General features: G+C 42.0%; 1 protein-coding gene across 3 annotated transcripts; it reads right to left on the bottom strand.

Annotated features, from left to right (window-relative positions):
- Positions 1-33,726: 33,726 nt before the first annotated feature.
- Positions 33,727-134,013, bottom strand: RNF144A (ring finger protein 144A). 3 transcript variants are annotated; one of them, XM_070732950.1, is made up of 8 exons: positions 133,534-134,013; positions 54,533-54,678; positions 44,890-44,994; positions 44,683-44,743; positions 42,970-43,177; positions 41,531-41,678; positions 40,485-40,574; positions 33,727-34,316 (listed from the first exon to the last, which is right to left on the bottom strand). In XM_070732950.1, exons 1-8 carry the CDS (start codon positions 133,721-133,723, stop codon positions 34,185-34,187), a joined length of 1,080 nt encoding a protein of 359 aa, XP_070589051.1. In that variant the 5' UTR covers positions 133,724-134,013; the 3' UTR covers positions 33,727-34,184. The 3 variants fall into 3 exon arrangements, with proteins under 3 accessions (XP_070589051.1, XP_070589053.1, XP_070589052.1); XM_070732952.1 differs by lacking the exon at positions 133,534-134,013 and adding an exon at positions 116,144-116,291; XM_070732951.1 differs by lacking the exon at positions 133,534-134,013 and adding an exon at positions 71,824-71,913.
- Positions 134,014-144,179: the final 10,166 nt, after the last annotated feature.

Raw genomic sequence — 144,179 nt, 5'->3', positions numbered from 1 at the left:
CAACATGGCACATCATGCAGATCCACCAAGGCTGCCAGACATCTGAGGCCAGAAGAACATTCATAGCAGAAGAGAAGTGAGCACTCCGCAAAGCCAGAGCCGCAAATGCTGTGACAATGGTGCCCACACATTTCTCCCCAATGTGTGGCAGAATATTTCATGCCCGTATAGGCCTTACCAGCCACCTGCGGACACATTGTGTACAGCCCACAACCCATTAGACCTCAAGGTCTTCTTCGAACACAATGGACGAACATCATTATTAAGGTAAATTGAGATTTGCCTCAATGCACTGTTCCTAATCATTTGTCCAGAGCAGGACCAAAGGTCAGGCTAACTGTCCTATTCATGTCAACATAAACAAAAATGGGCTTTTATGCATGGATAAGAAAGATTATCTCTGCCCATGGCTTCCAAATCAGGAGATGCTAACTGTACATATTGCAACCATGTGTGAAGCTTTGGTATTTCAAAGATCTAAGGGTATTTTTTTTTCTTTTTTTTTAAACTTGCCTATTACATGGCTGACAACCCCTCCCCATTTCTTTGAGGAGAAGGCAATATATTGTAAGTATGCCTATAGCTATATAAAAAGAGCAGAAATGAAATGAATTACACACACATAAGAGAGGGTTTTTTTAATGTAAGTAACATACACTGAAAATCATCATAAATTCAGTTTACAGTCTCCATAGTCCACCTGAAAAATCTTCTTTTTCTCTTGCTCGTGTGCTCTGTGAGACAATGGCAGCTTAGCAATAGTTCAAATCCTGACAAACAAGCTGTCTTTGACCGATATTTGTTTCTCTCTCTTTAGGATACATCAGGCGGTGGTTTTTCCATGGCTTTATTTTGGTGAGAAAAGCCTTTGTATGCCTGCTATTCGAATACACAGGTGCTTGTAGTTTTTATGACTCTGGTGCAGGAGTTCACATAATTAAATGTAATCTTCTTCCTGTAGATAACTGGAGGAAAATACATTTCTAAAAACTTACAGCCACTCCAAAACAGCTCTGCATAAAAATAACCAGCAGATATTTGAGCAGCTATGCGCCAAGCCCATGGGAGGAATTCCATCATTCTGTTTGACCAGCACTAAGCGATAGATTTCCATGGAAAATCAACTGGTCAAGTTGAATGAAACAAAATTCCACCTATGTTCTAATCATTCCTATTTTCCTTTCCCAATACAACCCAGCCCCATATATTTTCACACAAGGACATATTTCTGGCAGATGAGTGGCCTGATGGATTTAATCATCTTCATTGGTGCCATGCAGAAAGATTATCCTAGTTTTTCTTTTCTACTGGATGATAAAAGATAATTGTTTTTCAGGGTTTTTCTTCCCCAAGAGAGGATTATGTTGGTGAAACCATCATGCCAAGTTCTTGCATATTTAGGGGTGAAATAACTAATGGGATTGTATGAATGCTCTGTCCCATATTTCCAGTAACCAGGGAGCTCTGGTGGTGCATTGGTTAGAATTCATTATTATAGATAAACTGCCCACAGGCTGGAATTCAATCCTGATCGGGCTCAAGGTTGACTCATCCTTCCATCCTTCCAAGGGCAGTAAAATGAGGACTCAGACTGTTGTGGGGAATAGCCTGACATTATAAACTGCTCAGAGAGGGCTGTGAAGCACAATGGAATGTTATATAAATCTATGTGCCATCTCTCCAAACGTTTGAGTTTTTCTGACTTCCTACAGTTCAATTAAATCCCAAGGAGAGACATAATGAGAATGTTCTATCCATGGGTTTCCTTAGAAGGCGAATTTTAAGTAGGCAGAAATGTCCAGAGTGATGGAAATACGTGTAGCAGAAAGCAGGAACACCAACCAGTAACATTTGCTCCTACCTCCTACATCAAAGTCAAAAATACCACCGGAAGAAATGTGAAAGGAATTATCTAGGCTACTTAGCTCAAGTAGCAGAAGATAGAAAAACAGAAGGCAAGAAAGTGTTTGAACAGTTGCGAGGCAAATACAATGCGGTTGATAGATTTTATTAACTTATGAATTTGATGTAGAATATTGAGCTTCAGTAGACTTGCACAATCAACCCTTATTGACATATTTTTGGCTTGAATGTTATTTAATTGTTCATAACTTAATGTGGAAGAAAAAGTGAAACTCTATCAAAGTATTATAGATTTAGAAGACTCTATCGTGCTTGTTAAAAGATGTATAATAAAAATGATAGCTACTGTATTTGTTCAGACATATTAGATATTAGCACGGCAAGCCAAATATCCATAGTTCTATTTAGAAATGCATTTCTCCTCATTATATATTTGATATAAACACTAGCACCATCTATGGCGCTAGTGTTTATATGACCAAAGTCATTTTTCTTTGGTCTTAATGGACTTATATTTGATCCTTCTAAATGCACTTCTAAAAGTCAACATGTATTATTTCAATTACTTGATTTATGTTCACTACAGTAAGAACTGCCTGTGCTGCCTTTGTCAATGAGGTCCTCATTTTGGGTTAGCTCACAGAATCCATTTTCTTGGTTACATTTTCTAGAAGACGGTCATAACTGACATCCAACCCATCAAGGCACCTGTTCATTCTGCAGAATGGGGCACTTTTCCTTGGTCCCAAAGTCTTGCAGTGACGGACCATTGATTTCCAGATTTTCCCTGGAGGTCTTCTAGAGCAGTGTTTCCCAACCTTGGCAACTTGAAGATATTTGGACTTCAACTCCCAGAGTTCCCCAGCCAGCGAATGCTGGCTGGGGAATTCTGGGACTTGAAGTCCAAATATCTTCAAGTTGCCAAGGTTGGGAAACACTGTTCTAGAGAAGCAATTTCAAGGGGATGATCAAGATCCATATTATGGATAAATGGGCTAAATTAAAAGATTAATCTTCTGCTCAATAAACCCTTCTCAACATTTCAAAACACCACTTGTTGGCAAGCATTCTTTGCGAATGGCAGGAGTAGATGGGAAACAAAGGTGGATTCCTGTTGTGACCCATTGGTGATGTCACAATGATGTCACGAACCCAGTTCGGTCGGTACCAGTCCATATTTCTTTTTTAAAAAATATGTATTTATTTATTTTAATCTGATTTTCTGAGCATGCACATAAGCCAATTTCCCATCACTGTCATGAGGTCGTCATCTTGTTTTGGGCTTTTAAAAAATTAATATTATTTTGGGTTTTGGTATGAGGCATGTCCACACGGCGTGGGAGGAAGTGAACCAGCAGTGAGGTAGGAACCCACCCCTGGTGGGAAATCCAATCTTTGTACAATATACTTAGTCAGGAGCCTTTGACATCTGACTGTATAGGTTCAAATTAGGTCACAGATGGATAGAATGAATATAAAGTATTCAGGGTCCCATTTCTATTCTTTACCTTCAGGATAACAACAGGGATTCAAAACAGCTTGTTCCTCTGCCATATTCTCCACTTTACAAGGGGTTAGAAAACACTTCTGTTGTTTCTGGAGATATCACCATCAAGGGCAAGCTAAAATAGCTTTCTGCCACCTCCCTAATTTCAGATTTGCCATCATGAGCTGAGCTTTAATTTGCATTTTAATTCCAACATTCAAACTCAACTTCCGATGTAACAACTTTTACATTTATTTTTATTATTGCTACACAGGAATGTGAAACTAACACAGGAGAGAGACAAAACAACAGTTGCAAATTCAGCACAACGAAGAAAATCCAATTATCATGTCTAAATTTGTTCAAGCTATTCAGAAACCTCACATTTTTTAAAAAAGGTACAAATTGTCACGATCAAACCAATCTCTCTCTCAGTTACAAATTCTTGCCAGGCAAAATAATTTTTAAAATATACAAGTCTAGATTTTATCAATGTATATCAACATGTACAAATCCACTATTACAATTTTACTGAACTGTGATCTTCAATCTGGTAGTACTGGTACAACTAAGAATAAGTCTTTGGTCCAAAAGTTATATAGCAGCTGTTCTGCCTTTCCCTTCCAAGTAGATTTTTTTCCCCCACAAAGAAAATAGTAAGAAACTCTTGAGTGTAAAATCTATCTCCCCAGAAGCCTTTGTGAATAAGAATGATGTATGATAAAAAGCCTCATCGGGACCAGTCCAACTTTCCTGGTATTCTGATATGGGAGGTTTAAGAGAATGGAAATGAGAATAGAAAGGTCTTCACTAGTGTTGGGTGAACCAAACCCGCACAATTCGGGTCCATAACGAATTTTGTGGTGTTCGGCATGCCGGACCCGAACCTGAATTTTTAAAAAATTTCAAGGGGAACACCGCAAAAGCCACCACCTGGCTGTCATCTGCTGAGAAGAGGAGGAGGAGCCGGGCGCCAGTGGCGGCGGAGGAAGGCGAACACCGGGGAGCTGTTGGCTGGTCGGGAGGCTGGTCGGGAGGCACAAAAGGAGCTGGAGAATCCCATGAAGAGATTCCGGGGTTGGAGCTTTGATGTCACGTATACCGGCAGGTTGCTAAGGACGCCAAAGTGATCACTTCCTGGATTCCAACCTGCCGGTATACGTGACATCAAAGCTCCGCCCCTGGAATCTCTTCGTGGGAGGGATTCCCCAGCTCCTTCAAAGGGAGGTCTCTTCATGTAAAAAAAAAAAATTTTTTTTACAAAAAAGAACACCGCAGCGGTGCTGCAAGCAAAGGGACGTCTTTTCATGTAAAAATAAAAGTTTTTATTTTCATGTGAAAGGACATCCCTTTGCTTCCAGCGCCACTGTGGTGTCCTTTTTCATAAAAATAAAAATAAATAAAAATAAAAAATCCATAAAAATAAAAAACAATGGGATTCTGGGGGCGGAGCTTTGGCGCCACCAACCATTTGGGTTCGGGTTCGGCTGAATTTTGCACGAAGTTCGTCCGAGCTTGCCGAACCCGAACACCGTTGGGTTCGCCCATCACTAGTCTTCATCCCTCTTCAACTCCTCCATGGCAAACAAATGGAGCAAAATTGTTCAGGGCAGCCAAATGGCTGTCTTAATGTTTGCCTTTGATTTGGCTTTTTTGAGGTCAAGATTTCCAACATCCTGTCTGCCTGTCTGTTTCTCTGTCTGCCTCAGAGATCAGAGTCCTTTTCCAACTTTCATAAGCATGAGGTCCCTCTTATAATCATTAGTACCTCACATATAAAAGAGCATATGGCAAACGATAAGAACAAAGCATCTAGAATACTGTCTTACATCAAAACAGATTATTAGAACTTCTAGAAAGTCTCAAATCAAACTAGACTTTATGAGCTGCAATTGAAGCCATACCTGTGCCTCAAAGAAGATGTCACTGCCATTTGCCTGCATTTCTATATTGTCTATATTGTCAAATAGCCACATTTTTTGCCATTTTCACATACTAGAGATAAGTTGAGACCATTAACTCCCAGAATTCCAAAAGCCAAACTGAATGGGAATTTAAAAAGGTATTCTTAAAACAAAATTCACTTCTAAGACATCAAATAAAAATGATCATTAAACAGCATGGAAGGGGGGGGGAAATCATGGATGAGTGACCCAAGAACAAAAAGTAAATATATAAATGCTTCTAATTGAATGGGGGGGGGGAGTTTCCATCATCATCATCATCATCATCATCCTCATCATCATCACAACAACAATAATAACAATAACAGTATTAACGACAACAATAACAACAATAACAACAATAACAACAATAACAACAATAACAACAATAACAACAATAACAACAATAACAACAATAACAACAATAACAGCAATAACAGCAATAACAGCAATAACAGCAATAACAACAATAACAACAATAACAGCAATAACAACAATAACAACAATTGGTCCATTCGTCATTGGGTAAAAAAATATGACATACCTGTATCATAAAAGTCATGGGAGCACAAAGTGGAAAAAGTTACCGAAAATGAGACAGTGAAGATCATGTGGGAATTTTGAGTACAGACACATTTGGAACACAGCACGCCAGATATCTATTTTATTTTATTTTTTATTTATTCATTTGTCCAATATACAATACATATGGAAGAGAATAGACATGAAGTAATATATATATAAAGATAATATGTAAAAATAGAGGAGAAGATATATGAAAGGAAGACAATATATATGATATATGAGATAAAGGAAAGACAATTGGACAGGGGACGAAAGGCACACTGGTGCACTTATGTACGCCCCTTACTGACCTCTTAGGAACCTGGAGAGGTCAATCGTGGATAGTCTAAGGGAGAAATGTTGGGGGTTAGGGGTTGACACTATTGAGTCTGGTAATGAGTTCCACGCTTCGACAACTCGATTGTTAAAGTCATATTTTTTACAGTCAAGTTTGGAGCGGTTAATATTAAGTTTGAATCTGTTGCATGCTCTTGTGTTGTTGCAGTTGAAGCTGAAGTAGTCATTGACCAGTAGGACGTTGCAGCATATGATCTTGTGGGCAATACTTAAATCGTGTTTTAGGCGCCGTAGTTCTAAGCTTTCTAGACCCAGGATTGTAAGTCTACTTTCGTAGGGTATTCTGTTTCGAGTGGAGGAGTGAAGGGCTCTTCTGCTAAATATCTTTGGATGTTTTCAAGGGTGTTGATGTCCGAGATGTGGTATGAGTTCCAGACAGATGAGCTGTATTCAAGGATGGGTCTGGCAAAAGTTTTGTAGGCTCTTGTGAGTAGTGTGAGATTGCCGGAACAGAAGCTGTGTAGGATCAGGTTAACAACTCTAGAAGCCTTTTGGGCGATATTGTTGCAGTGGGCTTTAGCCCTTAGGTCATTTGATATTAGTATTCCAAGGTCTTTTACTGAGTGTGGGTTGGCTGTGAGAATTTGTTTATTCAGTTTATATATATGAGGTTTGGATTCCTTTTGCCGATGTGGTTATATATCATAGTTGTCGAGGGCCAAAGAGTACAGTTTATTCATACCACTGTACCAGTAGATGCCAGATTCAAAGGAAAAGACCTGGGGGGGAAATTACAAAATATTGTGACTGGGCCATTGAAACTATGTGGCTATGGATGAAACAGTGATACCCATTGTCATCGGGGCAGTTGGTACCATCTCCAAGAATTTCAAAAAACCCATCCAGAAATTGCAGCTTCCTGCAATAACATCAGCAGAACTGCGAAAAACTGTGCGACTCGGAACATCATATATTTTAAGACGATGATTGATACCTAGGATGCTGGCAGCAACCCGTATCAACCATTAGTTCCAGTCAGTGGTATTTGTGACACTGTTTTAAATGGTCAGTTGACTGAATTTCATGTTTAATGAATAAAAGAGATAACAATAATAACAATAACAGTACTAACAACAATAACAATAATAATAACAATAATGATGATGGGGGATGATTGGTCCAGGCGGAGGAAGGCTGAAAAGTAGTGACCAGAGGGGTTGAGGGAGAGAAGAGAGAAAATGTTCTCATGAGCGACACTTTCCATGTTTGTTTTGCAGCTGGGTAGCACCTGCCTAACATTTATACCGGATAGCTTTTATTCATTTCATGGGATAGTCATCAAAAACATAGTTGAGAGATGGAGAAAATTCCAAGTATGTGTCATCACTTTCCTGGCTGGTGCAGCTGTTTCCTTAGGCACACAATGATGTTGTGTCATGAAGGAAACACACTGTCACTGCGGCGGACGGATAACACATTTGGTTTTATTGAGCCACTCTACAATAATGAAGGGAAATAATAGGCCCCAATATACTGTTCATTCAGTGGCAATGAGCTCTCACTTCAGCCTCTCAAAAACTGAGCAAGGAAGCAAACAACCACACACCAACACACACACACACACACCACACATATACAGTGTAGAAGTCATTCCAAATCACTTTCCTTCTGGACAACTTGCCCACTGAAATCTCTTTCCCCAGAATATGCTGATGCAGCAGGCACTTTGCAGCTAACATCCCCCATAGTTCCCTCTAAGCTGAGCAGTGAGCAATCGCTCACTTAAAAATCATCATCAACTCAGAGTTTTCCAAACCTTCCAGAAGCCGAGAGGGAAAGAGTGAGAGGGAAGGAGAGAGAGAGGAAGAGAGGAAGAGAGAGAAACAGAGAGAAAAAAGAGAGGAAGGAAAAGAGAAAGAAAAAGAATGGAAGTAAGGAAGAGAGAAAGAAAATCAAAATCTAGTTTGAAACTAGCTCAACTATTTAAGTGGCATTTTGATATTGATAGAGTTGCCCTATTATGAGCTCACTGTTATAGACACACAGTACAGTATTTTATTTTGAAATTCTCTGAGGCAAAACAGGGTGGGTTTTTTATTTGTTTGTTTGTTTGTTTGTTTGTTTGTTTATGTGTTTATGTATTTATGTATTTATTTATTTATTATTTCTGTGCTGCCCAGTCCCGAAGGGACTGCCGCTCAGACACTATACTTTTCCGCCCACTCCCCCCAAAAATTAGAGGGAACACTGACCTCCGCCAGTGTCAGTATAAGTGTCAGTCTTCACAGATCTTGCAAATGAATGCTAACATCTTTAATACATTTAGACTCTGATCCTGGGGATCCTGCATGAGAACATGGGCAAAATTATCTGCAAATAAACATAAAGAACAGGTCTTTCATAATCTCACCCATCTGTGAGAGCTGAGAAGAGTGAATATATGAATACACGGATATTTTTGGTGTCATTGGAAATAGGCTCAGGGTTTTTTTTTTATGCTGTTCTACTTTTCAGCAGAATGGAGCAGATGTTTGGGTGGAGTTTAAATAGTTGGGAGGTAGATGACAATGAGACAAGTTGAGATTCAGTGAACCTCTGGTCTTCTTGAGATATTCGATCCAGGCTGTCAGCTTTGCCATCACAGAAGCGAGTTTGAAGGTGAAGCTGGGAATCTAAGGACCCGCTGAAAATGCTGATGACCGGGCACCTCCTTCTCCATGCAAAAATACCCCAAAAGACCCCTAAATGTAGACTTATTATTTCCCCTTTTTGTATCTCCCTTACAGCCCATCTCAGATTAGTCTTATAGCAAATAATAGCACCAAACTAAGAGAAGCATGAAAATTTCATTCACTTCTTTTTGGTAAGAACTATCCAACATACACATTTTTTTAAAAAAATGTGATGTTAGAAGTTTGATCGTTTTTATTTTGTTTTCTTTATGTGTGTGTGAGAGAGCTAAGCAAAAGGCAATAATGAGAGACTTCTTTATTCAGGGAAAATGCACATGTCTATTGTATTACAGATGAATATATCTTCTTCATGTTTATAATATTTGGACCTGAGGGCAAAGGTTTGTTTTCCAAGCTTGTGGGTTGGTTTCTGAACATTTTACCAGGCAAGGTAACATCTTTAGAAGATTTTAGGGGATCTCAGTGTCAGTATTCTGTTTATAAGGGCTTCAGGTATGGGCCTGTCAAGTGAGGGTCTTGTGACAGGTTTTGTGATGGGTCAGCTGTGAGTCATGAATGAGTCTTGTGATAGATCTTGTGATAAGGAGATTACTTCAGGTCAGGGTCCTTGGGAGGTGAATTGCTGGAGGGGGAGAATTGCATGGGTTGGTTGAGGATTGATGCTATCTCTGGTTGGTTGTGTTGTTGATTTGGATTCTGAGGGGTTCGTAGGTTGATTAAGGGAATTGCTTGTGGGGTGCTAGGCTTTGATGAACTCAGAAGCATGGCTGATGATTAGTGATGGGCGAACCCAACGGTGTTCGGGTTCGGCAAGTTCGGACGAACTTCACACAAAGTTCAGCCAACCTGAACCCGAACTTGAACTTCGAACGCTCCGTGGCATCAAAGCTCCGCCCCTGGAACACCATTGTTTTTTATTTTTACCGATTTTTAATTTTTCTTTATTCTTATTTTTACGAAAAAGGACACAGCAGCAGCACCGCAAGCAAAAGGAAGTCCTTTCATGTAAAAATTTTTTAAAAAATTATGTGAAAGGACCTCCCTTTGCTTGCGGTGCCACTGCGGCATCCTTTTTCATAAAAATAAAAATAAATAAAAATAAAAAATCCATAAAAATAAAAAACAATGGGATTCCAGGGGCGGAGCTTTGACATCACGTATACTGGCAGGTTGCTAAGCACACCAAGGTGATCACTTCCTGGATTCCATCCTCCCTCCATTATTCTAGTGCTGCCCCCGGAATCCAGGAAGTGATCACCTTGGCATGCTTAGCAACCTGCCGGTATACGTGATGTCAAAGCTCCGCCCCCGGACTCCCTTCGTGGGATTCCCAAGCTCCTTTTGTGCCTCCTTCCCAGCCTCCCGACTGGCCGACATCTCCCTGGTGTTCGCCTTCCTCCACCGCCACCAGCGCACTGCTCCTCCTCTTCTTCTCAGCAGATGACAGCCAAGCGGTGGCGCTTCACGGTGCTCGGCACAAACACCGATTTTTTAAAAAAAAATTTAAACAATTTTTTAAAAAAATTCAGGTTTGGGTTCAGCATGCCGAACACTGCAAAATTCAGTACGGACCAAAATTGTGCGAGTTCGGTTCGCCCAACACTACTGATGACTTTTGCATTGCTCCAATCAAACTGATGCTGTTTGGTCACAGTGTGGGTAGAGATTAACGATTTTGGATAGTGGCATTGACTGCCAGCCAGTGTTCGTGGATCCTGGTTTTTAATTGTCGTGATGTTTTCCCCACATAGAACCGGTTGCACTGGTTGCAGTTGATGTTATAGATTACATTGTTTCTTTCATCCATCTGTACTTTATCTTTGGATAATCCCTGGTGGAGTGTGGCTGTTGGTTTTTGGGCTATTGTTATTCCTATGGGTTAGAGGATTCTGGCTGTCATTTCCGACACCCGTTTTTTTGTAGGGTAGGTTTAGTTTTGGACCTATTGAATTTAATTGGCACAGACAGGATTCTTTTCATTTTTATTGCTCTGCCTGTTTCTCATTCTCTCTTCCCCCTCCCCTTCTTTTTTCAGAGTTAATAAAATTAGCACATTTATTTTCTTTTTTTAAAGAAACAAAATGGAATTGAGTGTGGAAGAAAGTAAATTGAAGAGATTTGTCCACTGCTATGATGTTATGGGATTTGGAGGGGATGTATAAATAGACACAACAAGTGATTCCAGGCCAAAGTGGGAAAGTTACCTTTGAAATCAAGTTTTCAAGAATGGAAATCTCTCCTGCTGTGACTGTCCCCTTTCAAATTCTCTCATTGGGATCCCTTTGAGAACAGATGCTTTTAAATAGTGAGTTTGGGGTCTTTTTCTATCATCATATTATAAGAGAGGCAGAGAGGGAGGGAGGGAGAGGGAGAGGGAGGGAGAGAGAATGATTTGCAATCATCTGCTCTAAAACAAATCCCTGTTAAAAGGGCACCACAACTTCTGGGGGAAATGAAACATATAAAGGATAGAGTGTGCTTGTCAAAGATCATAATGGACCTTTGTAGCAGAGCTGGGAAGCAAAGCCAGATGTCCATAGTCTTGGATTTCCTGTACATCAATGAACACATTGAGGTTTAAAAATAAGGCAATGAAGAAGGGAAAACTGCCATCTCTAGATCCTTAGGGGGACAGTTGTAGGTTTTAATGTGCCGCATGATGTTTATGAGGGAAAAAAACCTATCCCTGTTGTAAATCTGCCTGTCATACCCCTTATGCATGAATGAGTTCAAAAGAAAGAGGTGGGCTGACAACAGCAATAAATATAATGTCGTTTTAATTCAGTTTGCAGGGGAAAACCTATACACTCAATCATAAGTGTGCTATCATTCCTTAGTTCTATGTGTGAGAGAGAAAGAGAAAAAGGGAAAGAAATGAGGGTGTGGGGGATTGCCCTTGTGTGCTGTATCAGCATTCCACTTTCAAGACTACAATACAGAGCTATTGTGTGAGTCTATACTGCATTGTTAGATAAAGTAGCACAAAATTTATTTGCTGCCCTACAATTAAAAAAATGCTTCATTCAATTTTGGTAGGGGGGGGGGAAATCTTTCAAGTTCTCATGGTTCTGTTCTGTCTGGGTCACTCCGGAAGCTATGACCAACCCCAAAAGATAAGCCAGACACACCGGTTGAATCCAAACACAGTTTTATAATGGTAAAGAGAAAAGAAGTCCTTACACTGGAAGCACTGGAACTCCAAATAGATACACAAAGGCAATTGTTCATAAAGAAACACAAGATCCTTGATGACAAACGAGGCTGTTGCTAACATACACCAACCCCCCATGGGTCTTCAAGACTGCTGGGCCATGAGCCAGGAACAAAAACGCTGAGAGAAAAGGCAGAAAACAGCAACTCCGCTTTGATAACACTCCACGCTGCCGCAAGAGTTTGCCTGCCTTATAAACCCTTCCCTGCTAATGAGGACCACACCCAACCCCCGGGTGTTCCTCATTCAACGCTGATAATATTTCTTCAATTGATTCCTCCTTTGATCTATGCGTCTCTGTCGCATACTAATTATAGCTTGTGCTTCGTCATCCAATAACTCCAGACACTCCAGAGAATCCAAGCTACTTGCTTGAGAGAGCCCCTCCCCAGGGCTCCCAGGCCTTTCTTCCTCGTCACTTTCCTGACTGTAATCTCCCTTGTTTGACTGCCAAGAACTCTCCTCTCCGCTCTCAGCCTCCCCCGGGGATGGAGCCAGCAGAGACGCAGCTGGTCTTTGATCTGACTCAGGCTGAACAATAACATGGTTCCTTCCCACTTCCCTTGAAAAAATTTGGAAATGTTTGGAGAGTTTTAGAGAAATTTACTTGAGTGGGATGGAAATGTTTCTCCAGTTATTAGGACTCAAGATGGTTCAGGTGTGCATCAGTAGGGGTTGCTACCGGAACGTTACAGGAGCTGCGCGTGCAGCTTTGGGCGCCCCGGTGTGTTTTTGTTTCTGTGCATGTGCAGAGAGCAAAATTTTGTGAGGCAACGCATGCGAGGGAGTGATTTTGGCAATTTTTTGCTTCTGCGCATGCACGCGCGTCCCCTGACAAGATTTTGCTTTCCATCCTATATCCCTCACACATGTGAGGAAGGCACATTAGAGCCGGTGTGGCACAGCAGGTAGAGTGCTGTACAGCAGGCCACTGAAGCTGACTGTAGATCTGCAGGTCAGCAGTTCAAATCTCATCACCGGCTCAAGGTTGACTCAGCCTCCCATCCTTCCGAGGTGGGTAAAATGAGGACCCGGATTGTGGGGTCAATAGGCTGGCTCTGTTAAAAAGTGCTATTGCTAACATGTTGTAAGCCGCCCTGAGTCTAAGGAGAAGGGCAGCATAAAAATCGAATAAAAAAACAATCAATCAATCAATCAAACAAATAAATTAATTTGAGCGAATTGCCAGATTTATTGACGCTACACGCATGTGTGGATGGCGGGCGTGAGTGAATTGGTGTGTTTTGTGATGCAAAAGCTCACATTTCCAGCGCTGAGTGAACCAGTTGTTACAAAATGTGATGCCCACCTCTGGCTATTGCTATTATTTGAATGTCACTTCCAAATAATGCAGTGACAGACAGATATCAAGTATGGAAACAGTTAGGGAATGCTGAATGAAGAAACAAAAAGGAATGGAGAGCCGACTACCCTATAGGAGCTTCTGAGAAACTCCATATTCCAAACTTTAGTGTAATTTTTCGATGTTGGTTGTGGTTTAGCTTAATCTCCTTGACTTAAACTCTGAAATTAAGAGAGACATGTGGTTATTTGAACAAGTTCTCTCTCTCTCTCTCTCTCTCTCTCTCTCTCCCTCCCTCCCCTCCCTCCCTCCCTCCCTCCCTCTATCTCTCTCTCTGGGTTTCCAAGCAAATTGGGTATGGCCTAGCAAGTTGAACAAACCCAGGTAATGGTGCTATATATAGAAACTCAGAATTTAGCAATTAGGTTTAACTTGTTCTTTAATGCAGTACATCCTTACTAGTTTTTACATACATTTGTGCATATGTGTATCCAATTTATGTAGAGGTATAACAAGCAGGAAGAGGGAGATTGTGATCCCCTTATATAGAGCGCTGGTGAGACCACATTTGGAGTACTGTGTTCAGTTCTGGAGACCTCACCTACAAAAAGATATTGACAAAATTGAATGGGTCCAAAGACGGGCTACAAGAATGGTGGAAGGTCTTAAGCATAAAATGTATCAGGAAAGACTTAATGAATTTAATCTGTATAGTCTGGAGGACAGAAGGAAAAGGGGGGGACATGGTCGAAACATTTAAATATGTTAAAGGGTTAAATAAGGTTCAGGAGGGAAGTGTTTTTAATAGGAAAGTGAACACAAGAACAAGGGGACACAATCTGAAGTTAGTTGGGGAAAAGATGATAAAATATTATTTTACTGAAAGAGTAGTAGATCCTTGGAACAAACTTCCAGCAGACGTGGTTGGTAAATCCACAGTAACTGAATTTAAACACGCCTGGGATAAACATATATCCATTGTAATATAAAATACAGGAAATAGTATAAGGGCAGACTAGATGGACCATGAGGTCTTTTTCTGCCGTCAGTCTTCTATGTTTCAACAAATGTTACTTTAAATTTTGCAATAACCTTATTTTAATATTCAAAGGGTGAAAATGCCACGGTCATATTCCAAATGTGGTTTTATATAGAAAGAAAAAAATCATCAAAATTGTCTTCCTGTTTTTATGTTTTTTCCCCCCAACCTAAATATAAAAAATAACACCGAAGTCATTTCATATGACTTCTTGCATCTTTAAAAAATAATCAGAAAGATTGTTCAGGGTTAAATATATTCCTGGTTATTTATATGTTATGACCCCGCCTTTAGCAGGAAATAAATGCGTTGTGTAAATTGCAGCTATGTTATGCCTGTGTTCTTTTCATGGTGCAATCCAGCTGGGATGAAGGTTTTATTTCAAAGGTAGGACTTATAAAAGAAAGCAGCTTAAATAATACATATAGGTACGATTTGGGTTTGTTCCTTTAACAGATATGTCAGATGTCTTTTGCTTTTCTCTCCGGCAATATGTTAATTTGGCTCCTGGATTGACAATTATAAAAGAAAGAAAGAATAAGAATAAGAAGAAATGAAAATGCAGCTGACACACTTTTCCTTTGAAACTTCCCACTTCAATGAGCAGGTCCTGCTCTGCTTCTTTTGTGAGGAAAACTGAAGGTCCAGCTGGTTCATAAAGGCAGTGGAGCAGGAAGCATTCTCAGAACGGATAAGATGTGCCTAGGCATGGTTGCCCCTGGCTACTGGCCCTCCAGAGTAGGCACTGTAAGGTTGGATAATTATCCCTCACTCGCCCAGAGCCCCTGAGAAGCAGAAGAGGAGCAAGAAAGCACACCTGGAAGAGAGGGTCTTGCCAATCAGACAACCAGACAGAGGCTATTTTGGCTTTGATCTCACCCAGCAGCCCTCAAGCAAGAAGCACTTTGCGTGCTCGGAGGAGATTGTCTCAAGCATCACAGCGTGGTGTGATTTTGAAAGACTCCCTCCCTCCCTCCACCCCTTCTTCTCTGAAAAGACAAGGAGGGGATGGGGGGAGAGATTTTCTCCTTCTACACAATGATCTGAAATAATTCTGCTTCCCCCTCCCAAAAAAAAGCCTTAAATCTGACAGTGCAGGTGAACAAGCGTTTTGTAAAGTATTCACAGGATGGATCTTAGAAAGGAACAAAGGGGACCATTTTTTTGGATCCCTAGTTTCATTCAAGAAAATCTCTCTCTCTCTCTCTCTCTCTCTCTCTCTCTCTCTCTCTCCCTCCCTCCCTCTCTCTCTCTTTCTCTCTCCCTCTCTGCCTGCCTCCCTCCCTCTCTCTTTCCAATCTATTCATCTATCTGTATCTTGGACAAGGTTGTTTTCTATCTGATGCATGCGATATCTCTTCCCATGGCTGGTCCATGATATAAAATTTACCTATATTAATATGCATGTCTGACAAACTCCAGCATTTTATACGGCTCAACAGTGCCCCCAAGAGCATTTATTATGTTGACCCCAGCTGGGAAATCTGAATAAATTAGAATTCATCTTTTCTTCCCCAATATTCCTCTCCAGCAATCATTTTTTATACAAATGACTTCGCTGGTTTCAAACAAAGACAAAAGCCAGCTAAAACAGTTGTCATTCAATGAAGAGCTTTAGGCAACTGGGTTCATCAATCTGATTTACTTCTTAGGTATCTTATTTGAGGAGGGGAGAATAACTGTCCATCCTATAGAAATGTGGTGGTGTGGGGGGGGGGGAGACTGTGTGGATTTATTTTTATTTTTAATATTTTTAGAAAAACCAAGAAGAAAACCAATGGCATTCAAGCAGGAAGCTAAGGAGCTTTGTCTTAAGTAATGTACTTTATACAGGCCTTAAAATCCATGAATGATCCTATTAAAACAAGTAATATGTAATTAGGTTAATTAGGTTTTTGCTTGGAACTCTATATGATTGTCTTTTTTTTTCTTTGTTTCTCTTTGTTTTAATATTTACATATTTGTCTATATGAATGGAGGGCTTCTCATCAAAACCTGCATTGTATGTAGCACTACCCAGTTCATCATCATCATCATCATCAACAACAACAACAACAACAGCAACAACAACAACAACACTGGCTGGCTGTTTTGACCAACAAAGAGCAACAAAGATGATTAGGTGCCTGAAGGCTAAAACATATGAAGAACGGTTGCAGGAACTGGATATGTCTAGTTTATGAAAAGAAGGACTGGGAAGACATGATATCAGTGTTCCAATATTTTAGGGGCTGCCCCAAAGAAGAGGGAGTCAAACTATTCTCCAAGTATAGTATATACTATATATATAGTATAAGGGCAGGCTAAATGGACCATGAGGTCTTTTTCTGTCTTCAATCTTCTATGTTTCTATGTTTCAAAACACCTGAGGGTAGAACAAGAAGCAATGCATGGAAACTAAACAAGGAGAGAAGTAATTTAGAACTAAGAAGAAATTTCCTGACAGTTAGAACAATTAATCAGTGGAACAGCTTGTCTCCAGGAATTGTGAATGCTCCAACACTAGAAGTTTTTAAGATGTTGGAGAACCATTATCTGAAGTAGTGTAGGGTCTCCTGCCTAAGCAGGGGGGTTGACTAGAAAACCTCCAAGGTGCCTTCCAACTCTGTTGTTGTTGTTGTTGTTGTTGTTCTTCTTCTTCTTCTTCTTCTTCTTCTTATTATTATTATTATTATTATTATTATTATTATTATTATGTCAGTACAACACAGCAAACGAGATAACTATGCTGGATTTCGTATTTCATTCACCAGTCGGGCGCTTCCCAAGCACCTAGGACTGTGTGATGTAGCAGCGAATTATGTTTGCCGATCCCAGTAAAGCGGCCTTTTGCAATTGGCAGATGGAGATTTTGTCAATTCCGATGGTTTTTAAATGTCCGCAGAGATCCTTTGGCACTGCGCCCAGCGTGCCAAGTATCACTGGGACCACTCGTTGCAGCTAGATTTTTAGATCTTCGTATTTCACTAATTTCTCTAGCTGCTTCTCCTCAATTCTGCTGTCTCCTGGGTTTGCGATGTCGATGATCCATGCTTTCTTTTGCTCCATGATCACAATGTCTGGTGTGTTATGCTTCAGAATTCGGTCAGTCTGAAGTCGGAAGTCCCGCAGTAGTTTTGCTTGCTCATTTTGACCACTTTTTCGGGCTTATGATCCACCAGTTCTTTGCCACTGGTAAATGGTAGTGCCAGCACAAGTTCCAGTTATTACTATTATTACTATTATTATTATTATTATTATTATTATTATTATTATTATTATTATTATTATTATTATAACAACAAATACATTTCAAGATCTGCCCAAGGTTGCTAAGTCCCATATTCAGTAGAACTTCCTGCTGGGAAGACAAGAACAGGAAAAAATGTTTTACCTCTGAACGATTGAAAGAAGAGCTCCACTAGTAAGAAAATGTTCTAATCCACAATAGCATGAAGACAATCTCCCCAATTTCAGCAAGAATGTGGTCTTGCAACGTTTCTCTTCTGCATCTTTATGATGTCACCTTTGTCTCATCATTTCTAACTTAAATTATCTTAAAGTATCTGCATTACTCTTAATCTTCCCATTACTCATAATAATAATAACAACAGAGTTGGAAGGAACCTTGGAGATCTTCTAGTTCAACCCCCTGCTTAGGCAGGAAGCCCTACACTACTTCAGACAGATGGTTATCCAACATCTGCTTAAAAACTTCTAGTGTTGGAGCATTCACAACTTCTGGAGGCAAGCTGTTCCACTGATCAATTGTTCTGACTGTCAGGAAATTTCTCCTTAGTTCTAGGTTATTTCTCTCCTTGTTTAGTTTCCCCCCTTTCTTCTTGCTCTAACCTCAGGTGCTTTGGATAATAGGTTGATTCCTTCTTCTTTGTGGCAGCCCCTGAGATATTGGAACACTTCTATTATGTCTCCCCTGGTCCTACTTTCATTAAACTACCCATGCCTGGTTCCTGCGACCGTTCTTCATATGTCTTAGCCACCAGTCCCCTAATCATCTTTGTCGCTCTTCTCTGCACTTTTTCTAGAGTCTCAACATCCTTTTTGCATCATGGCAACCAAAACTGAATGCAGCATTCCAAGTGTGGCCTTATAAAGTGGTATTAACACTTCACATGATCTTGATTCTATCCCTCTGTTAATGCAGCCTAGAACTGTGTTAGCTTTTAGGGCAACTGCTGCACGCTCCTCCCACTAATGACTATATCACTGTAAATTTGTTGCTTGTATCCTTCTAGTTTATATTGACTGCTTCCTAATATGATTGCTTATTTGAACCCAGACTATCATTAAGTGATGTACCTTATGGTTTTTGATGAATGTATCTTTTATTTTTATGTATACTGAGAGCACATGCACCAAGACAAATTCTTTGTGGGTCCAATCACACTTGGCCAATAAAATTCTATTCTATTCTAAAGTGTCTTTAGTTGTCCTAAGTATCCTTCGTGTCATTAGTTTAAAGTAGTGTTTTCCCAATTTTTATGCAATTTTGGAGAAGGATACAATTTACTATGCCTCACAGACAAGAGTCTTTGCCAAGCTCCAATTAGCTCCTTTGGATGAATGCAAGCATGCCCCCTCACCTTTTGATCCCTATGGATCGCTCTTTGTGGATCTTTTAGCTAGAGCTACAGGAGAGGACCAGGCTAGAAACTGGGAGACTATGAGTTCTAATCCTATCTTAGCCAAGAAAGCCAGCTGGGCGAACTTGAGCCAGTCACTCTCTCAGCCCAATCCATCTTAGAAGGTCACTGCCGTGGAGAAAATAGAAGGAGGACTGTTTGTAACAAACAAACATCTAACTTCTACCCAGACATCTGACTGGTGTTTTCCAAAGCAATTATCAGATTGTGCAGAGGATCTTCACTGCTTGTGTGAAAAATGCTAGACTTATCTTTTTTTAAAATAAAAACCTGTGTTTAAAAACATATAGTTTTTGAAAGAGACCACTAACAGGGTCAGTTTAAACCTGGAAAGAGTTGAATTCTGTCAGCTAAGCATTGCCAGTCCTGTCATCATAGAGGAAAAGTTTTCCACTGCTTCTGCCAACAAAGGATTTCATGTGGCTGTTTCCTTATTCTTGTTCCAGCTCTGGTGGCACTAAATGCCCTGGTGATGACAGCTGTCTGTTGACTGTCTACTTCCAGGTGCTGCTGACTACAAGGCCAGAACTAGTGAAGGACAAAGTATACTCATTATCAATATATCTGCTTTACCTTCAACCCTCCTCTGTCCTTGTTACTTGTCTCTGGGCTATGTTTTAAACATGGGTTTAAATTCTCTCAGAAGGCTAGAAATTCTCTTCATCCCCTTCTCAAAAATAGCCTGAGAAGCAGACAAGTTGTTGGATTGAATAGCAGCATCCCCTTCCTACCTCATCCAGCACCCTATTCTGCACCTGAAACCAGTTGAGTGACTTAAACTGCTATTCTAGGAAGCTGACACCCCAGGTAAATGGCCATTCCTTGTGGGACACGTACTTGTGGGGCACGTACTTGTCCACCTGTCTGGGGAGAGTTTGATCTGGTGACACCTGATGAAGTGGACAAGGCCATTGGAGCTGTGAGTTCCGCCACCTGTTTACTGGATCTGTGTCCCTCCTGGCTGGTTTCGGCCAGCAGGGAGGTGACACGGAGCTGGGTCCAGGAGATTGTCAACGCTTCTTTGGGGAGGGGGTCCTTCCCGGATCCCTACAAGGAGGCACTTGTGCACCCCCTCCTCAAGAAGCCTTCCCTGGACCCAGCCATTCTCAACAACTATCGACCAGTCTCCAACCTTCCCTTTATGGGGAAGGTTGTTGAGAAGGTGGTGGCGCTCCATCTCCAGCGGTCCTTGGAAGAAGCCGATTATCTAGGTCCTCAGCAGTCAGGATTCAGGCCCGGCTACAGCACGGAAACTGCTTTGGTCACGCTGATGGATGATCTCTGGCGGGCCCGGGGTTTATCCTCTGTCCTGGTGCTTCTTGACCTCTCAGCGGCTTTTGATACCATCGACCATGGTATCCTTCTGCGCCGGCTGGAGGGGTTGGGAGTGGGAGGCACTGTCCTTCAGTGGTTGTCTTCCTACCTCTCTGGTCGGTCGCAGTCGGTGTTAGTGGGGGGTCAGAGGTCGACCTCTAGGTTACTCCCTTGCGGGGTGCCTCAGGGGTCGGTCCTCTCCCCCCTACTGTTTAATATCTACATGAAACCGCTGGGTGAGATCATCCAAGGGCATGGGGTGAGGTATCATCAGTATGCAGATGATACCCAGCTTTACATCTCCACCCCTTGTCCAGTCGGCGAAGCAGTGGAAGTGATGTGCCGGTGCCTGGAGGCTGTTGGGGTCTGGATGGGTGTCAACAGACTCAAGCTCAACCCGGATAAGACGGAGTGGCTGTGGGTTTTGCCTCCCAAGGACAATTCCATCTGTCCGTCCATCACCCTGGGGGGGGGAGTCACTAACCCCCTCAGAGAGGGTTCGCAACTTGGGCGTCCTCCTCGATCCACAGCTCACATTAGAGAAACATCTTTCAGCTGTGGCGAGGGGGGCGTTTGCCCAGGTTCGCCTGGTGCACCAGTTGCGGCCCTATTTGGACCGGGAGTCACTGCTCAGTCACTCATGCCCTCATCACCTCGAGGCTCGACTACTGTAATGCTCTCTACATGGGGCTACCTTTGAAAAGTGTTCGGAAACTTCAGATCGTGCAGAATGCAGCTGCGAGAGCTATCATGGGCTTTCCTAAATTTGCCCATGTCACACCAACACTCCGCAGTCTGCATTGGTTGCCGATCAGTTTCCGGTCACAATTCAAAGTGTTGGTTATGACCTATAAAGCCCTTCATGGCACTGGACCAGAATATCTCCGGGACCGCCTTCTGCCGCACGAATCCCAGCGACCAGTTAGGTCCCACAGAGTTGGCCTTCTCCGGGTCCCGTCAACTAAACAATGTCGTTTGGCGGGACCCAGGGGAAGAGCCTTCTCTGTGGCGGCCCCGACCCTTTGGAACCAACTCCCCCCAGATATCAGAGTTGCCCCCACCCTCCTAGCCTTTCGTAAGCTCCTTAAAACCCACCTCTGTCGTCAGGCATGGGGGGAATTGACATGTTTCTTCCCCCTAGGCTTATAAAATTTATGCATGGTACGCTAGTGTGTATGATTGGTTTTAATTTGTGGTGTTTTTTAAAGTAATTTAAATATTGGATTTGTCTTACATTGTATTGCTATTTCTGTGAGCCGCCCCGAGTCTGCGGAGAGGGGCGGCATACAAATCTGATTAAACTTGAAACTTGAATTATCAATTATTGTTTGCCTGACAGTAGGTGAGAGGAGAAAGGAAGCCGGGAGACATCTTCTCTTTGACATGTCCATTATGGCTGTGTAAAGATAACATCCTTCATCAGCCTAGTTGAATGTTTCCCAATCTTGGCCACATGTGTAGACTTCAATTCCCAGAGTTTCCTAGCCAGCCATGCTGGGGAATTCTGGGAGTCGACGTCCACATATCTTCAAGAGATCAAAGCTGTGAAACACCGACCTAGTTTCTGTTGCAAGAATGGGCAATGGGGGTTGGGGGTCGGCACGATTTAAGCTGGAATACTTGTTAAGATATTCATGAACTGGGAGAACCCATGATAATAAGGTCAGCCAATGAATAGGCATAGCAACTAAGTCAGTCAATGGGAGCTAAACACATCTGAGTCTGTGCAGAGAATTGAAACTGGAAACTTAAGCTTAAGGCTGAGCGTAACTCAGTCCACTCTGCCCTCTCTGTGCTTGCCTGCTCTGCTGAAATGAAACGAACTCTCCTGCCTGAGTTTACTTGTCACTACATTGAAGAAGAACTCAGCAAATGGTATTGTAAATTCATCTGTTACTATGTTTATAAAGAAGTTAATGTATCCAGCTGAATCAGTTATCTGTGTGTGCTTCTGATTTTGATTTTTACAACAAACTTTAATAATATTTTTCTGTTAGCTCAAGAAGTGGTGAATAGCTCTTGAACACAGCCATGGGAAAGAGCCCCCAGAGTGTAGAATCCGTCCATGGTATGACATGAAATAAGTGTGACATGTCACCATCCTGACTTAACAATGGGGGGCTGCATTCACTTGACTACAGTGAGAAATTCCTGCTTTGCCTCCAACCCTTGCGTTCAACGTTCATTTAATATATATATATATATATTGATATTCTTTTCCCTCAGGTTTTTCCCTAGCTCTCCTAACTTTGAAAGAACTTGTCTGAGATATGCTTTGCATTGCAGACAAGACACAGAAAGCGAAATACGAGAATAAACAGGGGATGCAGCCAGAAAGACCTTGGAGAGGGAGTGCTTGCCAAAAACATGTTAATGCTGACAGCGTGATCATCCACTCCCCGTATGCTAATAAAATGCCAGCTCAGCCTGTGGAAATGTTCAGGAAGAGATAAGCACTGGTGATAAATTCTTAGAGAGGCACCCGACAGAAAGAATTATTATCAGCACAACCTGAAGCACAAGGCTATCATCAAAGCCCTCATCTTGGTGCTCAGACCGAATCTAGGATTTTAACATTGAACTTGATGAATTGTTCTGAAACTATTCAAGAGTAGCCAGAACTCAGAGAACAAAGGGCTGAAAGCACTCTTCTTCCATGTACGAGATTATAGCCATATGGCTTTCTTTTATATCACCAGGTTGAGATATTGGCACAGGTCCACAAATAGGATTAGGCAGGAGATAGAGGTATATTATCAACTACCATCAATATAAGCTTCAGAAATCCCCCCCGCCCCCCAAAAAAATGTATGTTGCATGTTTTGCACATTTGGATTTTATCCTGAATTGGGTGGGGCAGAGAGAAAGAACTTCATGGGTTTTGCTATGGAAGATTAATATAGCCATCCCTCTGGGAAAATGTTAAAGGGAGAGAAGTAGAGGAAATGGAAACTGATACAGATGAACAGGCCTTGAAAACACTTTATCTTGGTTTAACATGGACAGATTGGTTTTTATTCATCAATGCACAAGACAGATCCTAGGTCTACAAGGTTCAGGGGTAGGAATGGTTCCACTTTCTATCTCTTTCCCTTCTCCTTCCTCATACTATGTCCTAGATGCTCTCCCCAAAGAGCAAATGGAGGAACTTTGATTCAGAGAGTCCTGCACAGTATCGTGTACCTAACAGTACAGATGAGAACACTGCACCGGTAGTAAAACTGGAGCTGTTTGCGCAGCTTTGGGTCTCTGATGTGCGTGCCCACCCCAGTGAAATTTTGCTTCTGCACATGCACAGGATGCAAACTCTCGCGAGAGGACGCACATGCAAGATTTCGGCAATTTTTTCCTTCTGAGACTTCACTGGGTATGGCATAGCATAAAGTAACCAGATTTTTAAATTGCTGAAGCAGGACACCATTGACGGGTGGGGTGGAGTGATTTCTCTTTATTTTTCTCTCTCTCTCATCCTCCCTCCCTTTCTCTCCAGGGGACATCCTCACCTCTCCGCGATGTACAGGCAGCCAGTGCCCAGGCCGTGTCCTGCGAGCATGGCCTCAGCACGGGGCCTACCCTGAGAGAGACACAGGAAGTACTGGGTGACACAGGAAGTACAACCTGGGAGACACAGGAAGTACAACTTGTCACCATGGAGGAGAGAGAGAGAGAGGGAGGGAGGAAGGAAATTGGGACATTTCTGAAAAGGTGCGCAACGTGGGACAGATAATGGAAAAGCATGACTGTCCCACGGAAAGCGGGACATCTGGTCACCTTAGCATAGCATGGTGTTGAATTGAGATTGATATTACCATATTTTTCAGAGTATAAGATGCACCATTCTCCCCCACCAGTGGGTGGAAATGTCGGTGCATCTTATACACCGAATACAGACATTTTTGCCCTCCCAAAACCCCACTCCCACATACAATCTTTGTGAAAATGGGGGCCATTTTTCACAAAAATTGGGTACGCAGAGAGTTTAGGAGGCCTGCACAGTGCTCCTGGGGGTTGGAAAAAAGAAAAAAAACACCCCAATTTTCCCCCAAAACCAGACAAAAAGTAGGGTATTTTTTGCAAAAACAGGGGTGTTTTTTCCTTTCCCCAGCCTCCAGGAGCACTCTACAGACTTCCCAAATCTTCTGTGTGCCCAGTTTTTTGCAAAAATGGGTGAAAAACAGGTCTGGGGTCTGGGGAGGATAAAACTTTTCCCCCCTTACTTACTGTTTGAATCGTGGTGTGTCTTATACACTGATCTGTCTTATAGTCCAAAAAAATACAGTAATTTTCTTTTTTTAAATTATTTTATTATGCACTACTGAGAATCTGGTAACTCTGTTGGGGTGTGCATATGTGGGTTTTTCTTTTAATTTTGATTTGCAAAGGCAGTAATGAAAATATTAATCCATTCAAATTTATTTTATATGTAGCTTTTTAATTAGTTTTTATATTACATTTTAATTTATGACTGGCTTTGTTTTTTTTTAAAAAAAACTATTAATTCTGACTACTTGAAAAACTATGAAAGGGAGCAGAAGAGATCATGGTCTGGTATTTCCCCCCAAAATATTTGATTTCAATATATATATTTTTTAAATCTTATGTTTATGTTTTGTTTTCTTAAGCTAGAATAACAATAGAAAACATTTTGCTGTTTTCTGTTTTGTTGCTTTCTATGAAAGATTTGCAGATACTCTTGGCCTTGGGAGAAAAGTTTTAAATTACCATTATTTAGCATATAAAACACTATCATGTAGTAAATAAAATATATATCAATAATGCACCCAATCACCATCAATGGTCATTCTTACATTTAAATGCATTGTTTTATGTAATAGTACTATGCATATATTTGTCTGTTCTCTGTTAAATATTTGAGTAGGAAAGCTATTTAATATTCTTTTATATTGTGTGCAAAGGCTGCACCCTGCTGGTTTTTAATAAAATAAAGTGAGGGATGCTTTGTTTTTTAAGTTGCTTGTAAAAGAAATAGGATATATAGCATAATTAAAGAAAAATTCAGTTGGCAACCTAGCCATTCAGATTACAAAATAAATTATAAATAACTGAAATGTATTGAAGAATTAGATACATAAAGGCCTCTATCCAGGAGTTTGATATTTTTGCTCTTTGTAACATTTCATTATATATCTTGAACATAATTTATTCTAGTGGCTCTTGTAGTATTTTATATAATTCCATGGGAATCCTGTCTGGTTCTGGTGTTTTTTAATTGCTCCTTTCATTTATAATAGTGTTATCTTCTCATTTAGCATTTAACTATCTTCTTCTCTTGTATTAGGTAGATTTCTCTTTTGTAAATAATTCACGATGTCCCCTTCTTTAATGTATTCTTGGCTATACAGTGTTTGAAAAAGATTTTGAGCAATCCTTCTTATTCTCTTATAACCCATATTCCCCCGTTCGTCCTTTAATTGTTGTATCAGTCTTTTTGTTTTTTCTTTCCTTAATTTATGGATCAACTCTATTCCACATTTGTTTGCCATTTCAAAATAGTTTTGCTTTGTTGTTATGTTCCTTGCCATTTCATTTTGTTGGATTAAATTGTTTTTAATATTTCATTAGATCCCATTCTTTTATAATTGTATTATTCTGGGGTTCTTTTTTTAATGCCTTTTCTATTTCTTAAAGTTTATCTTACGATTGTTGGTTTTTTTCTCATTTCTCCTGAACACAGCACCTGAACACACTTGTAAATGGATCACAAGCTTCCTAACAGAGAGGAAGCTGCAAGTGAAGCTAGGCAAAATCACATCAGATACCTGTACAATTAGCACAGGGAGCCCTCAAGGCTCTGTACTCTCACCACTTCTCTTCTCTCTATAGACCAATGACTAATCTCAAACAATCCATCCGTTAAATTATTGAAGTTTGCAGATGATACAACTGAGATTGGTCTCATTCAAGACAACGATGAAATTGCATACAGATGAGAGGTGGAACAACTAGCCTTGTGGTGCGACTGGAACAATCTGGAACTGAACACACTCAAAGCCATAGAAATGGTGATAGACTTTAGGAGAAACCCTTCCATTCTACCACCTCTTGCAATACTACACAAGACAGCATCAACAGTAGAGACCTTCACATTTCTAGATTCTAGCATATCTCAAGACCTAAAATGGTCACCTAGTATCAAAAAAGTCATCAAAAAAGTACAATAAAGATTCTTTCTGCACCAACTCAGGAAGCTCAAACTGCCCAAGGAGCTGCCGATAGTTCTACAGAGGAATTACTGTATTTTTGGAATACAAGACCCCACCTTTTTCTTCTCTAAAAGAGGCTGAAAATTTGGGTGCATCTTAAACTCCAAATGTAGCTTTTTCAAAGCTTTTTTTCCAGCCCTAACTAGGTGCTAATGATCTCCCTGGCTTCCTACTCCCTCTGAAGGTTTTTCTTGCCCTAAGTCTTTGCAAGCTTGTTTTCATTCCTACTCCCTCTGAAAAAGACTTTTTCAGTCCTAACCAGGGGATAAAATAATGTGCTGAACTTAAACAGACTAAGAATGTTAGCCAGATGAATACCTGGTAGGTAGATTTTTTCATCCTATTTTCATCCCCCAAAACTAAAGTGCATCTTACACTCCAAAAAATGCAGTATTGAGTCTGTCATCTGCACATTTATAACTGTCTGGTTCAGTTCTGCAACCCAACAAGATAGAGACAGACTTCAGAAGATAATCAGAACTGCAGAAAAAACAATTGCAATCAACCTGCCTTCCATTGAGGACCTGTATACCGCACGAGTCAACCAGAGGGCCGTGAAAATATTTACTGATCCCTCGCGTCCTGGACATAAATTATTTCAACTCCTACCCTCAAAATGACGCTATAGAGCTATAACAACATCTTATAGCAATCTATTTATCTTATTCTTCTATTAATATATTGTTAATAATAATAAATATATATGGTGTATAAATAGCATATAAAGTAATTATAATAATCCCATAATAGTTAATATGTGTAATATATATAATTTGTTTTAAATAATGTAAATTGAACCACTATAAATTTATCTAGTTATTTATTGGACTTATAATGTTCGTTTAGGTTAAGATATAAATATTACAACTATATAAATATCGGTATATTTGCCACAACTTCTGTCGGTACCATCCAATCTTCTCTTTATGTAAAGTTTTTCCTTCTTTTTTTTCTTTTCAAATCAGTCCCTTTTACCAGACTGCAGAGGTTTTGGTCAGAGTTCTATTATCTATCCACTATCACAGAGTTCTTCCCTAGCTTCATTCTCTTTCTTCTCGGGTGTTGTGATTCAGTCTGAGGCTCCTCAGGGAACGGCTGGAACTCTGCCGGCTCCATGCTCAGAGGGGGAGGACGAGGAACAGGAGGAGGAGGAGGACCAGGCAGACGGGGAAGAGGAATGTCAGGACGAAGAGGAGGGAGAACAGCCTGAGACCCCCGGGGGGGAGCTCTCCCCAGCGAGTAGCCTGGAGTCATTAGATGAGAACGCACAAGCCATCATAGATATGCGGCAGAGAAGGGCAGCACAAAGAAGGGGACAATTAGCCAGGTATTTCCATCCCTAATAGGCAACAGCTGGGTTTGGGTGTGGTTCTCCTCAGAAAGGTTGAAAAGGCAGGCCCGCCCTTCCTGTATTGTGGAGAGTTATCTTTTGGGAGTCCTGTGACCTTGCTTCGATCCTTGGCGTCTCTGATTCTGGCTTGTGGCCTCGAAGGCTGAAAACTTGGGGGAGGCGTGGGTTTTGTTATCTACAGTGGTGTGTGTGCCAGCAAGAAGCCTGTTGTATTGTCTGGCCGTCATGACTCTTCTGTGAAGCTTCATAGCATTCCAGTTTGTAAGAACAGTTTTTGTTATTTGTGTTTGTTTTCAAAGATATAAAATGACTTTGCTTTTTACCAGCGTGTCTGGCTACTCTTTTTAGTTGGTGTTGACGTCTGGGGGAACCCAGACAGAACATCGGGTATACAGGTTTTTCCCCCCTCTCCTCTAAGAAGTCACCATCCTTCAGAATCGTCCTGTCACCATAGATCCTCTTCACAAAGTTCCTCCTACCAGACACCAAGTCTCTTTCTCTTTATTCCCATACGGCAAGCAATCTCTTTTATGATCCGCTATTGCCAAATTCTTCTTCACTTCATTTCCCCTCATCATGGGTGTGCCATTTCCCCCTCTTCTTCTCCAAGTTTGTCGCCACTTTTCAGAGTCACCCATCATTGCAGATCCTCTTCACAAAATTCCTTCTCTTCGACACCAGCAGTTTTCCTCTCTTTATCTCAACTCGGAAAACAATCTTTGCTATCAATCCACTATCACCAAATTCTTCTTAGTCTTGTATGTCTCTGTCTTTAAAAAATGCTCCATCACCATATATCATCTCCACAGAGCTTCTCCTCCCAAACACCCGAATTCCATCTTCTTGTCTCCACCTGGAAAAACCACCTTTCTCTTCTGAGCTGAAAGTTTGGGACTTCACGCCACCAGAACGGCCATAAAGGGCGAGTTTCTTCATGCTGTTTATGAGAGTTCCTTTGGTCCCACCGGAGCTGCACTTCTCCTCACAAAACCACTGAGTGAACCCCAATTTGCCTCTAGGGGCTTCCAAAATGTGAAGAAATTGGCTGAAACAAGCGGAATCCCACTCGTTCCAGCCACTATAGCATGACATTAACACTGGAAGTCTATTTCTGCCTTAATTTTAATTCCGTTTTTATGCCTAACACTTTTAAATTTGATGATGTTAATGATTGTAAACTCTCCTTATATAAATGATACCGTAACACAAGTTATGAATTTCATAAAGAAAGTGCAAAATAAATAAATAAATCTACACTGACATTGCAAGGAAGATACAGAGTGTAGTAATCCTACTTAAAAAAAGGAGAGAGCTGACTGAAAACTGACAAATGTTTGAGTCAGAAGTAAATGCAAAACAGGCCACGTTGGCTACGTCAACAGATATGTGATTTCTCTTCCTGCTTTGGTGAGATCTTGTTTTGAGTTCTCCGTCTGTTTCTAGCTTTACACTGTAAAAATAATTGAAAACATGTTCTGCAACTGGAGATGATCAGGGGACTCGGACTCAAAGAAGGTTGAAGGGGTCTTAAGGGGAAAAACTGAAGTGGAAAGGAATACGATTCCCACACTCAAATGTGAAAATGTACGAGATCAATATCTCCTCTTTCTCAAAACTTGGAATGAAGGGTTTAAGTTACATGAAGAGAGATCCCAATGGAATCCAAGCAAAATTTGAGAACAATTCAACAATGGAACCAGCAACCCACAAGACAATGGACTTCTCTTGCTTGGATGCATAAGTAGTCCTCAAGATACGACATATGTACCTATTTGGCTGCCAAGATCTTCAGGACAGGTCCGTGAATATCATCCCTGACAATATCTCAATTAAAAAAGATACTCCTCCTGATTGTAATTGGGACTGGCAACCTGGCTGTTCAAAGAATTGAGCTGTTTTGGTTTGGTTTTAATGATAAACCTTTACTAAGTTAATCATTCAAAACTGAAACATGCCACAGAAACACTGCAGATCATACTGGCCAACATTCCTTCCTCTTATTAGAAAGCAGTGCTGGCAAAGAAGTTAATTATCCTCTTTAACTCCTTTTAATAATTGTCATTTTACAACTGATAGCAGAAATATGGTGGCTGTTGAGCACCAAATATGCTCAGTGCTTATGAAGCAGTTCTTCTGCCCTCCGTTAAAAGTTATTGCCCTGAATTGTGAGAGGAAATGATACGGAAATGTGCATATTAATTAAGATTAGGGAGAGGGCTACTGCTTACTTCATCTCCATTATGAACGTCTGCCCTGCATATCCAAACAAACACATACATGAAATTCCATGCATCCAAGTTGATGCCGCATTGTTCATTTCCTTAGAAAAACTACTGGAAGCATGAGGACAATGCAGGGAGAGTTCACTTCAATTGAAGAGAAGCAATATGCTAGGCTGGCTGGGGAAATCTGGTTGGGTAGATTAGAAGCAACAGTAAGGACCCAACCCTTTATTTCTAAACCATTCATGATTTATTTTGCCTGGAAGAAAGCAAACAAAGTGCAGTTTGTGATAGAAGGCCAACCTACAATGGAATAAATTGATAGTTTTCTGGTTTATGAGCTTTCTTTGGCAACAGAATGGGAGAGGGGAAATGTCACTGAATGATTATTTCTCCCCATCAGATGGCCTTATGCCAGCATCCTTAAGATTTTTATTAATATTGATTGTTTTCTCATTGCTTATCTGTACCCTATGACAATGATTAAGTGTTGTACCTCATGATTCTTGACAAATGTGTATTTTCTTTTTTGTACACTGAGAGCATATGCACCAATGACAAATTCCTTGTGTGTCCAATCACACTTGGCCAATAAAGAATTCTATTGAATCATATCCTTTTGGGCAAGACAAGGTTCTGAGAAGCTAGAGAAGGTAGCAGAAAGTGAGAGCAGAATTACTAAAGCTTTGGGGCTTCCGTAAACAGAGAACACTGTCCATTACCAAAGACATCACTATCCTGTAAGAATATAAAGTGACATCACTGGTCATCACCACTTGACCAGGGAAAGTAGTGGTAACTCTGGTTGCATGTAGTAACGGTTCCAGAGTAGACTAAGACAAGGGCAGAGGGAAAAACCCAAACAGACAGAAGATTCATTTAAAATATCTATTGAAATTACAAATAAAAGTCTTTGATATGATTCCAAAGTACAAAACAACATCCAAAGGCATTCAACAGCTCTTTTATACATCACAGTGTTAGTGGCACAAAATGTAGTTACATTTCAAATACAGGAACAAAATGTATTTCTTTTACTGTAAGTCAACATCATTTATCGATATGCAGGACTCTTCCATGCTTCTCTATACAAGGGTTGTTGTTTTTTAAAAAAAATCATGGTTCAATGAGCAGGGACGATTCAACTGTATGGCACATACCTGTACCTAAATACTTTTGGACTCCAATAAGACAGGATGACATGTCTAATAAAGCAGGAACCAGCAGGGGCCTTTAGACACAAAAGACCAGTTTTGTCAATTGCAGAAGTGCATTAGCAAGCATGATGGCTAAAAATCCCTTAATGCCACTATTGCCATTTCCTAGGACAAAACCCTTTGTAAAACTACTTTGCGGGGGTATTTCGCATATGCACAAATTTACAATGGCAATTTGCTCCTGCTTCACCTTTGAAGGGCCCCTGGCATGCCTGCAAAATGATTCAAACAGGAGCTACCGTGAATGCTTTTGACACATGCGTCAGGCAGAGCTGGGACAAGGGCTGAAAAGTTAGTTGCAATTGCCTTTATGAGCTCATGCAATGATATTCTGACACACATTTTATCATTTGGCCTCACTGGATGCCTACCACTCCTTGGTTGCCTAAAATATTTTTTTTTTAATTTATGTCAAGAACATGGATGAGGTGCAAAGATTCCAGTTAGGATCACAAAGAGAATATTCCATCTCTCCAATTCCCACTACTAGTTTGAAAGGATTGCTGTATCTTGGATGCCAATTATGACTAGGTTTTTTCCACTGGTGCCAGAGGCAAATGTCGCTCCTTACATCAACTAATCATTTGAAAATTGATAAATGGGAAAACTAGGAGAAGTGATTTCATTTTTGTTACTAGCAAAAAAGAGTGAGAGAGGGAGGGGGAGAGAGGGAGAGATTAAAGTAATGCAATCAATGGATTAATTTTCTGTTACAGAAGAACAGCAGCGGTCAGATTTGCATTAGATAACAAGTACAAACCCTCAGCCCAATGGTTATGTCCTTATTATGCTACAAAATATTTTCTCTTTCAATTGGTTCACATATGCATGAAATATGTTTTTCATTTCCGGGTTTCATTTGCTTATAGAACATTCTGAGCTAATACTTTCTCCTAATTTAATATCTAATATCTTTATAGTTTTCACTCAAAACAAATTAACTACTGGTTGAGTTATCAACTGTAGCCAGATGTCCATTTTATGGTCCTTTGGAATATAAAGAAAATATAAGTCAAAATATAAGGGAAGGGGGATATTTTAAAACAATGCCTTTTGTCACAATACTATATGTCACAAAGATAGTAGTAGTTTAAAAGAAGTATTTTAAAGTTTTTAAAGTATGTATTAAAGTTTTTAAAGTATGTATTATCACTGCAGGCTTTTTAAACAATTGAAGCAAAACGGAAGGGAGAAAACAGAACCTTTTTGAATTTAGTTGGGACTATAACATCTATATATTATCTTTCTCCATCCAGACACAGCTTAATGAATTGTGCTCAAAGCACATAATATGTGCCTCACTCTGGCTGATTATCATTACCTGTCGGACATTAGAAAAAATGTTGTGTCTATGTGTGTGTGTGTGTGAGAGAGAGAGAGACGACATCTACACTTTCCATATACTCCTCAAACTCATGCCTTGAACCTTCAGGCTTTAAGGAAGATGAACCTCAGGGTGAACAAAAGAAACAGGTAAATATACAAGTGATGTTTCCTGTCATGGAATGGCATAATTCCTTAAAGGAAAACTGGTTCTGTTTTTTTCATGGTTGGCAAAGCAGAGTCCAAGTGGGAAATGACGGTGAATGTTATGTCTTCAGGTTAACATCTATTGCCAAAAGAGAAATCATAAGCCTCAGAACTTCCCAAAATTTAGAACATGCTTGGCTTCTACAAAATATTTTTTTCCCTAGATATGTAAAAGGATACCGGATTAGAGCAGCTGTATTTACATGTAGCAAATAGGTAGAAACAAATCTAGGTAGGAAACAAAAGGCACAGTTGGACGAGGCTGGCAATCTGGGCATGATGCATAACCCAACCTTCCTCAGCTTGGCATCTCCCAAAGTGGCATCTCCTACTGGCCAGCCTGTCTCCAATCACCCCAGCCCCTTCCCTTTCTCCTCTCCCCTACTATTCCTCAATTGCCATGGCGCCAACTCTTCGGAGTCTTCGGAGAGGGGCGGCATGCAAATCTAAGTAATAAATAAATAAATAAACTCCCAACACGGCATATTCCTGTTCTAACAGAATTGGTCTGTTAAATCTGAAGTCCTCTAAATTGAGAACAGTTACATTAGGGATTTAATATCACCTTGATGTTTAAAAGAGTCTTGATTATGTAACAGTTCTGGGCCATATAATTCAATCATAAAATGTTGAAATCCTCCCCCTGACCCTCAAGTAAATTAAAAACGAAAACAAAATGCAGACATATCCACCTATTTAGCTTACATAGATTTTCAAACACTAGTAGGCCAGAAATGGCACTTTTTGAAATCCAAGGCCTATCTGGATGCCATTACTTTGTGTGAGGAAGATGGGCAGCGGAGATGAGACAAGAATGCTTAAGACGTTTTCCAATTGCAAATATTAAGAAATTGATTTTAATAAACAGATTATTGGAAGTCACATCTAAAATGAACACATTATAATTGGCAATGGGTTTGCAAAACCACCTTTGCCAAGGGTAAAGAACCTCTCAGTTTAATGTGAATAGATATATGAAGATTTTCATCTGGGTCGTGGGTCTCAGTCCCAGAGAATGTTGTCCCCCAGAGAAGAAGGAATGACTCCGATCATGGATGCACACAATTCCAATGTTCAGCTTGTTTTCTGCCAGTCCTTAAACTGTTACCCATAATCTGACTGGTGGATAAGGAACTCTGGTATCAGTAGTTCCTGGAATTCTGGTGCCTCACCTCTCACTCAAAAGTGGAATAAGGCAAGACACTAACAAGATTAAGTGCAAAAGGGGGGGTGGGGGTGTAGGAAACAGACAGCGATGATGAGTAGGTCCCTTCTTCATTTTCTCTAAGTAGGCAGAGGGTCATCGTCTCCTTTACTACACTTGCATTTGCAGCAGAGGACAAACGGAGTAGCGAGGAGAAGAAAGGGTGATGCCACCAGTAACAGCAGGCCAAATCCTGCAAAGATCCCCACGACCTGCATTAAGAAAAGAAAAGAAAAAGGTAACACGCATGGAAAAAACGTTCTTCTGGTTCTGCTTTTCTTTTTTTAATTTTAAAATATTTTATTGCTTTTCTCAGACAAACATAACAAACACAACATATAACATTTAGTGGAGCTACAGTCGCTCCGCTCAAAATAGAAGTCTTCATGATATAAAAAGAAGAAAGATCTTATTATTGTTTAACACCGTCTACAAAATATATTATCTACATAAAAACACATCTAAAAGTTTATAAGGATATATATAGAAATTCTTAATTTCTAGATTAAATCAAACTAAAATAAAGAAGATAAGAGAAAGAGAAATTAAATTTATATTATCGATAATCACAATCTGATACGCTTTTACTATTAAATTCAAATTTTCAAAGTAATATAACAACAAGCTTATCTCTTTTTCTTTTTATCCCACCAAGTATATACCTTCTGCCAAATATCATAAAATTCTGAATCTTCTTCATTATTTAACCGCCTCGTCATCATGTCGAGCTCGGCGCATTCTAAGATTTTCTTAAGTATTTCTGCTTCTTTTGGAATCTCTGTTTCTTTCCATTTTTGAGCAAAAACTATCCTAGCGGCTACTAATATATGAACTATTAACTAATATATGTCTTTTTTATATTTGTTATTTGATATACCTAATAAAAAGAATTCTGGTGTTTTCTTGATTTCTTGCTGTGTTATTTCTCTTAACCATTTTTCTATTAAGTTCCAGTATTCTTTTGCTTTTGAACATGTCCACCAAGTGTGATAATAAATACCTATTTCTATTTTGCACTTCCAACAGTTAGGTGACTTAGTTTGTAACATTTTTGAAATTCTATTTGGTGGCAAGTGCCATCTCTAAAACATCTTGATTTGGTTTTCTTTAAAGGAAGTTGACTTTGTTATTTTCCAGTTATATGTCCATACCCTTTCCCAAGTATTTAAATCTATCTCTTTGTTTAAGTTTCTGCACCAGCTAATCATATTGTCTTTTAGTATCCATTCTATAATTTTACAATTAATTAAGAATTTATATATTTTCCCAATCAATTTTCCTTGGTTTGTTGTTAATAGTTTACCTAAAATATTATTCTCTTTTCTAAGTATATATGTTGTTTTATCTTTGTGGAACCTGGACTTAATCTGTGCATATTGCCACCAATCTATAATGATACCTGCCTCCGACAGTTCCTGGTCTGTTTTTAAATTCCACTGATTATCTACTAGGTCCCTGTATCTCCACATTTTACCTTCTTGTATTAAGTTTGGGGAACTTAAAGCTTCAATCGGGGATATCCATTCTGGCAAAACTAAGAAATGATCTTTTTTTATATCATTCCAGACTTCTATAAGTGCCTTTCTGATTGTATGTCTCTTAAAGTAGGAATGTGTTTTATACTTTTCATACCATATAAAAGCATGCCACCTTAACATTAAGTCATGTCCTTCTAAATTTAGTAATCTTCTATTTTGTAAGGTAAGCCACTCTTTAATCCAAGTTAAAGTTACAGCTTGGTAATACAACTTCCAATTTGGGAGGGCAAGGCCTCCTCTTTCCTTTACATCTTCTAATGCGCACTGCTTTATTCTTGGTTTTTTATCTTGCCATATAAATTTTTTTGTTATCCTCGTTAGTTCTTTAAAGAAATCTTTTCCTGGGTTTATCGGGATTACTTGAAATAAAAACAAAACTTTGGGTAAAATATTCATCTTAATTGTAGAGACCCTACCTAGCTGCAGGTTATTCCAAATTGCTAAGTTGTTTTTAATTTGTTTTAAAGGTTTGGTATAATCATCTTCTTTTAATGGCATGGATTTTGGTGATATCCAAATACCTAAGTATTTTACTTTCTTAGTTATCTTCATGTTTGATTTTGTTTCTAATTACTTTATCTGAAGGTCTGTCATATTTTTAGTTAATATTTGTGTCTTATTTTTGTTAATTTTCAGACCAGCTACTCTCCCATATTCTTCTATTGAGACTATTAACTTTGAAATAGAAATTAATGGATCTTCTAATATAAAGACGTCATCTGCAAAGGCCTGTGGTTTATATGTTTCTTTTTAAATTTCTAAACCTTTAATGTTTTTATATTTTCTTACCTTTATCAATAAAGTTTCTAATGTTAAAATAAATAACAGTGGTGAAATGGGGCAACCTTGTCTAACTCCTCTTTGTATTTCAAACTTTTCTGTTTGGTCATTATTAAGAATGATTTTGGCTGTTTGGGTGGAATATATAGCATCAATTATATTGAAAATTTTAGTTCCAAAATTCATTTTATTAAGTTATAGTTTCATAAAGGACCAGTCAACATTATCAAATGCTCTTTTTGCATCTAAAAATATTAATGCCATTTGTTTTTCTGGATTTTGTTCATAATATTCTAATGTGTGGAGAAAGGCAGCATAGAAATCCAAATAATAAACAAACAAATGCTAAAATGCTATAAATGGAAAAGCTGGTTTCCAAATGGAGGCTGCTCTCATTTCTTCCTCTGCCACTGACGGTAGAGACCAAGGAAGATTAAGCACATCTAGGGAAGGAAGCTTTTGGGTGAGGAGAAGCAATTCTTTCTGAGATTCAGACACGCTGTCAGTAGATCAGTGATTTTCAACCTTTTTTGAGCCGCAGCACATTTTTTACATTTACAAAATCCTGGGGCACACCACCAACCAAAACCATTTTCTCATTTCTCTTTTTTTCTCCCCTTTTTGCTATCATTTCTCTCTCTCTCTCTTTCCCTTTCTCTCTCTCTCTCTCTCTCTTGCTTTCGTTCTTTCTCTCTCTCTTTCTTTCTTGATTTCTTTATCTCTCTATCTTGCTTTCTTTCTCTCACTCTCTTTCTCTGTCTCTTGCTTTCTTTCTCTCTCTCTCACTCTTTCTCTCTCCCTTGCTTTCTTTCTCTCTCTTTCTGTCTCTTGCTTTCTTTCTCCCTTTCTCTCTCTTTCTATCTTGCTTTCTCTCTCTCTTTCTTTGTCTCTTCCTTTCTCTCTCTCTCACTATCTTTTTTCTCTCTTTCTTTCTTTCTTTCTCCCTCTCTCTCTTTCTCTTGTACACCATGCCGGCAACAGCGGCATTGGGCAGTACCCGCGGGATGAGCGGCAGGGCGGTCGGCTGCGAGCGGGAGCTCCAGGGCGGAGACACGGACAACGGCGGCTGGACATGTTGCTGGATGTCTAACATGCTGGCATTGCATTGGGCATGGGTCTGGCACCTCCGTCCCAGTCAGCCAGTGGGCCAGTGCCAGCCCTGCACCAATGCCCAGCGCAGCACCAGCATGTAAGGCGTCCAGCAACACGTCCAGCCGCCACCGTCGGTGCCTCCACCCTGGAGCTCCCACTCACAGCTGCCGCCCCATGGCTACTGCCCGGTGCCCTTCGCCGGGCCCCAAATCTCACCTGCCACCGCTGCCAGGGAATCTCCAACCGGGTGGGGGCGCTGCAGCTGCTGGAAAAACTTGGAAGGCACAAAGAAGGAATCTCAGCTTCCAGTCTCACAACTTTTTGCTCTTTGCACCTTCAGCAAAAAGTTGTGAGACCAGAAGCTGAGCTTCCTTCTTCACGGCACACCTGACCATGTCTTGCGGCACACTAGTGTGCTGGGGCACACTGGTTGAAAAACACTGCAATAGATGACCAAGTGCAAGAGGGAAGACTGGCAAATGTTTTGAGATTCCTTTACACAAGAAAAATACTAAAGAATTTAACCTACTGATCTCTCCCCTTCCCTTTCATTAGTCCCTTTTCAAATGGAAATTGTTTCTACTAGCTATGCATATTTCCAGGGCTCCCCCAAATCCCTGGACTTCTTGTGGACAAGTGAAAAGACGTTTGTGAATCCACACTGATGAACCCAACTGGCCCTTTAGTCCTAAGAGCTTTGGAGAGTTCTGCTGTTACAGATCAGCCTCAATGGGCCACATGGCTTCTCCATCAATGCAAAAGGCAGAGGCTGCATCGAACAGCACTTACAATTCTGCAGCCAATAAATACTTTTTCTACTGAAGGAGAAGTATACAGTATAGTGATTCCAGAACTAAAACGGGTTGGATTCCCCAAGTCTCATCTCAGAAAAGAGACATGTTTGGGAAGTGGGGTCACCAACTGATCTAACAAGACACAAAGTTCAAGGATAAGGATAGGGACAAAAGCATTGCAGGGCAAATTTGCCATCAGGCAGAGTAAAGGAAGGAATAAAAAGGAATGGCAGGGATCTGTGTGAAGGTCATCCCTCATCTCTGGAGTATTTTATTTATTTATTTTGTCAAACATGTACATGATAGTAGTAGTAACATAAGCAAAAAAAAGTATGGATAAATGAGGACAATAGAACAGTAGAACAGGGATTGTAGGTACAGTGGTGCGCTTATGCACGTCCCCTAAAGACCTTTTAGAAATGGGGAGAGGTCGACTGTAGATAGTCTAAGGTTAAAGTTTTGTGGGTTTGGAGAAAAACCCACAGTCAGGTAGTGCATTCCAGGCATTGATCATCCTATTGCTGAAGTCGTATTTTCTGCAGTCAAGTTTGGAGCAGGTTACATTAAGTTTGAATCTATTACATGCTGATGCATTTAATTGCTTTTGAAGCTGAAGTAGTCATTGACAGGAAGGACATTTTGGTATATAATTTTAGGAACTACATTTAAATCAGGTCAGAGGTGACGTAATTGTAAATTGTCTAATCCTAATATTCCAAGTCTGGTGGAGTAAGGTATTCTATTGCGAGGAGAGGAGTGCTCTGATTATTCTTATTCTGATTCTGTGAGGTTGAACTAAAGCATCATAGGAGATTTTGAATTTGGCAAGATATTATTAGATATGAATCTCATACTTAATGCCGGACTCAAAACCACCTGCTAAGCTCACCAGAACTTCTTAAACAAAAGAATGGAAAGTAAAATTATCCTGATTTTACAAGGGGCAACCTAAAAGTTAGCACAACAGAGGTAGTGTTCAAACAGATTTCCACATAGCTGTCGAAACAATACAGTCGTATTTATTTTAAAGTCTATTTTAAGATTGTGTTTTTTTTCTTAAGAAAAAATTGAATCTATGTTTAAGTACTTAATATTTAGACTTTTATTATTTTTCATCAGGGAGTGAAAGTCTGTTTTTTGTCACCAGATGGCAGGGTTGAACAACATTCACTTCAGGAGATTTAAAGCGTTATGTAACTGCATACTTGGAAGTCCTATGTGGTTGCAAAAATCCACAATATTTTAATTTTTTAACCATCCATTTTGCAGAGGGGTGAATTTATGACTGTTTCACTTCATGAAAAATATTGTGGCTTCCTCCTTCACAGCTTGCTATGTTACATTATCCATAATAACTCTAGCAGCCCTCCCTCTCCCTTAGGTTACTGCAATACTTCCAGGAATTATTTTATTTCCTTTCCAAATGAAACCAGAGCACAATCCTAACCACTTTTCCTTCCTTCCTAACCATGAAGAAAGATGTTGAAATATTCCCTGCAAACTGCATTGGCAGAGGAGCAGGCAGGTGAAACAGATAGAAGTTCTCCTGTAGAAAGTCCTTATTATGAGAAAGGTTAAATATATTCCAGAGAAGAAGCCCAAGGAAAACCTTCCTCAACTCTTTCCATCCTAGTAATCTTAGCAAGTATAGTTGGGAGGAGATAGTCTCTTCCCATCCTCTCTGGTGTAAGTTAGGATTGCCCTTTGTGATTCTTTGGGCCTTGGAGTCAGTGTTATTTCCCACTGTAGTAACTGCCTGGATTAAACTCTGAAGTTTTCCTGCAAGGTTTTTTAGAAGTTGTCTGCCATTGCTCCCTTCCTAAGGCTGAGAGGGAGCGAGGTAACTTAAGGTTACCCAGGTCTGTGCCTAAGGCAGGACTGGAACTCACAGTCTCCCAGTTTCTAGCCTGGTGCCTTAACCACTCCACAAATGGCTCTTGTGATTCTTTGCACTTTGCAAAATTTATCAACAACAAAACTAACTGTAAAAAAGTACAGCGACTGTGCAAAAGTAGCTAGTTATCATCATTAAAAAAACCCCACTATTTCCTATTTTCTTGTACTCATTTGTTATCTGAGTAATTATTCCATAAAGATGGAATTAGTTCAGAATTTTTGAGCCGTATTTCTTTAAATTCACTTAAACTCTACATAGTAAAGATAGAGAAGCACCTACCTGTGTTCTGTGCCAAATAACCGATGCCCTAGAATGACCTAACTTGTTTCGGCAAGGTCCTTTGTCATAATGTATAAGGAGAAAGTCATCCTAGAAAAGAATAGGGGGGGGGGGGGGGGGAAACCTTTTTGGAGGCTTTTGGATGTTGGCAAATATTCATAATGCTTCTCCTAAGCAAGGCCAGCAATATCCACGCCTACTCTCATTGGCCACAAGCCCAAAATAAGCAAAGTCAAGTGAAAAAGTCATTCACTCCGGATGATGCAGATGCCCATGATAGCACAATTACCAGCAACATCATTGTTCTTATTATTCTATTCTATTCTATTCTATTCTATTCCATTCCAATGAATATGTATAGAACCAGCGGTGGGCTATGAGCCAGAACGCTAAATTGCGCTCACTGCCATGGCTTGTAAGTTCTTGTGGGACCAGCGCAATTTTGCTGCTGCACCTGTGGAGAAAGCAAAATTGCGCAAGGAACCGTAGGTGCGCCCGTGTTTCGGCGAGGGTTCTTTGCTTCCGTGCATGCTGAAACACAGGCGCACCTGCGACTCCATGCGTGATTTTGCTTCCTCCAAAGAATACAGCAGCAAAATTGCGCTGGTCCCGCAAGAACTTATGAGCCGCGGCGGTGAGAGCAATTTAGCGTTCCGGCTCATAGTCCACCGCTGTATACAACCAATTGTTACTTCTACAAATGTGACATAATAATAAATAATTTAATATTTAAATGGTTAACTTATCAATGTTGGTCTATTCATTTTTACAAATTTGGAATATCCTATAAAATGGCATTTTAAAAGTCTATTTTCTGGGGGCCCTGTTTGCAGCAGCTTTAAAGAACAATAATACAACCAATTCTTACTTCTACAAATGTGACATAATAATAAATAATTTAATATTTAAATGGTTAACTTATCAATGTTGGTCTATTCATTTTTACAAATTTGGAATATCCTATAAAATGGCATTTAAAAAGTCTATTTTCTGATTGCAGCAGCTTTAAGGAACAATAATATTCTCATCTTAAAATGAAAACTTACATCAAGTGATTCCAGACAATACCAGCAGAAGGCATGCTTACAATTTTTACACATCATTTGGGCACAGCCTTCATCCCTTTCAATATAAACTTTGCATTTGGGGCAGCGCTTGATTGGAGCATCATCTTCTTCTATTTTATAAACAGAACTGGAAGAAACAGATTGATTATATTAGTGAACAAATACTCCTTCAGGATTTGTCACTTTCTAATTGAAATTATTTCTGTGTGGCCCAATGGTGAAGACTCCCACCTCCCACTTGGAAGGTTGAGACCTCAATCTTAGTTATTGGCAGATGTTTCTCTCTCCTAGAGTGCAAAGAAAAATATTTGCGCTGAACCCTGTGTAGGCATCAAGAAGGGCATCCAGGCAGTAAATGCTCAACTCTATCTACTCTACCCTAAATAGGCTTCATAGTGTCATGCCCCTGTCTGAGTCTGGAATCTGAGATGGAAGATGAACAGCTGACAGAATGGGAGAGTGGCTCCATTGGCTGTGGAGGAAACTGGAGCACAAAGTCAGGCTGGGCAGAGCAGGGGAGGGGTAGAAAAAAGGGAGACGGGATTCAAATGAAGACTAAGACCCATCCCCTCATCCTAGGGCACTCAGGGAAGAATGCAGAAGAGAGCAATGTGGGTTGTGTGGCTTACAAGGAAGGAAAGGGCCCCAATTCCCTTCACAAGGCACACCTGGGGATGGAATTTAAAGGAGAGACAGTTGGGGGGGGGGGTTGTCAGGAACTAATGCTGAATTAATATGGTATGGCCTGCATTCCTTATGACTATTTGGATTATTGCAACACCACTGTATCCTTATCTCGTCTTGCAGGAATTATTTTTCCAGTCTGGAACTCATTATCTTGCCCTGCTGGAGTGATTGATTGCAGTCATTCTGTTTACAACATTTGGACTGGAATAACTGCAGGTTTGTGAGAAAGCTTTTCTCCAGGCTGGAGAGTAAAAGGGATGTTGGAGCAAAGTTATTGCCAATAAAGGGACTCATACCGGCTCTCTGGCTGTGTTGCCTTCGTGCCACGCCCCAGGTCATCACACACAGGGTCATAAAAAGGGAGATATGTGATGCAGCCACATTCAAAGAGAGATTCTAAGACCATCCTTAGAATGGTCTTAGATAATGCTAAAAAAGCAAAATCTACAATAACGAGGTGAAAGATTTTCATTTTGGATGAATGCCTATAGTGCTACATTCCCTATAAAGGGAGGGAGGGTTTGCACTGTGACATCATGAAGTTGCTTCTTACTTGCATCACTCAGAGCCCCGTGTCCTCTGCTGTGGCTTTTACTGTAACTAAGGTAAAAAAAAAAAATCCAGTCAACTAACAACATGCCACCTGAGACAACAGCAATGAAACCAGCCTTGTGAAAAAAGCTGCTAATAATATGTTAGGAATACAGGCACCTCGCTCAGTAGCTCTGTACCTTGTTTCCCCTGGAAGGAAGCTGACTGGCATATTCTCTTGGCAACCTTGTCCTGGGTGCCAGTTAGATTTGCATGCTGAGCAAAACTTGATGTCACAGACTTTGCACTGCACCAACTGGGGACTCTGGGGTCCTGATTCCTGAAGCTGGCAAACTGCTTGGCAGGTAGATGATGGGCACCAAGTCCGACAAGGATCCAAAAGAACTTCTGTTGAGGAAATAAGGCACAGTTGAGAAAAGCTGTAGTTTAACAGCAGAATTAATAAATTTAATCCCTGGGATAATAGATTAGGTATCCATAATCTGGTATAAGTGTTTCTGCCAAGTTGGCAGTCGAAGATTGGTTAACATGATGAACCTGGGATTGTGGGGACAAGGGCTTGAACTTTCAATTGGGTGAAGAAACCCTGGGACTTCGGATTTGGGTTTCTCTCAGATGTGCCAACATGCCTCTGTTAATAAATTTGAACTTTGAGGAATATTTTGCCTCGGACTCTGATTTGGTTTTGGATGCTATTTGAGACCCCGATAACTGCATTCTAAAGCTTTCAGTAAATATGCAGGGAACAATGCAAACACTTTATTTTCAAATACAATGGGAAAGCAAAGAAAACATGAGCTGTTCCCTCCCCACAGTGTTCTACAACACCCCATGCACAGTAGTTTCTTGGAAGAAGAATCCAAACTCAACAGAATTTGGTTTCCCATTAATAAAATAATGTTACATATAGTAAAAACCCTTCCCACGCTACCCTCATAAAGGAAAAACAAGCTGCTTAATCTCCTTATCCCCAGGAGTCCTTTGGGAGAAAAAGAATAATTGAAAAATTCTGTGAAACACCACCTCTCTCATCGTACCCAAGAAAACATTGATTGAACTTAGTCTATAATCTCTATTTTTATAATACAATACCAAAGATGGTTATAAGTCTTCTTTGCCATGCATATGGAGTAACCTTTTAAAACATTTTTATTTCCCCAAATTAGAGCTAACCAAATTGGTGAGTTTGTGTAGTGGTTAAGGCATAGGAATAAAACTCAGGACATGATGAGTTATAGCCTGCCTTAGCCATGAAATATGCCTGGGTCACTGTGGGCCAGTCATTCTCTCTCGGGTTGCTTGTTGTGGACAAAATAGGAGTCAGGAGTATTATGGATGCCTGCCTTGAGTTGGAAAAAAAACAAAGGCGGGATGTAAATCTAATGAAAAATGAAATGAAAACCACTTCAAAACACTCCCCAGATTTATATAACAATAAACAGAGATTGATTTATTCAGGGGGTGTCTCAGTCGCTAAGATGCGAAGATGCTAACCTTATCAAGTGAAAGGTCAGCAGTTCAGCGGTTTGAATCCTAACGCCATGTAACGGGGTGAGCTCCCGTTACTTATCCCAGCTTCTGCCAACCTAGTTTTCCGAAAGCACATTAAAAAAATGCAAGTAGAAAAATAGGGACCACCTTTGGTGGGAAGGAAACGCCATTCTGTGTGCCTTTGGCCACATGACGACCAAGATGTCTTCGGACAGTGGTGGCTCTTCAGGAATGAATAGCACATATGCGCGAACCTTTACCTTTACCTTAAACGGAGATATTCCAGAAAACACTGAACAAAGCAGAATAAAAGGAACTGATTTCTTTTTCAAATGGAACAAAGTTATTTCCCTAGTTTGGGGGCGAACCATGGATTTTAGGATTGTAGCCACATACAATACCTCTTTCAAATTGTAGTTTTCTGTATCTCTGCATGCTTTCTGATGCAACCATACACTCAATCTGTTGAGTAGAGAAGAAGAGAGAAATAGCATTTAATATAACTATATTGTTATCAGATAAAAAGGAACGTAATAAAAAGAATCATAATTTATAATTACGAAGTGTGAGTGACTATAATGTAAAATAAAGGCGTAGAGGGAACGTACTTCATTTTCTTGTAAATGCCCTCGTTTTGGGCAAGCAGCATCAGGACAGCTAATTGCTGTTTCAAGGCCTTCCTTGATCAAAAGCTCCACATACTGTTTCAGGCACTGTGAAAAGTCAGGGAAAAGAACTATAAATGCCACACAGAGACAGCAAGATATATATTTTTTCAGATAATTAAGTCAACATAAGCCTTAATTACATCTGAGCCCTTCTTGTGCCATTATCTGCAAAAAAAAAATATCCCAATAATTATTTGTTAAGAAAGGTACAAGTTTTGCTGAGTGAATGCTCCACTAAGCAGGTAAACCTAAGGAACTTGAATGGTTCCAAACTGGATATCAAGGCCAACCCATAATTTGAAGTTACAAATACCTGTATTCATTCTTTATTTATACATGAATTCCTTCTCGGTTTCTTGTTTTAGGTTAGTTTAGTTTTAGTGACTCTGATTTTCATGTTTGAATTCCAGCCCAGCTATGATACCCCAGTGTTTTGGTTTTGTGGTTGCACCAAGCTAACTTTGTTGAAGTCTGGCCTACTTTTCTTATCAAGCAGACCTTTTCCAAGGACTGACTGACTGACTTCCTTCCCTAATCTTCCCTTCCTCTCTTCCCTTTGTTCTCTTTCCTGCTCCCTTTCCAAACTACAATTGGAACAGTTTGCTTTGGTCCACATTGATGCAGCTTTCCTCTACTTGACTTTGCTTGAAGAAGAAGACTTACATGCAGATGAGATAATGACACCTACTAGCAGAACCTGTCCAACAGCAAAATTTGGTCTACTATGTTATAATTTAGTTATTAGCTGTTCAATTCTTCAAAGGAAACCATAAAGGTCATCAGAGACAGCATGGTCTTACATGGTCCTTAGTTCCTGCAGGCAGTATATCATCAAATATACTGTTCCTGCAGTTCATAAAATGTCACTTTTTTCTTTACATTCCCTCTGAATTAAAAAAAGATAGGCAAGAACTTGGAGAAAGAAGCAGTTGTTGTCCTCTGTATGCTAGAAAAGAGAGCATGGGTGCAGAATCACATATTGAGTGAGGACAAAAATGACTAATTTAAGGAGAACTATAGTGATATGGCATCTTATCTTAACAGCTGGAGTTGCTCCAGATGCATTTCACAAGCAAAACGTTGAACAAATTGCTTGCTACATTTATGAACTAAATCAAAACATGAAATATGTTTCCATTCTATGAAATATGTGCTTGAATGGATCATCTTTTTTTTAAGAGCTGCAGTTAGTAAATATTAGTTTGTAAACTAATACAATATTAGTTTGTAAACTAATACAATATTAGTTTGTAAACTAATACAATATTAGTTTGTAAACTTTCAATGAATTCCCATCTCCGCATTCATGTCAATGGAAGCCCCATATGCACACTGTACATTTGCTATTCTCCTAATAGAAAATGAACTTGTACATCTCTGGACTTCTGTAATGTTTTCTTCTGACTGGGAATGATTGTCTTGTGCACAGAATGCACAGTTCATTGCTTAGGAGTCAGATGGGAACTAACGATAATTATTTCCCAGAGTATGACACCTGGGTAATTATTATGCCCCTAGATGGTGAACATTTGCTGTTTATATTGTAACATCCTATGAGATATTCATTTATAAAACTTAAGAATGTTAAAATACTTCTGATTAAACAATGTATTGTCTGATGAGGATAATCCTTTGTGATTAAAAACTATAGTACCTGAGTCCTCATAACAAAAAATATTATTTGATCATTTAAGATCAGTAATAAAACTGTAATCTTAAAACATTATATACACACACATTCTCTCTCTCTCTCTCTCACACACACACACACACACACACACACACACAGTCTATTGTTATAGAAATTAAATCTCCATGATGCTTTTAATGATGCTGAAACTTTCTCTTCTCACAAGAGCTCTATTCTCAAACTGGATCAGTTGATCAGATTTATTGTCTGTCTAACTGAATATCATTTTTTTGGGGTGGAAATGCATTTGCTAAAAGTAAAAATATTTCACAGCTTCCAAGAAACAATAGGATGTAAATACAGAGATAAATGGCCGAGAAACTAAATGGGAATTATGGGCCAGTCTTTCAGGAAGTTACTGATAGTGTTGCTGAAGATATTTAGAAAATATGATGCTCAACTTTTAAGCTGCATTTGAAGAACTCATTGAATCTGATTTATCCTTATAATTTTAGGTAAGAGTAAAGGAGAAACTATCCGTGTTGGCTCCTTTCTTCCAGCATGGCCTTTTAGCTCTGTTCTTGTCAAGTGGCAGCTCTAATATAAAACAATGTGGCTTGCACAATAGGCACAGCAGCTCTAGAGAAAACGTGCACAATGTGTAATACTTATTTAGATCCCTAAACTTCTAAAAATATAACCACCAACTGGTAAGTTGCAGTTTAAGAGAAAGGAAAAATACAATGTATTTTATCAAATCACTGTTTTTCATTCATGTCAGTGAATTTAAACATTCAATTCAGTTTGGGATTCTTGCTGTTGTTTCAATACCACACATACATGCTGCCAATCCCTGCAAAGGCTCATGAATTTTAATCCCCAATCACAAAGTGATTCATGTCCTCTAAAGCAGGATCTGAATCTGGCAGTAAACATCAAAACTATATTGTTCCAGAGTAAACTTAACCACAATCTACTTCCTGCTTTAGCGGTCATTATTATTATACCTGTTATTTTAACACACAGTTTCTTATGGAGAGGGGGGGGGGGAGAAAGATTGGGATGTTTTAAGTCAGGGGTGTCAAACTTGCATCACACAGGTCAGATGTGTCATGCGCTGCAGGGGTGGGTTTCAACTTAGCTTCCTGGCGGTTTGCTTCCTCCCATGCTGTGCAAATGTGCAGTGCAAAAATTCCTTTTTTTTTAAAGCCAAAAACAAAATGGTGACACATGAACAGTGCTAGAAACTTACTTTCTGCACATGCGAAGAACAAAAAATAAATTTATTTTTTTTTTAAAAAAATTAAAATGGCAGCGCCCATGGACCAGCACTGACCGATTCAGTTCGATGACGTCATTGTGATGTCACCAGTGGGTTGCTACCAGTTTGGGCGAACTGGGAGGAACCCACCTCTGATCTGCTGGCCACGCCTATTGTGTGTACAGTGTTCCCTCAATTTTCGCGGGTTCGAACTTCGCGGAAAGTCTATACCACGGTTTTTCAAAAATATTAATTAAAAAATACTTTGTGGGTTTTTTCCCTATACCATGTTTTTTTCCCACCCGATGACGTCATATGTCATCGCCAAACTTTCGTCTGCCTTTAGTAAATATTTTTTTTAATAAAGTTTAATAAATAAACATGGTGAGTAATAATCTGAATTGTTGCTAAATGAATGGAAAATTGTAATTTAGGGGTTTAAAGTGTTAAGGGAAGGCTTGTGATACTGTTCATAGCCAAAAATAGTGTATTTACTTCCGCATCTCTACTTCGCGGAAATTTGACTTTCTCGGGCGGTCTCGGAACGCATCCCCCGCGAAAAGTGAGGGAACGCTGTACTCCCTTACAGCGTGAGGAGTTTTCAGATTCGGAGAGTGACTGGGATTTAGAGATCATAAATCTCCCTGCTCTACTGACAGTTAGCAATGTTAGTGTTGACCACGGAGCTAATGATCTCTAAATCCCAGGCATCTTCCAAATCTGAAAACTCTTCACGCTGCAAGGGAGTACACACAACAATGCCCATCTTCAGTTTATCAAAGGGGGGAAAGTTGTAATACGTCATGTGACATGATGCTGTGAGTTTGACATCCCTGCTCTAGGTGCAAATTGATACCACTTCCAGTCACTAAACTGTAAACCACCACGTACGGATTATTTTTCAGAGGCCAGGTTAGGTTGTAGTGTTTATTTCTGACTGGAATAATCCAAAAAGAGAATGTATTTACAATCTCCCCCCACCATCTTATGACCAGAAGTATACTTGGCACTAAATTAATGCAACGCAGCATTAAATAACTAATCAGCAATTTGGGCTGACAGCAGATGGTAGATCGAAAAAAAAGAAAAGAAAATAGAGGACAACAGTCTGTAATGGATTTTTTGTGTGATATGGAGACAAAAGCATTTAGCATGTCTGTCCACATATGGCCATTCCAGAGCAATTTTCTTATAGGACCACTTAAGTCACGTGGAACAATCAATGCAAATGAGATCCTATGCAATTTGTCAAACTTGGCGCACTGACGTTCCGCCTGTGCTTAAAATGCACTATACACATAAACAGATTGATTATCGTTGCAGTTGTCTGAAGCCAAAAGATTTACAGAAACAGGAAGAATCAGGAGGAAAATATGCCTAACACAGTTCTTATTTTCATAGCTGATATTTGGAAAATACTTCAAAATAATTGGGGAGATGGTGGAGGGAGACTGACGGAGTCAATGCAAATCCTGCATGGTTGCCTAGGCAACGTCGGAATGCTTTCTTGCCTTCTATTGCTGACTCTGCAGCAAAGAAAAGGTCATTTGACTATGCCAGGGGCAATGGCAGATATGAACCTAGTTAGGAGTTGCAAGGGGAATAGCATCTTGTAGCTATCCCTGAATATTCAGTTGCCAGAGATGGGGGGAGGGAGGGAGAAAGAGAGGGGGAGGGAGGGAGGGAGAAAGAGAGGGGGAGAGAGGGAAGGAAGGAGGGAGAAAGAGGGGGGCTGCCTGGCTATGCAATGTTTCTCAGCCTTGGCAGCTTTAAGAGACGTGAAGAATTCTGGGAGTTGAAGTCCATGGGTCTTAAAGCTGTCTAGATTGAGAAACAGTGGCCAAGTCCTAGTGTGTGGGCACAGGTGAGGGCAAAGACTCTGTGCTTGAAACCAATTAGTTACTTCCCTTATAAATAACCTTTTTTGTAAATTGGATGAATGCAGTTCAACACCCCCCCACCCCTCCGTCTTTACCTCCTGCATGCTTTCCCACTGCTGTTGCTCTCAACGCATTTATGTGTATAATCCAGATGGATTTTCTGTTCTCTGGCATGTCATTCTTTGAAACCCAGATGTCAGAGCTCCAGGCAGTTGTTTAACAGATTGTCTTTTGCTTCTCTGCCTAAAAAGATCGTGCAATTTGCTTTGTCTTCTTTTTTTTCTTTCACACGTGGGGGCTCGACTACTGTAACGTTCTCTACATGGGGCTACCTTTGAAAAATATTCGGAAACTTCAGATCGTGCAGAATGCAGCTGCGAGAGCAATCATGGGCTTCCCTAAGTATCTCCATGTTTCACCAACACTCCGCAGTCTGCAATGGTTGCCGATCAGTTTCCGGTCACAATTCAAAGTGTTGGTTATGACCTATAAAGCCCTTCATGGCATCGGACCAGAATATCTCTGAGACCGGCTTCTGCTGCACAAATCCCAGCGACCAGTTAGGTCCCACAGAGTTGGCCTTCTCCGGGTCCCGTCGACTAAACAATGTCGTCTGACGGGGCCCAGGAAAAGAGCCTTCTCTGTGGCGGCCCCGACCCTCTGGAACCAACTCCCCCTGGATATTAGGATTGCCCCCACCTGCCTTGCCTTTTGTAAACTTCTTAAGACCCACCTCTGCCATCAGGCATGGGGGAATTGAGACATCTTCCCCAGGCCTATATAATTTGTGCATGGTATGTTGTGTGTATGTTTTTTTAATTATGGGGTTTTTAGTTTTTAAATATTAGATTCGTATTTTACATTGTGTTCTACTATTGCTGTGAGCCGCCCCAAGTCTATGGAGAGGGGCGGCATACAAACTAATTAATTAATTAATTAAATATTTAACTAAGACAGGCATGCAGGTTAATTAATACCACCCCCAAATCAATGAATAAATAATATTTCAAAAAAACCCAACAACACCGAGACATTCAAATGCAGGCCTTAGACCAGTGATGGCGAACTTTTTTTTCCTCAGGTGCCGAAAGAATGTGGGTGCACGCTATCACACATGCACGAGTGCCCATATCCATAATTCAATGCCTGGGGAGGGTGGGCCCAGTAGGCTCCTGTTTTGCCCTCTCCCATCTCCCTGGAGGCTCTCTGGAAGCCAAAAATGCCCTCCCAGAGCCTCTGTCCCAGCCAAAAATTAGCTGGCCAGCACATACACGCACATTAGAGCTGAGCTAGGGCATTCCAGCAGATATGGCTCTGCATGTTACCTGTGGCACCCGTGCCATAGGTTTGCCATCACTGCCTTAGACTCAGGTTCATATAAAAATATGCCATCCCTGTCCTGTTCTGTTCCTATATATTTCATCATCTTTCTTGAAATACAGTATACTCAAGAAAGTAAATATGGGAATAGGATGTTGTACCTTCCCAACTTCCCTGTGAGATAATTGGCAGAGAATGGGCTTCAAACTTAGCAACTTTAAGACTTTTGAACTTCAGGATTCTGGAAGTTTGGAGTCCACAAATCTTAAAGTTGCCAAATTTGGGAACTCCTGCCTCACAGTATGGTTGAATAGGGAACTATTTTTTTTCCATTCAACATTGCTTTTCCATAACTTTAAATTTTTATACCACTCATCTTCTAAAGAACTGTGATGTTACTTTGCCTCCCCTGAGTAACTCTATAAAGTTCATTATGCTAAGAGGTCAAGGTTGGGTGACTCAAGTTCACTCAATAAATTTTTTCACTAATTCAGAGGAATTGATTCAAGTCTTTTTATGATTCCAAGCAGGTAGAGAAAAATTTTCTGTAGCTTTTTTTCCCTTGACATGGAGGAAAAAAATATTTTTCAGCTTCAAAAGTTAGCTAACTAAAAACTTGTACAACAAAATGGAGGACATTGACAGTGTAGCCATTTAAATCCTAGCCAGGTGTCAGACAAACACCTATAGCTTGCAAAGACCCAAAAGGTTTAGGGTTTTGTTTCCAGCTAATGAGAGATAGATTGAGGTATACAAGAAAGATAAGGGGATATGGGTAGGTGGCTGCCCACATTAGCAGTGAGGTTAATTTGTTCGCATAATCTGGGGCTATGTAACAAAGTAGGAAGTGAAGTGTGGTATTTAAGGTCAGATGATAGACAATGGTTTCAGGAAGGGTGAGATAGTGTGTAACGGGTATTTTTTAGGTTTAGTGTCTTTTGTACTCCGCCTCCTCTACAGGTTTCAGGGTCGGACCGGAAGACAAAGTAGTTTCTTGCTGTGCTGATGGAGTCAGGGAGGGATGCATTTAACCATGTTTTGCAGACAAAAATAGTGTTGAAGGTGTCAGTGGTTAGTAGTAGTGGTAGGAATTCAGGCATTTTGTTAACTATGCTTCTTGCGTTGATTAGTTTTTATTTGAGATTAATATTAGATTGGATTGAGGAAGTGAGTGGCGCGTTTAGCTAGTCTTGGTTGGTGGTGTGTGGGATGTTGTTTTGTGGTTGGGGGATGGTGGGTTGGGTGTTGTGGGATGGATTGTGGGTCTTGTTTTTTATGCAGTCAGCATGGTAATCTAAGTATAAGTTTGTTTCACCATGTCTAGTCATCTTTTGAGTTCTGCACAGAGTTCACAGGAGCAGATGCATTGTAATAGAGACAGGTCCGGTCTGGATCAAATTTGCTGTGATCTAGAATTCCACAAAAAAAACCCCACTTTTATCTCTCAAACAAAGGTTGAAAGGACTAAACTGTGAAAAAATCCATGTTACCTGGACAGAGGAACAATGGGACAATGTTACTTGGAGTGATGAGACCACAATCTCCCTGTACGGTAGTGGTGGCATAAAAATACACTTTTCCACAATTTTGGCCACTACTGTATGTTGCTCATGGTTGAATTGTGGAGTCCTCTATGCTCTTTGAGCTTGGTATGCAAACAAACAACCAAGCTCAGAGAGCACCAAAGGCTACACAACGATTAACAATATCTCACAGGAACATCTAACCTGGTGAACCGCCAGGTCTTAAGGGACTTTTGAAACATTCTCATGGATGAGGCCCATCTAACCTTGGGAGGGAATGATGTTCCAAAGGGCAGGTGCAGTGGAGGAAAAGGTTTAAGAAAGATATTTCTTGGCAAAGCACTGAAAACTATGTGATATTACAACTGGTATTTTTCCAGATTTAGGAAAGCCTAGGACTGAACATTGGTTATCTGATCCAAGAAGCCTTGAGTATTAGTATTAGCCTTAGGAGAATTATGTATTTCCTGTAGGAAGATAGTATCAATCTTTTCTTGTTTATAGTAAGTATTGACCTTTGATTATTTAACGGATTACCTAAACTTTAAAATAAATTGGTAGAAGTTCTCAAATTAACATAAGAAATGCATAGTTTAATGACATCTACCTTAATTGGTATTTTATTCTTCTTAGCCAATATACTTTCTAAAATTTACTCTTTCACAGATAATATTTCTAGCATAATATTTTTAAGAGAATGAAAAGAACAACATCTAGACAAAAATAAAATCCATTAAAAGACAAAACCCCTTCACTGAGAGGACCCTGTGGGATCATATTTTCCAGATTTCATCTCCTTAGGTTATCTAACTAAAGAAAAAAATGTGCTGGCTTTGGTAGGAAATGAAAGAAAATAAAGGAATTAAGCTTACAGTACGCTTAATGCAACTATAAATTTAAAATAAACCTGTCAAACAAGGCCCCAAAGGGGAAAATATGGCCCAATATTGCCTTCTACTCTTCTCTGACTTCTTGATTTTACAGCCTAACTTGCTTCGATCTTCAGGAACTTAAAAAATAAAGCAGCAATAACAATGAAATACTGTTATGTTCTCTTCCCACGCAGTAAAAATAGCCCTTCCTTGTTCTAACCACTACTAGGTTTTAAAAGCCAAAGAGTGAAATTGTACGAACTCTTAGATAACGCTACCAAAGAGTCTTCGGAGAGGGGCGGCATTCAAATCAAATCAAATCAAATCAAATCAAATCAATAAATAAGCTTGAAACATTTTCTAGGACAAATATTTTTATTTAAATCTTATCTTCCAAGTGTAGACTTAATAAATAAATCTGACCAATGAAAAAGCTTTGGGTCCTTCCTACATAGAATCCTCACTCTCTTTTCTAATTTATTTGTCTAGAGATGAAGAAAAGTATATACAGGAAATATACAGCCTATGTCCAGGACAATATAGCACTTCTTCTATTTGTCTAAAGATATATACCTTTGTGTGTGCTCATCATAAATGCTGCTCCTCCAACTACAGTACAGATGTTCTCGACTTAACAATAATTCTTTTAGTGACAATTTGAAGGCAGAAAAAAGTGACATGACCATTTTTCACTCTTACGACATGCAGCACCCCAATGGTCACCTGATCAAAATTCAGATGCTTGGCAACTGGTTCATATTTATGACAGCTGCAATGTCCTGGGGTCATGCTATCCCCTTTTGTGACTTCCTGACAAGCAAAGTCAATGGGGAAGCAAGATTCACATAACAACTGTGTTACTAATTTAACAATCGCAGTGATTCACTTAACAAATGTGGCAAGAAAACTCGTATAATAAGACAAAACTCACTTAACAAATTCCTCACTTAGTAACATGAATTGTGTGCTTAATTGTAATCATAAGTCGAGGACTATCTATATTACAATCTTGCCAATAGATATACAAACTTGACTCTTGATTGCTTTGATGGCAGTTTAGATGGGTGTGGGCACATAATTCTTTGACATTTACTAACCAGTGTACAGAAGATGCATTGGCATTGTGCTATTGTTGTCATCTGCTCCACAGGATACTCCCCAAGGCAGAGTTTACACAACACAAGAGGATCAAGCACCAAGTCCCAAGTAGGTCTGTATCTGGCTGTAGTCATTGCAGAATAATCTGAAAAGGGAAGGGAACAGTATATCATTTTTTAAAAATCTGTCACAATTTCACATTTATTCTGAATATAGTAAAATGTTGCCAAAACAATTTTTCAAGCTGACATGAGCAGCATGAACGTATAGATAGTCCTGTCAACTTCCTTTTATTTGTCACTCTGAGTTTCCCAAATATGTACTGCCAAAATAATAACTACCTTTAAAAGGCAAATTATATTTTAATAAATTTAACATACGTATTTTATTATTTCCCATCATTTCCAAAATGTAATTGTTGCTGTTGATGTGAATCTGTGGGCTTTGGCCTGGGCCTGGACCAGGGTGACTAGCTTTATTCAATACTGGAAAAGCTGGATCAAATAAATAAATTACTCTAAATATCTCCATTCACAAATCAATGCATGAAGTCAAAGAAAATAGGCGTTGATTGCTTACCTGAACGCCTCTTCTCGTATGGTGAGCGGGTACAGCAGTCACATGGGTTGCTCATGTCCAATCCGGTGGAACTGAGCCTAGTGTTAAAAAAGCTTGCTGGATCCGCCCCTTCCCCAGAATTCGCGAATCCGTAGACTAGGCTCAGATGTGAAGCTCTTTAGTGTTCAACTCTCATTGTTAGAGGAAGAAAGGTTAGAGAAAGGTATAGAAGACACATACAAGGGCGGGAAGTGACTGCTGTACCCGCTCACCGTACGAGAAGAGGCGTTCAGGTAAGCAATCAACGCCTATTCTCCGTACTGAAGGAGCGGGTCCAGCAGTCACATGGGACATACCCAATAGATGGTCCCTAGGGTGGGATTAGATTGCTATCGTGAGAGATAACGGATTGGAGTACCCTTCTGCCGAAGGCAGCGTCCGCTGAGGCGTAAGAGTCAATCTTGTAGTGCCTGATGAAGGAATTTGGCGAGGCCCAAGTGGCTGCTTTGCAGACCTCCTCCAACGGGGCTTGAGTCGCCCAAGCGGCCGAAGTGGCTGCGCTTCTGGTGGAATGCGCTGTGATGTTCCTTGGAACTGAGAGGGAGGCCGACTCGTAGGCCTTAGATATAGTCCCTCTGATCCAACGGCCTATCACTGTTGAAGACACTTTGGCACCCATGACTCTGGGGTGATAGGCTATAAAAAGTGCTTCCGACCTCCGAAAGGGTCCTGTGCGTTGGATATAGATCCTCAGCGCTCTAATGAGGTCCAGAGTGTGCCATCTAATTGCCAAGGGATGGTCCCGTTGGAGGCAGAAGGAAGGTAAGACAATATCCTGGGTTCTGTGGAACATGGAACTGACCTTGGGTAAGAAGGTGGGGTCCAGTCATAAGACTACCTTGTCCTGATGAAATTGGCAGAGGTCCTGCCTGATTGAAAGGGCAGCCAACTCCGAAATGCGACGGGCAGAGGTAATTGCCACCAGGAATGCTACTTTAAAGGATAGGTACCTGAGGGACGCAGATTTTAGGGGTTCGTAGGGTGCCTGCGTGAGGGAATGGAGAACCCGTGGCAAATCCCAGGATGGATACCTGTGGACCTTAGAAGGTCTGAGGTTGGCTATACCCTTGAGGAATTCCTGAACCTCTGGAAAGGAACGGAGAGGCTGTCTGCGGGGCCCTGCTAGGACAGATGAAATGGCCGCCAGATGACGACGGAGAGTACTGGTGGAAAGGCCTTGATGGAAACCTTGCATAAGGAAGGACATGATCCTGTGTATGGGAATGCACAGGGGAGAGAGACCCTCCTGTAGACACCACTGGTGAAACTTGGACCATGTATGGTCGTAGATTCGATCGGTCAAACCTCGTCTGGCCTTTAAGATGACCTCCACTGTGTCGGGGTCGTGGCCACGCAGTTCTAAGTCTCTCCTGATAACAGCCAGGCGGTGAGGTGGAACCACTCCGGGTCTGGATGGAATGAGGCCCCCTGCCGTAGCATATCCCCCGAAACGGGGAGTCGCCAGGGGTCCTGGACGGACAACTGTTGGAGATCCGCGAACCAGGGCCTGCGGGGCCAATGAGGGGCGATTAGGATTACTCGGGCCCTCTCGGTGAGGACCTTGTGAATCACGTCCGGGAGAATTGGAATTGGAGGGAATGCGTACAGTAGTCCTGGAGGCCAGGGGCTCCGGAGGGCATTGATTGCTTCTGCTCCCGGGAATGGAAATCTGGAAAAAAAGCGAGGGAGTTGGGCGTTCGCATTGGTCGCGAAGAGATCCAGGACTGGTAGGCCGAATCTGAGGCTAATTTGATGGAACAGGTCTTGATGGAGATTCCACTCTCCTGGGTCTATCGTTGCTCGAGAGAGCCAATCCGCCTGGACGTTGAGGCTCCCCGAGATGTGGTCGGCTAGGAGCGACCGAAGATGTTTTTCCGCCCAAAGGCCTAACTTGAGGGCCTCCCTCATGAGGGCCTTGGATCTCGTGCCCCCCTGTCTGCAGATGTGGCTTTTTGTGGCAATGTTGTCGGTGAGAATGAGAACGTGCCGGTTGGGGATACGAGGAGAGAATTGCTTCAGAGCCAGGGATACGGCTCTTAACTCTAGCCAATTGATTGGCTTGGAAGCCTCCTCCGGGGACCACGTGCCCTGGGCTATCATCCCCTGGGCGTGGGCGCCCCATCCCGATAGACTGGCGTCTGTGGTGATGACAAATTGATCCGGGCACCTGAAAGGGGATCCCTTGTCCATGGCCGGAGACTTCCACCACTTGAAGGATCTGCGAACAATCGGTGGGATGACAATGCGACGACTTGAGTTGCTGTGCCCCGATCTCTGAAAGGGTAATAGGAGCCACTGTAGTTCCCTAGCATGAAGGCGAGCCCAAGGAATGATGCCTATGCATGACACCATCTTCCCCAAAAGAGAAGACAGGGTTACTATGGAAACTGAAGGTTGAGATAAAATGCGTGAAATTAACTCCCCTATACTGATTTTTCTCTCAGGAGAGAGGAAGACCTGGGAGGATTCTGAATTAATAATGGATCCCAGGTGTAAAATGGATGTGGAAGGTTGGAGGTGACTTTTGTCAAAGTTGATGGAAAACCCATGGTCCTGTAGAACCGACATGGTGACAGAAAGGTCTCCTTTCACTTTCTCTAGGGAGTTCCCATGAACCAAAATATCATCAAGGTAACATAAAATGTGGATGGGTGACGCCCGGATATAGGCCGCCAGAGACCCCAAGAGCTTTGTAAAGACCCTAGGGGCCGAGGAAAGGCCAAATGGCATCGCCCTATACTGGAAATGCCTGCCCTGGAAGGAGAAACGTAAAAATTTTCTGTGGCATTTGGCTATAGGAATATGGAGGTAGGCCTCAGTGAGGTCTAATGAAACCATGAAATCCCCCGGGTGGATGGCGGCCAAAATGGATGATAAGGAGTGCATCTTAAACTTCCTATATTTGATGAATAGGTTCAACCTCTTTAAATCCAAAATAGCTCTCCAACCTCCGGAGGATTTTGGAACCATAAATAGGATGGAATAAAAACCTCGGCCCTTCTGACCGGGGGGAACCGGTTGAATGGCTCTGATGGACAATAAGTGGGAAATGGCCTCCTCCATACGGTTACAATCTGAGGAGGACCTGGGAGAAGGGCAGGAAATAAAACGTTTAGGGGGGGGGGAAGTAAATTCTAAAAGAAGACCTTTTTGAACAGTGTCAATGACCCAGGGGTCCTTGGAGGTGAGACGCCAACTAGAGGCGAAATAGGCTAGGCGACCACCTATGGGAATCGAGGAAGAACTACCATCTAGGTTTTTTTGAAGCCCTGTTAGAGGACGCTCCCCTTTGGAAGCGAAAACCTCTGCCCCTGGAGTTCCTACCTTGGGAACGAAAGCGGGGGGAATACTGACCTGGGGTTCTCTGATAGGTAGCCGCTTGATCTTGTTGACGCCCTGGGCGACGAAAGGACTGCGTTTTGGTGGCCTTTTTGGTGGTTGGACCCAATACTTTCTTCTTGTCCGTGGTTTCCGTGAGGAGTGGATCCAGAAGATCCCCGAAAAGAAGGTCGCGCTTCAATGGTCCCAGAGATAACTGCCACTTCTGGCGTACTCCTGCTTGCCATGGGCGAAGCCATAGGAGTCTTCTTGCCGTTGTAGAAGCTGCAATAGACTTGGCTGCAAATCTGGTAGACTGTAAAGTGGCATCAGCCACGTACTGAGCAGCTGCAAATACCTTGTTGAAGTCCTGTTGACCTCTCAAGTCATCGGGAGGAATATGCTGTTGAAGTTGGCGAAGCCACAGAAGCATGGCTCTGGAGAAAAAGGAAGCCGCTGCGGAACTTTTAATGGCCCAGGAATCTGCGGTGAATCCTCTTTTGAGCATCTGTTCAATCCGCTTGTCCTCTGGGCGGAGGACCTCCTCTGCTTCGCCTGGCACGGCAGCCGCCGAGTGAAGGATCTTGACAGGTTCATCCGGTTTGGGAAAAGATAGGAGATCCTCATAGGAAGAAGAGAGTTTGTACAACTTTTTGTCCTTGGTAGTGGGATTAAGTCCAGAGGCTGGGAAATCCCACTGCTTAAGTAAGGCATCTTTAAACAATTTAGGCATAGGAATTACCTCGTTATCCTCCTGTTCCTCTGTGAAGTAAGGTAAATTCTCCTCCGGGGGTTCAGTGGATGTGGAGGCCTGCTTCTCCTGGGCCGCCAATCCTGTAGAAATTCTAGCTTTGAGGAGGAGAGATTTGAACAATTGAGAGGGAAAAATAGTAATTGGAGAAGGAACCTTTATTTGGGATTCCTCATCGTCTGAGAGACCTTGAAAAGGATCCTCATCCTCTTCCATATCCTCATATTCATCCTGAGAGGACTCTGATTCATCCTGAATAGGAGCTCTAACCGTTGGGGAAGAACCCAAGGGGCGGGAGGGACGAGGAGGTGGATGAGGTAAGGAGGGCGCATTGATGGTAGAGAGTTTAGCATCAATGGCCTTGGATAACACAGAAAATATAGATTGGAATTCAGGAGGTAAACTAGAAATATCAGCAGGAATGGTAGAAGAATCCCTGAAAGCCTGAGAGGATCCTGGCTGGGGGGAATCTTCAATAATATCTGGTTCCTCTGGACCTAATCCCCATAGGTTAGGTTGGGGTCTGTCTAGGTTTGGCTCATCCAGAGATAACACAGTGACCCCAGAAGAAGGCAAATTAGGAGCCTCTGGGGGGTCATGACTACTGAGTACTTGGGCCTGTACTTTCAAACGCTTTGCTGATTTATCATGAATCTTTTGTAGGGCTTGGTCCCTTCTCTTCTCAGCCCTGGTGACTTTGGTCAAGGGGCGGGCCCCTGAAGAAGAGGAGGTCGAGGCCTGGGGGATACTGGTAATCTCATCGCCTGTAGGCCTGGCCTCTCTGGGACCTTGAGTGGTGCCTCTCTTGGGAAAAGTAGCCATAGTCTGACAATTAACAGAAGACAAGGCTGAGCCAAATAAACTGTATGATTAGGCCTCGGAGCTGCTGAGACTTGAGGGCAATCTGGGCAAACCCAGAGTTCGTGTCCCCAAATACAGCGTGGCCAGCCTCCCTAAACTTTAACTAAAGTAACCAAGGCACTCTGGTTGGAGGCTTAGCCGGTGGAGAATTAAGCCTGAGCGTCTCAAAGCCCACTCCGGGATCCGAGCGGTGGACTAAGGCCTACGCGGCTGGCAGAAGGCCAACACGAGAGGCCTAAGTTAAAAAAGGGCGCGAAGGCCTTCGCGCCGAAAAAAATCGCTCCGTAATAGAAATCTTAAAGGGGAAGCGATCGACTAAGTCCAGGAGACTAGAAACAAGCGTCTCGCACCGCAGGAGGTATTTCTCAAGCCCTTTAACAATAGTACTATAAATAAGTCAATGAATAAATACTTGCACAAGGACCTCCAGGCCAAAGGATTGAAAGAATCCACAAGCGGCAGCGGGGATCGTAAACGGCAAAAAAAGCCATGGGAAAACGAAACCGCAACTTCTCCCAAAGGAAAAAAGCCGAGCCGCAAACGGCTGGCGCTATTAAGGCAAGTAAACAAATAAGTATAATCAAATCTTACTAATTTTGAAGGAAAGATCGAAGGGAAGGTGTTAGAATGTTGAACGAGCTATCACAATACAACCGCAGGATGCGAGAACTGAGCGAATTCTGGAGAAGGGGCGGATCCAGCAAGCTTTTTTAACACTAGGCTCAGTTCCACCGGATTGGACATGAGCAACCCATGTGACTGCTGGACCCGCTCCTTCAGTACGGAGAAAGCTATTTATTTTTTATTCTAAATGCCAGTTTGGTACCCTGGTTGTGCATCTGAAATGTTTTAACCAATCAGCTTATTAATCATATCCATCACAACACCATGTAGCTCATCAATATTTCTGTTTTAAATAGCATTTTGGATGTAAGCATTCTAAGAAGCTGTAATGCCTTTTTTCGGATCTTCTGAAGGCAGAAGCCTTCAAGCATTATACAATCACTTTTGTGATTCCTCTACTTGCTAAGGAAACAAGAACTATTATTTAATTCTTCACCACCAAGAATTGGTTTGGGGCTTGGTTTTTTCATTGCCATTGGCAACAACTAGATAGAAAACAAGAAAGGAAAGTGGGGGTTGGGAGGAAGGTCAAGCAATTTTATTTTCTGGGGGTGTTGTGGCTCATTTCTTCTAGAATTTGGTTCCAAAGAAAAAGGGGAATAAAAAGTCATTGAACAGATACTAGCTTCAAATTGAATATCCACTGTGATTATGTGAAATTTTACAAAAGTGTGTTGTGTTTGTACAGGAAGGAAGAGAGGAGGGAAGAGAGAGAGAAAGTGGGAATAATTATATTAAATTAAGGCACAAGTTCCTAGTTTGCTTCTCCTCCTCCTCCATAGTTGTCGGGCTTAGGATAATCTGAATTTGAGTCAAGGAGACGCTGAAGTGACAGCAACAAACATAGCAAGGATAACCATGGTGGAACTAAAGCAAACTTGATGCTTTAAATGGGATATTGTGTACATCCATTTGTTTTATATTCATTCTTAACCTTAACCCTTTCTGTTTTACCACATTTCTTAAGTAATCCATTCCTACTGCACTTTAGTTTATTTACATTCGGTAGTCTTTTGCTTCTTTTTGAACTATCATTCGTTTAGACAATAGCCCAGGTTCCATCTACAACCTTTCTTTCAAAATCTGAAGGTCTTAAAATGTTCCTTATAGCGAGGTTATCTTTTCTAACAGGTTCTCATTTTTGCAACAGTATGAAACATGTAAACTACATTTCTGTATTACAAAATCATATTGGAAATTGCAAATATGAGAAAAGTCTCATCCATTTCTACTCAAATAAATACCCTACATCAGAAAATGAGTTACCATAATATTACCCAGTATGGTATGCTTATTAATACTGAACTAGATGTGACAAAACTCAAATTGATTTTCCATTGAGTCACTGAGATTAGTGGGTAACTATCCTCTTGAAAAATACTGAAATGAGGACTGATCACCAACTAACAACCTCAAATCATTCTAGATAACGGGGGTTTTTTTGGGTATAAAAGCCTCCCATGATGGAATACCCATGGCTTCAAGAGGCAGGTTGTTCCACTGCGTAATAGTTATCACAATCAGGAAATACTTATTTTGAGTTTGGATCTTTCAGCTAAGCTTCTATCCATTGGTTCATGTTCTACCCTTGAGCACTAGAGAATAAATTCACACCAATTTCCCTATGATAGAGATCCCCAACCCCCAGTTTGTGGACCGGCACTGGCCATGCATGGCATGCCAGCAACTGGACCGCATAAAGAAGTGAAGCCCCATCCGAAGGATGCCAGCAGCACACAAAACCATGCCCCTCCTGGTCCATGGAAAGGACCATTGAACTTACCTGAACGGTCTTCTCGATGCACTGCAAGGAGAGTCCAAGATGGGTAATTCTACAGTCTGATTGGTCGGGACTGAGTTTAATTTAAATATTAGGCAGGCACCGCCCCCTTAGCCCTCCAGTCTAAATGAAACGAAGGAGCAGTAAAGCTAACACAATTTATTGAACAATTCAAGGTAACTAGTAAAGATAATAAAAACACACACAACCTTCCAACAGTAGCCCCGGTCCCAAATTTGGGCGGGTTTGGACTCTCTTTGCAGTGCATCGAGAAGACCGTTCAGGTAAGTTCAACGGTCCTTCTCCAATGCACTTGCAAGGAGAGTCCAAGATGGGATATACCCAAGATATAATCAAAGGGAGGGAGAAGGCTGGACTGGGGGCTCCGAAAAGGAACACACCCGCTGCAATACCCTCCACCCAAAGGCTGCTTCCGTGGAAGCAAAGGAGTCAATCCGATAATGTCTGACAAATGTGGATGGAGCCGCCCAAGAGGCCGCCCTACAAATGTCCTCTAGCGAAGCCTGAGTCCTCCAGGCCGCTGTAGTGGCCGTACTGCGTGTAGAATGTCCAGTTATTCCGTGTGGTACAGGGGATCCTTTAGTCTTGTAAGCCTCAGCAATGCACTCCCGCAACCAGCGGCTGATGGTCTGAGAAGAGACTTTAGTGCCTAAGGATCTAGATGCAAAGGAAACAAACAAAGCCTCTGATGCCCTGAACTCCTAAGTCCTGCGGATATAAATTTTCAGGGCTCTTCTCACATCGAGCTTATGCCACCTCAGCTCTGAAGAATGAGTCCCATGGGCACAGAAGTCCGGTAGCACTATTTCCTGTGCCCTGTGAAAGGTAGAGTTGATTTTTGGAAGAAAGGCTGGATCAAGTCTTAAGACCACTCTATCAGGGTGAAACCTGCACAGGTCCTCCCTGGTGGAGAAAGCTGCAATCTCAGAGACCCTCCTGGCAGATGTGATCGCCACCAAGAAGGCAGTCTTGAGAGTCAACATTCTCAGCGGTACATGGCGAAACGGAGGACCAGTTAAAGCGTGTAACACCAAAGACAAATCCCAGGAAGGGAACCGATGTATCGTTGGTGGCCTGATGTTGGCGGCCCCTTTTAAGAAGTCCCTGATCCAAGGATGTCTGGTGAGGGGGCGGTAACTGTCTCCTCCTATTATTGTGGATAAGGCGGCCACATGCCGGCGTAACGTGTTTGGTGCTAGTCCTTTTTCTAGGCCTGCCTGCAGAAAGCTTAGAACCATGAGAGGGGAGGCCCTCTGAGGCTCCACCTCCCTTTCCTCACAGAACTTACAAAAGGAGGCCCAAGTCGCTTGATAAATCCTCCTTGTCGAAGGCCTGCGGGCAGCCTGAATCGTATCAATGACTCTGTCTGGCACACTCTGGCGTTTCAGATGTTCCCGCTCAATCGCCACACGGTCAGCTGCCACCACTGAGGCTCTGGATGTGATATTGAGCCCTGGGAAAGGGAAATCCGGTGGTCCAGGATTCTCCAGTGAGGCGACACTGACAGTTGCATCAGGTCCGCAAACCAAATGCGGCGAGGCCAGTATGGGGCCAGCAACAGCACCTCCGCTCTCTGCTCCAGAATCTTTCGCATTACCTTGGAAATGATGGAGATCGGTGGAAATGCATACAAAAGCCCCTGTGGCCACTGAAGTCGAAGAGCGTTCACCCCCTCCGCTCCTGGGGCCGGGAAGCGGGAGAAGAAGCGTGGGAGCTGAGAGTTGCTCTGAGTAGCAAACAGGTCTAGGACTGGTCCCCCAAACCTCTGAACAATGTCCAGAAAAACTTTGGGATCCAGCTGCCACTCCCCTGGGTCCAAGGTCTCCCGGCTGAGCCAGTCCGCGCACACATTCTCCACTCCCGAGATGTGCTCTGCCGACAGGGAAGCCAGATTGGCCTCCACCCACCTGAGCAGGGGCTCCGACTCCCTCATCAGTCTCCGAGACCGTGTCCCCCCCGTCTGTTGATGTGAGACCGGGTGGAGACATTGTCGGTCCGAACGAGGACATGATGACCCCTCTCCAAGTCTGCGAAGCTGAGGAGGCCAAGGAAACCGCCCTCAACTCCAGAAAATTGATGTTGACATCCCACAGGTCCGATGGTTCCCATAGGCCCTGGGCCAATTGTGAGGAAAGATGAGCTCCCCACCCAGTCAAGCTGGCGTCTGGCGTCACCGTAAGAAGGTATCGTTCCAGAAAAAGGGAACCCTTTGCCAGAGCTGGGGAAACCCACCACTGTAGGGATCTTTGGACCCTCGCGTCAAGATGCACCCGTTGGTGAGTGGCTGGACTTCTTCCTCTGGAATGGCAAGAGGAACCACTGGAGAGGCCGTAAGTGATACCTGGCCCATGGAGTGATATCGATACATGAAACCAGCCCATGGAGTGATATCGATACATGAAACCGAGCAGCTTGGATAGGAAGGAGAGTTTGGGGTATTGTTGAGATGCCAAGTCCCGAACGAGCCCCCTGATGGTGGACTGTCTCTCCTGGGACAGGAAAACAAGGCCCCTCCTGGAATCTATGATTGTTCCCAGGTGAGCAAGGCGTGTCGTGGGAGTTAAGTGGCTTTTGTCGAAATTGACCGAAAAGCCATGATCTTGGAGCGTCTGGATCGTTAGATGCAAGTCCTGATATGCAAGGTCTCTTGTCCTGGACAGAATCACGATGTCGTCCAGATAGGCCATCAGGCGCACCGATTGATGCCTGAGACTGGCCGTGAGGACATCCAGCAGTTTCGTGAAAGTTCTTGGGGCTGATGAAAGCCCGAATGGCATGGCCCTGTACTGGAAATGGGCCCCACCCAGACTGAACCGTAGAAATTGTCTGTGATGGGGAAAAATGGGGACATGGAGGTAGGCCTCCTTCAGGTCTATGGATGTCATATAGTCCCCCTGCCTGATAGCTGCCAGAATAGACTTGAGAGAATGCATTTTGAACCTTCTGTACTTGACATAAAGGTTCAATCTCCGAAGGTTCAGTATGAGACGGACCCCTCCTGATGACTTCGGGACCAGGAAGATTGCTGAGTAGAACCCCATACCCTGCTGGGGCAGAGGGACCTCCTCGATGGCCCCTATTTCCAATAGGTGAGACACCTCTCGGTATAGAAGCCTCTTCCTGTGAATGTCCAAGGGAGTGCGACAAGGAAGAAACCGGCAAGGTGGAGGGCGAATGAACTCGATCCTCAGTCCTTCCGATACCGTGGCAGCCGCCCAAATGTCCGAGGATGTGTTCTTCCAGATGTCTGAAAAATGTATCAGCTTGCCGCCCAAGAGGATATCCACTGGAAAGTCATTTGGTCTTTCGAAATCCCCTGTTGGAGCCTCTGAAGGGGCGGCGGCCTTGAAAGGACCTGTTGCGATCAGACTGCACTGTCCTGTCTGATCGAAAGGAACCCTGGCCAAAGGATCCTGGAAAGTAGGGCCTCAACCCTTGATTATTGGTCGAGGCGGAGTCAGTTCGAAAGGGCTGTCTCCATTGATAGGGATTAAAGTGCCTCCCCTGCTTCTTACTAGAGCTAGGCATTACTTTTTTCTTGTCCCTGTCCTCCACTAATACATCGTCTAAGACTTCCCCGAAAAGTTTCTTGCCCTTGAACAGTGAAGAGGCAAGGGCCCATTTGGATTTTACATCGACCTGCCAATTCCGTAACCAAATGAGCCTGCGGGAAGCGATTGACGACTCCATTGCCCTAGACGTGAACTTAGCCGCATTAACTGTGGCGTCTGCGGAAAATTCTGTGGCCGCCAACAACTTGTTCAGGTCCTGGCAAAGCCTTGCATCTTGTGGATCGACTCTGGATTGGATCTCTTGTATCCAGAGGATCGTAGCTCTATTAAAGAAAGAGGCCGCAGAAGCAGCCCTTACTGCCCAAGCCGCCATTTGATGAGCCCTACGAACGACATTGTCTGCCCTTTTGTCCTCAGCCCTTAATCCCTCCTGAGACTACGAAGGGACAAGGGCATTCGAGACCAAGCTGGTCACCGGCTTGTCCACCGTAGGTAGCTCCAGGAGATCCTCCATGGCCTGGTCAAAGGTGTAAAAGCGTTTGTCCAGGTTAGATGGGCCCTGGGCTGTCGCGGGGCTCTCCCATGGGCTGTCTCCAGAAACAAGTGGGAAGATGGCACATTAACAGTCTCCTGCTTTGGAAACACAAACAGGCCCCCTGTAGGCTGACCCAGCACCGAAGGAGCCCCTTGACCTCCCTCTCCAGCCTGGTCAATGGTTATTTTCGCCTTATTCAGCAAAACCCTGAAGAGGGAGGACTTGAACAGACCGGGCAACGTGGGTTGTTCTGGTGGCTGGTCATCACCGGACAACTTATCCTCAGCCTCACTAAATTCATCCCTGGAAAAGACATCTTCATCCCTGGACTCCAGCATGGATTGAGTGGCCGGAGCTATCCAGGGGTCTCTGAATCTCGGTGGAGCAGGACCTGCTGGTAACTGCTGCTGCTGAGCCGCACTAGCCTGCCCCTGAGTGTATGCGCTGACAATTAGGTCCTGCAGGGCCTGGGGCATACTCTGCCAGGCGTCCTGTGCAGTGCGCAAGCCAGCAGCCGTTGGGGTGAAGGTAGCTGCTTGTGTCTGTACACATTGTGGAATGATAGGCTGTGGAGCTGTGAAGGTGGTAGGCCACGCTGCTTGTCTTCCCAATGCAAAGGCCTCTGGCCTAGAAGAGGTGGAGGATTGGAAGGGCCTCTCCGGAGACCAATCCCTCTCTGAGGCCGAGCCTACAACCCCTGGTGTGAATATGGGGGAGACTGGCGAGGGGATGGCACCGAGAGGCTGAACAGCTGAGGCAGAAGATCTTTGAGAGGCCTCTAACTGTTTCTCAAGCGCTTTTATGCGCTTCTCAGCTTCTCTGAGAGAAGCTCCCTGGGAAGGCTTGGACTTGGGAGCCCTCTCCTTGGGAGTACTGGGCCTGTTGGCATTGGCCTCCTCCCTGGCCTGGATTGCTTGATCTGCCATGGCCCAAAAATAACTCACAATTATCAATATGCCGAAGGAAAAAAAGACGCCTCAGCTCGCAAACCACCGACAAGAGACACAATGACAGAGGCTGAATTGCGCCTGCGTGTCTCTAAGCAGTATTACTGCCTGCTCCAACCTGAGCCAATGAGGGAATCCCCCCTTCACAGCTCTGAGAGGCGGCAGCATGACGAAAATAATTCCGGCCTGCTGCTATGGCAACCTCTGATACATTTAGGCGCGAAGCAGCTCCCTCGGCCGGTCTCGGTTTAAAAATGGCCGCCGGGCCGTTGCCCCGGCAACCCTGGATACATTCGGGCGCGATATGAGCAGCCCGGTCTGTTTCAGCCTCCCAACATGGCCGCCGGGCCGTTGCTATGGGAACGGGCGGGAAGCCAAGCTCTCCCGCCCTCCGACTGTCTCTCGATCCCTGCGGCTCTCATCTGAGGCCTCGCCGACGCCGATCCTCTCGGAGGCTCTCAGCTGACAGTCGGGGGGGGGGCGTCCAGTGTAAAGCCCCTCACGAAGGCCCCTGTCCGAAGTGACAACCGGCCCTGTCACCTATTCTCCACGGGAGGGGCGGACCCCCCCGAGGCGTCAGTCACCCCCTCGGCTACCAGGCGCCACCACGGAGGCAGACAGCCCGGGAGCTCTCTCTGCCTCCCACAGGTACTTTCAGTAATGTGGGGAGAATCGCAGAGGAGCAGCAGCTGACAGGGCAAACCCTCTGGAGGTTTAAACCCCGGCTGCCCGAGGAAATCCTTTCCCCCTGCTGCACCTGAAAGACAAAAAGAAAGAGAGAGAAAAATATTAGTAGTAAATTTTATTAATAAACATCAATATTAACAAAAACATAAGAAGAGAGCAAACTCAAAGTCCCTTTACTGCGACTGAGTTTTTAGACTGGAGGGCTAAGGGGGCGGTGCCTGACTAATATTTAAATTAAACTCAGTCCCGACCAATCAGACTGTAGAATTACCTATCTTGGACTCTCCTTGCAAGTGCATTCGAGAAAATGCCTCCCCACGGAATCGATCCATGGTGCCCAAAAAGTTGGGGACCACTGCCCTATGACAATCCCCTGAAGCATCAGAAAATTGCTTATCATGTCTCCCCTTGGTCTTTTCTTCTCCAGGCTGAGTATGCTTGTATTTCTTCATAGGATTTAACCTCCAGGCTACTTGTAACTTAAAGGAGAAAGTAGCTATTTTATACCTATGTAAGTTTAAAACTTATGGGATGCCACTGTATTTTCTACTTCACCACTATTACAGCTAAGCATAAAATACACACAGATTGCTGCAGAAAGAAGACTTGTTATTTGTCGGTAAAATTGGTTCATATAATGCAATTAACAAAAAATCTGTATACTTGTCAATAGCCAAGAAGTAATGAAACACACAGTATTTTCAAATCTAGGGTTGTGTTATTTCCTATTGAAAGTACAGTGGTACCTCTACTTAAGAACTTAATTCGTTCTGTGACCAGGTTCTTAAGTAGAAACGTTTGTAAGTAGAAGCAATTTTTCCCACAGGGATCAATGTAAAAGCAAATAATGCGTGCAAGCCCATTAGGAAAGAAATAAAAGCTCGGAATTTGGGTGGGAGGAGAAGGAGGAAGAAGAGGAGGAGGAGAGTCGCTGCCAAAGGAAGAAGATGAGGTGAGGGGAATCAAAAAAATCCAAAACTTTAAGGCTTAAAAAAAAAGAGGGACTCTGAGGTGGCGAAGAGAAGCACATACACCCGGTGCGAGGCTACCTCCCATACACTGCACCAGAAAGAAAAACCCAGGCGAGTGAGAGGGGGGACCTCCCACTCCTTTGACCAAAAGACAGGGGCTGCTGCTGCTGCTGCTACCTGCTTCCTCTTCTTTCCCATGCTGAAGGGCTCCCCTCTTCTCTCGCCCACTCGCTTTGTAGCCGGCGCCTTTTCTTCACTGTGGTGACTCCTCAGTTTGGCTGAAGCCTAGTTGATCCAGCCGGGGGAAAGTGTCCCCTTTTGCCTTTCCGCACCCAGACGCTCCAGGAGGCAACCTTGTGCCAGGTGTATGGGAGGCAGCACGAGGGAGTCACCACAGCGAAGTGGTTTATTCCCTCTCCAAGCGCCCAGAGAAAGGAAAATGCTCCATTCACTCTGGACTGCAAAAGCCTCCTTAAGCGCCACCGAAAGGCTCCTCTGGCAGCCCAGAAAAGCCCGAGATGGCCAGGATTAAAGGGGGAATGGCAGGAAACTGGACGGGACTTCATATCGCTCTCAAATTTCCTGGGAAATTTTTCCGGGCTCGGGTTCCTAAGTGGTTTTTTAAGAAGAGGCAAAATGGTTCTTAAGAAGAGGCATTCTTAAGTAGAGGTACCACCGTACTACAGCAATAGCTTTGTGCATTGCAATGTAACTGTTAAGGGCAAAGGTTTTTTATTAGTAAAAAGAACACTTGCTTTTTCCTTTTTCTATTGTCAAAAGTCCATAGCAAATAGCAAAACAAAACAAAAATTGATTTATGTCTTTCTCATATTTTCAAGGCAATGGGGAAAACAAACAGTGTGGGTTTGTACTTGGAATTTTAAAATTAGAAATCCTTCATTTCTTCTTTCTTGCTTGTCTACTCAAATCAACCCTCTAACTCTTGACAATCACTCCTGTAAGCAGAAGTTAATCTACTCTGCTATTATTTTGGCCTTTTTAACAACTAGCTGTTCCTGGCTGCAAATCTGAAGATAACTACTAAACAAAATACTGCAGGTATGCTATTCTGAAAACTGTTTTTCTATTGATAATTATGAGTCAAAATAATTCCGTAAAAGATGATCAAGAACAACACTAACAAGTAGTTCCATGGAAAAAGAAATGACAGGACAGTTAAGCCTTCAGTTAAGACTCTGCCCTCTTTCTACTGCAAGCTATCCCCTCCAAGAGAGGTTTGGCAAGAGAAACAACATTTGAGCTAACTTTACACATGACTGTCATTTCTTTAATAAACGTGAGCATCCCAGGGACAGTAGCTTTTTTAAAAGAGATAGAAACATAGAAAAATGATACATAAATAAATATTCCAATAACTCCCCAAACCAATGTAGAACTGCATGTCCTTTGAAATTGAATACTAAAGTGTTGTGATTCCGTCTGAGGCCCCTCAGGGAACGGCTGATCCTCTGCCGGCTTCCTGCTCAGAGGGGGAGGATGAGGAACAGGAGGTTCAGGCAGACGGGGAGGAGGAATCTCAGGCTGAGGGAGAGGGAGGACAGCCAGAGTCCCCCGAGAGGGAGCTCTCCCCAGCAAGCAGCCTGGATTCCTTAGATGAAAATGCACAAGCAATAATCGATCTCCGGCAGAGAAGAGCAACACAACGAAGGGGACAATTAGCCAGGTACTTTCAGCACTAAAGAGGCAACAGCTGGTTTTGGGTGTGGTGCTCTCTGGAAAGGCTGAAAAGGCAGACCTACCCTTCCTGGCTTGTGGAGTATTATCTTTGGGAGTCCTGGGACCTGGCTGTGATCTTTGGCGTCTTGGAATTCTGGTTTGTGACTTTGAATACTGAAACCTTGGGGGGAAAAGGTGTGGGTCTTATTCTCTACAGTGGTGGGTGTGCCAGCAAGAAGTCTGCTGTATTGTCTGGCCATCAGGACTCTGCTGTGAAGTCTCATAGCCTGCCTGTTGGGAAGAACAGGTTTTTCTCTGTGTTTATTTTTCAAACTATAAAGTGCTTTTGATTTTACCAGCGTGTCTGGCTGCTTTTTCCAGTTGGTGTTGAAGTCTGGGGGCACCCAGACAGAACACTAAAGTAAATTACTATTTACTTTAATTAATACTGCCATATAAAAAAGTTGATTTCAATTACATTTCTGATGCAAATTTATGGTAAGAGTTTCAGAGATTTAGAACATAAATATTGTACTCTTTGTCTCTACAGTTGAAGAATTGGTTCCTTATTTGTGAATAGTTCAACCGAATCACTTGCTGGTTATAATGCATGAGCAACTAATACACGAGTTCTGCATATTTATTTTTTCAATGGTCGAATAAAAAAATATTGTTCAAGAGAGAAAATAGATTTCAGTAAGCATCATATATACATATAAATTCAAGATTCAAAGTAGTTACCTATGATGTATTACTAAGATTAAATAAATGAATTAAAAATTAGGAAACATTTAGCTACTAACACATAATCTACAAAACTCATATAAGGGAATTAAAAACAGGAAAATAAATGGCATTTAATAAACATATCCTCAGTGACAGTGTCTATGTCTCCACCCCAGCCCTTTATCTACTGGAATATTGTGACTAATTTCAGGTGATAGTCAAAGACACACATGGGAGCCATAAGTAGGAAATGATGTCTCACCCTCTTTTAACATGCACTGATATAAAAGGGCAAGCCTTCTATCTTCTGTTTGTGCCACCATTTTGATGCTGTTCACCATTACTGTGGCTGAATTAACTAGAGTGGGAGAAGGAGGGAGGGATAGAGAGAGATGATACCAACATTGTTAGCTGAAATTAGTATGTATGCGTGGTTTAATTGGCGTGTATAAAAGGATTGACTGGGAGTGTGCCAGGTGCAAACTAAATTGGAAATTACTTCCAGTAATTTTCCAACATGTCTAAAATGTTGCATTTACAGAGCTTCTGCTGCTTAAAACTATTTCCAGTTCTGATTCCAATGGCCTATTTACCTGGGAAAGTCCAAGCCAAAGTTCTCCTGCTTCCAGGTGCAAAGTCCTTTTAGTGGCACAGTTTTGAATGTCTAAATAAAACCTAGTTTTTGCCACACATTTTCCAGCAATAGTTATTTGAAAAATTTCCAGTGTAATAAACTCAGAAGTTTACTCTTCAAGTTTTATAATTTGGGAATCATGCATAAATTGCTACAGTCTTATTCTTTTAAAACAACATTACTTATTTTATGTTATTAAAGTTGTAATGTTTAATAAGGTTAAACATTACCCTATTAAATGCAATTGCTTCAGTTACATCAATTTAAACAATGGGGTGTAAGCCCATGTCTCTTCATCACTCCGCGGACTGCACTGGCTGCCAATTGGTTTCCGGACCCAATTCAAAGTGTTGGTTATGACCTATAAAGCCCTACATGGCATAGGACCAGATTACATGCGGGACCGCCTTCTGCCGCATGAATCCCAGAGCCTGGTCAGGTCCCATAGAGTTGGCCTTCTCCAGGTCCCGTCAACCAAACAATATTGTTTGGTAGGTCCTTGGGGAAAGAGCCTTCTCTGTGGGTGCCCCGGCCCTCTGGAATCAACTCCCCCCAGAGATTTGCACTGCCCCCACCCTCCTTGCCTTTCGTAAGAACTTGAAAACGTACCTATGTCGGCAGGCTTGGGGTCACTAGACCACAGACTCTGCACAGTAAATGTATTGAATGTGACAGTATGGATGTGACTGTTCATTTTTAACTGTCTAGTTTTTAGACAATTTTTAAAAGTAATTATTCTATTAATTGGCTTAGAAATGTTTTATATTGTATCTCTTAGTGAAATGTTATGAGCCGCCCCGAGTCCACAGAGGGGCAGCCTATAAGTCCAATTAATAAAACAAAAAAATAAATATCTAGGATTTTTAGCATGAATTGCAGGAAAGAGTCTAAAATTATTTTCTCCAAAAAACAAAACAAAAACCAACCAACAAAACCTTCATGAGAATTAAATGCAATCATGGAAAATCAATGTTATTTTTACTGAAGGACTCTGTGATATGAGAAGGTATCTCACAAAACATTTGTTGACCCTTCTAGAAACAATGGTCATGAAAAAGAAGGTGTCTGTAATATGGCAAATGATTTAACTTTACTAAATAAGAGGTCAAAGCAATGGAAACTGCAGTTAATGTTTCCAAATGTAAAACAATGCACTTGGGGAAAAGGAATCCTCAATCTGTGTATTAGCAGTTCTTTGTTAGCAAAAACTTCAGAAGAGAAGGGTTTAGGGGTAGTGATTTATGACAGTCTCAAAATGGGTGAACAGTGTGGTCAGGCAGTAGGGAAAGCAAATAGAATGCTTGGCTGCATAGCTAGAGGTATAACAAGCAGGAAGAGGGAGATTGTGATCCTGCTGTATAGAGCGCTAGTGTGACATTTGGAATACTGTGTTCAGTTTTGCAGACCTCACTTACAAAAAGATATTGATAAAATTGAACGGGTCCAAAGATGGGCTACAAAAATGGAGGAAGGCCTTAAGCATAAAACTTATCAGGAAAGACTTAATGAACTCAATCTGTATAGTCTGGAAGACAGTAGGGAAAGAGGAGTCATTATCAAAACATTTAAATATTTTAAAGGGTTAAATAAGGTTCAGGAGGGAAGTGTTTTTAATAGGAAAGTGAACACAAGAACAAGGGGGCACAATCTGAGGTTAGTTGGGGAAAAGATCAGAAGCAACGTGAAAAAATATTGTTTTACTGAAAGAGGAGTAGTTGCTTGGAACAAACTTCCAGCAGATGTGGTTGGTAAATCCACAGTAAACTGAATTTAAACATGCCTGATATAAACATATATCCATCTTAAGATAAAATACAGGAAATAGTATAAGGGCAGACTAGATGGATCATGGGATCTTTTTCTACAGTCAATCAATTATGTTTCTATGTAAAAAGGGGGGGGGAACAGTGAGAGTATTCTGAACGAACTCAAGAAGAAACTATTCATGGAATCTCATTTGGAAGGAAAATTGTAGCGGCCTAATCTGTATTCCCCAAAAATCAATCCACTGGAGGGACTACTTTTGGTCATTTAAATTGCCATCCATTAACATCTTGATTGCCACCTCAGGAGGAGGCGAAAGTGAAACACTTCACCCATCTGAGAATCCCAATGTCAACATGACCATTTGTAGGAGCAGCAATTCATGACAATTTTACAGTAAAGCTGCAACTTACATAAACCTAAGAGAACCTGGGCCTCAAGATTACCTACCGTGTTTCCCCGATAGTAAGGCAGTGTCTTACTATCTTTTTACCCCCAAAAGCCCCACTGTGTCTTACTTTGGGGGTATGTCTTACATTGTCCCGGGCACCGGGGCCGGCTCGTCTTCGGGCGCGGGGAGCTGCCGGAAAGGAGGCGGGCGCCGACCTCGACGTTCGGCGGGTTGCAGGGAGCATCCCCTCGCCGCTCCCGGCAATGTTTCTCGGCAGGGGAGGCCAACTCCGCGGCGACACGGACGCTCGGCTGGCTGGCTAAAGGCAGGTCAAGGGGTGGATGGACAGTCAAAAAGGGTGAGCGGCCGCCGCTGTGCCCTCCTTCGCCCGCCTCCTTTCCGGCAGCTCCCTGCGCGCCCCTCGCCTTCGCTCGCCGCGGCGCCACCGCCTCTTCCCCTGCCGAGGCTCAGCTGCAAGCGGCCAGCGAGGCCGCTCGGCTCCGAGGCGAGCGGAAAGGAGGCGGGCAAAGGAGGGCGCAGCTTCGGCCGCTCGCCTCGGAGCCGAGCGGCCTCGCTGGCCGCTTGCAGCTGAGCCTCGGCAGGGGAAGAGGCGGTGGCGCCGCGGCGAGCGAAGGCGAGGGGCGCGCAGGGAGCTGCCGGAAAGGAGGCTGGTGAAGGAGGGCGCAGCTCCGGCCGCTCGCCTCGGAGCCACTCGGCCTCGCTGGCCGCTTGCAGCTGAGCCTCGGCAGGGGAAGCGGCCAGCAAGGCCGATCGGCTCTGAGGTGAGCGGCCGGAGCTGCGCCCTCCTTCACCAGCCTCCTTTCCGGCAGATCCCTGCGCGCCCCTCGCCTTCGCTCGCCGCGGCGCCACCGCCTCTTCCCCTGCCGAGGCTCAGCTGCAAGCGGCCAGCGAGGCCGCTCGGCTCCGAGGCGAGCGGAAAGGAGGCGGGCAAAGGAGGGCGCAGCTTCGGCCGCTCGCCTCGGAGCCGATCGGCCTCGCTGGCCGCTTGCAGCTGAGCCTCGGCAGGGGAAGAGGCGGTGGCGCCGCGGCGAGCGAAGGCGAGGGGCGCGCGGGGAGCTTGGAAGCAATGTCATCGCCCCCCCGCAATACCGTTTACTACCGTGTTTCCCCGAAAGTAAGATATATGCCTTACTTTCGGGGTATGGCTTATATAAGCCGACCCCCCTGAAACCCCCCATATGTCTTACAATCGGGGGGGTCTTACTATCGGGGAAACACGGTAATGACAGCAAATGTGAGATGGCATTGCATATATATTTGGTATCACTGGGCTTTCTGCAGATGATACTCAATTCTGACTAGACTCTTCCTGCCAGTTTAACCATTTGTTAACCAAAAATCATATCCACTCTATATTCATACTGATATTGATGGGATCAATTTTAAGCATGCTTTATACTACAGCCTTATTTTAATATCAAGTGTAATTACTTTTGCTGAGTACCTCTTCTTAAAAGTAATCAAATTAAGTCCAAACTCCTCAAAAGTCAGATGACTTTTTTAAAATCCTTCTTCTGGTACCTCAATTTCTGTCCAAACAGAATTAAAACAATTGGAAGTAACAGAAGTGGCAGGGCTTTCATAGGTTTCTGCACACTAGCTACAAAAATAGCACACGGATAGTTCATGAGAATGGCCAGGAACCATGTACCCAAAGGGATGCCTACATCTTGAAACCCTGCCCAACTTCAGTTCATTTGCTCAAATTTCCCTTTGGACAGTGTGCCCACTGGCATCGGTACTGGGTGCACCAAAAAGACAACACCTGCCACCGTATGCTGGCCATGCTCTGCAAAGCAGGACAAGTTGTCCTGCCAAAAAAACTATTCTGGGAAGAATTTTCCTTTAAGGCTGCTTCACCTTTGCTAGCCTACCTATGTCAATGGTAATAATATTTGGGACTGAGGGAAGAGCGCCAACACAAGGCCTTCCTTAGTAAGCCACACTGCTTATTACAAAGCACATGCTTGTGTGCTTCACAGTCCTGCACTCCGAGGAATGAAGGGCCTTGCGGTAGACCATCAAATGAAATCCTCCTTTGACCGTGTCCCGATGTGACATCCAACATGTCTGTACTTGAGCCTCAGCTAGCCACAGGTTTTTATTTTAACTAGAAAACAGATTGTGTTACTATTATTACTTCTTTCAGATTCCATCACCTGAGGGTTGGGGGAAGGAGTGGGAAGGCAAAAATACTCAGGTTATTTTAGTTGTTTACTATTCAATCCTATTCAGTTCAATTGGGAAGCGCATAAGGGACCACAGCTCTAAAATATCAGCAGCTGGCACCCTTGCAGGGAAAAAAAGTTTGTTGAATTTCTACTAATTTCAGAACCTTAACATTGGGTAAGCTAGGCCAATTAAGGTTTAACCAGTCATGGGTTCCAGAGGGTATGGGCCTCTCTTTACAGTGGTAGCGAAAACAGAGCTGCGTGTGACTGGCAGATGGGCATGTGCGCCTTTTCTGCCCATGTGCATAAACTTAATCTCGCGCCAACACATACATGCCCGTCTGCCTGCTGGACGCGCACCCCGCCTGTCACCAGGAGCGCACCAGGAGCACCGGTGACAGAGAACCCTTGCCTGGGTTTAACCATAAATAATGGTAGCAATGTATAGAATAAAAGCATGCAGAAAAAATTCTATTTTTTCTGCATGCTTTTATTCTATACATTTTTTGTTAATTCTAACAAAACAAAGAGGCCCGTGAAAGAAATTACAAATAAGGAAATTAGGAAGACCCCAGAATTTTTCTTATTAGGTATTACTGATATTAAATATAAAAAAGAAATATACTATTTAATAATTCATATATTAGTAGCAGCAAGAATAGCATTTGCACAAAAATGGAAAGAAAAGGAAATTCCAAAAGATGAAGAGGTTTTTACGAAGATTATGGAATGTGCAGAATTGGATATGATGACGAGACGGTTATATAAGCAAGTGGAAACTGAATTTTATAAAATTTGGGAAAAAGTTTATAAATGGTGGAATTCCAAAAAGGACTATTAAAGATAATAAAATAAAGTATGGAATAATTAAATGTACAACATTGAATATAACATAGTAATATTTGATGAATAAGTCTATTTTTATTAATTGAGTTTAACTACTTTAACTGTAACTACATAATGAACAGAAAATATTTGAAAGTTTAGATTTTTATATTAGTATTGTATACAAAGAGATATTTCATTGATAAGTCTACTTTTCTGTATTGATTTAAAATAGTCTTTTATTTCTGTATTAAGACGACTTCTATAATAAGAGGAGCAATGGAAGCTCCTATACATGTTAAATGTTGTTTGTTTTGTTTGTCTCATATTTTAAAAAATCAATAAAAAATATTTATTTGACAAAACAAAGAGGCTCATTGTGGCCAATGTTTTATGTCTCACAGTTGTAGCTTTAGTTTTAGGGGTGAGCTGCTGAAGGTTTGCAAGGGTTCGGGAGAACCTCGAGCTAAGATTCTGCGCAGTTCAGAGAACCCCCACATCCCATTCCTGACTGGCCCTGCCCACCCCACTCTGACCCTCCCAGGAGTCCACACACACAGCCCATTTTGGATGCAGGTAAGTGCCGGGTGCATGAGGAGGCTCAGGGAGAGTGAAAAACAGGCCTAGTGGATGTTTGGGAAGGCTGGAAATGGGCTCAGAGGCCCTCGGAGACTGGGGAGGCCAGAGAGCCTCTAGAGGCTGTTTTTTCCCTCCCACAGGCTTGAGGAAAGCCTCCGGAACCTGGGAAGGGCAAAAATGCCCCCACCACCAAGGTGCAGGAGGCCAACTAGGCCACTCCTACCCTGACCCCACCCGTCCAGCAACCAGGTAGAGAACCCCTTGTTAAAAATTTTGAAGCCCATCCCTGTTTAGGTTTATTGGCTGAATGGTACATGCATGGAAGAGATCAGAGCAGTATTTCTCAGCCTCAGCAACTTTAAGACATATGGGCTTCAATTGTCAGAAGTCCCCAGCCAGCATGGAAAACACTGGGTTAAATAAATGTATTCATGCAGCTGGGAAAGCCAGTAATAATGAACCAATCTGGTCTTCTCTGACCTCATCATAGCCATCTTGGTGAGTGCCTAAAAGAGGTTGGCTTCAAGCCCCTCTCACCCAACCCTAACAGTTTTCGGAGAGGTAACAATAATCTGATTCAGGTACTATTTTTGAAATCTGTTTTCTAAAAAAGACCGTTAGGGCCATTCTTTAAATGCCTGCCTTTTTCTAACACAGTGTTTCCCAATCTTGGCAACTTGGAGATATCTGGACTTCAACTCCCAGAATTCTCCAGCCACCATTCGCTGGCTGGGGAATTCTGGGAGTTGAACTCCAAATATCTTCAAGTTGCCAAGGTTGGGAAACACTGTTCTAACACACATAAAAACAGGAGCAGTTTTCAATCGCCAGGTATTATTCCAGGAAGAAGGAAGATGTATAACCTTTTAAATAAGGAGGGCAGGGTAACGGAATAAAGGAGAACAGATCGATGAATAGGATAAAAACAGGTGCATAACAGGATATTGTTTTTTGATTGATTGAATAAAAATGTATAAATATGCATGTTATTGACATAATAATAATAATAATAATAATAATAATAATAATAATAATAATAAAAAAAAATTAGATTTGTATGCCGCCTCTCTCCAAAGACTCGGGGTGGCTCACAACGATAATAACAATGTTATAAGGTATTTGTGTTGACATAAAAAATGGAAATTGTGGATATATATATTTCTTTTAAAAAAAACCTTTTAAATAAACATTTAATTGTAAATTATTAAGAGGCCACCGCTTCAAGAAAACCAACAAGCCCATTCTAGAAGACAGCATTTTAGGTGGCGATTTAAAACTCAAAATTCAGTTTTTGCTCTCCGAGGTCAAACTAAACCAGAACCCACAATGCCCTACCCTTTCTTCTGAGAAGACCACAAATGGAGAAAGTTCCCAGTAACCCACTTTGAGTCATGTGGTAAAACCATTTCAGCTCAGGGGGTATACTCAACTATTTAAAGCAATCACGTTTTTGCCAACAATGAATCTTTTTCTGGGGCACGCTCTTTCATTACTGCCTATTCCTATTTACTTTAATGACTACTGTTTCTTTAAGGACAGCCTTATGGCACAGAATTAACATCCCCAATGTAAAAATAGACCTTGGCTTCCAAAAGGGCACCACCTCAAGTTTCTAAAACTGTACAACCTAAATTACATTGGCCTGCTTAAGTTAACATTTTCAAGTTCCCCCCTCCCTGCAAACCTTCTCACTAAAAGGCATCGATAGGTCAATGAGAGCAAGGGTGGTAGCACACCACTGTCTCAGCTCTGCCAGTCATCAAGAAGTATGATCAATGCTATCTCGCTATTACGTCGCAGTCTAAACCCGAAAGGGAACCAGATAATCCATTTCCTCTGGATTACCATTTCCCTAAAATTTGATGAAAAATGTTGAGGGTTGTTATGGTCAACAGTGAAAATTGTCCATGGCTATTGGATCATTCAAGAAAGGCAGGACTATCCCCTCTGACAAGAAAGCTATCACTATTGTTCATTCTCATATTGTTCTCTATAGCATTGGCCTCCAACCTTTTTGGCCCCAGATACCAATGCCATGAAGTTTTTCTGTAAAACATGGCTTTTCCAGTAAACCTGGAGCCGGTGAATGGCTCCATTTTATCCCAGCCATATGGATGAACATTTATAGTTGTGTTATTGTTTTTAACTGTTGTTTTTATATTGTTGAATGGATGTATGTTTGTGAATGAAGGGTTTTATAATTGTTTTTATAATTTTATACTGCTGTTTTTATTGTTTATATTGCTGTTAACCATTCAGAGCCCGTATGGAGTTGGGTGGCACACAAGTCACAGAAACAAACAATGGTTTTGTGTGCTGCCTGCATCCTATGGATGAGGCTTCACTTTTTTGTACGGACCAGTTGTTGGAATGCCACAGACCGATGCTAGTCCATGGACCGGGAATTAGGGATCCCTGCTCTAAAGAAACTGAGCTATTGGCTAGCTAGAATATTCATCAAAACAGCCTTGCAAGTGATCCTGCAGCTGCTCCTTCTCCAACAAGGACTGAGTCACTTTTGGCTAGGGCCACAAGATGCTTGGTGGCGCAGTGGTTAGAGTGCAGTACTACAAGCTGTTTCTGCTGATTGCTGGCTGTAGTTCACCAGTTCAAATCTCACCAGGCTCAAGGTTGACCCAGATTGTTGGGGGCAATATGCTGACTCTGTAAACAGCTTAGAGAGGGCTGTAAAGCACTGTGAAGCAGTATATAAGTCCAAGTGCTATTGCTATCTGAGGACACAATAAAATGAGAGAAATAGTTATATTTAATTTATTTATTTATTTATTGGATTTGTATGCCGCCCCTCTCTGGAGACTCGGAGCGGCTAACAGTAATAATAAAACAATGTACAATAATAATCCAATAAATACTAAAAATGATTAAAAACCCATTAATATAAAAAAACCAAACATACATACAGACATACCATACATGAAATTGTAAAGGCCTAGGGGGAAAGAGCATCTCAATTCCCCCATGCCTGGCGGCAGAAGTGGGTTTTAAGTAGCTTACGAAAGGCAAGGAGGGTAGGGGCAATTCTAATCTCTGGGGGGAGTTGGTTCCAGAGGGCCAGGGCCTCCACAGAGAAGGCTCTTCCCCTGGGTCCTGCCAAGCGGCATTGTTTAGTTGACGGGACCCGGAGAAGACCCACTCTGTGGGACCTAACTGGTCGCTGGGATTCACCACCATATAATCTTTATATGGAGTTTTTTCTTAATCATTGGCTTTTTCTAATGCAATTCTAGGAATCCTTCAAGTGTTCCATCTGCCTGGAACTCCTTGGAAATCCAAGAAGCAATCCAAACATTGCCCAAGTGACTAGTAGAGTCCAAATAGACCTGTCAGTAAAGCTGCTGCCACATCTCCAACACACTAAGCCAAAATGCACTGGACTGCAAGCTTCACCATGCTGGTTTGGCCTGTAAAACTTGCTGTGCTGGTCTCTGCATCAGTTTCTCATCTACAGTTTGCTTCCCATTATCTTTGTCTCCTCAGCCTCTGCTCAAATGAGTTACAGTCCACTTCCAGGTCAGCTCTTCCAGCACTCTCAACTCTTTCTCTTTTCATTCTGCCACCCTCCAAACCTCCAACAAAAATCACAATCGCAATTCCAAACCCTCTACAAACATTCGGCACTTTTGGACACCATCTGACGAAGGGATTTTGAGGAGTGTCAAAATACACTAGAAAAAGAATCTCGGTGTCTTCTATTTAAAGTAGTATTAATAAATTTGTTTTTAGGTACGTTAGATGGTTGTGAGTTCAGAACGTGACATCTGGAAAGGAATTAATTTAAATGCATGTGAACAGGTTTGTTTAAGCATTCCCTGAGCTAAAATACAATGTGTAAGGTGAATCTACAGATTGAATCCTTGTGTGTTCGCATGTGGGTCATAGGTAAGCAGAAGCAGGCATTTATTTATAGAAGGCTTAAGAATTTCCTATAAGGTTTCTCTAGAGTTTGAGTCAAAGGTACACTTAAATTGGATGTATTCTGCATATACCAGGGATATTATAAGAGTCTCTAGGGACATGCAGAAGAGTCCTCTTCCCTTTCTACCCAACGAGTAACAAACTGACTCTCTCACATTTTAAAGAAAAGGCCAAGTTATGCAAAATGATCTTGTTCTCGATGGTCCTGATTTATCATGCAGATCTTCTTCTGAAAAATGTCCCAACTTCTAGCGCATGAAATGTAGCCCAGCAAGCACCAGTCATCAAAAAGAAAAAGTAGATAAGAAGACATTGCCTTTCCTGCTCTCAGTGAAATCCACTCCACATAATTATTCTCAACATGCAGTGTTTCTCCACTATGTTTCAACCTCTTACCTATCTTTTCATCAGCCTTCAGGAGGCAAAGAAAGAACTGAAATTTAGCTGGTTTGCAAAACAAGCTCACCTTATTGTAAAATGAAGAAGCAAGCCCCACACCTCCATGCAGCTAAATAATTTATTTATTTATTGACCATCCAACATGCAAAACCTGACTTTAGGCAGCCCATAATGGGGTAGAAACATAAAAACAAAGGAACTTAAAAACAAACAAACAAAGCACAACAAACATCTAATATAACTACGGATAACCATCACATCTTCCTTTTAAAGTTTTTTCTTTTCTGAACTGGTTGAGTTAAAGCCTTGGCTCAATGCCTAAGATAAGAATCAGGTTGTCAGGGCTTTATGGAAAGTTTAATAGAGTCAGGGCCATCTGAATCTTGGGGGAATGCTGTTCCATAGAACAGGTGCTACAAAAGGGAAAGCATACTCCTGGGTCTTGCCAGGTTACCTTGTTTTGAAGAAGAAACTAAAGCATGACTAGTTTGCTGGATCTCATGGGGCAATTTGAGTTAATGGGGAACAGATGGTCCAAGAAATAAGCTGGCTCTATGCCATTTAGTGCTTTATAGACAATAGTAAGCATCTTGAATTGTACCTGGAAACTTACTGTGAGCCAAAGTGATGGTGCTACATGAGTATAACAAAGTGCATCCATATCTATTTGGGGCTGCTGCATTTTGGACCAGTTGCAGCTTTTAGATGCTCTTCAAGGGCAGCCCCTTGCATTCCAACAGTCTAACTGACAGGTGACCAAGTCATGAATTACTGTGAGTTTGAAACCCACAGGCCAGCAATGGGCATAATTAGCACACAAAATATACCTAGGAAAAGAAATTCTTGGCCACAGATGCCATTTGTTTTTTTAGTACATATTCTAAGCCAATGGCCTAGAAGGGCATTTAGAGAGAACTTTTTTTCAGGGCTGATGGGTGACTGAGATTTTTTTTTTCTGTAACAGGGGACTGATTCAAAAGAGAGAACTCAACGAATACAAATCACCAGGGCCAGACGGACTTCACCCCAAAGTCCTAAAAGAATTGGCAGACACCATAGCGGAACCACTCCTCCTCATCTACCAAATATCCTGGATCACTGGAGACCTACCGGAAGACTGGAAGCGAGCTGACGTAGTCCCCATCCACAAAAAAGGCAAAAAGACTGACCCAGGTAACTACAGACCAATCAGTCTGACCTCTATACCTGGAAAAATACTGGAGAAAATAATAAAAAAACAACTTACCCACTTCCTAGAAACAAACAAGATCATATCCAATAGCCAGCACGGATTCATCAGAAACAAATCATGCCAAACCAATCTCATATCATTTTTCAACACCATAACCAAGTCAGTTGACCAACGCAACTCAGTGGACCTCATATACTTGGACTTCAGTAAGGCTTTCGATAAAGTCGACCACAATCTCCTAATCCACAAACTAGAAAAAAATGGAGTAGACTACTACACATGTAGATGGATAAACAGTTGGCTGACCAACCGCACCCGAGTTGTCCTCAACGGCACCAAATCCACATGGAAAAAAGTAGACAGTGGAGTACCACAGGGCTCTGTCCTGGGTCCTGTACTCTTTAACATCTTCATCAACGACCTGGACGAGGGAATAAAAGGGGAACTAATAAAATTTGCAGATGACACCAAGCTGGCGGGGGTAGCCAACACCCTTGAGGACAGGCTCAGAGTACAAGAAGACCTAGACAGACTATCACAGTGGGCCCATACCAACAAAATGAGGTTCAACACCGACAAATGCAGAGTCCTCCACCTCGGCAAAAAGAACCCTAGACATACATACAGCCTGGGAGATACCCCACTCAGCAGTAGTGACTGCGAAAGAGATCTTGGAGTCTTGGTGGACAATCAACTAAACATGAGTCAGCAATGTGCAGCAGCAGCCAAAAAAGCCAACTCAATCCTAAGCTGCATCAACAGAGGAATACGCTCCAAGACCAGGGAAGTACTAATACTACTCTACTATGCCCTGGTCAGACCCCACCTGGAGTACTGCATCCAATTTTGGTCACCTCACTACAAAAAAGACATCGAAACTCTGGAGAAGGTGCAAAAAAGAGCAACCAAAATGATTAGGGGACTCGAAACCAAGACTTACGAAGAGAGATTGAGAGAACTGGGCATGGACAGCCTAGAAAAAAGAAGGTCTAGAGGGGACATGATAGCAGTTTACAGATACTTGAGGGGTTGCCACGGTGAGGAGGGGGTCTCTTTATTCCCCAGGGCACCAGAGGGCCGGACGAGGAACAATGGTTGGAAGCTGACCAAGGAGAGATTCAACCTGGAAATAAGGAAGAACTTCCTGACGGTCAGAGCGATCAACCAATGGAACTGCCTGCCAGGGGAGGTGGTGAACTCCCCAACTCTGGACACCTTCAAGAGGAGATTGGACTTCCATTTGGCTGGGGTGCTGTAGGGTTTCCTGCTCAGGCAGGGGGTTGGACTCGATGACCTAACGGTCCCTTTCAACTCTATTAATAAATAAATAAATAAATAAAAATAAAATAAAAGAAATTGGGTTGGAGAGAAAGCTTGGAGGGGGGGAGGGAACCCTGAATATTTTCCACAATAATTGTCATATGGAAAACTTTATGCTACTATAAAACTTTTTTTAGTTAAAATGCACTACTGAACAACATCACTTTAAAAATAGTATATTTTATCCTGCTCCTTGAGCGGTCTATAAATTGAATTATTCCAGAAAGGTACAGGAAAAGAAAGCAAATATTTGACTATAATGTTTGGTTAGAGCTAGATTAAATAAAATCTCCCTCAAGATGAGTTCACTTCATACAATAGGTATGTCCATAGTTTTCTCAGAAACAACAATGAAGTGGTTTGTCACTCTAAATTTTCCCCATTATAATTTTATAAAGAATACAGAATTAAAATTTAACACTGACCATATTTTATCATTACATCTATACAGCAAATAGTTAAGCCAGTTCCAATTGGATGGGGTCAAAATGAATAAGAGAAAGCATTTCAGTAGAATACTACAGAGAGCGATCTCTTTCAAATTTTAAGTATTAGAAATAATGATAATGCTGGACTGAGAGTCTCTTTGGATTGAATATAAATGAAACTAGATGGAAAAATAAGTAATTTTCTACTATAAACTTATCCTAGTCACTAGGACCTAGTGTGTGAGAAAGTTTTTCAATTACAAAACAACTTAAGGAGGATAGGAAAAAAATTCTTGGAAATAAGTCATCACTAAAATTCTTTCTGCATTTAGCAACCTTCAGGGTTGGAATAGAATTCCTGGAAATGATTTTTTACTAGTACAAGTCCAATCATTTGTAATAAAACCAACATTATTTCAGTTAATTCCCCCCCCCCCCCCAAAAAAAAAATAATTATGTACATTCAAGTCAGGAATGGACAGTCAATTCCAGACCAGATTAATATATATTCAATTTTAAGTCATATTGTTTTTACTGTATTTTTAGACTTAGAAAAGTCATACTGTACTTAAAATGACATTACAGTATATACATTTTGTTTCTAAAATACATGTCCTTATAAAAGACACTTTGTATCACTAAATTGTACACTAAATTTAGAAAAAGGTGAACTGAATGTTCCAATTAACATAGGAATCTTTAGGAAGTGAAGTATAAACACTTTAGCATCATTAATGACAGTACTTATACACAAGACAAAGTGTGTAAAATCTGATTCTAAAACCTTAAGAGTTGTTGTCTAAATGGAAATTATGTCTTCATGCCAATCATATAACTGTCCCTGTTTTTTTTAATCAGTGAGAGACCTGATGAAGCCAGTTCTAAATGTGTTCATTCTAGCCCACAGAGCACAATTAAAATCAACTTTAGCTTTCACCACAATACAGTGATAGCTTTCTTCCTTCCCTTTAGAGGCAATTTACCAGGCTGCGGGTGGGGGAAGGACGGACGACCTGTGTAGGCAAGTTTATGGTTATACTAACTAGAAAGAAGCTGTTACTGCGGTTGTCTTTCCAGTATTGCAAGAAATGGCTTCAGTTTTCTTGATAAAATTATAATACAGTACTAAAAAGAGCTGTAACTAATTTGTATGAGGCGGATCCTTTCACTGAATGAATTGGTCTAAAAACATTAATGAAAAGTTTTAAGGTGCAGAAAGCATTTTTCCCCAATGGGTGACAATTTTTTTCTTTTAAAAATCAATGCTTCTACAGTCGAAACAAAAAATTAGAATATTGTGCAATTGCTCATTTATTTCAGAAATGCAATTTAAAAGGTGAAACTAATATATGAGAGATGCTCATAACATGCAAGGCAAGATAGTTCAAGCCATGATTTGTCATAAATGTGATGGTTATGGGGTATAGTTCATGAAAACCCCAAATCCACCATCTCAGAAAATTAGATTACATGTGATCATATTATAATATTATGAGTATCTCTCATATATTAAGTTTCATCTTTTAAGTCAACTGCATTAGTGAAATAAATGAACATTTGCACGATATTCTAATTTTTTGAGTTTCACCTGTATCACATCAGAAATTTTCCTGTCCCGAAATTAGCTTAGTATGACCTGGCAAAGGCCACACCTGAAATGGGATAAGCATTAAGCAATTCCTTGTTTATTATCACATACTTTTTGCTACCCATCTCACTGAATACTCTGGACATTGTACACAATTAAAAAAAACCAAATAGTGATGATAGTTGTTGATGATGCACTGTTTCTATCTATCTATCTGTCTGTCTGTCTGTCTGTCTGTCTGTCTATCTATCTATCTATCTATCTATCTATCTATCTATCTATCTATTCATTCATTCAAATTTTTAATGCCACCCTTCACCTTAGACTCAGGGTAGCTTACAACATGTTAGCAATAGCACTTTTTAACAGAGCCAGCATATTGCCCCCACAATCCAGGTCCTCATTTTACCCACCTCGTAAGGATGGAAGGCTGAGTCAACCTTGAGCTGGTGATGAGATTTGAACCCCTGACCTGCAAATCTAGCAGTCTATTATCTAGCCAGGTAATGAAATGTCTGCATAAAACAACCAAGTTCAGAAAGCAACACGGATCCCATGATCCAAATACAACAGCTTTAAATGTAAAAAGTGCATTATGCTTTAGGGAGAGTCTAGCCCAGGTACAGCAGATTTATACAAGGCAACTGGATTTGGGTGGGGGGCAGAAGTAATGTGCCCGGTTCATTTTCTCTTATCGTGTAGGGATTATAAATGATCAGTTAGCCATTTTGAGTGGATCTGAGAGACTTCAGAAAGTTGCATTGTCATATGTGGCATTTCAGCGACTCATTCAGATCATATTCTTAAATTTTAAAAAGCTCAAGGATGAATCGAAAAATCTGCATGTTAATCAATAAGTTACCAAACTGAGACTAGGCTCCAAAGGGAGGGGGGTATGGTTGTTGTTAAAACTCCCATTTAAAGAATATCTTTTTAAAAAATCAATCATTCTGAACTCCAATAGCCAAATATGATGTATTTTTCACATGTTTGATATTAGCTTTATTAAGTTACATAGGACAAGAAACAGCACTTTAATTCAACCTGTTGCACACTTATTCTGTTCAAGTCAATTCAATACAGCCACACTGAAATGCAAAAAAAAAAAAAGTCAAGTTTTCATCTGGAAATTTATCCAGGCATCATCCCAGCTAATTAGAAATAAAGAGTCAGAAAAAGCTGTAATTTTCTGAGAACAGAGTTTGAAAATTACTGGTCTAAGAAAGGAATAATTAGCAAAATATCATCACTGCACGATTTGTATTATATAAGATTATACAATACGTACTTAAAAGCTCTCTCAGCTGGTAACAAAAATTTTGCAATTTGCTTCATTAATCCATTCTGTGGATAACAACACATTTAGTGCTATTTTTAAATGGGAACTGATTTCTAGTGTAAAACTAAAATATTATTATACTGACAGAATGTAACAAAGCAATTATATTTTTACATGAAAAATGTATCTGCTAATAGATAAAGGCTCAAACTAATGTACCTAATGACTGCCTTGCTGGATCAAGTGAAGGCCCATTTTTGGACTGGCATTTTGCTTTGCATTGGGGCCAACCCTCAGTGTTAGGGTTGCTTGCAAGAAAGCAAGGGAGACAAACACTCTCTTCCATTAATTCTTCTGTGTCCAACCCTACACACTGAATCTTTGAGCCAAGTAAACCTGTGATAGACCTATCCTCCATTTACCGGTAATCTCCTTTGGAAGGCAATCAAGGCAATAGCCATCACATCACGTTGTAATGAATATTATGAATTAATACACTGCTCAAAAAAAATAAAGGGAACACTCAAATAAACACATCACATTTGTGCTGACAACAAAATGAAATTTATTGTCAATCAGTGTTGCTTCCTAAGTGGACAGTTTGATTTCAAAGAAGTCTGATTTACTTGGAGTTATATTCTGTTGTTTAAGTGTTCTCTTTATTTTTTTGAGCAGTATACTTTTGCTTTTGTCTGTCTTAAAACTTTTGCTGACAAACATCATTGGACAGCTACCAGCCCTAACTTTTTGAGAGAGAAAGTAAATCTCATCACTTTCTCTACGATTGATTTTATACATTTTAATGATCACCTCCCCCCTCCTTGCCTTTTTTTCCAAGAGTCCCACATGTTCTAGCCTGTGCTCATAGGGATGTTGTTTGGAGCCTCTGGTCATTTTAGTGACTGTTTATGCTTGTCTATCACCATAATAAAGATTTGATTGAATTTGTTCTACAATTTTTCAATTCTATTACAATATACCAGTACACACAACTCAGTGGACTTTGATCTAAAATTTCCCAGGATTCCCTTTTAAAAACTGTTGTCACATTAGTTACTTTTCAGGACATTGGGACTGAGCCTGAGTACTGTACTCTTTATGTATTATTGCTAGAATATTAATAATTGCTAGCAATAATATTATTGCTAGAATTTCACACTTGAATTTTATGAATTTTGGGTTGGATGCCCCAATTTATTAGTATACAATTCTTCAAGATATGCTTTCTGTTTAAAGACAAACACAGAATACAAAGAATTCGTGAAGCAAATTTCCAAATTCCATCTACAATTCCAATGTCTATCTGAGGTGGGCTGCTGGGAATTTGCTGAGGTTTGAAAGAACCTCTAAATTAAGATTCTACAGAGTTCAGAGAACGCCTCCCCACAAATCCCACTCCTGGCTGGCCCTGCCCACCCCTCCCCTACCAGGTATCCCCACACGGCCTATTTTGGATGCAGGTAAGTGCATGACACACACAGAAGTTTGGGAGGGTGAAAAACAGGCCTACCAGAAGTCCAGGAAGGCCAGAAACACGCCTGTTCCGGCCTCCAGAACCTGTGGAGGCCATTTGTGCCCTCCCGGAGGCTCAAGAAAATCCTCCAGAACCTGGAAGGACAACCCCCACCCACCATAGTGCAGGAAGTAGACTAAGTCACACCCACCATGGCCTTGCCTACCCAGCAACCGGGCAGAGATCCTTTTGCTAGAATTCTTGAAGTCCACCCGTCTATTATCCTTCAACATTTCTTTCACTCCTTCGTCCATTTCTCGAAGTGAGACTTCTTTTCTTTTACAGCTTCCTTAACACTATTAGAAAGCCATGCCAGCCTCATCCCCGATTAGCTAAGCTTTTCTTATATCCTAATTGAACATCAATTATTGTAATAACCTCCGGCATTTGGCATTTTGCTATTTCCTTTCAGCATTTCTTTTCTAAACCAGGCTTCGCGGTTTTTAGAAATTTCCCTTTTACTTAAATTACTACGTTGAGCTCAGCTGGCAGTTTTCTATTTTGCACAGTTACATCTCATGCCAGATCACATTCAAATCCATGGGGATTAAGTATAGAGTTACCTCTTCATAGTGAGTTCTTCCAAAACTGTTCAGAATAGGCATCTGCTGCTAATCAGGAGATAGTTCAAATGAAGAAAGTTGTCGTGATATCAGGCACAAATATTTAAGGAGTGAAATTTGCATTGTGATGGCTGTTTTGTCACTTGTCCACCCACCACTATGACACATATAGTTCTAACACATAGTCATTTATGGTATCTAGTGATTTGGTTTATTTTGCTGTAATCAGAATAAACTTGAACATACCCATTGCAAAGATCTCTCTTTTGTATGTCTTCATGATTTGGCCCATTGTTTTAACTGGGGACTCCATACTCTATTTCAAGATTTCTTGGATATAGGAAATAGTATAAAATACAGTGGTACCTCATCTTACGAACGCCTCTTCTAACGAACTTTTCAAGATACGAACCCGGTGTTTAAGATTTTTTTGCCTCTTCTTCCGAACTATTTTCACCTTACGAACCCAAGCAGCTGCTGCTGGAATGAAGAGGTTTCTTTTTTTCCCCTTTTTTGAAGAAAGAAAAGGGAGGGGCTGCTTGGAGTAGGAAACATTTTGCAGAGAACAACGTGCTTGCAAAGGAACTGAAAGGGTGTCTTTTTAAGAAAGAAAAGGGAGGAGGGAGGGGCAGCTTGGGGGAGGAAAATTTTTGCAGAGAACAACGTGCTTACAAAGGAACTGAAAGGGTGTCTTTTTAAGAAAGAAAAGGGAGGAGGGAGGGGCAGCTTGGGGGAGGAAAATTTTTGCAGAGAACAACGTGCTTGCAAAGGAACTGAAAGGGTGTCTTTTTAAGAAAGAAAAGGGAGGAGGGAGGGGCAGCTTGGGGGAGGAAAATTTTTGCAGAGAACAACGTGCTTGCAAAGGAACTGAAAGGGTGTCTTTTTAAGAAAGAAAAGGGAGGAGGGAGGGGCAGCTTGGGGGAGGAAAATTTTTGCAGAGAACAACGTGCTTACAAAGGAACTGAAAGGGTGTCTTTTTAAGAAAGAAAAAGGAGGGGCGCCCCCCTTGCCTTTCTTCCTTCCCACTCACCCTTTAGCCTAGCCTTGCTTCTTCCACCCGCCCCCTTTAGCTGCTCCTCCCTGCCCTCTGTTCGCCTCCCTTCTAAAGTTTGGGATTTTCCTGAAGGATTTGCACGCATTATTTGCTTTTACATTGATTCCTATGGGAAACATTGTTTCATCTTATGAACTTTTCACCTTACGAACCTCCTCCTGGAACCAATTAAGTTCGTATGATGAGGTACCACTGTACTGTGGATTGAATAAGTGCATGTAAATTGTTGTAATCATTGCTGTGTTGATCACTGAGATTCCTCTCTATTTTTATCCTACTGAGCCAAATTAAAACAATATTAGATGGAATACAGTCTACAATTTGTTAAGCAACAGCTTCATCATTCTCTCCCAGAGCTGTTAAATTTTTTACTGTATATGCAATCATGGCACATATAGACTTAAACTAGCTGGATCTGTTGCAGTTACAATTTGGTTCTGATACACAATTAGTGTGGCAAACACTGATTTGGACAGAAAATAAAACATGTGGTAGAGACGTTGCAAGATTGAAACTTTCCAACTACCACTGAGAAGTAAAATGACTGGTTCTGCACTTATTTAAGGCAATTCTTTGCAAGTAATTAGTTATATATCACAGGAGCATTCCAACTTGTCTTTCTTTTTTTTTCTTTTTTTAGGTACACAAGAACAGTCTTACTAAATTATCTTCTACCTTCTCATAGTTAGAAATAGTTTATCGTATGATCATAGCTTAGAGAGAGTACACTGTGACAAATTTTTAGGCTAAGAAATTCAAATTGCTCCTAGACAAATTGTAACACAGCCCTATCCCTTCCCAGAAGTACAGCCATGTTCAATTTTGTTCACTTCCAGAAATACAACATGACTAAGTTTAAGATTATTATTAGGCACAGTCTTACTAAATTATCTTCTACCTTCTCATAGTTAGAAATAGTTTATCGTATGATCATAGCTTAGAGAGAGTACACTGCTACAAAAAGAAATATGTCTGGATAACTGTAATGCCAATGTCCCAAAGTTAGCAATGCTATATTAGATGCTGCAGAAACGTGGGGATAGGGGAGACAGATGGTAATAACTGCAGCCATTTAGTCAATTTATTCAACCAGTCTATAAATTGCTGATGATGATTTTCGTCCATCGTGTTCAAAGAGGACTTTGATATCTAATGGGTTGTGGGCTGTACGTGATATGTCTAGAGGTGGCTGGTAAGGCCTATACGGGCATGAAATGTTCTGCCACATGTTGGGGAGAAATGTGTGGGCACCATTGTCACAGCATTTGCAGCTCTGGCTTTGCGTAGTGCTCACTTCTCTTCTGCTATGAATGTTCTTCTGGCCTCAGATGTCTGGCAGCCTTGGTGGATCTGCATGATGTGCCATGTTGGTCGATATTGTGCCAGGGTTTCCCAGGAGGTGGTGTTGATATCAAGGGACTCGAAGGAGGCTTTCAACATGTCTTTCTATCACTTCCTTTGTCCCTCATGTGATCACTTTCCTTTAGACAGGTCACCATAGAGGAGCTGTTTAGGGATGCAATGGTCTGGCATCCTAGCAATATGGCCTCCCCAGCGTGTCTGGGCTTTCATCAGAAGGATGGGAATTGATAGCAGGCCTGCTCTGGAGAGGACCTCAGTGTCAGGCACCTTATCCTGCCACCGGATCCTCAGAATTCTACGGAGGCAGGTCATGCGGAAGTGGTTCAATTGCCTAGCATGCCTCCTGTATACAGTCCAAGTCTCACTGGCATACAACAGGATAGATAGCACTACTGCTTGGTAGACTATGAGCTTTGTAGCAAGGCTTATTCCACATCGGTTCCACACATTGTTCATTAGTCTGCCGAATGCAGAGCTTGCCTTGGCGATTCTGCAGTTGACCTCAATGTTAATTGTGCTGCCAAGGTATGTAAATTGGTCCACTGCTTGTAGCTTTTGTCCATTTACTGTGATGGTGGGTTCCTGGTATTTGGCTTTGGGAGCTGGCTGATGCATCACTTCGGTTTTCTTTGTTGATAAGGAGTAGTAGATCCTTGGAACAAACTTCCAGCACACATGGTTGGTAAATTTAAACATGCCTGGGATAAACATATATCCATCCTAAGATAAAATACAGGAAATGGTATAAGGGCAGAATAGATGGACCATGAGGTCTTTTTCTGCCGTCAATCTTCTATGTTTCTAAGGAGACCAAAGTTGTTGCATGCTGCTGCAAAATTGTCTACACTGGCCCTGCTCTGATCCAGCATTCAGGGGACACTCGTCAGCAAAGAGGTGGTCACATAGCACAGTCTCCTTTATCTTGATGATTGGGAATGATTGGGAATTCCAGGTGGCACAAATATTTGGCACTCTACTCACTATTATGAGAATTCACTCCTATTTCAGAGCAAAAAAGTAATTTATCTCACCAAAAGATTTCCCAAAGCACAAGCCTGGCATCTTATTTTTGTTTCTCTTTGTTTCTCTTTTAATACCGTATATACTCGAGTATAAGCCGACCCGAGTATAAGCCGAGGCACCAATTTTTGCCACAAAAACTGGGAAAACGTATTGACCCGAGTATAAGCCGAGGTTAGAAAATGCAGTGGCTACTGGTAACTTATAAAAATGGAAAACAATAAAATTACATTAATTGAGACATGTTTTAAAATATTTATTTTAAAGAAAACCAGTAAACTAGCTCTGTAAATTTAAAAGAGGGTAAACAAATTAACAATATTAACAATAAATTAAAAAGTAAAAAAAGTAGCTCGATCAGGAACAAAGCTAAAACCTAAGAATTAAAATCCTTCAAAACTGGATTCCTTCTCATCATTAATTGGATTTACATTATTGTTCTGTTTTTATATATGCTGTGAGCCACCCTGAGTCCTTGGAGAGGGATTGCATACAAATCCAATTAAATAAATAAACAAACAAACAAACAAACAAACAAATAAGTGTATCCAAAGAAGAGCTTCAGCATTAGCTGCTGTGAGGTTATCAGCATAGAAAACCAAATAGATAGATAGATAGATAGATAGATAGATAGATAGATAGATAGATAGATAGATAGATAGATAGATATAGATAGAAAGATAGACAGACAGACAGACAGAAAAATAGATAGATAGATAGATAGATAGATAGAAAGAAATAGATAGATAGATAGATAGATAGATAGATAGATAGATAGATAGATAGATAGATAGATATAGATAGAAAGATAGATAGACAGACAGACAGACAGACAGAAAAATAGATAGATAGATAGATAGATAGATAGATAGATAGAAATAGATAGATAGATAGATAGATATAGATAGAAAGATAGATAGACAGACAGACAGATAGAAAAATAGATAGATAGATAGATAGATAGATAGATATAGATAGATAGAAAGATAGATAGACAGACAGACAGACAGATAGAAAAATAGATAGATAGATAGAAATAGATACAGATAGATAGATAGATAGATAGATAGAAAAATAGTTAGATAGAAAAATAGATAGATAGAAATAGATACAGATAGATAGATAGATGATAGATAGATAGATAGATAGATAGATAGACAGATAGATATAAAGATAGACAGACAGATAGAAAAATAGATAGATAGATAGATAGATAGATAGATAGATAGATAGATAGAAAGAAATAGATACAGATAGATAGATAGATAGATAGATAGATAGAAAAATAGATAGATAGAAAGATAGACAGATAGAAAAAGAATTCCTGTCTAGCTCTGCCTCATAACACATTATTAGATCCTATCCAAGCAAGGACAGCAACTACCACAAAATACCATTTTTTAAAGTTTAAATCCTTTCAAAGGAGGGGGAGGAGAATCTGACAGCAGGGGGCCTTTTTAATCCGACTCACCATTGCAAATGGCTGCCTTCTTTGCTTGAGCTAGGGAGAGGAACTACGGCGTGCCAGAGGGGACAAAAGCTGGTGCCTCCTCGCTCTGGCTCAAGCAATGGCGCCCTCGTGTGGTGACTTTGGCAATGACCCGAGTATAAGCCGAGGCTGTGTTTTTCAGCCCATTTTTGGGGCTAAAAAACTCGGCTTATACTTGAGTATATACGGTAATTCAGTACTATATGGCAAGCTGGGCAGCTAACAGGGGTGCCTCTACTACTACAGTCTCTTAGCACCCAATAAATCTGTTGGGTCTTGGCACAGAGGAGAAGGAGTGAAGGTTGGAGGCAGAGGGCTACTTACTTGAAAAGTCCTCAGAGGAAGCACTGAGTCTGCCGGGATGCATTCAGTGAAGCAGCTTTAATGCCTTACCACTCCAGAATTTATTTCATCAATACCTAGGGAGATCTTTCTCCTTTCCAATCTCAGTAAAATTTGCAGTGCTTGGTCAATTGTGTGCGGGGAAATAATCAGCTCTAAACGATCAATTCATTGTTTCCATTATCTCTCTCTTTTTCTCTCTATTTCCAAGCTACATCTGAAATTGGGCTCGGTTATTGAGTCATTTTTTTAAAAAAAGAAAAGTAGCACAGGATCACTTTTCTTTACGACTATTCCATGGCCTGTTGAGCAGCAGGAAAATAAAATGTTACCAGAGTCTCAGCTTGAGCACAGGCATTCAGAGGTTGGTTTTAAGTGCATGTTTTTCTTAAGGGCTTTCTATTTATATAACAAATCAAATCTTTACATCCAACTTAAAGCCCATGGATTTTCAGATTTACATTAGATGCTAAAATTCTTTTGTACTCTGGAAAGAGTTTATAAAATGTACTCATCAATTGGGTAATGCAATGAGAATAATTGGGGTGTTTTTTTTACTTGTATGTTTTATTTGTGTGTTGTCAGTGCTTGTTTATATTTTAATTAATATTTTTATTGATTTTTATAATATAAAACACACACACAACATATAACATATAACATGTGCTCAGTGATCCCACCACCAGACAATCAATCATACCCCACCACCGGTTGGGGGTATTTCTTGTATAAATCATTTAAACCCAAGAGGGAAATATTTCTTTACATATTATAGAGTGATTCCAACTTGTTTCTTATAGCTTGGTCTCGGATCCTACTCGCCATATATCGTCTTACCTTGTCCCATCGCCCCATCAGCTGTTGCAAATCAGTTTCATTAATCAAATTCATCCTTTTATCCATAATCTCGAATTGAATGTGGTCCACCATATACCTATACCAATTTTGCATTGTCTATTTTGTCACGTCTTTCCACCCCAAGACTATTACCGCCTGAGCGCTTTCTATCGCTGCTTGCTTTATTTCTCTGCATTCTCCCATCTCACTACAGTGCTTGTTTAGACGCTCTGAGGAAGCAATAACAGCAAAGAATTAATGCTGTTTCACAGCTCTTACCACTGCTCTACACCTTAATAGTGCCATAATATGAGCCGGGGTGGCACAGCAGGTAGAGTGCTGTACTGCAGGCCACTGAAGCTAACTGTAGATCTGTAGGTCAGCGGTTCAAATCTCATCACCAGCTCAAGGTTAACTCAGCCTTCCATCCTTCCGAGGTGGGTAAAATGAGGACCCGGATTGTGGGGGCAATATGCTGGCTCTGTTAAAAAGTGCTATTGCTAACATGTTGTAAGCCGCCCTGAGTCTAAGGAGAAGGGCAGCATAAAAATTGAATGAATGAATGAATTAATTAATTAATGAACGAATGAATGAATGAATTAATGAATGAATAAATAAATAAATAAGTCGTGTCCTCCTACAAAACCCATGATTTCACATGATTTGAAAAACAGTAGTCTGAATAACAAATGTGCATAAGTACATACAGTTGCAACAGAATGGTATATTAGTTGGTGAATTCCTCCCAGGGATGAGCTTCGGCATTGAACTTCAGCAAAAGCGCACACATGTGTGCCCACACCCATAATTCAATGCCCCCAACATGCATCCATGTACATATGTGCGACCCCCCCCTCCCCGCTGTTCTTCCCCTGTGCATATCCCCTGCTCCCTTTTCCTGACTTCCGGTGGGCCCATTCGGGCCATTTTTCACCCTCCACAGACTCGAGGCTTCCCTGTAGTCTGGGGAGGGTGAAAATGGTCTCCCCCACCCTCCAGAGGCTCTAAACGGCCCATTTCCTGACTTCTGGTGCACCCAGTAGGCCCATTTATCACCCTCCCCAGGCGCCTTTTTGGAGCCTGAGTCAGGCAAAAATTGCCTCCCCACCCCCAGGCTGAAAACACCCTGCCAGAGCCTCTGCGTGAATCGAAAATCAGCTGGCCAGCACACACATGCACGCTGGAGCTGAGCTAGGGCAACGGCTCGGTTCCGCCACTATGGCTCCATGTGTCACCTGTAGCATGCGTGCCATAGGTTTGCCATTACATCATAGACCATAATAGACCACCCTAAAACTGCTGTATGTTAGCCAGAGCCAGGGATACATCTGTAGCCAGCACCTGCCAAAGCAATATTTTGCTCTACATTTATTGAATATTACCTTGTTTTGCTTTATTGTCTTGCCTGTATTTTCTTTCAGTATTAAGTTTCACAGCTAACATTATTTTTGGTATTTGCTCTACTTAATAAACCCTTTCAGCTTCCATCTCATTTGTGCATTCATTGCATTTGGATCTATAAACTTCCTGCCCACATTTTAATGTGGCAAAACAATGACAAACAGCCAAACAAAATATTAAATGAAAACCAGAAGCACTTCGTCCTGGAAAAGAAGAAGCATATTCGTATTAAAAAATGAAAGAAATGGAAGAATTCAGTAATACCTCATCTTATGAACCCTCGTCATACAAACTTTTCAAGATACGAACCCGGGGTTTAAGATTTTTTTGCCTCTTCTTCCGAACTATTTTCACCTTACGAACCCGCCGCCACTGGGATGCCCCACCTCCGGATTTCCATTGCCAGCCGAATAGGCGTTGATTGCTTACCTGAACGCCTCTTCTCGTACGGTGAGCGGGTACAGCAGTCACATGGGTTGCTCATGTCCAATCCGGTGGAACTGAGCCTAGTATTAAAAAAGCTTGCCGGATCCGCCCCTTCCCCAGAATTCGCGAATCCATAGACTAGGCTCAGTTGTGAAGCTCTGTAGTGTTCAACTCTCATTGTTAGAGGAAGAAAGATATAGAAAGGTAAAGAAGACACATACAAGGGCGGGAAGTGACTGCTGTACCCGCTCACCGTACGAGAAGAGGCGTTCAGGTAAGCAATCAACGCCTATTCTCCGTACTGAAGGAGCGGGTCCAGCAGTCACATGGGACATACCCAATAGATGGTCCCTAGGGTGGGATTAGCTTGCTATCGTGTGAGATAACGGATTGGAGTACCCTTCTGCCGAAGGCAGCGTCCGCTGAAGCGTAAGAATCAATCTTGTAGTGCCTGATGAAGGAATTTGGCGAGGCCCAAGTGGCTGCTTTGCAGACCTCCTCCAACGGGGCTTGAGTCGCCCAAGCGGCCGAGGTGGCTGCGCTCCTGGTGGAATGCGCTGTGATGTTCCTTGGAACTGAGAGGGAGGCCGACTCATAGGCCTTAGATATAGTCCCTCTGATCCAACGGCCTATTACTGTTGAAGACACTTTGGCCCCCATGACTCTGGGATGATAGGCTACAAAAAGTGCTTCTGACCTCCGAAAGGGTCCTGTGCGTTGGATATAGATTCTCAGCGCTCTGGTGAGATCCAGGGTGTGCCATCTAATTGCCAAGGGATGGTCTCGTTGGAGGCAGAAGGAAGGTAGGACAATATCCTGAGATCTGTGGAACATGGAACTGACCTTGGGTAAGAAGGTGGGGTCCAGTCGCAAGACTACCTTGTCCTGATGGAATTGGCAAAGGTCCTGCCTGATTGAGAGGGCAGCCAGCTCCGAAATGCGTCGGGCAGAGGTAATAGCCACCAGGAATGCTACCTTAAAGGATAGGTACCTGAGGGACGCCGATTTTAGGGGTTCGTATGGTGCCTGCGTGAGGGAATGGAGAACCCGTGGCAAATCCCAGGATGGGTACCTGTGGACCTTGGAAGGTCTGAGGTTGGCTATGCCCTTGAGGAATTCCTGAACTTCAGGGAAGGATCGGAGAGGCTGTCTGCGGGGACCCCCTAGGACAGATGAAATGGCTGCCAGATGACGCCGGAGGGTGCTGGTGGAAAGTCCTTTATGGAAGCCTTGCATAAGGAAGGAAATTATTCTGTGTATGGGGATGCACAGAGGGGAGAGACCTTCCTGTAGACACCACTGGTGAAACTTGGACCACGTGTGGTCGTAGATTCGATTGGTCGAACCCCTTCTGGCCTTTAAAATGACCTCCACTGAATCGGGGTCATGACCACGCAGTTCTAAATCTCTCCTGATAACAGCCAGGCGGTGAGGTGGAACCACTCCGGGTCTGGATGGAAAGAGGCCCCCTGCCGCAGCATATCCCCCGAAACGGGGAGTCGCCAAGGGTCCTGGACGGACAGCTGTTGGAGATCCGCGAACCAGGGCCGGCGGGGCCAGTGAGGGGCGATTAGGATTACTCGGGCCCTCTCGGTGAGGACCTTGTGAATCACGTCCGGGAGGATTGGAATTGGAGGGAATGCGTAGAGTAGGCCTGGAGGCCATGGACTCCGGAGGGCATTGATTGCTTCCGCTCCCGGGGATGGAAATCTGGAATAGAAGCGAGGGAGTTGGGCGTTCGCATTGGTCGCGAAGAGATCCAGGATTGGTAGGCCGAATCTGAGGGTGATTTGATGGAACAGGTCTTGATGGAGGTTCCACTCTCCTGGGTCTATCGTTGCCCGGGATAGCCAATCTGCCTGGACGTTGAGACTCCCCGAGATGTGATCGGCTAGGAGCGACTGGAGATGTTTTTCCGCCCAAAGGCCCAACTTGAGGGCCTCCCTCATGAGAGCCTTGGATCTCGTGCCCCCCTGTCTGCAAATATGGCTTTTCGTGGCAATGTTGTCGGTGAGAATGAGAACGTGCCGGTTGGGAATGCGAGGAGAGAAATGCTTCAGAGCCAGGGAAACGGCTCTTAACTCTAGCCAATTGATTGGCCTGGAAGCTTCCTCCGGGGACCACGTGCCCTGGGCTATCATCCCCTGGGCGTGGGCGCCCCATCCCGATAGACTGGCATCTGTGGTGATGACAAATTGATCCGGGCACCTGAACGGGGATCCTCTGTCCATGGCCGGAGACTTCCACCACTTGAAGGATCTGCGAACACTCAGTGGGATGACAATGCGTCGATTTGAGTTGCTGTGCCCTGATCTCTGAAAAGGTAACAGGAGCCACTGGAGTTCCCTAGCATGAAGGCGAGCCCAGGGAATGATGCCTATGCATGACACCATCTTCCCCAAAAGGGAAGATAGAGTGACTATGGGAACTGAAGAATTAGATAAAATGCTAGAAATTAACTCCACTATACTGAGTTTTCTCTCGGGAGAGAGAAAAACCTGGGAGGATTCTGAATCAATAATGGATCCCAGGTGAGAAATGGATGTGGAAGGTTGGAGGTGGCTTTTATCAAAGTTGATGGAAAATCCATGGTCCTGAAGGACTGACATGGTGACAGAAAGGTCCGTTTTCACTTTCTCTAGGGAGTTCCCATGAATCAAAATATCATCAAGATAACATAAAATGTGGATGGGAAACGCCCGGATATAGGCCGCCAGGGACCCCAAGAGCTTTGTAAAGACCCGAGGGGCCGAGGAAAGGCCAAATGGCATCGCCCTATACTGGAAATGCCTGCCTTGAAAGGAAAAACGTAAAAATTTTCTGTGGCATTTGGCTATAGGAATGTGAAGGTAGGCCTCAGTGAGGTCTAAGGAGACCATGAAATCTCCCGAGTGAATGGCGGCCAAAATAGAAGACAAGGAGTGCATCTTAAACTTCCTATATTTGATGAATAGATTTAGTTTCTTTAAATCCAAAATAGCTCTCCAACCTCCGGAGGACTTTGGAACCATAAATAGGATGGAGTAAAAACCTAGGCCCTTCTGACCGGAAGGGACCGGTTGAATGGCTCTGATGGACAATAGATGAGAAATGGCCTCCTCCATACGGTTACAATCTGAGGATGACCTGGGAGAAGGGCAGGAAATAAAACGTTTAGGGGGAGGAGAAATAAATTCTAAAAGAAGGCCTGTTTGAACAGTGTCAATGACCCAAGGGTCCTTGGAGGTGAGACGCCAATTAGAGGCGAAATGAGCTAGGCGACCCCCTATGGGAATAGAGGTAAGATTACCATCTAGGTTTTTTTGAAGCCCTGTTAGAGGAAGCTCCCCTTTGGAAGCGAAACCCTCCACCCCTGGAGTTCCTACCTTGGGAACGAAAGCGGGGGGAATACTGACCTGGAGATCTCTGGTAGGAAGCCGCTTGATCTTGCTGGCGCCCTGGGCGACGAAAGGACTGCGTTTTGGTAGCCTTTTTTGTGGTTGGACCCAAAACTTTCTTCTTGTCCGTGGTTTCCGTGAGGAGTGGATCCAGAAGATCACCGAAGAGAAGGTCGCGCTTTAAGGGACCCTGGGATAACTGCCACTTTTGGCGAACTCCCGCTTGCCAAGGGCGAATCCATAGGAGTCTTCTTGCCGTAGTAGAAGCTGCAATAGACTTAGCAGAAAATCTAGTAGATTGCAAGGTGGCATCAGCCACGTACTGGGCAGCTGCAAAGACCTTGTTGAAGTCTTGTTGACCTCTCAAGTCATCGGGAGGAATATGCTGTTGAAGTTGGCGAAGCCACAGCAGCATGGCTCTGGAGAAAAAGGAAGCCGCTGCAGAGCTTTTAGTGGCCCAGGAATCAGCGGTGAATCCTCTTTTGAGCATTTGCTCAATGCGCTTGTCCTCTGGGCGGAGGACTTCCTCCGCCTCGCCTGGCACAGCCGCTGCCGAGTGAAGAATCTTGACAGGTTCATCCGGTTTGGGAAAGGATAGAAGCTCTTCATAGGAAGAGGAAAGTTTGTACAACTTTCTGTCCTTGGTGGAGGGATTAAGGCCAGAGGCTGGAAATTCCCACTGCTTGAGTAAAGCATCTTTAAACAACTTAGGCATAGGAATTACCTCGTTATCCTCCTGTTCCTCTGTGAAGTAAGGTAAATTCTCCTCCGGGGGATCAGTGGAAGTGGAGGCTTGTTTCTCCTGGGCCGCTAATCCCGTAGAAATTCTAGCTTTGAGGAGGAGAGATTTGAATAATTGAGAAGGAAAAATAGTAATTGGAGGAGGAACCTTTATTTGGGATTCCTCATCATCTGATAAGCCTTGAAAAGCATCCTCATCATCCTCTATATCCTCATATTCATCCTGGGAGGAATCTGAATCATCCTGCATAGGAGCTCTGACCGCTGGGGGAGAACCCAAGGGGCGGGAGGAGCGAGAAGGAGGAAGAGGTAAGGGAAGCTCATTGATGGTGGAGAGTTTGGCATCAATGGCTTTGGACAACACAGCAAAAATAGACTGGAACTCAGGAGGTAAGCTGGAAATATCAGCAGAAATGGCAGAAGAATCCCTAAAGGCCTGGGAGGATCCTGGCTGGGGGGAATCTTCAATAATATCTGGTTCCTCTGGACCTATGCCCCATAGGTTAGGTTGGGGTCTGTCTAGGTTTGGCTCATCCAGAGATAACACAGGGACCCCAGAAGGAGGAAGACTAGAAGCCTCTGGTGGGTCTTGACTACTGATTACTTGGGCCTGCACTTTCAAACGTTTTGCTGATTTGTCATGGATTTTTTGTAGGGCTAGGTCCCTTCTCTTCTCGGCCCTGGTGACCTTGGTCGAGGGGCGGGCCCCTGGAGAAGAGGAGGAAGAGGCCTGGGGGATACTAGTAATCTCATCGCCTGTAGGCCTGGCCTCTCTGGGACCTTTAGTTGTGCCTCTCTTGGGAAAAGTAGCCATAGTCTGACAGTTAACAGAAGACAAGGCTGAGCCAATAACTGAATAATAAGGAGAAGAATTTCAAGGACTTCCCAAGAGGAATGGATCCTGCTTCGAGGCCTCGAAGCTGCTGAAACTTGAGGACAATCTGGGCAAACCCAGAGTTCGTGCCCCCAAATCCAGCGGGGCCAGCCTCCCTAAACTTTATAATTAAGTAAACCAAGGCACTCTGGTTGGAGGCTTAGCCGGTGGAGAATTTAGCCTGGGACCCCCAAGGCCCGCTCCGGGATCCACGCGGTGGACTGAGGCCTACGCGGCTGGCAGGAGGCCAACACGAGAGGCCTAGATTTAAAAAGGGCGCGAAGGCCTTCGCGCCGAAAAAATCGCCCCGTAGATTTCTTAAAGGGGAAGCGATCGACTAAGTCCAGGAGACTAGAAGGCGTCTCACTCCGCAGGAGGTATTTCTTAAGCCCTTAAATATATTGTATACAATAAATAATCAATAATTCAATAGATTAATACTTGCACCAGGACCTCCAGGCCAAAGGATTAGAAGAATCCACAAGCGGCCGCAGGAATCGTAACCGGCAAAACCGCCGGGGGGAAACGAAACCGCAACTTCTCCAAAGGAAAAAAGCCGAGCCGCAAACGGCTGGCGCTATTGGTGCAAGTAAATAATAATGATAAAACAAATCTTACTACTTTTGAAGAAAAGGATCGAAGGGAAGGTGTTAGAATGTTGAACGAGCTATCACAATACAACCGCAGGATATGCGAACTGAGCGAATTCTGGGGAAGGGGCGGATCCGGCAAGCTTTTTTAATACTAGGCTCAGTTCCACCGGATTGGACATGAGCAACCCATGTGACTGCTGGACCCGCTCCTTCAGTACGGAGAAGTGCCCGTTTTCATGCTGGTGGGATTCCCCTGAGGCTCCCCTCCATGGGAAACCCCACCTCCAGACTTCCACATTTTTGCGATGCTGCAGAGGAATCCCAGCATCGCAAAAATGGGCGCTTCCAGAGGTGGGGTTTCCCAGCGAGGGAAGTCTCAGCGAAATCGCAGCATTTGCGATCCAGACTTCCATTGCCAGTCAAAGTGCCCGTTTTCGCGCTGGTGGAGTTCCCCTGGTGGGATTCCCCTGCAGCATTGCAAAAAAGTGGAAGTCCAGAGGTGGGGTCTCCCATGGAGGGGAGCCTCAGGGGAATCCCACCAGCACGAAAACGGGTGCTTCAGCTGGCAAAAGGGGTGAATTTTGGCCTTGCACACATTAATCGCTTTTCCATTGATTCCTATGGGAAACATTGTTTCGTCTTACAAACTTTTCACCTTGTCCTGGAACCAATTAAGTTTGTAAAACAAGGTTTCACTGTATATACAAGCATGTCTATTACAGGCAGTGAACCCATTAAACAAAGGGAGGTTTAATGGTTATTATCATATTTTGGTGTATAAGATGCACTTTTTTCCTCATTAAAAGAGGATGATAATTAGGATGCATCTTATACTTTGAATGTAGCTTTTTTCACCCCTAATTAACTGCTAATAATGTAATTAACAGCCTTAATCAGGTGCTATCAATGTTCCAAAGCTCTTTCATTGTTACTCTCTACGAAGAATGTTTTCCAAGCCCTAAGCCTTTGCAGGGTTTTTTTCATTGCTCTAACTTGCTCCGAGTAAGTTTCTTTCCAGTTCTAACCAGGGGCTAACAATGTTCTCAGCTCTTACGGGCTTGCAAGCTTTCATTGTTACTCTCTTTGAATAAGGTTTTTTTTAAATGCCCTAACCAGGGGATAAAATAATGTTCTGAGGCTGACCAAACTAAGGACGCTAGCCAGATGAATACAGGTAGTCCCCGACTTAGGACAGGGATCCGTTCCCACGGCGCGTCATAAGCTGAGTTTGGTGTAAGTCGGAATATTTCGATTTACACGAATATTCCGACTTACACGGCGGCGGCAGCTTCTAAGCAACCAACAGCCGGCGAATCCTCTGCTGAACATTCGTGCGAGGGGATCCCCGCGGTGGGCGGCCTTGGAGGCTACAGCAACACAGCATTGAGAAGGACTGGCTTCAAGGGACCAACAGCCGGTCCTTCTCGGGGCTGCATTGCTGTAGCCTCCGAGGCTGCCCACCGTGGAGATCCCCTCACCCGAATGGAGGCGGCGCCGGCAGCCTCAGAGGCTGCAGCAATGCAGCGCCAAGAAGGACCGGCTGTTGGTCCCTTGAAGTCGGTCCTTCTCGGCACTGCATTGCTGTAGCCTCCGAGGCTGCCCACCACGGAGATTCCCTTGCCTGAATGGAGGCGGCAGCGGTGGCTTCAAAACTGTCCCCGGGTCGTCATAACGACAAAACATTGTATGTCGGGGACGATGTATCCCGGGGACTACCTATACCTGGTAAGCAGATTCTTTTCTCTATTTTCCTGTCCTAAGGTGCATCTTATACTCCAGTGCGTCTTATACTCCGAAAAATACTGTATCTTATTCTACTGCACCAAAAGGAGTCAGAAGTCAACATCTTTTCTTTCATTTCCCCTTTTATTTTCCTACTATTTTCTTTTGTGTTCTCGTATTTCATATTATAAACTAATAAAAAATAAATAAAGAGAACCAATGAGAAAGTGATCTCCTCCTAGGCTTGAACAAGATCATGAATCATGTGAGTGGAAACTAACCTGCATGATTATGCAAGACATATCATCGTTTGCCTATATCTCATCAACTATGTTTGACTACTCCATATGCTCATCATACACAAAGCGGACAAGTCAGAACTGCAAAATAAAATTCTGCAGAGTGATGACCAGTTCAGATATAGAGAAGAAGCTGCTTGAAATGCCCTGGGCAAACACTAGCTTCAAGGGGAGTCTGGCAATTTAGCACTCAAGGCTGACATGAATGAGAGGAGGTCAAGAGGAAGCAGCAGAAGATTAGGGGATTGATCCAGGTCCTTTCCCCATCTGTAGAGCATGTAGGGCTCTGAGCAGAGGAAATCTGGAGGGCTTTGAACACAATAAGGGCATGCCATTGAAGAGCCAAAAGGTCTCTGTTGGGGGAAACTGTTCCATTTGCATTTGCCTCCTGAACATAATGCCTGAAACATATTTTCTCCTTACAGCCCAGATTTGGATGACTGAAGTTTTAGACCATGGCCTCTGTGTGTTTCTGTGCACACTCCCCCCACCCCCTGTCATTGTGGACTCTGACTACTTGGAACTCATTACATGTGGACTGTCTAGGGCAGTGTTTCCCAACCTTGGCAACTTGAAGAGATCTGGAAGAGAGTTGAAGTCCAGATCTCTTCAAGTTGCCAAGGTTGGGAAACACTGGTCTAGGGGTTTGGTGCTTTGCTGTTCTGGTATATTTGCACACAGGCCCTATCTACCACTGCTTGTATTTTTAAATCCTAAGTAAAGTTTATTATAATTACTTATCATTGTATGTCTAACCCTGGATAGGACAAGTATTCATTTTCTGATTAAAACCTTCCCTATTAGACTATTCCAATCAATATTTGGACAAGATAAATCCTAAGTCTGCAAATGGAAATTGATTTTAATTTAAATCCAGTTATTTAACATTCAACAAAATCCAAAATGCAAAGATGAAATTGGGTGAAATACATGTAAAAAAAAGATTTATCAATGCTAGTATAACATTCCCTTAAAATTCAATAATTTTCACACATGTTACAGCCTATGTCCCCCCAACCCCCAACATTTTCCCTTAGACTTTCCACGGTTGACTTCTCCAGATTCCTTAGAGGTCAGTAAGGGGCGAGCATAAGAGCACTAGTGTGCCTTCCATCCCCTGTCCAATTGTCTCTCCTATATTTTATATATCTTTTCTCCCTTTCATATATCCTTCCTCCACTCTTCATTGATGTATTCTATTCTCATATCTCTTCTTCTATCCCTTCCCTGATATTTACTACTACACGTTTTTATTCTCTTTAACTTTCAATTTGTATTGGACAAAATAAATAAATAAAATAAATGTCGGTGACTTAAAAAAAATATAGACTTAAATTTTATGGCATTTTTTTTATTTTCGTACTTTAACTCTCAGATAATGCAGTTTCCTAAATGTGTATATTATGGCTAAGGTTCCACAGATAGTGCTTCCATTAAATCTTCTATCAACAGTCTCTCTCTTTCTCTTTCTCTCTTCAGAGATTTTGATCTAAATAAAGAGGCTATAAACAAATTCTACAAGATTGTAGTCTCATAAGAAAAAAGCATGCCTAATCAGGGCTAATACAGGATCAAAAGTAAGAAAAAAGGCCAAAGTGTTAAATTATATTCAAAACTGGGAGCTGGAATTCTTTAACTAATATATAAAGTGGCTGGGGGAAAAACCAGCACCCACAGACACTTTGCAAGAAATCCTTTAAGTAGCTTCTTTTGAAGATAACCCTCAAATTTTAGCTGTAGTTAAAATGTACTTTTCAACTCTACAGAATCTGATTTGTGCAAAGTATTTTACATGAAATACCATCTTGAAATAAGATGTGAGGTTTTTATTGAAATGAATTATATGAACTGTTGAAGTTCAGTAGCCTGAATTGCCTTCTTTAAGCAAATGGTTGAGTTCCCCACTCAGTCATCTCAATCGCAGCCTGGATTAGGATGACAAATTCAATCTAATGGCACGGTTTACCACGATGCATAAAAGTCTTCGGAGAGGGGCGGCATACAAATCTAATAACTTATTATTATTATTATTATTATTATTATTATTATTGGTAGTAGTAGTAGTAGTAGTAGTAGTAGTAGTAGTAGTAGTATTAAAGTCCCTAATGTTTTAGCTACGTAACAAATTATCATTTTCTTCTGTTCATCGTGTCTGATTCTTGAAGAATTCCTGGACTTCAAAAGGTTTTTCAAAAGGGGTTTGTCACTGCCGCCTTACCCCTAGGCTAAGAAAGGGGTGCAATGTAGATTAGACTCCATTATGGGGCATCCTGGGCAACATGACATTGTTACTGCTAAATAGTCTATACATTCTGGGCTGCTCCACCTCACAAAGATCTCCCAGCAAGAAGAAGTAGCACGAGTACTGAAAATAAAAACAATGGTTATTTTGTACACTATGTTTTAATATTGGATTTGTAATAATTATTGGATTTGTAATAATAATAATAATAATAATAATAATAATAATAATAATAATAATAATTATTATTATTATTATTATGTCAGTACAACACAGCAAACGAGATCATTATGCTGGATTTCGTATTTCATCACCAGTCGGGCGCTTCCCAAGCACCTAGGACTGCGTGATGTAGGGGCGAATTATGTTTGCTGATCCCAGTAAAGCGGCCTTTTGCAATTGACACATGGAGATTTTGTCAATTCCGATAGTTTTCAAATGTCCGCTGAGATCCTTTGGCACTGTGCCCAGCGTGCCAAGTACCACTGGGACCACTTTCACGGGCTTATGCCAGAGTCGTTGCAGCTCGATTTTTAGATCTTCGTATTTTACTAATTTCTCTAGCTGCTTCTCCTCAATTCTGCTGTCTCCTGGGATTGCAATGTCGATGATCCATACTTTCTTTATTATTATTATTATTATTATCATCATCATCATCATCATCATCATCATCATCATCATCATCATCATCATCCTTTTCTGTATTTCGGTCTTCTCTTGCAGTTCGCAGGAAGAGCTGCCTTTCCTCCACAGAGATTTCAGAATTTATATTTTTTTAAAAAACTGGAAGCAGAAAGGCTTTAGTTCCTTCTTCCTGCCTGTAGCCTCTGCATAGCAGAGAAGTACCATAAGTGGTAGCTGTCTTGTGAGGTTGAAGCAGAGCGTGCAGTTTGGCCCCGACAAAACAGCTTTCATTTGCTAAGAAAGATGGGATGACTCAAGCACATAAATAATACCTCTGAGATTAAAAAGCTCAGGCCTTCCTGTCAAACATGAGAAAGAAAGAAAAGAAATCCAGCTGCTTCTGTACTGCTGTGACCAAGGAGACAACTATCATAGAACAGCCTTAATCCTGAAGGATTCTCTCTGTCTGCGATACAACCGATAGTTTTATCTTCCACTACACGGGTAGTAAAAAATGCAATAATGTCCTCACATCTTTTGTTCTTTTTTTTTCAATTACTTGAGGAATTCAGACACCGGGTAGTTTGCTTGTGCAGCTACCGCCAAGTATGAGAACAGAAGTCTTAATCCCAGCAAATCATCACCTCTTCGTATTACTGACCTGAACATGCCCCGGCTATTTTTAGATTGCGAAGTCTTGGAATCAGAAAATGGCTTTCACTTGGCATAAGCAAATGTTTCCTCATCACTGGATGAAAACAATGTTAAAAAATGCTCAATCTAACGCTCGCTACTGATTTTTAGCAAAGGGAACCTTACGGTTTCTAAATCCCCACTCCCACTCCAAGGCTTCAAGATGTATCAACTGCAGGCTGGCTTCAGAATCTAACCACAATTCACATGCTATTTTGGTGATCTATTTTCAGGTCTACCACCAACATGAACAATGTTAATGGGCGGATTTACATCAGTAGAGAGCACCTTAATTTTACTCTCTTTCTTTTCTCATTTGTTTGTTTGCCTGTCAGCTATCAATATACCCAAACTATCCAATTCAGTTGGTTGTGCGCCCATTAATGTTTTTGAGGGTTAGTTCGTATTTGCCAGTCTACCTAACCTGCCTTAAGTAGAAGGAAATTCAAGGAGACAAGAAAACTTACAAGGTGGCAGTGAGAACTAACCAGATTTTTCAAGTGACAAACTTTGGGTGGAACACTAAATAAGTTTCCAGATGCTTTACTTAGTTCAAGGAGGATATGACCATATTCCTGAGGCACAATAATAAACTTCCCTGAAAAATAAATATCTGAAATATAGTGTTACTCCAATAATGATGCCATTAAAATATGTTTGAGTTTAATACACACACACACACAAACGTGTGTGTGTGTGTGTGTGTGATTGTGATGAAATAAAAGGTAGAAGAGCACTGCTTTTATTCTACCATACATGTGTAATTAATTTGGAAAATAGTTCAAGAATACAAGCAAACAGGAGTCATCCCATGCTGCGAGAGAGAAACCAGAAGCAATAAACACTTCTATAAATGAAATGAAAGTAAATAATTTTCCATAGCAGAGAAACCATGGCAAAGGGGAAAATAGAATCTATGGAGTGCTAACCAATAGAATGACTGCATTTATTGTCACTAAATCAAGGGGCAAGTTCTTGGATACAACTTGTCTGGACTTGGAAGCTCAGCAGGGGCAAGACTGTTAGTTAGTAATGGGCAGTGGTGGATTACTACCGGTTTGCCCTGGTTCAGGTGTATTGGTAGCAGGTGGCTCTGCCCAGCTTCTCGGACGTCATTATGGACACTCTGCACATGCGCAGACATGGCACATGTATATCTCCCAACCTGTAGCAAAGGTAAGTGAAATCACCAGTTTAGAAATGAGCGTGCACCTCTTCTGCGCATGTGCAGTTTGTCCATGATGACTTCTGGGTGGTTGGTTGAGCCTTCTGACACCGCTAACGGTACGCCTGAACCAGGGTGAACTGGTAAAAAAATACCAAGGGATTTTGGGGTTGCAGGCTACTCTAGTCATCTCCAGAGATAAGTCAATGGCAAACCACTTCTACACTTTTGCCAAGAAAATTGCATTTGAACATCTCCATGATCTGGAATTGAACAAAACTCAGAATGACTTTTTTACACGACTGTCATTCTTAAATTAAATATGTGAGAGAGGACTTGTTTAGTGAAACTCAAACGCTAGAGCAGAAAGAAAAATCTGAAGTGCAAACAGAGAGGAAGCCTTGCCAATCACCCAGGAGAAGATCTAGAAGGGGCTGGCCTAGAAGAGGCTTCTTATGTTGCTAATATCTCTCCCTAAGTGGATCATTTATCTTCATTTATTTCAGAACTACTGATAACTACTTGAAAGGGGATCAACACTGTTGGCTACATTGAGATTTAAAAAACAAAACAACCAAAATTGATGGCAAAAGGTACCCGTTCGATTGCTATGAAAACTATATTTGTCAAGAATCATTTTCAAACAGAGGAATCTTTACCTGTTTACCAACACTTTAGGAATTCTTGGAAGAAGAGATCCACCAGCACAATCCAAATGACTTCAACAGCGCACAAACTAGAATAGAAGTCTACAGAATCCATAAGATGGAAGTCACAGACCTCAACAAATCACATTCGCCATCACTTTATGGACTAACATCCTAATGGAAAATTATTGCAAAGTGTTCCAGAAAAATAACATGGTTTATGGTGGGTGGGTCTTTTAATTTTTCTTTTCTCTCTGGAACAAATATTTTTTTAAAAAAAATCCATTACATACACAATTAGAAACATATGATCTGGTCCATCGGGTCTAAGTAGGGAATAGCTTTGTATTTAGCCATAGTTCTATTGTATTTTATACATTAAAGGCTTCCAGGCACATTTGGAAAATGAGAACTCATTTCAACTCTGACAAATGTACTCTCAGGAATTATTGTAATGTAAAAACTGCAGGTAAATCTATTCTCTCTGTTTTGAAAGTGTAGGCAAGTTCAGTTATTATATTTTAGAACAGCTTACAATTGGTTAAGTTTTTAAACTATTAAGTTATTGCACAATTTTGGAATGCCTAGAATTGTGAAATCTTACTGTTATTAAATTAAAAAATCTCCGGATTTCACAATTTGGTTTAGATGCAATAATGATGTTTAAAAGTCTCAATCTATCTATGAATTATTCTAACTGTACAGTATTTTTAAATAAACAACTATTTAAAAGTTGGAATAAAGAGAAAGCATATTCATTTATTAATATATAAATAGCCAATGTTATTAAACATTACGTATATGTGTTACAAACGTAAAATGAATTATTAGAAAAATATTCAATAAAGGGTTGTTGTTTTTTACTTTTATTGGACATTCTGGACTGAAAATGTTAGCAGAATGGTTAATTATTATGTTGGAAATGTAAAATAAGAAAGATTAATGTGACTGTACTTCTGAAATACTGTATATACTGCTGAAAAAAATAAAGGGAATACTTAAACAACAGAATAAACCACTTAAATCAAAACTCTGTGAAATCAAACTGTCCACTTAAGAAGCAACACCGATTGACAATCAATTTCACATGCTCTTGAGCACATTCAACTTTGTACAGAACAAAGTATTCAATGAGAATATTTCATTCATTCAGATCTAGGATGTGTTATTTGAATGTTCCATTTATTTTTTTATATTGCAAACTTGCGATTTATTACTGTATGAAAAATGAGGCAATTATCAAACAGGAGGGAGAGACAACAAAAAAAGATTGTTGGAAAGATAGGTCCCAGATTTATAGGATCACTACTAGTTTATGAACTGGCTCTCTACCAATGTAATAGGCTGATCAATATTATTCCATTTAGCCAAGAGTTAATGGTGTGCTTCACGAGTGAATTCCTCCCGGTTCAGACTGGTTCACCTGAACCAATAGCAATCCACTGGTGATGTTACCAATGGCCAGAGGAGATGACCACCACACTATACAGCAGTTCTCAGTTGGTAATTAAAATCTCTGTCAGATTCACATTTTCATTGAATCCAAATGATATTTCAAAATTTTGCATAGCACTAAAGCAGTCTGATAGCACATCTTTTTGTGTCAGACATGTGACTACACACAAGGATTTTGGTCTTCTCTCACTGAAACATGTCATCAGCACCTAACTTAATAAAATGTTCCAGGATATTTTAGAATCCATTCATCCCAGGATAATAAGGGACAGCCCAAGTGTACACTACTGGATTAAAAGAATCACATATAGCAAGCTGTCATATTTTTAAAATGCTATTTGAATACATTACGTGTAAATGCTTAGGCGTCATACTGGCCAGATACAAAGGAAGATAGTTGCATGAAAATTATAAAATGGAAATTCCTGTAGTATTTCTTTGCATATTTACTACCATATTTAGAATATTTTCCTAAATTGTGTCGAAATGCCAAATATCCATCAGAAATGTGGAGGAATGACTGAAACTGAAAGTGTAAGATATTTCTGACTCATATTTTCCCCTCCTTTACAACATCTGAAAGCAAAGAAAGCAATGTCTCCATGATCTCCATAGCCTAACTGATGTGTATCTCCTTTTGTTTTTCCCATTCCTCTGAAGAACTAACACAGAAGTCTGACATTTCAACATAGGCTAGGAAAGTATTCTAGACACGGCAGTAAACGTGCAAAATTGCATTTCACATCTTGTGGGCTAGTGGAGAAACAAAGTGTGCTTATTTCCCTACCATCCGAAAAAACCTCTGACCATAGTAAAGAATGTTTCCATACTCTATCTGCTTATTCCTTTCTCTATCCCTAGAGTTACAAGAGAAGACTGTGATGCATTCTCAGCATGAGGAAGGTTTGATGTCTGCAGTAGCAGGGTGGTAGAGTTAATGAACTGTTGGTTTACAATTAGTGATGGGTGAACCCAACGGTGTTCAGGTTCGGCAAGTTCGGACGAACTTCACGAAAAGTTCGGCCGAACCCGAACCTGAACGGTCCGTGGCGCCAAAGCTCCGCCCCTGGAATCCCATCATTTTTTATTTTAACGGATTTTTAATTTTTATTTATTTTATTTTTACGAAAAAGGACGCCGCAACAGCGCCGCAAGCAAAGGGAGGTCCTTTCACGTAAAAATAAAAATGCAAGAAGTGATCACTTTGGCATCCTTAGCAACCTGCCGGCATAGTTCCCTCTAAGCTGAGCAGTGAGCAATCGCTCACTTAAAAATCATCATCAACTCAGAGTTTTCCAAACCTGCCCAGAAGCCGAGAGGGAAGGAGAGAGAGAGGAAGAGAGGAAGAGAGAGAAACAGATAGAAAAAAGAGAGGAAGGAAAAGAGAAAGAAAAAGAATGGGAGTAACGAAGAGAGAAAGAAAATCAAAATCTAGTTTGAAACTAGCTCAACTATTTAAGTGGCATTTTGATATTGATAGAGTTGCCCTATTATGAGCTCACTGTTATAGACACACAGTACAGTATTTTATTTTGAAATTCTCTGAGGCAAAACAGGGTGGGTTTTTTATTTATTTGTTTGTTTGTTTGTTTATTTATTTATTTATTATTTCTGTGCCGCCCAGTCCCGAAGGGACTGCCACTCAGACACTATACTTTTCCGCCCACCCCCCCAAAATATTAGAGGGAACACTGCCTGCCGGTATACATGACGTCAAAGCTCCGCCCCCCGGAATCTCTTCATGGGAGGGATTCCCCAGCTCCTTCAAAGGGAGGTCTTTTCATGTAAAAATTATTTTTTTTATTTTTACGTGAAAGGACCTCCCTTTGCTTGTGGCGCCGCTGCGGCATCCTTTTTCGTATAAATAAAAATTAATAAAAATTAAAAATCCGTTAAAATAAAAAACGATGGGATTCCGGGGGCGGAGCTTTGACGTCACATATACCAGCAGGTTGCTAAGGACGCCAAGGTGATCACTTCCTGGATTCCAGGGAGAATGGAGGGAGGATGGAATCCAGGAAGTGATCACCTTGGCGTCCTTAGCAACCTGCCGGTATATGTGACATCAAAGCTCCGCCCCGGAATCTCTTCGTGGGATTCCCCAGCTCCTTTTGTGCCTCCCTCCCAGCCTCCCAACAGCTCCCCGGTGTTCACCTTCCTCCGCTGCCACCAGCGCCCGGCTCCTCCTCCTCTTCCCATCAGATGACAGCCGGGCGGTGGCTTTCATGGTGTTCGGCACGAACGCCGAACCAAAGCACTATTTTTTTAAAAAAATTCGGGTTCGGCATGCTGAACACCACAAAATTCGGTACAGACCAGAATTGTGCGGGTTCGGTTCGCCCAACACTATTTACAATAACTATGAGTAGGCTGATATGTTCAGGGCCAAAGCTTTGGTCCCAGGTTCCTGGGAGGGTACAGGCCCAGTTGAGTCACAGTTCCCAATCACAGTAGCAATAGGACTTTGACTTATATATCTCTTCATAATGTTTTATAGCCATAAGTGGTTTATAGAGTCAGCATATTGCCCCCAACAATCTGGGTCCTCATTTTACTGACCTCAGAAGAACAGAAGGCAGAGTCAACCCTGAGCCAGTCAGGATCGAACTGCTGTTATCACATTTATGCTCATTTTTGCTTGACTCTGCCAGGCAACACAATCCTTTTTTTTTTTACATGATTTTCCCCTGACTTTTAAACATTTTAATACAGTTTGGTTTCCCCCCCCCCCCCCCTGATTTATTCCGTTTTTTTTCACAAATTCACTGATAGTTCCCGAACCGCCTATTTCCGTTTTCCAGGTTTGCTGGACACTCTGTACTGAATATAAATCAAGGCAGATTTGTAGATTCTGGGGACTGGGTTGGGTGAAAGAGAAGAATAGAAAAATAAAGAAATGCTGTGTTTAAACAAACAGTCATAATTCACTAAATAAGCAGTTCCTCTGAGTTGTTGCCCATTCTTCAAGAGCATTGATGGCATACCATTTTCTCCATCTTGTATTCCAGTAATAAAACTACCCCTCCTCTGGAAACTTCATTTAGTGCTGCACCTCACATTGCAAATCATGACCGGGGAATAACACTTTTACATTACAAGAGGAGCTTTGTGACTTGTGGTGCAATTGTATTATCAAGCAATTACATGTGCGCTATATATTATCAACACAGCAATGTTTACTCTGCTCCCTATTAGATAAATATAATTCTATTTACAATGCCTTTATTTACAATTGCTTCCAGTGTTTGCAAGCCATCTGGGGAGGGTTATTAATCCTGAAAGATATGGCATAAATAATAACTGCCACTAATAAATGATACAAATAATTGTCACTAACAAATGATATAAATAATATTCAAGGAGACAGTTAAGGCACCAGGCTAAAAACTGGGAGATTGTCATGTTAGACATGAAACCAGCTGGATGATCTTGGGCTGGTCACTCCCCATCAGCCTTAGAATGGAAGCAGTGGAAAACCACTTCTGGAAAACCTTGCTAATGAAACTGCAGGGACTTGGCCAAGAGTCACCCAGAGACAAATAATATTCAGTAAAGGAGAACATTAGGACAAGGTACAACAAAGAGGGCACCTGGACACTTGCATTTAAAAACCTACCTGGACTGACTGCAACATGGACTGCAAGAGCACTACCTCCTCTGTATGGCTTGTCTGAGCAACATGAGTGACTCTGGAAATTAAGATGCGTGTACACACAAAAAAGGAAGCATTGATGAGGACACTCTGTATTCCAGAAGTAGGAAACTATGGCCCCTTTATGACTTGAGGACTTCAACGCCCAGAATTCTCAGGAATTCTGGGAGTTGAAGTCCACAAGTCATAAAGGGGCCATAGTTCCCCAGCTCTGCTGTATACAAATGTAACCTTGACGGGATTGAAAGCTGAACAGTTCGGCCTTCTTGCTTTCCCATATGAAGCCGTTCCCTCTTCTTGAATAAGGATTTTTAAATTATGCCGCCCCCCGTTGTGCGCTAATGTTGAATCACAGGCAACTCTCAGAAGACATTCGAGTGCCAGGAACAGAGACATGAATAGGTCAAATAACGACAGCTTGGGAACAGAGCAGATAATACTGGGGCTTATGCCAAAACTAAAAAAGGGGGGATTTATCTATCATGTTTTATGACCAGGCCAAATAAATTTTTATTCCTCAGCCAAATTTCCAGTCTCTAACAGCTTTGCCAGTCTGGGAATGCCCAAGAAGGGCAGGGACTGTGCGTGGCCTGAAAGAAATTCATTTTCCCGGGAAAAATAATTCACATTACAGCTCTGAGGCTTACCACACAAGTTTGTTTACGCAGAGCCAAGAATTTCTGGATCTAATCCCAATAGTTCCTGGCACTGTGATTATAAAGGACAATCCAGCAGAGCAGTCTAACCAAAGTTTTCCAAATCCATACACTGAAGAAGAACCAGAATGTCCTGACTAAAAAAAAATAATTAAAATCCATGGGCTAGTGCCTTTCATTAAAGTAATAATCAAATACATATATATTATTGCAATCAAGTAAGAGAAGAGAAGCAGTGGCATCAGTAAAACCAAGGTGATGCCAAATTCACATCGTCACATAAATGCCACATTTATAGATTTGTAAGACATCATCAAATGTTTCTTCAATTTGCCCCGGCATGCTTTCTCAACACCTATGGAGAACAAAATTCGAAAAAGAACTATACACGCATCCTAAGAGTGGTTCAACTATGTATATTCAGTATTTAGTCGCTCAAACATCAAATTATTGCTTCTATCAGCCTTTTCCAATCTTGATAACTTTCAGTGGGGAATTTTGAATTAAACCTTGAAGGTGTCTGGGTTCCAAATAGCATCTAAAATTAAATCATCTAAAATTAAATCAGTCCAAGGCACAGCATTCCTCAAAATTCCAATTTATTAACAGAGCTATGAGAAACCCAAATCTAAAGCTACAAGGGTTCCTTCGCCCAGTTTAAAGTTCATTTCCTTACTCCCACGCCCATAAATTCATCATATTGGCCAGTCATCTTTTGGCACTGTGTCTGCTACTTCCATCAGCTCCCAGGCAGGTATTGAACAAAGGATGACCTTGAGAATCTAGAATGAAATGGTTATGGCTACATTTCTACATCCCTCATGCAACAGCCCCTCCCAAGTTCCCATAGCAAGAATACATTCTAAAGCAGTGTTTCCCAACCTTGGCAACTTGAAGATATTTGGACTTCAACTCCCAGAATTCCCCAGCCAGCGGATGCTGGCTAGGGAATTCTGGGAGTTGAAGTCCAAATATCTTCAAGTTGCCAGGGTAGGGAAACACTGTTCTAAAGCATAAACTGTGGCAGGCCAAAGTCTCCAAGTCAACAATGGCTTTGGCCTGATAGGAGCCTCATTTGAGGCGGCTTCAATGTAGGAGAATCCTATTGTGGAAGTCCTTGACTTATAGCCATATTTGGGACCAGAATTTCTATTGCTAAACAAGGTAGTTGTTAAGTGGGTTGCATTATGACCTTTTTGCCATGGTTGTTAAGTGAATCATGCAGTCATTAAGAGAATTAGGCTTCCCCCATTGACTCTGAAAAGCCAGCTGGGAAGGTCACAAACAGCGCTTACATGACCCTGGGACATTGCAGCAGCTGTAAATACATGCCACTTGTCAAGCAAGCGCCTGGATTTAGATCATGTGACCTTAACGATGCTGTGCTGATTCTAAGTGTGAGGACTGATTATACGTTGTTATTTTCAGCACCGTTGTCACTTCAAACAGTGACTAAATGAATGGCTGTAAGTCTACCATAAGATGATTTTCAATGGAATCGGTTCACATAATTAGTGGCCATCTGACCAGAGATTCAAAGAAAAATTAAGAGATGTATGTAAATCATGTGTGGGACAAGCTTCATATGAGAATTTTCCAGTTTTTAGTTCAGGAAGCAAATAAATAACATTTATAAAGTTGGAACAAAGACAAAATGCAAAACCTCAGTTTTGGAAAACAGTTTTCTGTTTGTAGCTCATACCTTCCTATGTTTCCAAAGCTGTGCCATCTGGTCCTTGTTCCCAAACATGATTTAATTTTTAAAGTTCAAATCAGGCTGGAATTTTCATTCCCCAAAAGTTTACAGCTGAAAAAAAATGCAACATTCTGATATCACACTCAAGACTCAGTAGAGTTGCTAATGTCACCGCCTTTTCCTTCCTTTAAAAATCCTACGTGAGGCAAAAATTAGTGATGTTTAATAGTACAGTGATACCATTTGTGGTTCTACTTGTCTAAAGATGTCCAGGATAAACCGCACCTAAGAACCTAAATAGGAAAAAAAGGCTGTTTATACTATAGAGTGTTCCCTCGATTTTCGCGGGTTCAAACTTCGCGGATAGCCTATACCACGGTTTTTCAAAAAATATTAATTAAAAAATACTTCACAGGTTTTTTTCTATACTACACTTTTTCCTGCCTGATGACGCCATACATCATCGCTAAACTAATAATTTTTGCAAATAAATAACAAAAAAAAATTTATTGTTAATAAATAATTATGTTTATAAATACAGTGGTACCTCGAGATACGAGTTTAATTCGTTCCGGACCTGGGCTCTTAAGTCGAGCAGCTCTTATCTCGAACGACTTTTCCCCATAGGAATTAATGTAAATAATTTTAATTGGTTCCAGCCCTCAAAAAACTCACAAAGTTAGTCTAAATTATGCAGAAAGACAAGTTTTTAATGAAGAAATGTACATGTACATATAAATGAATAATGAAGTTTCTTTCACTTAACTTGTAAACTTTCTTAAACTTTTAAATTTACATATGTTCAACTTCTCTGCCACCCAATCCTGTAGGACAGAGGTCCCCAACCCTTTTTGCACCAGGGACCGGCTTTAAGCGATCAAGAGAGGAATAGGTGAATGAATGGACGGAGGGTGGGAAGGAAGGAAGGAAAGAGGGAAGGGACAGGAACAGAGGAAGGAAGCAAGGAAACTTATGAAAGGGGAGAGTAAGAGAGGAATGAGTGGAGGGAGGGAGGGAGGGAAGAAGGTGGGAAGGAGAAAGAAAAGAAGAAATAGAGGAAGGGAAGGTAAAAGAGAGAAAGAAAAAGAGCTAACTTCCGCGTTCAGCTTCAGGAGACAGCTGCGAAGCCGCGCGCGTGTTTTAAAAGGTTGCAGCCGGCCTGGGGGGCTCGGGGGGGTGCTGGCAAGCCCCCCAGGCCGGCTGCAAGCACCCCACGAGCCCCCCAGGCCGGCTGCAACCTTTTAAAACACGTGCGCCGCTTCGCAGCTGTCTCCTGAAGCCGAACGTGGAAGTTAGCGTTCGGCTTCAGGAGACAGCTCCTTGGCGCTCGTATCTCGAATTTGGGCTTGTAAGTAGAACAAAAATATCTCTCCCCTCCCAGCTCTTATCTCGAGTTGCTCGTAAGTAGAGCAGCTCTTATGTCGGGGTTCCACTGTATCAGGATCACTAAGTATCTTATTCAATGGTGAGTACCAGTAATAATGGTGAGTAAATGGTTGTTAAGGGAATGGAAAATGGTAATTTAGAGGTTTAAAGTGTTAAGGAAAGGCTTGTGATACTGTCCATAGCCAAAAATGGTGTATTTACGTCCGCATCTCTACTTTGCGGAAATTCGACTTTCATGGGCGGTCTCAGAACGTATCCCCCGCAAAAATCGAGAGAGAACACAGTATTCCTATTTTAAAAAAATATTGAGAATTATACTACAGTTTTCTGTATTGTAGGATCTGACAAGGAATACTTTTGGAAGGATTCATTTTAGGGCCATCCAAGAACATCTTACATACATGGTGGTGCTAAGTATGTTTTGAAAAGGTACTTCAAAGTATTCCCTTGTAAAGGAAAAAGCCCAAAGCCGCCAGAAGATACAAAATTTATTCCTCTTGGAACAATACAGCAGCATTAGTAAAACAGTACATCAGTGTATTCAGAAGCATAAATCTGCTCTCCCTCCTGAGTTGCAGAGTCTGGCCTTCACACATAATAATCAATCTGGAAGCATAGATAGCCGAAACAAAGATAGATGGCTGTTTTATATCACACGGAATTGAATTCAGCTCATATAGAGCAATCTGAGACAAATGGATAATCAGTTGCTATTTTTTTTTTTTAAAGGTACAACACGAACCTCAAACAAATTTCCCTCTTCAGAACTCAAAGGAAGAAGGAAGCTATCTGCAAGCTTAGCCTGCGAATTAGATTTCTCAGCATTTCAACACACTGCCACACACAGGGAATTCTTACACCTTGGTTTGCATAACTAACAGAGACAGCTATAAGTTACTACCACCGATGATGGTAACCATCGAGATCTGGCCATAAATGGTATGCATGAGTTTCACTGTTTTAAGTGTTTTTAAACTGTTTTATAGATTTTTAGTACAGTGGTACCTCTACTTATGAACTTAATTTGTTCTGTGACCAGGTTCTTAAGTAGAAAAGTTTGTAAAAAGAAGCAATTTTTCCCATAGGAATCAATGTAAAAACAAGTAATGTATTTGATTGGGGAAACCACGGGAGAGTGGAGCCCCTATTTCCTCCCAGGAGATTCCTAGAGAGGCCCCACAGAGGCTTCTCCCCGCCTTTTCCAGCCCTGTTTCCTCCCAGGAGATTCCTAGAGAGGCCCCACAGAGGCTTAAAAAAGAATGATTTGTTTCCCCAATTTTTGGGGAGGGGATTTTTTCCCCATTTTTTCTTCTGTGCATGCGGAGAAGCTGAGTTTCTGGCATGGTGCATGTGTCGCTATCTTGTTTTCAAGGTTTTTTTGGGGGGGGTGTTATTTTTTGCCAATGCACATGTGCGTGCATGCAAAGCACATGTACATACATACAAAATGCATGTGCATGCACATGAAATGCATGTACTCCCAGGTGCACCCATGCAGTGCAGGTGGGGATGAACCGGCAGTGAAATAAGTTAGAACCCACCCCTGTATCTGAATACACCTGGAGCCTAGCAATTATTATGGCAAAGTATTCTCTTTTTAATGAGATACTCCAGACACCACTGGCCAATAGTTGCAAAAAAATATTAAAATGAGACCAGTGTTGGATGATATTTTCACTGGATATTTTCAAGAGTCACATGAACCTGCCCTAAACTTGCTCTGCTTCTTTCAAGAAGTAGCAATCTCTTTCTCCTCTCCCATTGGGGTGTGTATGTGGGATCAGCACAGTACAGTGGAACCTCGACATACGAGCAGCTCTACTTACGAGCTACTCGAGATAAGAGCTGGGAGGGGAGCGACATTTTTGTTCGCCTCCCGAGCTCACTAACTTCCGCTTTCGGCTTCAGGAGACAGCTCCTTGGCGCTCGTATCCCGCGTGTTTTAAAAGGTTGCAGCCGGCCTGGGGGCTCGGGGGGGTGCTGGCAAGCCCCCCAGGCCGGCTGCAACCTTTTAAAACACACGCGCCGCTTCGCAGCTCTCTGCTGAATCCGGAACGCTAACTTCCGCGTTCGGATTCAGCAGACAGCTGCGAAGCAGCGCGCGTGTTTTAAAATGTGGCAGCCGGCCTGGGGGGCTCGGGGGGAAGCCCCCGAGCCCCCCAGGCCGGCTGCCACGTTTTAAAACAGGCGCGCTGCTTCGCAGCTGTCTCTGAACGCTAACTTCCGCGTTCGTCGGCAGCGGTTTTTTTTGTTGTTGCACGGATTAATTGACTACATTGTTTCCTATGGGAAACAATGTTTCGTCATACGAGCGTTCCGACTTACGAGCCTCCTTCCGGAACCAATTAGTCTCGTAAGTCGGGGTTCTACTGTATGTAAAAAAGCAACACTACGATCCCTAATTAACTAATCTAAGATTTAAAATGAAGCTGTACATTTTTCTTACTCATTCCTCCGTTCCTCATTGGCTTGTGGTGTAATTTGCAGAGAAAGAGTGCTAGATATTTGCAGTGAACAGCTTATCATACAATTTGCCATATGAGGTTCGTTTGCTTTTTGTTTTTTACTCCAATTCACAATTCTCAACATTTTATGTCAGCAATTTCAATATACAGTAATTAGATGGCCAGATGTGGCCCCAACATGGAACTTCATTATGGAGACACATACTTGAGGATGTGAGGGCCTCTTGCCATTCAAAAGTACAAAGTGTGCATTTGTGGGTTAGTGCACTAAATCTGAAGATATAATTTACCAAGCCCACAGTCCCACTTTGAAATAAAAAAGGGGGAAGGGATAAACTATACACTATAAATAGTTAGTGAATCAGCAGTCATGTGAAGAGCAATTATTGGGTGGTGTTTGGTTTTTTTTTTCAAACTAAGATTGCTAACTTTATTTCCTGGCAGACTCCTGTGCCACCCTCACCGCCTACCTGGCATGCAGAAATGAAGCAGATAGAGCTTCATCCATAAGTTTACTCCCAAGTCTGAAACTGTTAAAAAAAAAAAAAAAGGCTGCTTTTCAGGCAGCTTTTAAAAGCAAAAGAATCTGCCAAAAAGGACTGGATGTTCTTCTATCAGATTACAGGATGTCTTGTATCTAAGAATTGTTTCATCTCCCACACTGCAATATATAAATATCTCAATATTTTTCAGAGTAACTGTATTAATCTTTGTAGCCCAAGCAATTCTCTGTAGTTTCCTTCTTGCAGAGATTTAGCTTCTTGCAGAGATTTAGCTCTATTGTGCCGTAAATATTTCCAGCAGTGCACCTTCACATTTGCAACAAAGGAAAAGGAAAAGAAATCTAACTACTTTGAGCAGCAAAGAGGGAAAATGGTTCCTAGGATAATAAGCCGGTGACTTAGTGCTACTAAGAGAACAGCGGAGAAGTGGAGGAATAATTTTTAAAGAACATTAGGGCTCCAAACTCCAAATGGGAGAATCATAAAGATAAAAGTTAGATTAAAAAAAAGAGTTATAATAAAAGCAGGGAGGGGTTTTTTTTTGGGGGGGGGACAGCTTCAAGTAACCCAAAACATTGGTTAAATGCAAGCTGTATATAAAACAAGATGAAAAAAAGACCCAAATGGAGGGTGGTGAATTAGATGGTAAGCAGTCATGCCACAACTACCAACCAAACACATTTCTGAATTTCACTTTCATTAATCTAAGACAGTGGCCCCCAACCTGTTGGGCAACAAGGATGGGTTCCATGGAGAAAAAGTTTTCCGTGCACCGGAGGGAGTGTGGTTTTGTGTGCTGCCTGCATCCTGCAGATGCAGCTCCACTTGCTCCTGTGGACCAGTTTGCTTGCATGCTGCGGACCGGAAACGATCCACGGATCAGGGATTCAGAATCTACATTAGCATAAGGAACAGACTGCTGTGCTGGAACTTTCATAGAAACATAGAAGACTGACGGCAGAAAAAGACCTCATGGTCCATCTAGTCTGCCCTTATACTATTTCCTGTATTTTATCTTAGGATGGATGTATGTTTATCCCAGGCATGTTTAAATTCAGTTACTGTGGATTTACCAACCACGTCTGCTGGAAGTTTGTTCCAAGGATCTACTACTCTTTCAGTAAAATAATGTTTTCTCATGTTGCTTTTGATCTTTCCCCCAACTAACTTCAGATTGTGTCCCCTTGTTCTTGTGTTCACTTTCCTATTAAAAACACTTCCCTCCTGGACCTTATTTAACCCTTTAACATATTTAAATGTTTCGATCATGTCCCCCCTTTTCCTTCTGTCCTCCAGACTATACAGATTCAGTTCATTAAGTCTTTCCTGATACGTTTTATGCTTAAGACCTTCCACCATTTCCATGCAAAGTCAGGAACTTTCTGCTAAAGACAAAAAAAAAAATGCCTTTGAAAAGACCAGTGGAGAATCCCAGGAGAAAAGGAACCAGAAGCTATATGCTGAAGTTGGGAAAAGGAATCCAGCACAACTGGTTTCTGAACGCAATTCAAAGTGTTGGTTATGACCTATAAGGCCCCACATTGCATCAGACCAGATTACCTACGGGACCTGAATCTCAACGACTGGTTAGGTCCCACAGAGCTGGCCTTCTCCAGGTCTCGTCAACTAGACAATGTTGCTTGGTGGGACCTAGGGGAAAGGCCTTCTCTGTGGGGGCCCCAGCTTTCTGGAACCAGCTCCCCCCCCCCGAGATTCGTACCACCCCTACCCTCCTCACCTTCCTCAAGAATCTAAAGACTCATCTGTGCTGCCAGGCTTGGGGCTATTAACTGCTTGCCCCCTGGCTGATGAATGAAATGAATGATTGTTGTTTAAATGGGAGTGACTGATTTTTAAATGTACTGTACTTGGGGTTTAGACCAATTAGTTTTAAATGTAATTGGATTTCAGAAGTTTTTATTGTCTTTTATATGTTGTAAGCCTCCCCGAGTCCTCGGAGAGGGGCAGCATATGAATCCAATTCATCATCTTCTTCATCATCATCTCTTTAGTTTCTATCATCATCATCATCAACATCATCATCTCTTTAGTCTCTGTTAAAAATAAAGAGTCAGTAAGTAAAAAAAAAACTGGATAGAGAAGTTTGGGGGGAAATGCTCATGAAAGTAAGTAGGAATCCTACTTGAAGGCATGAGGTCTTCCCACAGCACAGGTAACATTTTAAGATGAGTAGAAATAATGCATAATGTTGCTTTTTACCATGTTCCTTCCCATAGATCATTTACAAGCTATCTTTTTATGCAACCTGGCATCTTTTTGTGTCAGAGTTGCTTTTATATTAATGGCAGATCTACCATCCTTTGAACTACTAAGAGTTTTATGTTCTCCTGTATGTTCTTTTTAATTGGATATTGTTTTCAGATGTCTGTGTTTTGAACCATTCTGTATTCTTATCCTCTCTGCCACATCCAACTACTTAAAAGTTAAAAAATAAGTCACCACATTCTCCCTTTCCCTTTTTGTTTCTTGCTTTAAATGAAGTTTGATTCTCTTTATTCCTTGTGATATTGATCTCATGTTACAGTCGAAGCATCTGAGCGCAAAGCTTGGCGCAGTGATCGGAAAGATTTGCGGTTTTACTGTCTGAAAAACAGCTGATGTTCCTGAACACGGCCTGTTAACTGGCGTCCGCGAGGGGGCCGATGGCCCTTCCTACCTGTGGCAGACTGAGCTCAAGGCTGCTGCATCGATTATTATTATTATTATTATTATTATTATTATTATTATTATTATTATTATTATTATTATTATTTACTTACTTACTTACTTACTTACTTACTTACTTACTTACTTATTTATTAGATTTGTATGCCGCCCCTCTCCGGAGACTCGGAGCGGCTCACAACAACAAAACAGTACAAATCCAATGGTTAAAACAATTTAAAACCCTTAATATAAAAAACAATCATACATCTCATACAAACTAAAGCGGAAACGGCCCAGGGGAATCAATTTCCCCATGCCTGGCGACAGAGGTGGGTTTTAAGGAGTTTGTGAAAGGCAAGGAGGATGGGGGCAATCCTAATCTTCGGGGGGAGTTGATTCCAGAGGGTTGGGGCCACCACGGAGAAGGCTCTTCCCCTGGGTCCCACCAGATGATATTGTTTTGTTGATGGGACCCGGAGAAGGCAAACTCTGTGGGACCTAACCGGTGGCTGGGATTCATGCGGCAGAAGGCAGTCCCGGAGATATTCTGGTCTGATGCCAGAACTGGGATACCGGGGCGGATCCAGAGATATTCAAATAGATTCAGTCTTCATTGCTGACGGGTGAGGACAAACCATCCTGCTGGCTCCTCCCACAATGGAGAAGGGTTTGGTTTTCATAATCGGGTGCTTTTCAATGCTACAAGGCCAGTAAGTGATTGTGCTAAAGAATTTCCCTTTTATTATTCCCCATCTTCTTTTTAAGGGTGAAATACATACAGTGAGGGTTAGAGTTGGAAGAGATGACATCAGATAGAGACATACCTAGGAAAATAGATAGGGGCAGCACTAATGCTGTACCCAAAGCAAGCCTAGACAGTATAGACAGCGATTAGGAGGGAAAACCACCAGCCTTTCAGACAATGGGTTTGATTTTGCTAGTGCAAGGAGTAATATTGCAGTAATATTGACAAATGCAGAGCAACATCTAAAAGAGCTTTCATACACCCTGTCTTAGGTGGTTTGTGGATTCCTGAAAGGTCTTTATATTGTAAACATAGAAACAATGTGGCCTAGTTTTAACAATGTACTAAAGGTCTGAGGTTGTTCTATATTAATACAGTATTATATGGATCGTTTAAAGAATGGTTTACATTTAGTTCATTTTAACCATAGTTTATTATATGTATGCACACATGTGTATTATTGTAGTATCACTGTGGTATTATTTTTATTCTTAATATGGTTGCTGTGTGTTTGTTTTTATATATTGATGTTGTTGTTATATTTCGCCCAATGAAGAAAACATTTAAAAGCAAAGGATATGTTCTTCAGGATAAGCCATTCAACTAACAGTACAACATTATGCCAGTTTCCTTAGTAACATGTCTCTTTCATTTCTATGAGATTGATCCTCAAGAAAGTTTGTTTAAGGTTGATGCCTAATTTACCAAGCACAGCTACTCAGACATTAAGCCTCCAAGTCTCATGTAGTTCAAACATGAAGTAATATGTAGACTTTGCTCCAGCATACAGTTAGCATACTCAACCTCATTTAAATCACAGCCTGTCAGTTCCAAGTGCCATTTAAAACATACTTTTGTCTTTCAAATTTGGTCTTGTGATTCTTACCACTGAACATTTCATATGAAGAAACCTACATAACCAAATCTGCAGGCTCAGCACTGATACCATCAAAGCATAACTGAAGATGGATTTTTTTTTCATGTTCCCTTCTTAACTATTTTCTTCCAGTTTCCCTGCAGCCAACCATGAATGTCTCCTTGCTTGATTTGAGTGGGTTTCTGCAAGCTGTTTCAGCAAAGCTGCTTTTAAAATATGCATGGGTCTATTGATGCTGAAGAATTAGAGAGACTAGAGATTACTTAATGTTTGCATTAGAGAACCCAAGGTTTTCAAGCATTTTTAAGGCACTGCCACATATTTAAACCCCTGGAAAGGAGCAGGATGTAGTATATAGTCCCTCCCAAGATTCTTTCTAGATAAGTTTAAGTTCTTTTTTTAATAAGTTTTTTTTATTCTTTAACTTGAACATATCATCTTCCATTAAATCGGTGGTTCTCAATCTGGAGGTTGGGACTCCTTTGGGAGGTCGAACAACTGTTTCACAGAGTTCACCTAAGACCATAGGAGAAGATAAATTTCCCATGCTGTTAGGAACTAAAGCTTCTATTCTGGCGCCTTGGAACATATTTTTACAATCCAACCAATCAGGAGTTTACAGTGGGGATGTCCCTCTGAACTTCCTGCCAATCAGCTTAAAGTTCTGTTGGGAGAATTGGCACTAGACTTATGGTTGGGAGTCACCACAATATGAGGAACCGTATTAAGGGGCCGCGGCATTAGAAAGGTTGAGAACCACTGCATTAAATAATGTGTTGTCTTGGTACAAATGCCTCTGTGTTATTACAGTCAAGATTTATAGTATTCATTACATTGGTAATAATTCTCTAATCTTACAGTAATAGTAATCAAAGTTATAACTCTATTCATTTCTCCCTCTTACTGTATCTTCTACTGAAAATATATTATATTAAATATAATAACCTTAACAATCATATTGATAATAATCATATTGTTTTCATTTCTATGTTAACATATGTTCTTTATTTCACCGATCTCCATTTATTTCTCAGTTCTATTTTTATTCTCCAACCATGCATAAAATAGCTCCCATGTCATACAGATATTCAGTTTGTTCTTTCTCCATTACAGCAAGCCTTAATCTATTCATTTCTGCACATTCTAATATTTTTCTAATCAAATTCTCATCCATAGGAATCTTACCAGTTTTCCAATTTTGTGCAAATACAATTGTACCGTTTCCCCCAAAATAGGACATCCTCTGATAATAAGCCCAATCGGATTTTTCATTGCATGGCAAGAAGGCCAAACAATTATTACAAAAAAAATATATAAGACATGGACTTATTTTCATGGAAACACAGTCACTGCAGTTAATACATGTACAATTAAATATTGATTTCCTTTACTATATGTTTCAGGCAAAATCCCCCACAAAAATATTTCTGATTTTAAATCTATGTGCTGCTTTATCATCTTTTCCAACCATATTTGTATTTTTGTCCACTTTTTTTTGCCACTACACATGTCCACCACACATGGTGATACGATCCAGGTATCTTTTATCGTTTCCAACATTTAGCTGGTTTATCTTTAAACATCTTTGCCAACCTCGCCGGTGCCAGGTGCCATCTATAAACATCTTATACAAATTTTATTTGTATGCAGTTGACATTAATTTATCATTTCTATCCCACAACCTTTGCCACTCATCTAATTCTATTGTATAACCAAAGTTTTTTGCCTATGATATAATTGTCTCCTTCACTTGTTCATCTTCCAACAGCCAATGAGTAAGTTATACAGTGATCCCTCTATTCTCGCGAGGGTTCCGTTCCAAGACCCCTCGCGATAATCGATTTTTCGCGATGTAGGGTTGCAGAAGTAAAAACACCATCTGCGCATGCGCGCCCTTTTTTCTATGGCCGCGCATGCGTAGATGGTGGAGTTTGCGTTCCCCGCCGCCCACGCAAAGGGGAAACCCCGATTCGGCTCCTCGCTGCTGCTGCGCTACCGAGCAGATCAGCTGCTGGGCGGCCGAAGGAACCTTCCCTGGGTCTTCCCCCTCATGCTGGTGGGCGGGCGAGCGGCGGACATCAGCGAGGAGCCTGGGTTTCCCCTTTGCGTGGGCGGCCGGGAAGACCCAGGTTGGGGGTTCGGGGGGGTGCTGGGAAGCCTCCCAGGCCGGCTGCAACCTTTTAAAACAGCCGCGCCGCTTCCCAGCTGAGTCCTGAAGCCAAACGCGGAAGTTCACCTTTGGCGTTTGGCTTCAGGACTCAGCTGGGAAGCGGTGCGGCTGTTTTAAAAAGGTCGCAGCCAGCCTGGGGGGCTTCCCAGCACCCCCCAGGCCGGCTGAGACCTTTTAAAACAGCCGCGCCGCTTCCCAGCTGACTCCCGAAGCCAAACCCGGAAGTGGTTTTTTTTTTTTAATTAATTTTTTTTAAATCGCGATATAGCGTTTTGCGAAGATCGAGATCGCGAAACTCGAGGGATCACTGTACAGCTTTTTTATCACTTTCTTCTGTCCCTGTTAATATCTTATCTAATTACGTTGCTTCTTTATAAAAAACCATATAATTTAGCATCTTTCTCATATCTAGAACATACCTGCACCTGTGAATACCATACCATGCCCTTGATCACTCAATTCTTGTTTCTTTTTGAGTTCCCTCTTTTCATTCAAAAGATCTTTATATCTCACAATATTTCCCATGTTAATAACATTGGGTGAATCAGTGCTTCCATTGTTGAAAGCCAAACTGGTGTCAAATAATGTTGTTCTCTAATTTTCTCCCATTCTAACAATAATGCATTTCCTTATATAATGTCTTTGAAAGTAACCTTGTATTCTGCTTTTCCCATACCATAGAAAGGCATGCCAACCCAGTTATAGGTCATGTCCCTCCAGAGTCAATAGCCTTATGTCTCTATGTAATCCATTCTTTCATCCATGTTAATGCTGCTGCCTGATAGTACAATTCCCAATTAGATAGTAAAAAGCCCCCTCTATTTCTTGAATCCTGCAACATTTTTAAACTAATCCTTACTTTTTTCCCCTGCCAAAAGTAGTATTATTTTATTAAGTTCCTCAAAGTAATTTTTTCCAGTTTTATCGGAATTATTTGAAATAGATACAATACTCTCGGCAATATATTCATTTTAATTGTAGCTCTCCTTCCCATCAGCAATAGCTGCAAATTTTTCAAAATGTATTTTAATTTGCTGCATCAATTTTCAGTAATTATCTTCCTTAATAGTAGTTACACATTTTGTGGTCAACTGAATTCCAAAGTACTTTACTTTCTTAGTACTGTAATCTGAATATCTATTCTCTTCATTGACTCTTTTTTCTGATTATCACTAAGGTTTTCCACTAAAATTTTAGTTTTCTGTTTATTTAATTTTTAATCCTGCTAACTTCCCCATATTCCCCATAATTTTTAAAATTAATTTAGGCTGTTTCTTGTGGGTCTTCCAAAATAAATACCAAGTCATCTGAGAACGTTTGTAGTTTATACTTTTCTTTTTTAAATTTCCATATCTTTTATTTCTATATCCTCTCTAATATTTCTATTCAAGTGCCATGATAAATAACATGGGGGATAAGGCTAAGTTCAAATTCCATCATCTTCAACCATCATTGCAGGGACTAACTTCCCCAGCAGATTAGAAGTTGGGCAATCACCATCCAGTTACTTCAAATAACTGACAGGGAAAAGTGGGAGGGGAAGAGATTCTAACTTAACCATCACAGAATTTTTTAAAAGCATTTATAAGAAGGGGGGGGGGAGATGGAAAATATTACCCCAAATCACATATGATTTCACAGAGCCAGAGTCACACCTCTTTAAAGAGGCATGGCATAAATCAAACTTTGATAGTGGAATCCATTTATGAATCCAGATGGCTTTTACTAAAGGATCCTTCCTTATATAGCCATGTAGGTTGGTCATTTTTTTTCTCCACCCCTTCAACTTGCTTTGCCAGAAACTGACTGCTGCTTCAGCCAATGCAACTGAAGGTTTCTACTGGGAAGGAACATTCCCGAGGCTCCGTGTTCACCTTTATTTCATCCATCCATCCACCTGTCCACACCCATTGCAAGCTCTCTTTTAACCAGAGGTCAGGGGAATAGGAACTGTGGGCCTCTAGTTACTCCTAAACAACAACTCTGAATAGTACACCAATATGATCAATGTGAAGGATACTGACAGAGGATCTGGAGCAATGCTTCTCAATCTTAGCCACAAAAGTCAAAAACTTCCATTTCCTCCATCAGTATGAACTGGAAGGACTTGGTTTTTCTTATTTCTGCATATTGAGACATTGCTTATATAAGTAAGGTTGAACATTGTACTTCTGCAACTTGGTGCTTTCTTGATATATTAACAACCCTAGACAACATAAATGACAAAATATTATCAAGGTTAGCAAGTCAGAATATCTACAAGGGGAGGTTTCCTGCTATTATAACTCTAATCTCAATGTCTTGAAAGCTAATTAAATATTTTCCCCTCTCTATTCCATTAGTTCTCCCCCAAACAATCAAGCATAGCCAAGATTTATCAAACCTAGTATCTTTTTTTCTCCTTACATAAAAGGGTAGAGAGGGATACGGTAAGTTAGGAGATTGTGCTTGCTGATTCTTCCCAGCAAAGAGCTGCTAAAAAAGTCCAGGAATTAAAGAAAAGTAGTAGGGTATAAGATGCTGGCAGTAGTATGCTCCATCATCATGTTGCCTGTACTCACCTCCATTGCTCATTCTAGAAATGGGTTGAAAAATGTTTAATAAAAAAAAACCCACCACATTTTAGGATGGCAGCCAAATGGAGTTATGCAAGCCAAATGAATTATGCATTAAATGCAAGAAAAAAAAGGTCCAAAATGGCATTAAAATATCTAGGTGCACATATTCGCTAATACAAATAGTTCTCACTTAAAAACTCTCCTGTTTAGTAACCATGTAAGTTACAGCAATGCTGAAAAAGTAACTTTAAAACCAGTCCTCACATTTACGACCATCACAGGGCCCCCAAAGTTACTTGTGATTCAGGCCTTTCACAGCTGGCACACATTTATGACAGTTGCAAATCCCACAGTCACACTAACTGCCATTTGCACACTTCAATTGCTGACTTGTGACAAGCAGAGACAATGGAGAAGCCGGCAATCAAAATCACAACTGATGTCTCTCTGTGGCCACATTGCTTAGCGATGGATATGCCAGCCCCAATTTTAAGCATATACATGTACATGCCTGCATACAGAGCAAGAATGGATGCACCACATCATTCTATGATAAAGTTTTTTCATAACTAATTTATTTAGTTCTGATTAATAGTGCGGCCCAAACTGTGCAAGCTATCCCAAAGGCCGATTCTGGCCATCTGCGACATTGACACTAATTTGGGTGCAAGTCTCTCTGAATTCCACAGAATTTGCTTACCTCAAGGAATTCATCAAATGTTAGCATAGCACCCCCATCCATCTTTTTTTATAGTTTTATTTTTTATTTTTTTCTCCACCATACATCAAATAATTACATCCATATAAACCAATCATAGTAATAAAAAACCCATTAAAAATATCTTACTTTGACTTCAATCCAAATACTATCAATATTTGCCAGTCTGAACTTCCATTTTCTATTCACTCAACCTTCTTCTTTCCTCCACTCCTCACCCTTCTTTCTTTAACTTTCTCAGCCCTTCCTTCTCCAACCTCTCCGTCCATCATCATCATCATCATCATCATCATCATCATTATATTATTTCCCTTCATAAATCGACAAGGCTCAAAGAGAGGGGGGGCTCTCAGGAGGTTGTGAGTTCTATCCTAATTAGAGGCAAATGCAGGGTCTCCATTTTGGGCAGTGGGCTTGGACTAGATCAGTGTTTCCCAACCTTGGCCACTTGAAGATATCTGGACTTCAACTCCCAGAATTCCCCAGCCAGCATTCGCTGGCTGGGGAATTCTGGGAGTTGAAGTCCAAATATCTTCAAGTGGCCAAGGTTGGGAAACACTGGACTAGATGACCTGCAAGGTCCCTTCCAACTCTTGTTAATCTGTTAAAAAGGCTGCTGACAAGCGCCAGTAAGGCCCTTCGGGAAGGATGCCGTTCTCCATCAAGCTAACAAAAATAAAAGGACTGGGCAAAACTTCACCACCGCCTACAATAAGGGGGTCCAGGTTACCGGGGCTCCCCTTACTACTAAGCCTCCAGCTACATCATGTTTACGGACGACATTTGTAAGACGCGAGCCCGTTCAACGGGTGAGAGCCGAGCAATGCTCGCCTAGAGCGCGAACGCTCCATCTCACCGCCGGCCGCGCAAAACCCTCCAAGCCGCCGCGCCGGTTAAGAGAAGGGCGGCCTACCCAGAGGAAGCGCCCGTGGGATGCCGCCCGTCAGGAGCTCCAACGAGGGCGACGCCTCAGCCTTCTTCTCCTCTTGCTGCTGCTGCTGCTGCCGCCGCCGCCGTCCTCGGAAAGAGAAAAGCCCGCCGCCTCGGCCGCTTCTGCTGAGCGGGCGCCTCCTGGGCTCTGCAGCTCCCGCCGGGGCTTGCATGGACCACGCGCCGGTGCCGCCCGCTCCTCAGGGGCGCGAGCAGCCTGGCCGGGGTGTGGGCGCCTCGCGCATTCTGCCGCCGCTGGCTTGGATTGCCCGCCCGAGGGTGGTTCGGCGCGCTTTCCTTCGCCGCTTTCTGCTCGCCCTTGTTCGCCCCCCTTATCCTTCTGTCCCTTGAGGAAGGAAGAAGGATGGGGGGGGGGAGCGAGGAGGGAGGGAGGGAGGAGGGAAAAGGGAATAGCTAATCTGAGCACAAGGGCGCCATTAAGCTTTCTGTGGCTTTGCAAGCCGGAGCGGGGCTGCTTTGAAGCGACCGCTAAATTGGGTGCGCCGCGGATGTTCTCCACAGCCCACTAGCCGCCCCGCGCGCCCCCTGCTGGCTCGCGGGGCGCAAGACATAAAAAGGCCAGAGCCTTCCCCTCAGGCAAATCTCAAATTCGGATCGCTATTTGCGCAACTTCGGCCTTCGGGAAGGTGGGCAATTGATGATCGACTCGCTTTTGCGGGCACCTCTGAGTAGCTAGCAATCCGAAATCAGTCAGAATAGAGCTGGAAGGAGCCTCAGAGTCTTGTAGTCCAGCCCCCTGCTCAAGCAGAAGACTATACCGGGGATTAGATTAGATTATTATTGGAGTTGGAAGGGACCTTGTAGGTCATCTAGTCCAACACTCTACCCCTCAAGCGGGAGTCCCTACACTATTTCAGACAAATGGCAGTCCAGTCACCCTTTGAAAGTCACAACTGTCGGAGTGCTCACAATGTCCGCTCACAATCTCGGTAGGCAAGCTGTTCCACTTGTTTTATTGCTCTCACTGTCAGAAAGTTCCTCCTTATTTCCAGATTGAATCTCTCTTTGGCCAGCTTCCATCTGTTATTCCTCATGTGGCCTTCTGGTGATTTGGAAAACAGCCTGACCCACTCTCAGCCATGGGATTTTAAGAGAATTTTTATTGGGAAATGTAAAGAAAAGGGTGGATAGCTTATTTTCCTGTACTTTTCTAACACTTCTCTCTTCCTTTTTTTCTAATCCAGACTGTCCCAATGATTAACCAGAGTATTCAGTTGTAACCTAAAATGGACAAATACTAAAAGACAAGGCATAGGCTGACACTGTAAAATTTAACACTCTTCCGTCATTTTCTCTAAATTGCCCCATATCCCCACAGTTGTTGCTTGTGACTGAGATAAATGAAAACTCTCAGATCAGGGCAATTTACATTCTTGCCCACTTAAAGGCTGGAGGAATGCTTTTGAACGGTACCATCTGAGTGTATCCTACTTAGTTTTATAACTAACTTTCAGATTCATTATTATTAGTCTTCAAAGTCACCCTTCAATGTGGGCATTTGAAATTGGCCACTGTGTGATTAATGGATACTGCAGAGGGTGTCAAGAGACTCTCCACCCCACATCCTCGGAAAGGGCTGGCATATAAATCAAACAAATAAATAAGCAAACAAATAACTAAACAAACAACTAAACAAACAAACAAATAAATAACTATGGCAGAAGCTCTTCCTTTGGATTGCCTCCTTCATATAATACAGTGATGGCAAACCTTTTTCGGCTCAGGTGCGAAAGGGGTGCCCTCCTCTCACCCCATGCATGGACACAACCCCTGCAATTCCCCCCCTGTGCATGCGCACAACCCTCCATGGCCACAGGCCTCACTGAGGCTTCCGGATTGCCAGTAGCCACGTTGGGCTGCTTTCCACTCTCTCCAGGGTTCAGGAAAACCTCCTTAAGCCTGGGGACAGTGAAAACGGCCCAACGGGCCAACTGTAAGTTTGCTTCCGAATGTCCATTTGGCCCGTTGGGCCATTCTTCACCATCCCCAGAGTTCACAAGGCTTTCCTGAAGCCTGGGCCAGCATGCACATACATAATGGAGCTTACATAGGGCAATGCCTTGCATGCCCTCAGATATGGCTCCGCATGCCACCTGTGGCACACATGTCATAGGTTCCCCATCACTGATATATTAAAATGCATTGTGATATCACACTTACCAAAGGAGTGAAGCTTGCATCAGGACAGCATGATGCCATTGCTCTCATTTTGATTAAAGCATTGGGTTTTTCAGACACCTCTGTATGTAAGACAGAATGTTAAATGAGAAGAACTCTTTACTTGTTCTTTAAAATAAAGAACCCGAATATCTGTATGGTACATGTAGTCTGTCTATAGAGATTCTCAGTCATCCAGGTTTGTCCCAAAGGTGCTTTTTCAGGAAGCAACTGGACTTACTTGTTTTTTTTTCTTGAAGACATTTTGCTCCTTCTCCTTTTCTTCAGAAGAAAAAACAAGAAAGTCTCCTGAAAAAGCACCTTTGGGACTACTTGTGGTCTGATTTACAACCCTTCATTTAGCAATAGTTCAAAGTTATAATGGCACAAATGAAAGTGACTTATGACTGGTCCTTGCATTTAACAACTATCACAGCAGCTCCAGGTCATGAAGCTGGAGGTGACCAAAATTTGGATTGGTGACAACCAGCAAGTATTTATGACAGTTACAGAATTTCGGGGTCACATGTTCACCATTTATGATCTTCCCAGCTAACTTCCAACAAGCAAAATCAGGGAGAAGGTAGATGATGTTAATAACACAATTCACTTAACTGCCATACAGTATTTAGCAATAGTTAGTTGTAGTTGTAAGTTGAGGACTACTTATATATGCCTTTTGGCTGGTAGAATTAAGAACCTTCTGTCTCTAGGGAAGGGTCAGTGTTAAGTTAGAACTGGAACTCTTGTTAACTCTCATGGCTACAGCTCTCAGAATTCCTGTGCCTCATAATTCTACAAGACCAATCTATCTATCCATCCATCCATCCATCCATCCATCTAATTAATTAATTAATTAATTAATTAATTAATTAATTAATTAATTAATAGGCTGTCCATTTCTTCGTGGACTCAGGGTGGCTTACAAGAGTAAAATTCAATCTAACAATAAAAATAGTGAATTATGAATAATTAGAAAAGTTAGAAAGATAAAAAACTCAATATAACACAATTAATCGTCTATCATTCACACAATGGGATGAAGCGGGAACTATTGCTCATAGCCCCAGGCCTGCTGGCATAGATAAGTTTTCAACCCTTTTCAAAAGGCAAGAAAAGGGGGGGGGGCGATATGAATCTCCAAGGCGTGTTGGCTCCAGAGGCCTGGGACCACTACAGAGAAGGCCCTTCCCCACGGCCCGTCGGTTGGCATTGTTTGGCTGATGGGACTGGAGAAGGCCGATTCTGTGTGACCTAACCAGCTGCTGGAATACATGAGGCAGAAGACAGTCCCGAAAGTAGTCTGGTCTTAAGCCATGTAGGGCTTTATAGGTGATAACCAACACCTTGAATTGAATCCAGAGACTGATCAGCAATCAGTGCAGGTCGCTGGGTGGTGGACTGATGTATCTAGGTATGCCAAACATGGCTTGCACGACTGCATGCTGGATTAATTGAAGTCTCTGAACGTTCTTCAAGGGTAGCCCCAAATAGAGCGCATTACAGTAATCGAGCCTTAAGGTGATGAGGGCATGAGACTTCCTGTCCAAATAGGCCCCCAACTGGTGCAACAGGTGAACCTGTGCGAAAGTCCCTCTAGCCACAGCTAAGATATGTTGCTCTAACCTCAGCGGTGGGGCTAGAAGGACTCCCAAGTTGTGGACCCACTCTGAGGGGGGTCAAAATTCCCCCCTTCGCCGACTGATGGACATACAGATGGGATTGTCTTTGGCAGGCAAAACCCACAACCACTCAGTCTTGTCAGGGTTAAGCTTGAGCCTGTTGACGCCAATCCAGGCCCTCACACTCTCCAGGCACTGGCACATCACTTCAACTGCTTCACTGAATTGGCACGGGATGGAGATGTACAGCTGAGTGTCATCAGCATACTAATGGAAACTCACCCCATGCTGACAGATGATCTCACCCAGCGGTTTCATGTAGATATTAAACATGAATACTGTATACTGTATTACTGGTTCATATTTAAGTGATCTTGGGTTAAGTTTGCTGAGATTTCCATTCCTAGGAAGATTGGCAATTGTGTTGAATGCTTTTCACTTGTGAATAATTTTCCTCTTTCTAGAATTATGGGCTTTGAATTGTTTTGGAAATGGCCTTATAACCCTTCCCATGCACTAACAATGGCTTCCCCTAAGATTATTGTTGATGTCTTTATCCTTTGGCATTTTGTTAACACACACTTCAATAATGTAATGGAACCCAGCAAATGCCTAAAATTTTGAAACTTTTAAAGAGGTAGTCACTTGCTGATGATTGTTGTGAGTGGTCCACAACCAGCTCAGTTAGTCACAGATTCTGAGAAGGGTGAATTGGGTCTATCTTGGTACCCTAGGCCAGTGTTCTTGACAACTGAGTCAGACAGTGAGAGTGAGGGAGAATGAGAACCTGAGAAACCTGAGGAACCTCCAGAGACTGTAGAAACCCCAATGATGGTAATGTCTGAGTCAGAGAAGGAGGGAGGCATAGGGGATCAGGAGCCCCTATTAGACGCCTTGGTCAAAACAGGCAGACAGGAATATCTTTATGTGGAAAGTTTCAAAAGGTAATATCTATGAAAGAAAGTGAAGACAGTTATAGCTCTAGCAAACAGTTGACCACATCCAGACAGTAAATAAGTGAGGAATCATAGGTAAAAAAGGTATAGAGTTCCAACATTTGTAAAGGTGGAAGTCCTAGATTCAGGGTTCCAGAAATGATTTGCTGGCAAACTTCTCTTACTCTTCTAACATCATCGAGCCGAGATGCAGCTGTCTGAGAGAAACCTGGAGATTCGTGAATGTGTGTGTGACTGAAGAAACATTATCTGACTGAGGAATGTTATAATTAGCTTTGATTCTCGGCTGCAGTCCGTTTCTTATCTCTTAGCCAATTTAACCAGGAAAGCAGCCAAAACGGACTGAAAGGCCTGGCTTTGCTTGTATAAATCCTGTTTTACATATAAAAGTGTTTGATTTGAAATATCTGCGCATGGGTTCTCCCTTTGTTCCGATCCAAGTAGGACTGAGCAGAACAATGATCAATTGATCAAGGGTTCCTGATTAGCAGCACCTGTTGGCTACTTAGCCTCTTCATACTTATGGAAGCAGTAAAGATGTACTAAGATTTTCCCACACAACTTCTCCATTTTGGCTTTGTTGTTCTTGTTATTCAACAAATGATGGCATGGTTGTTCATACGAAGTTCTATTTGCCTACTTTTAAGAACAGCTAAGGGCCAGATGATTTTAACTATGTCTCGATACATACAACCACAGAACTCAAAGAGGACATAATTTTTCACATGACTGTAGGTTTTGATGTTTAAAATGATTTTATGTAAAGCAAAATGTATGTTGATGTTGTATCACTTTTGAAATCTACTGGATGTTGTAGTTTTGTAATTTACTGAATTGAAGAAAGTCAAGTCGGTACTTTTCTTTCTCTCTTTGCTTTTCTTTCTTTCTCCCCCCCTCTTTTTCTAACTTTTGTTTCTTCTATATTTTTTATCTTATAAAGGAACTTACTAAAAAGTATTAATTGGAATGTTTGCACTGTGCGTAGTGATTGCTCTGAGGTAGTGGTTCTCAATCTGGGGAGCGGGACCCCTTTGGGGGTCGAACGGCTATTTCACAACGCCTAAGACCATGGGAAAAGACAAATTTCCCCATGTTTAGGAATTAAAGCTTCTATTCTGGCACTTTGGAACATATTTTTACAATCCAACCAATCAGGCGTTTACAGAGGTGTGTCCCTCTGACCTTCCTGCCAATCAGCTTAAAGTTCTTTTGGGAGAATTGGCACTAGACTTATGGTTTGGGGTCACCACCACATGAGGAACTGTATTAAGGGGTCGTGGCATTAGAAAGTTTGAGAACCACTGCCTGAGGTTTGAAGTCATTAAGGTGATGTGGTTTGGGTGTGGACTTTCAGGCTTTATTTAAACTTTATATCTGAAGAAGGGCAATTTTTACTAAACTGCAGCTATGGCATGAAGCTCCATAATTGTTTCTGTGGTATTTTACAAATTTTTGGGGAGGTGCAGTTATGCAAGAAATCTACATGCATGAAATGGAAGAATGCTGGACGCATTTTAGTCCCACTGGAATTGAATGTGATTATGGTTAGTGCAATAAAAATAGAGATTAAGAGAACTGCAACTTATGAAGCCTTTTCAGTTATTTTTTCCCTCAGTGGTGTACAGTACTAAATCTATATATAGAAACTGTGGCTTTGGTCTAAATTTGTGCCTGGCAGCTGTACACGGTTATCAAAAACTGTTTAAAATACCATATTTCAAACATTACCATGCTATTTAAGAGTAAATAAAATTACTAGCGATTATAAGGATCATAGTCAAGTTAGGTTTGAACATTTCAATTAATATTCAATCAATTAATGCTGAATATTGTTGAACTACCCCTCTCCCCCCTCAAAGCCTTAATTAAACAGATAATTCATACATTTGTGTTTATTACATTTACATTAAGCTGCAGGTCTGGACAGTCTGTGACAGTTTGTAGCTGATTTATAATTCCTATCAGCTGCTGCCAGTATTAACTGGATAGTAGCTAATAGTCTTTTTACTGTTAGGAAAGCATGAGAAATATTTTTGGTGTATATTTTAATACAAGTAGTTCTAATTGCCAAAATCAGAATGTGAAATTCAGCTACCCCCACCCCCATTTTTATAGGTTTTTTTCACACAAAAAATGCATGTTACAGCAGTGTTTTTCAAACTTCAGCAACTTTAAGCCATGTGGACTTCAAGTCCCAGAATTCCCCAGCCAGCCATGCTAGCTGGAAAATTCTGGGACTTGAAGTCCACATGGCTTAAAGTCAACGAGGTTGAAAAACACTGCACTATGGGAACCTTCCCTCCCACTTCCAAGATAGATAAGCTGATATTAGGGGATAAAGTGCATGTGTGTGTGTGTGTGTGTGTGTGTGTGTGTGTGCATTGGAGTATTTGGGAATCCAAGCAAGTTCTGAACAGCAGTAAGAATTACAAAGAGTGTGATTATTTTTTAACTGTTTTCTGTTATTGGAAGAAATATCCATCTGGTTCAGTTCCAAATGGGGAGAAAGATACTGGAAACATGGAGACTGATTGGAATGATGGTTTAATGGAGCCAAACCATCAAGCACATGGTCCTGGTTGGTAGTGGGTTCTAAATCCCTTTTCGTGTGTGTACTTGTTATTTATTTTTTTAATTTATTATTTAGATTTGTATGCCGCCCCTCTCTGTGAACTCGGGGCGGCTCACAACAGGCATAAACAAATCGTACAAATCCAAATAGATTCAAATAAATTTAAATATTTAAAAAAGTTTTAAAAAGAACCCCGATATACTAACAAGCACACAAACAAACATACCATACATAAATTGTACGTGCCCGGGGGAGATGTTTCAGTTCCCCCATGCCTGATGACAAAGGTGGGTTTTAAGAACTTTACGGAAGGCAGGGAGGGTAGGGGCAGTTCTAATCTCCGGGGGGAGTTGATTCCAGAGAGTCGGGGCCGCCACAGAGAAGGCTCTTCCCCTGGGGCCCGCCAACCGGCATTGTTTAGTTGACGGGACCCGGAGAAGGCCCACTCTGAGGGACCTAATCGGTCGCTGTGATTCGTGCGGCAGGAGGCGGTCTCGGAGGTATTCTGGTCCAATGCTATGAAGGGCTTTAAAGGTCATAACCAACACTTTGAATTGTGACCGGAAATTGATCGGCAACCAATGCAGACTGCGGAGTGATGGCGAAACATGGGCATACCTAGGTAAGCCCATGACTGCTCTCGCAGCTGCATTCTGCACGATCTGAAGTTTCCGAACACTTTTCAAAGGTAGCCCCATGTAGAGAGCGTTACAGTAGTCGAATCTCGAGGTGATGAGGGCATGAGTGACTGTGAGCAATGAGTCCCGGTCCAGATAGGGCCGCAACTGGTGCACCAGGCAAACCTGGGCAAACGCCCCCCTCGCCACAGCTGAAAGATGGTTTTCTAATGTGAGCTGTGGATCGAGGAGGACGCCCAAGTTGCGGACCCTCTCCGAGGGGGTCAATAATTCCCTCCCAGGGTAATGGACGGACAGATGGAATTGTCCTTGGGAGGCAGAACCCACAGCCACTCCGTCTTATCTGGGTTGAGTTTGAGTCTGTTGACACCCATCCAGGCCCCAACAGCCTCCAGACACCGGCACATCACTTCCACTGCTTCGTTGACTGGACATGGGGTGGAGATGTAAAGCTGGGTATCATCAGCGTACTGATGATACCTCACCCCATGCCCTCGGATGATCTCACCCAGCGGTTTCATGTAGATATTAAATAGCAGGGGGGAGAGGACCGACCCCTGAGGTACCCCACAAGGGAGAGACCTCGGAGTCGACCTCTGACCCCCCACTAACACCGACTGCGACCGGCCGGTGAGGTAGGAGGAGAACCACTGAAGGACAGTGCCCCCCACTCCCAACCCCTCCAGCCGGTGCAGAAGGATACCATGGTCGATGGTATCGAAAGCCACTGAGAGGTCAAGGAGCACCAGGACAGAGGATAAACCCCTGTCCCGGGCCAGCCAGAGATCATCCATCAATGCGACCAAAGCAGTTTCCGTGCTGTAACTGGGTTATGTTTCTGTGCATGTACAGAAGCGTCCCAGGTGGGTTGGTGGAGCCCTCCCACTGCTGGCATTACCGGTTCTTAGAACTGGGTCAAACCAGGAGCAACCCACCACTGGTCCTGATGCAGCTGAACACTTGGAGTGGAGATTGAATGTTATTTATACTCTTTCTGGGGCCTTGTCCTTGAGCTTCCTGTTTCTGTGGCAAGGGCATGTATTCTATTGGTTGCTGTCAGACTATGCAAGGACCATAGCTGATTTTGTATGTTATCTGAGTCAACCTTGGTTGAAGCTTGGGCTGATGCAATGAAGAGGCTTTGTTGTGCAGTTTCTATTCTGGCTGAATTTCTTTGCCCTGAAGGATAATCCCATTATCCTGGAGCTGAAGATCTTTTGTTTTGTAGATAGGCTGGCCCAGTCCTTCTCAATGGGCACCAAATATCTGCTGGGGACAGGGAGCTGAAGTTCTGAATTTCTATCTTTAGAAACATGTTTCTCCTTTAGGGAAAATATAATATTCTGCCCTTTTAATATTTCCTAAAATATTTCATTCTTCCAAGAGGGCTGGCCGCTAACTTTCTACACTATATATTTATCAGCAGTGAAGGGCTACCATGATAGGGCGTGGCTTATGCAGGATGCCCTGCATTTTCTTTCATCTTTTAATGCAAATTGGGTGCTATGGGGTGGAGCTCCATTTTTGCTACCCTACCCCGTCCGGGCAGTAGTCCACCCCTGTTTATCAGTCAGAAAAACAACGTGTTCTCATCTGATCCTCCAAAACACTGGAGTCAAACTCGATCGTGATGTCACAGGTTTTGCCTTTGTGGAGCTGGCGTGGGCATGGCCTGCCTGTGATGTATCTGGCCCAAAGGCCACCAGTTTGACGCACCTGCTGCAAAACAATTTAGCAGGGATGAAGAGGGTTAGAATTAATAGATGATAAGGTAACATAAAGTAAGATAACTTTTAGTATCATTTTTTACTGTGAGCACACTGGCCCACATTAAAAATGAAATTATGTTACCTGCTCTCAAACGAAAATATACACAAACAACACATACATATACACAGGGGTGGGCTACTGCCCGGATTTATTTGGGGGGGGAACACAGTGGGGTAGCGAAAAAGGGGCTCCACCCCCGAGCACCTAATTTGCACTGAAAGATGTTGAAAGAAAATGCAGGGCATCCTTCATAAGCCACGCCCACAGTGTGGTAGTAAAATTTTGGTAGCTCTTCACTGCATATACATTATAAATATCCGTAATGGCGAATCTATGGCACATGTGCCAGAGATAGCATGCAGAACCCTCTCTGTGGGCATGCCTGCCATCACCAGTTGCTTTTCCAAGTTCGATCATGTGCATGCACACCAGACAATGGAACCTGGAAGAGCAACCTGGCCACCGTGCGCATACATATCGGCCAGCTGTTCTCTTCTGGATTCTGGCTCATTGGTGTGCATGTGCGCCTGCACCCAAAAGGTTAACCATCACTGATATATACCCCATGGAGCCTGTTCCAGCATCACTATATGCTATATCCTAGACCTAGATAGAAGGAAGTAAACTACCAGTCATCTTTGCGGCCATCCTCGTCACTCTTTTGGAAATGCTTCCAAATCAGACAATAATGCTATATGACAGGATGCTGTCGATCACCCCTCTATACAGGAACAGGGAAGGAAGATGTACTCTTCTCACGTGATGCAAAAAATGCGGGTAGTATTTGAAGTGACTTGAGACAGCGAGTAAATGAGACAGTTCTTTATTTTCAGCTCTTTAGGAAGTGACTCTCAGCTGGAACGCGTCTCAGCTGGGCAAGGAGAAAACCGCTC

The sequence above is a fragment of the Erythrolamprus reginae genome, chromosome 1 (assembly GCF_031021105.1).
Source record: "Erythrolamprus reginae isolate rEryReg1 chromosome 1, rEryReg1.hap1, whole genome shotgun sequence".
NCBI classification, from domain to species: domain Eukaryota; kingdom Metazoa; phylum Chordata; class Lepidosauria; order Squamata; family Dipsadidae; genus Erythrolamprus; species Erythrolamprus reginae.
Note: the sequence above shows the minus strand (reverse complement) of the source record. Positions and strands in the feature narration are given on the sequence as shown.

Coding starts and splice junctions, on each gene's coding strand:
- RNF144A (XM_070732950.1), bottom strand. CDS start 133,723: ATGCAAGCCCCGGCGGGAGCTGCAGAGCCCAGGAGGCGCCCGCTCAGC. Junction 54,679..133,533: donor CCCACGGGCGCTTCCTCTGG/GTAGGCCGCCCT, acceptor TTCCCTTTTCAG/ATTATTCTGCAATGACTACA. Junction 43,178..44,682: donor AAAACTACAATTTGAAAGAG/GTATTGTATGTG, acceptor TTTCCTCAACAG/AAGTTCTTTTGGATCCTTGT.